The 144179-nt window shown below is 41.6% G+C and overlaps 4 protein-coding genes across 11 annotated transcripts in view; 2 read left to right on the forward strand and 2 right to left on the reverse strand.

Moving 5' to 3' along the window:
• Window positions 1-3650: 3650 nt before the first annotated feature.
• cln3 (CLN3 lysosomal/endosomal transmembrane protein, battenin) lies at window positions 3651-30737 on the reverse strand. 4 transcript variants are annotated; one of them, XM_061700072.1, is made up of 15 exons: window positions 30686-30737; window positions 30450-30486; window positions 26984-27080; window positions 25068-25142; window positions 23703-23782; window positions 22737-22822; window positions 22032-22104; window positions 20269-20412; window positions 16882-17018; window positions 12438-12490; window positions 11413-11481; window positions 11259-11314; window positions 9329-9422; window positions 6302-6442; window positions 3651-5106 (listed from the first exon to the last, which is right to left on the reverse strand). In XM_061700072.1, the coding sequence occupies exons 3-15, from the start codon at window positions 27041-27043 to the stop codon at window positions 4990-4992; spliced, it is 1185 nt and encodes a 394-aa protein (XP_061556056.1). In that variant the 5' UTR covers window positions 27044-27080; window positions 30450-30486; window positions 30686-30737; the 3' UTR covers window positions 3651-4989. The 4 variants fall into 4 exon arrangements, 3 of the variants coding, with proteins under 3 accessions (XP_061556056.1, XP_061556055.1, XP_061556057.1); XM_061700071.1 differs by lacking the exon at window positions 30686-30737 and adding an exon at window positions 30555-30678; XM_061700073.1 differs by lacking the exon at window positions 30686-30737 and adding an exon at window positions 30555-30678 and having other exon boundaries at window positions 5038-5106; window positions 6384-6442.
• Window positions 30738-35288: 4551 nt separating this feature from the next.
• On the reverse strand, window positions 35289-78259 carry dus1l (dihydrouridine synthase 1-like (S. cerevisiae)). Of its 3 annotated transcripts, none has more exons than XM_061700069.1 (14): window positions 77988-78259; window positions 71809-72090; window positions 70475-70583; window positions 70326-70376; window positions 66589-66701; window positions 65314-65396; window positions 61329-61432; window positions 61119-61266; window positions 53955-54051; window positions 53788-53873; window positions 53299-53468; window positions 51277-51314; window positions 42300-42375; window positions 35289-38162 (listed from the first exon to the last, which is right to left on the reverse strand). In XM_061700069.1, the coding sequence occupies exons 2-14, from the start codon at window positions 72043-72045 to the stop codon at window positions 38101-38103; spliced, it is 1374 nt and encodes a 457-aa protein (XP_061556053.1). In that variant the 5' UTR covers window positions 72046-72090; window positions 77988-78259; the 3' UTR covers window positions 35289-38100. The 3 variants fall into 3 exon arrangements, 2 of the variants coding, with proteins under 2 accessions (XP_061556053.1, XP_061556054.1); XM_061700070.1 differs by having other exon boundaries at window positions 38117-38185; XR_009770048.1 differs by lacking the exon at window positions 35289-38162 and adding an exon at window positions 45154-45288.
• Window positions 78260-79980: 1721 nt separating this feature from the next.
• engase (endo-beta-N-acetylglucosaminidase) lies at window positions 79981-112101 on the forward strand. Of its 2 annotated transcripts, none has more exons than XM_061701637.1 (14): window positions 79981-80164; window positions 81093-81172; window positions 81297-81498; window positions 81929-82077; window positions 82223-82377; window positions 85856-86004; window positions 89731-89902; window positions 93421-93524; window positions 93658-93769; window positions 95779-95966; window positions 96057-96196; window positions 101633-101729; window positions 105544-105655; window positions 111958-112101. In XM_061701637.1, the coding sequence occupies exons 2-14, from the start codon at window positions 81094-81096 to the stop codon at window positions 111967-111969; spliced, it is 1671 nt and encodes a 556-aa protein (XP_061557621.1). In that variant the 5' UTR covers window positions 79981-80164; window position 81093; the 3' UTR covers window positions 111970-112101. The 2 variants fall into 2 exon arrangements, with proteins under 2 accessions (XP_061557621.1, XP_061557620.1); XM_061701636.1 differs by lacking the exon at window positions 111958-112101 and adding an exon at window positions 110035-111948.
• A 2600-nt stretch (window positions 112102-114701) lies between these two features.
• The window catches only part of LOC133414366 (serine/threonine-protein phosphatase 4 catalytic subunit B), a 32033-nt gene continuing 2555 nt past the window's right edge, over window positions 114702-144179 (forward strand). Inside the window, exons 1-8 of one of the 2 annotated variants that reach the window (XM_061699654.1) lie at window positions 114702-114813; window positions 116193-116467; window positions 121308-121359; window positions 121447-121497; window positions 127517-127618; window positions 136313-136486; window positions 141636-141762; window positions 141972-142161. In XM_061699654.1, coding sequence (XP_061555638.1) covers window positions 116358-116467; window positions 121308-121359; window positions 121447-121497; window positions 127517-127618; window positions 136313-136486; window positions 141636-141762; window positions 141972-142161 — 806 coding nt within the window. In that variant the 5' untranslated portion in view covers window positions 114702-114813; window positions 116193-116357. The remainder of the gene's footprint in view (window positions 114814-116192; window positions 116468-121307; window positions 121360-121446; window positions 121498-127516; window positions 127619-136312; window positions 136487-141635; window positions 141763-141971; window positions 142162-144179) is intronic. The other variant, XM_061699655.1, reaches the window with a different exon arrangement.

Genomic DNA, 144179 nt, shown 5'->3' on the forward strand with positions numbered 1-144179 from the left:
AGATTTTTTTGTGGCGTTTACTCACATTGTGTACTTCAGTAGTACTTTAGTAGTAGTACTTTTTGAAAAGGACTGGTACGAGTACTGAGACGCACTGATTCATGTACCTAAGTAAAATGTATGGTAGCTGTGGACCAATGGTTAAGATCATTCGCCTGCCACTGTGGGGGACCTAGGTTCAAGACCCCGACCGGACCATCCGCCAACATCCCCCGGACTCACGGCTGTAGTGTCCTTGAGCAAGACACTGATACCCCGAAATGCTCTCCGGGTGCTTCGGCTGCCCCCTGCTCCAGTGTGTTCCACTAACATGTGTATGTGTTCACTGTGATGGGTAAAATGCAGTGAACAAATTTCGCGTGCATGCATGCATGTTCATGACAATAAAAGATTAAGTAAAAGTAAGAAGTCAGCTGACTGAGTTGTCACGTGATTTCATATGACTAGAAGCAGTACGAGGAACCTATCAAAAAAAGTTAACCACAAATGGGCCAATGCGCAGCAGCGTCTGTTTTGCTTTTATGTGCCGTTTTTGCCAGCAAACGTAAATCAGAATCATCTTTATTTTCCAAGTATGTCCAAACAACACACAAGGAATTTGTCTCCGGTAGTTGGAGCCGCTCTAGTACGACAACAGACAGTCAATTGACAGAGAACACTTTGAGACATAAAGACATTGACAAAAAAAACAGTCACTGAGCAATAAAGGGTTAAGAGTTATCTGGTATTGCCGGTAAAAAAAAAAAAATATGGACAATTGTGCAAAAGATGCAGAGTCCTCTAGCACTTAGAGCAGTTCGAATGACTCATATTGCAATAGTCCGGTGCAATGACCATTGTGCAAAGGGTGCCGAGACTTCATGGCTATGTGAACACATTTTTCTATCGTATTTTACATTTTCAGACATCTTGAACCGATAACCCAAACACAGTAGACACCATATTGATAAGGATGGTGGAAACTGATGACAGTCAGATTTAAACTAGACGACTGGCAAGATTTAAGTCCTTATAAAGTATTCAATAACTTCTGTTTGTACATGGCAATAGTACGTCCGTGTCCGCTTCACTTGGGGGATGACGTCAGAAGCTTCGCTGCCCGTGTACCACGTGACCGTTTCAGGAAGTGGTTCAGAATTTGGCACGATGTGTGCAGTATTGACCCCGTCAAGCAGCTCCGTGAAAATGTGGGTTTATGCCATTCTCCAAAGTTGACAAACACACTACACAAGCTGCCATACTGGTACATCTCAATAAATTATAATAGTGTCAAAAGCTTCATTTAGTTAAGTAGTTCAGTTCAAAAAGTGAAACTCATAAGACATGCAGCACACACACTGAAATAATTCATGTTTTTTTTAATACATGTATAATTTTGATGATTATAGCTTACAGCAAATGACAACTCCAAATTCACCATCTCTAGAAACTGGAATATAACGTAACAAACTATTATGATACAATGGAATTTATTTTTAATGGAGAATTTAGGCAGGATTTTGCCCTCTGAAAAGTATTTAATGAATCCATATGCATGAGTCGCGGCACAGTGGAGAGGAGAATATAGTGAAAAATAGTGAAAAATTCCGAATGCCACTCCCGTCAATTCACCTTGTGAATCTACGCTCCCTCGCCAACAAAATGGATGAGCTTCATCTTCTCACAAAGACCAGTCATGACTTTAGAGGTTCTGTCGCCCTGTGCTTCATGGAGACATGGCTTTGTGAACGCGTCCCAGATGGTGCCGTAATGCTTCCAGGCTTCCAACTACACTGGGCAGACCGCGTCATGGAGTTATCGGGGAAAACAAAAGGCGGTGGGATATGCTTCTATATCAACGAAATATGGTGTACTGACGTCACGGAGCTCAGCACACACTGCTGGAGTCGCTGTTTTTGAATTGTAAGACATTCTACTCGCCGCGTGAGTTCACATCTTTCATACTCGCGGGTGTTTACATTCCTCCTCAAGCTAACACAGATGCTGCACTGCTAACACTCGCTGAACAAGTAACCGAAATTGGAAAAAAGCACCCAGATTCACCCCTCATTATTCTTGAGGACTTCAACAAAGCTAAACTCAACCACAAACTCCCTAAATACAAGCAGCACATCAACTGTTCTGCCAGGGAAAATAACATTCTAGACCACTGCTATACCACGTTAAATAATGCATACCGTGCTATCCCCCGCGCTGCTCTGAACTCGTCTGATCACTGCTTAATACCAACATACAGGCAACTTACATGTGCGAAGCCTTTGGTGAAAACAGTGAAGAAGTGGACCAATGAAGGAAAGATAGATAGATGTCTTTGAAGCTTCAACTGGCAGCCTGGATGAATATACAGTCACTGTTGCATCCTATATCACTTTCTGTAAAGAGATGTGTGCATCAACAAAGTCATTTCGCACGTTCAATAACAACAAGCCATGGTTCACTGCCAAACTTAAGCAACTTTGCCAGGATAAAGAGGACACCAATTCAAGTGCGGATAGAGCCCTGTATAATCGCGCGAGAAACCAGCTGATGAAAGAAATTAACATCGCAAAGAGAAATTATGCAGTAAAGCTCGAAAAAAATTCAACGCAAGCGATTCTAAATCAGTCTGGCGTGGATTACAATCGCTAACCAATTACAAGCGACCATCCCCCCCAAACTGAGAACAATAAAGGACTAGCTGACACCTTGAACACCTTCTACTGCAGATTTGAAAAGGACACTTTCACACCACACACCCATCCAGACTCTCCCTCCTGTGTTGACCATCCACAAACAGGATGGTAAACTCTTATTGCTCAGTAACACAACATCTCAAAAGTATTCACTGTCAATTGACTGACTGTTGTCATACTAGAACCTCTACAACTTCTTTTCTTTTCGGCTTGACCCTTTAGGGGTCGCCACAGCGCGTCATCCTTTTCCATAAAAGCCTATCTCCTGCATCCTCCTCTCGAACACAGACTACCCTCATATCTTCCCTAGAGCGGCACCAACTACCGGAGACAAATTCCTTGTGTTTTTTTGACATACTTGGCAAATAAAGATGATTCTGATTCTGAACAAGTAACAACTAAGGAGAGGTTAAGGTGCCTTGCTGAAGAAGACCACAGCCGTGAGTGCTTGCGGCATGGTTTGGCTGGCTGGTCAATTAAGCTCCAATTCCTGTTTTTGGGATGTGGGAGGAAATTTGAGTACCCGGAGAAAACCCACATCCTTTCCAGCTCTGTCTTGTTGACCACATGAAGCACTTTCTGGGGGTTTTCCTCCATGTTGTTTTGTCGGTCAGTGAACACCAGTCCCTACAGTGGTCGGCTGTATTCTTAACCACCTGGCAACAACTGATCTGTGGTATGATTCCAAATATAAATGCAATTTATAATAATGTGATGGAAATCTTACAATCTGGAGACTACGAACTTCACCAAATTGTGAGTTTACTCCCTGGAGAAGCTTTTGCCAGGCATCCACTGCAGGCACTTTCAGTTGCTTTTTGTTTGTGTGTTAAACCACAATTAAAAGTTTGAATTTTAATCATGTTTCTAAGTCATCTTCAACCTTTGTAAAGACTTTGTGGTAATGATCATACATTTGTATGCAAACGGTTGTATTAACAGTGATTGATAAGCCACTCAATAACAGTGGAGGCAGTGTGCAGGCAGTACTACTACTCTTCATTTATAGAGCACTTTAAAAAACAAAAATGCATGGTATTCACAGCAGAACATTTTTGAAATCCCAACGTAACACGTCTAAATAAACAAAAAAAACAAACATGCCTCAAGGAAAGGAAAAAGTTGAATAGGAGTCATTCTCATATAATTTGATCAATAACAGTAAAAAAAGCACATTTAGGATTTTTCGTTTATGCCGCCTTGGTCTTATATTGGTAAATGTCTCCCATGATGAAGCAGCCATGCTCAAAGTCCTAGTTTCAAAAGTTATTGATGAGATAAAATTTTAGGCATTCGCTGTTAAAGGCAATCCTTGATAGAGCAAACGGTGTTGGCCCATTGAAATACACTTATTTTTATAACAGTAAAGATCTAAACAGCTTCATAAAAATCGTGTAAGTGGCACAATTTACGTGTTGCCCTTCAAACTCTCCAGAGATCGTGCATAAATGATCTTGAGTAATCATTAAACCCATTACACTTGTCTTGATACGATCGTAAAGACATGCAATAGTTCCCCCACTTTCACCTATTCATCTATACTGTATTAATTCATAGCTCAGAAATAACACCACATATTTTGCTGTCTGCTGTTATGTGAATGCAAAATGGCTGCCTCATCCTGGCACTTCAGCCCACAGATCCTTCTGGTGTATTAGAATATAACCTATATATAACATAATAAGGCTCACCAGTGGTAGCTTGAGTGACTAAGAAGGACCGTTTGTAAAAGAACCTTGGGAAAAGAAGGAACTCTGAAAACACCAAGATGCATTTGTGTTAGTTTTCATGTAAAAGGAATATAAAGCAATGGGAGAAAAATCCCTAAAAAAAATTGAATTCACATCTTCAGAAAACAAATCATGAAACTTCATTTTGGACACAAAACGGTACAGATATTTTGGCATTAAAAGTTTTAAAAATATTACTTGAGAATATTTTTTTCTTCGAAACAATTATGACCTTTTGATGAATAATAACTGCCAACAATTCAAATACACCTATCAGTACAATTAATTGATTTTTCAAAAGTTAATTCAGTGGGCCATGTCTTTACCATTATTGATGAAATTATATGAAAATGACCCATATATGCATCCATGACAGTCGTTACTATATCTTGTTTGAGGTTGCATTTGCTCAGGTTCACACTTTAGTTTTACCTGTCCCCTTTGCTTTCTACTGAGATGGGGCACTTACTTTTTTTGTTATACAATTATCCACCTTTTGGAGCCATGCAATACAACTTGTAGCATACTAGTGGATAACTGCTTACAAGCTCTTAGTTAATGTTTGTGAATGAGTTGTGTAGGCTGAATCAGAGGGAACAGAAGTATCTGTGGACAGGGAAAGCAGTGACTCCAGCCAAAGCTATACCCACACTGTCTCCAACGCTGGCAGCAGCCATAGCGAACTCCCTCTGTCGGTCTTCGGTCTAAGAAAAAAAATATATATATACGGATGAACATGGCCAATCTGATTCATTCCCGAAGGAAGAAAATGATCAATATGGACAGAATCAATTGTTTATTGTGTACACTATTCAATAAGAGCTGATTGTAGAGATTTTACCAGAGAAAATGGACTGGATGATTTAGAATTTGACATTCAGCATGAAGTGCTTTCAATCATCAGTACGCAAACGTATAACATCCATCCATCCATTTTCCATTCCGCTTATCCTCACTAAGGTAGTGGGGGTGCTGGAGCCTATCCCCAGCTGACTTTGGGCGAGAGGCGAGGTACACCCCGAACTGGTCGCCAGCCAATCGCACGGCCACATATAAACAAACAACCATTCACACTCACATTCACACTTACGGGGAATTTAGAGTCTTCAATTAACCTACCATACGTGTTTTTGGGATGTGGGAGGAAACTGGAGTACCCGGAGAAAACCCACGCAGGCACGAGGAGAACATGCAAACTTCACACAGGCGAGGCCGGATTTGAACCCAGGTCCTCAGAACTGTAAGACAAATGTGCTAACCAGTCATCCACCGTACCGCAAAAGTGAAACATTTCCATTTTAATTCATTTACACAAGTAAATGTGAGGTAGGACAAACACTTGGTCTACTCAAGAAATTGCACATACAGTAAACCCCCCACAATAAATGAAATCTTCAAAGTAGCGATCAATTACTGATAATATAAATTTATGTTTCATACTGCATATGCAATTCAATGGCAATATGTGCTACTTGAGAGCTGCAGGCATTTTATTTGTCCACTTGAGGTCACCATCCACAAACACTACACAAGCACATGCCAAACCAAGGTCAGTGTGCTCTGCTTGAAGGACACGAACAACAACCCGTGCGGACGTGTTGTGAACAGGCTTGTGTTTTAAAAGGTAGGTTTCTTTTTCTTCTAAGAGCCCAGTGGACCTTATGTGAGTCATTGCTGCCACATTAAAATCATATAGCCAATAAAGCTAACTATCAGAGATGTGCAGATGAGTAACTGCACGATACTGACCTATTAAAAAAAAAATTATGATACCCTAGATCTGAAATACGTGAACCGTGATTATGGCGAGGGATTGCTGTATTCAGTATGGAGAGTCCACTTGGAAAACTGGAGTTGCGCTTTGATGCTTAATAGATCAGAAGTAATTAAATGTCAGACCTCTTTGCTAATGAAGTAGAAGGTGTTAACATATGCAGTTCCACCCAGCAGACCCTCATAGATGATGATTGCAAACACCAACCAGGCACTAGGCAGGAATTTGTAACACACTTCCAGCAAGAGCAGCACTGCATTCAACACCTGCGGAGTAAAGAAATGATGTAACACTTTCAGGGTTTTCACAGAGGTGGATTTAAGTCACACAATCTCAACCCAACATGCACTGCGCCATTCAATGCTGAATTTTTGCCGTGATAAGGACGTTAATCAGGACTCTTCGAGTGTGTTTGTTACCTGTAGATCATTGAATGTGTGTCTTAATTAACCGTTGGCTTTCACTTTGTTTGCATGAAACCCTGACTGTGAGTTGTGTGTGATATAGTAACCTCCCATTGAGTTCCATTGTATGCTTGTATCAAATATTTCTTATTTGAAGCAACAAACATCAAACACACACACAAGCCACACAAGAAGTTCATCTCATTTTTTGTTTAGCAAGGCCCACAGAGTGTGCATCAAAGGGAAATGAAAAAAAAAAAAAAGGGTCCTGGTGTGAGATAGTCAATGGAAATATGTAATCAATAAATGACACAGAATCATGTAAAAATGGGAACAATGGAAAGGAAAAAAAACAATTCGGTGAAACTCAAAACCATCTTGCTGGTTTAGGAATAAAATACAGTAAAACAAAAGTCGCACGACTTGACCCCCCCCCCCCCTCCCCCCTCCCTACTTGACCACTAGATTATATTTTGCAGAGAAAGAAGAGCAAGGGTTGCCAAATTTGTTTGAAATCATCCAACTTGTCTTTAATTGCATACAGCCTTTTCAATAACCATAAAAAGCAAAAAAGGGAAGACAAAGGAAGCCGGCAATGACGAAAAAGTTCTCTCTCAAACTTCCACTTCACTAATATAGCTCCAAAGCAAATTTTTACGTATTGAATCAAAGTAAGCCTCTTTGGTCCGTAAAATACGCCCTACTAATACAGTTGTAGTATCTACGTGTAAATGAAGCCTAAATAGAGCGATGTTAAATCCGTAGCTTTTCCTTGTATTATGAGCAGCCTGCATAATTAAGTGTCCATAATTTGTATCCAAATGTCTATCAAACATGGTATCTGGCGTTAATCTGCCCTGTCATGATCGGAATTGTTCTTGAGCGTAGTGACGGGCTTCATTGTCACGGGGGACTGTCGTCTCCCTGCTTCACCCGTAGTGCTCTATGTGCTCGGTCCAGCAGCGGTGTTTTCTCCAGGTTCAATATGTCTCGTAGCAGTTGTGCTACATAATCACTTACACGCTATGCATTTTCTTTACCTTCTGGCAGGCCAATTTATATTCTGCCTCTTCGACCGACCTTCCAAGTCTAGGAATAAATATTCCTAGACTTGGAATATTTATTCCAAGTCTAGTCTATTTTCAGTTAGTTGTTCCACTTGTCCAGAAAGCAGAATGACTTTTTCTCTCACTCCACCATGGAGCTCGACGTATTTGTCGAGTCTGCCATATCCTGAGTTGTTTGTTGTGTTGTTCTATCTCCCGTCTCAGAGCAGATATGGCTACGTCGTTTTCGGCCCTTAATGTAGCCATTTCGCCTCGCAGAGTATAGCAAATACCCGTTTTAATTTGGGTCAGCTTGACGACCAAGAACACAATCGCGGTCGGAACCCTTCGTTAGCATTGCTAGCGCCCGGGCTAGCATCGCCATTCACCCCCGTGACTGCATCGTGGACTACCGCTTCAGGTGCCACTAGCTTTGCGTTTGGCTTTTTCGGTGACATTTTTTCTTCACAAAAACAATGTGCTTGCCAGTCGCTGGAAGACCAACTATTGGTGTGTAAAGAGAGTAACACTCATCGTAATTTTAACTACTTAGCTGGGGGAGTCACAAAACACAAGGAAAGTAAAAAGTCTTTAGACGCGCCATTAACCCTTGCAGAATTGTGTAAGGCCTTAAAAGATACGGCATCAGGTAGAATTTTATGTAATTTATATCTGTTCTCATATTCCTTTGTCCTTAGTTTAATCAAATGAATGTAAAGAGTATTTTTCTTTTTACATTCATTTTGCAAAGCCTTTGTTAGCCACAGACATTTATTCTTTTTTAGGTAATGACGGATTGAACAATCACAATTACAGTATATTGTGATATGAATGTCTCAAAAATCTATCTCTCTGTGCGCTGTATTCTAATCTTCTGCCGAAAGTCAGAATTTAATAAATCCATTACTTTTTAAGTTAATTCGTCAATAATTTCCTTTTTCTTGTGATAAAACTCAGACAGAGTGAAGACCGGTAAATGATCTGTTATGTTGCAAATCATTAGTCCACTAAAAGTAGTGTTCGATGTTATTTGGGATATTGTCGATGAGGGTGGCACTGTGCTGTGGTTAAACCTTTCTCGGGGTACGCCCATTTTTGTCCAGGCCTGTTTCGTGAGTTTTTTTTTTGTTTTGTTTTTTAAATAATTCTGTTGAACTACAATTCAAAAGTAATTGCTCATTTTCATTGTTTACATTTTTGTTTATTATTACTTATTTTTGTGTTTGCTGTGTGGTTTTCTTTCATTAACAGAGAGGTACCAACAATTTTGTCCACGTGTGTGTATAACATCCTTCCATCCATTTTCTATCCCGCTTATTCCCCACCAGGGTCGCGGGTGTGCTGGTGCCTATCTCAGCTAACTCTGGGCGAGAGGTGGGGTACACGCTGAACTGGTCGCCAGCCAATCACAGGGCACATATAGACAAACAATCATTCACACTCAAATGCACACCTACGGGCAATTTAAGAGTCTTCAATCAACCTACCTTTGTGGAATGTGGGAGGAAACCAGAGTACCCGGAGAAAACACACACAGGCACGGGGAGAACTTGCAAACTCCACACAGGTGAGGCCGAATTTGAACCCAGTTCCTCAGAACTGTGAGGCAGATGTGCTAACCAGTTATTCATCGTGCCGGCCTATGTATAACATGTTCAGATGTATTCTTCTAACTATTCTATTATACTTAGGTACAGCTTACCTGTAGTAAAGCAAGGCCCCAGAGTTTCCTGATCTTCATACAACAAAGCGAGGATCGAGAGACAAACACGCCAACCTGATAAAATGTCTGATACCTAACAGAAAAGGAACCACGTTGAATGTTTTAGCAAAGAATACCACAATGTAAACTCAAAATGAAATACTTTTCTACTCTTTTTTGTGTTAAGGAAAATAAAATATTTAACAGTATCAACTCAAGATTTACAACCCCATTTCCAATGAAGTTTGGACGTTGTCTTAAACATAAATAAAAACAGAATATAATGATTTGCAAATCATATTCAACCTATATTTAATTGAATACACTACAAAGACAAGATATTTAATGTTCAAACTGATAAACATTATTGTTTTGAGGAAATAATCATTAACTTAGAATTTTATGGCTGCAACACGTTCCCAAAAAGCTGCGACAGTGCCGTGATTGTTTCCCTGAATTGCTCAGTCATTCACAAGCAAAGATGGGGCAAGTGCATGAGAAAGTAGTCGAACAGTTTAAGGACAACGTTCCTCAACGTACAATTGCAAGTAATTTAGGGATTTTATCAGCTGCGGTCCATATCATCATCAAAAGGTTCAGCGAATCTGGAGAACTCACTGCACGTAAGCGGTGTGGCCGAAAACCAACACTGAATGCCCGTGACCTTCGATCCCTCAAATTTGCAAATCATTGTATGCTGTTTCTATTTATGTTTAACACGACGTCCCAACCTCATTGGAATTGGGGTTGTATTTTCTTTAGTTGTCTCAATTTACAGGTTTTAATTTATGAAGCAAATAAGAGAGGATTTTGCATGCATTTAGGAAACCTCATGTCTTTTACATCATTCATTCATTCATTTTCCCGATCGCTTATCCTCACGCGGGTCGCGGGCATGTTGGCGCCTATCTCAGCTGACTCTGGGCGAGAGGCGGGGTACCCCCTGAACTGGTCGCCAGCCAGTCGCAAGGGAACATATAAACAAACAACCATACACACTCACATTCACACCTACGGACAATTTAGTGTCTTTAATCAACCTACCATGCATTTTTTGGGGAAACCGGAGTACCCGGCGAAAACCCACTTAGGCATGGGAGAAAATGCAAAGTCCACACAGGCGAGGCTGAACTGTGAGGCAGATGTACTAACCAGTCGACCAACGTGCCACCTCTTTTACTTCTATTAATGTAAAATGGGAGCAAGTACAACCTTCATGTGTTTCTTTGTTTGAGTGTAATAGTTATTTTCTGTCTTATAAAATATTTTAATGTGTGCACAGTGGAACATTTGATAGTTTGTCTGCCTGGTTCTGCTGGGTTCCATTTTCAGCTCTGGCCTTTGTGTGTTGTACTCCACTCTTTTTTCTGTGTTCTCTGTCTCTGTCCCACATTTAAAAAAAAAATACATGGTGGGTTTATTGAAGACTTATCAATTGCCCATACACTGAAATAAATTTACAGTTATACCCTCGCATATCATAGCAGTTACGTTCCAGGTGATTAGTGTATCATTGCTGCCACATTGAACTCATTTTAGCCTATGAAGCTGACTATCAGAGATCTGCAGATGAGTAACTGGAGTACATTGATCTTTCAAAAAAATCTGTGATGCACTGAAATAAATGTGATATAGTGAGGGATTACTGTACTTACTTTGAACATGTATATCAGTTGGTAAACTGATGTCATTTTCGAGTAGGAAAAATTTATCACGTTCAAATTAAGTAAATTCCAAGTTGTTTTTCAGTGCAGGTGTGAATGTGAATGGATGTGTGTCTCGACAGTATGTTTGCTGAAATTGAATGGCAACCAGCCTAGGCTCTATTCCACGTCCGTCTCAGCTTCAGCTGGGACAAGCACCACCTGATTTGTGATCCTGAACAGGTTATGCAGTACGATATGGATGCATAGCTATTCTAATTACTAACCAGCGATACTGCTCTGCATGGGTGAGGAAAAACCTTCGGAAATACAGGAGCTCCATCTGGGGAAAAAGTTTAATTTCAAAATATTTCACATCAATTACCCTTTCTACGACTCCAAATAAATCGAGTCAATAGTATGCTACAACAGAGAACTTACCAAGCCCTGGTTAATGAAGTATTCAGCATAATAGACTAGTCCCAAGACACAGACAAATGGTATCAGGCTCTGTAGGATTTGCGATGAAAAAGAGTGAAGTAGTGTAATCTTGACAATTACAGTGGATATAAAAAGTGTACACACCCCCATTGAAACATCAAGCTTTTTTGCTGTAAAAAAACAAGATAGATATCGACGGTAAAGATTTTCCAAACTTTACATCTTTGTGCCCTATAACTTGTACAACTAATTTAAATAAGAAAATGGAATATTTTATCAGGAAAATAAAAAACATATAATAACAGGGTTGTATAAATATGCATACCTTCAAACAAATACAGTGTAACGGATATCGACACTTAGGCGAAAGACCAGAGAAGACTGGCCTGTCCTGCGTTTTCTGATCCACTCAGCGAACCCCAACATTCCTAAAATCTAATTCACGGCTTGATGAAGCCAACAGAACCACATCATCTGCAAAAAGCAGAGATGCAATACTGAGGCCACTAAAACGGAGCCCCTCTGCGCCTAGAAATTCTGTCCATAAAAGTTATGAACAGAATCGGTGACAAAGGGCAGCCTTGGCGGAGTCCAACCTTCACCGGGAACGAGTCCGACTTACTGCCGGATATGCGGACCAAACTCTTGACACCGGTCGTACAGGGACCAAACAGCCCGTATCAGGCGGTTCGGTACCCCATACTCCCATTCTTTTTAAGATTTGGATTTGTGCTTTGGGTCATTGTTGCACTGAAAGATTTTTTTTATTTAAAGATTTATTTATTTTACCAGGTTGAGATTAAAAACCTTTTTTTTTTTTCCAAGAGAGACCTGGAGTTACTCTTCATCTTCATCTTCATCTTTCAAGCAGAGGCCTAAAGAATGTCTGGTAATATGGACTGGTATTTGAAAAATAATTGTAATCTTTTTTTTAATGATTTTATCACAAAAACCTTTCATTTGAACAAGGGTGTGTAGACTTTTTATATCCACAGTAGTGTCCATTTAATTGATACTGTACTTACTTTGAAGACATGCAATTTCTCTGTGAGAGTGAGCAGTCCAGACCTCCCGTCCTCTGTTATATTGGAAGAGAAAGATAACAACATGGGGTTCACAGCCCTGCTATAAATAAGCATCACCCTGAACACAACAGTGTTGTGTTCAGGGTTATGAACAGTATATCTTCATCGTTACACATACTCGGGGCCACAACCAAAACAAAATTTTTAACCCCGCTCCAGAGGCATTGGTAGATCATTTTAAAGTTGAACCTAAGCCATTTTTGTGTTTTGTTTCTAAATACATTAAATATATTTGAAGGTAAGGATTGAAAACGTGCAAAGACCGAGAACAATTTAGTACAACGTTTTTAGATATAGCTTAAAACCTTTTTAGGCGGGGCTAAATCTAGCCCTGTGACGACAGTGGGCTGGGGCTTTATAATTTCTCGCATGAAGCCCACCACCACTATATATCCGAAAATGGCTATTCACTGGATTTGCGAGTTACTTAGAAATAATAGCTTGGCATATTTCTTTCTAGCACAACTACGTGCAGTTAGCCATGAAGCTATGCCTACAACCCAAAAAAAGCATCTTCCCTGAAGTGTTTTCTGTTACTTGGGCTAGTGTCCCTGTTATGTCACCCACGCACGGCTCAAACAGCAAGCCGACTGCGAGTTGGAGCACTCCACTGCAAAGTGGCCTATTACTAACGACTGGATTAGTGCAGTACGCATTAGTCGGAATGGCGGGGGCTCCGTCCAATACTCCACAGCCTTGCTCCATGCGCATAGACCCACACAACAGAGACTCTGAAGGGAAAGTTAACCGTTTAGCACTTTTTATACACAAGGAATGCGACTCAAAGTGCTTCACAGAGATAAAAAGACAATTCAAATAGGATGAATACAAAACCCCACACCTCCCATCCCCACAGATAAAACCAGACACACCCATATAAACACACACAAACACAGCATCTATTGACTAACAGTACAGCGATAGTACAGAGACATCGCAAGGCACTGAGGATCGAGGCTAGGAAAGACAACATGTGGGGGCCATCCACATCGAGAGGTGCCACAGCTCGCAACCACAGAGGATGCCACCACAAAAACCACCACGAGACCGGGTGGGACTCCTCACATTGTGCCGGCCCCAGGAGGCTGCAGGATGACATCCTCGTGGGCAGACCGAACACACCTCCCAGCATGGAGGCTCCCATGAGTAGATACAGGAGTAGAACTTAAAACACTGAAAAACAATAGAATAGGATGAAAAAAAACTAAAGGACAATAAGAGATACTATAACGGTCAGTCAGAAATATAATAAAATATGACATGAATAAATAAATAAATGAGTAAAATAAGTAATGAATAAATGGGTAATCAGAATCATCTTTATTTTGCCAAGTATGTCCAAAAAACATACAAGAAATTTGTTTCCAGTAGTTGGAGCCGCTGTAGTACGACGACAGACAGTCAATTGACAGAGAACACTTTGGAGACATAGACATTGAGAAAAACAGTCACTGAGAAATAAAGGGTTGCTAGTTATCTGGTAATGCCGGCACAATCTTTATTTATTAATTTTTTTGACAATTGTGCAAAAAGATGCAGTCCTCTAGCACTTAGAGCAGTTTGAATGCCTAATATAGCAATAGTCCGGTCCAATGACCATTGTGCAAAGGGCGCCGAGACTTCAAGGAGTGTATGCAGTTTAAAGTGAGGAGTAGTGCGAAAATGTGGGACAATGTTGATCAGAATCAGAATCAGAATCAGAATCATCTTTATTTGCCAAGTATGTCCAAAACACACAAGGAATTTGTCTCCGGTAGTTGGAGCCGCTCTAGTACAACAAACAGTCAATTTACAGAACACTTTGGGGACATAAAGACATTGACAAAAAACAATTGTGCAAAAAGATGCAGAGTCCTCTAGCACTTAGAACAGTTCGAACGACTAATATTGCAATAGTCCGGTGCAATGACCATTGTGCAAAGGGCGCTGAGACTTCAAGGAGTGTATGCGGTTTAAAGTGACGAGTAGTGCGATCATCTGGGACAATGTCGGTTGTGCAAATGTTACAGATACTCCTCAATCAGTGTGCAAATGGGGCAGATGCTACTCTGGCATGAGTGGCCAGTATTGGTCAACAACAGATATGTAAATAGTGCAGCGTGGCGAGACTACTACAGAGAGTGCACGAGTAATGTATAATTGGCCCGACAGAAATGTGACAACGAACTCAAGTCCCAAAAAAAAATTGGCAGCATGTTACAATAGAATTGTAGGTTAGCTGTTTAAGAAGTTGATGGCAGTTGATGCTGTCTGCTATTACTCCTCGTAATAAGAGAATTGTGAAAATGGAACCTGCTTTGGCATTGTGGATTGGTGATTGCAGGGAAAAAACAGAGTTTGGACACTAATATTATCTGGACAAAGGCCAAATCTTGCCCGATGACGACAACGAAGAGGCTGAAGAAGGTGCCTCAAGCCAGTACTAGCGCTGCCAGGAGTGATTTGCCTCCTCGAGGGAGCAAAGGCTGGTTTGAAAAATTTAAAAAAAGATATGGCCTCAGAAGCGTGCCTCTGTTGGCAATGTTGATGAATGTTAATTACTGTATAATAAATGTGAACTACTGTATAAGGTTTTATAATTAAAGATTTAAGTAAATACGTGTACTGTTGTAATCTTTGTCTCAAATATGTAAAGTATAAATACTGTTTCCATATTTAAAACATTCTGGTACCCACATACACATCCACGAAGGTTCCAGGGGAGGGGGAGGGTGCAAATCCTACTTCGCGGTTTTTCACCTTTCGCGGGGTTCTGGTCCCCATTAACTGTGAAAAACGAGGGAACACTGTACTTTCTTTTTTCGTTATGTAGAAGTACTGTATTGACATGGTTCATCCACAAATTACAGTGCAAACAGCAAAGTGTAAATGTGAAACTTTGTCCAGTCTCTTGGAATCAATCTTTCACATACACTAAAGTGTAATGTAGCGTATATAGGTCAAATAAAAATGGAATTAATTTCGGAGAAAAGAATAAGCCGGAAGCGACGCTTGCGCTACTTCCGGTTTACCGTAATTTTAAGTTTAATTGTTAAAATCAAACTAATGTCTCGAAAGGGGCACCGTCACTTTTTATAAGTTAAACTTTGGGAGAAATGACGAGAAACCTTTTTATCAGTTTCGCAATCTGAAGGTTGCTACACTGACTTCTAGATGACAGAGGTTTACTTAAACTCAGAACACACACGCAAAATACAACCAAGAGTGGAATTTTATGGTATATTTAATGACATCTAAAGGGAACACATAAAAAGCTGCCACTCACTCACTGCGACAAATCGCTCATGAATATGCGAATTGCTTGTCTAGCTCCTCACACACATACTCTCTGGCCCAACTGCAAACCTACCAAGACATGGTTGTCCACCTAAACTGACAGTGCGGGAAGCAGCCAAGAGGCCCATTGTCACTCTGAATGGTGGTGGGAACATCATGTTATGGGGATGCTTTTCTTCAGGAGGGACAGGGAAGCTGGTCAAAGTTGATGGGAAGATTTAGGGAGTTAAATACAGGGCAATCCTGAAAGAAAACCTTTTGGAGGCTACAAAAGACTGGGAAGGAGATTCATCTTCCAGCAAGACAATGACCCTAAACATAAAGCCAGAGTTACAATGCAGTGCTTTAGATCAAAGGATCTTCATGTGTTAGAATGACCCTGTCAAAGTTCATACCTAAATCCCTCTGAGGATATGTGGCAAGACTTGAAAATAGCTCTTCATAGCCGCGCTCCATCCAATCTTGCTGATCTTGAGCTTTTTTGCACAGAAAAATGGGCACAAATCTCAGTGTTTAGATGTGCAAAGCTGATACCCAAAAGTCTTACACCTGTAATTGCAGGGAAAGGTGGCTCTACAAAGTATTAATTAGCAATAAGTATGCCCACACTTGCTCTGCGGCTCTCACTGGGGGCAACTCCAGAGAGGAAAAGAGTCCAAACCCTCTCAAGAGCACTGGTTTGGAAGCCCATTACTTTGTTTTGAGGCGAGCCAGAGAGCTCAGGCTCCATCCCTGACAGAGAGATGACGTTCCACGTGCCTTGAGCACCAGACCCCCTTGGCCCCTCCCAAAGGTGGACCTACGTTTACTCTTCTTGCTGTGCCTGGCCAGGCCCCATGGTTGCAAGTCTGGCACCAGGTGCTTGCCATCAAGCCTCACCTCCTGGCCTGGCTCCAGAAGGGAACCCCAGTGACCTCGCATGTGGGCCGGAGGGAAAATGTATGGGTTTTTTTTTTCTTCATGGGAGTTATGAGCCCAATTTAATCCAATATTGAGTAACAATTACCACTGAGACCCCAATTATAACTGATCGATTTTCAGAACAGCGTGTGTTCACATTTAAACACTTAATTTTTAAAAAATGTATTTGTATAAACTGAGTTTTTACCTTGGCTATGCGTTTCCTGCTCTTCTTGGGATCCCTCCATTAGCCGCTCTCTCTCCTCAGAAGTCTCAATGCCGTTATTGCTTTCTCCATGTTTCCACTGAGGAAATGAAGGTGGTGGAACCAGCAGGAAAAAATAGCTAGTGAAGAAATAAAGGAGTAGAAATGACACATTTTTATTACCAATTCATAATTACTTTCGACTAACTTGTGCTCCTGTATGCCTAAAATTCGGTGAACAACTAACCTTTTCTCTAGCCGCACAAAAACCCAGTTTCAATCATCATCATGCATGTTGTTCCACAAGACCTCTGCATATCTCAAAAGACTTAAATTTTTTATTTATTTATTTTTAATTTGTGATACTACCACAAAAGTGTACCAGTTATGGCAATGAGTTGTGAAACCAAAAAAACTGGACAAGCAGCTTATTGTATAATATGTCTATGCGACCTACAGTTGATAAAAACAGAAGAACAAAGGTATGTACATTCTAAAGTAAGCACAAACAGTCATCTCCCTCAGCACGTGTCAGTCACTCCCTCATCATCAAAGTTAAGGTTTGTTTTAACCCATGGCATCTTTTTTCTTGTTCCTTGCGGGACAGTTAAGAATGTTAAAAAGCGAAACGCATGAAATCTTTGAGTATTCCTCAAGCAGCTGAGCAGGTGGTGTTATGAAATTCATCTCTCTTTTTGTTGATGCACGGCCTCCCCTGAGAAAAGTTTCCATGAAAAAGTAAGTTGAATTTAAGCAAAATATATATATTTTTTAACATCTTAAATCTGTGGAGGTCTTTTATTCATGGTCAAAATACAGAATTTTTTTCCCCACTAAATGTATTATTAGTGCTTACGAGACATACCACAATTTTTACTTGGCGTCTTGAACCTGTCATTGCAACCAAAGGATTTTGTACAAAGTATTAAATAAGTACCAGTTAGTGTGTTCAATACCTTTTCCCGGTGTCATTTCACATTATTACACATTTTAATGTCTGATCTGATTTGTTCTACTTTCTTTGTATGTGTGGATTATTTGGGTTGGTCCAAACAACTGGTGAAAATTTCATGTCAATAGCACCTTTGGAAATATATTTAGTGAGAAAAACGGTGGTGTTAAATACTTATTTCAGCCGCTGTATGTACCCTGGCGCCCCAAATTTGGAAGTTATAACTCTCACCCAGCTTTTATATGATCAGACATAATGTAATTTGATCAATAACGGTAAAGACATGGCCCACTGAATTTCCAATTGAAAACCAATGAATTTTACTGATATGATGTTTGTTGTTCAAGATGGCACCTAACCGTGTGGTCGCCCCGGTTACGTGCTCTGTAGTACTGTCCATGTTTTTGTGTTTTTCATTCGTCTTTGGAGATATTACGCGACTCACTTACACAAGGGAAGAGATTTCTAACCCGAAACATTAGGGAGTCTACCCCGGACTTTCTTCAATTTTCACAAACCCACTCAGTTTTTTCTCTGAGCTACCCACCGGCGGGGCGGCCGCGGCCTAGGCCGCATGGAGGTGAAGGCACACCACAGAGGGAAGCGAGCTGGAGTGCAGGTCAAGCTCCATAAGAGAGGATTCCGAATGCCGTTCCCGTCGATTCCCCTCGCAAATCTACGCTCCCTACCCAACAAAATGGACAAGCTTCATCTCCTCACAAAGACCAGTAGAGACTGGACGTTCCACCGCCCTGTGCTTCATGGAGACATGGCTTTGTGAAGAGATCCCCGATGGCGGCGTGATGCTTCTGGGCTTCCAACTACACTGGGCAGACCGCGTCACGGACCTATGCGAGGATGCTGTTCGTGGACTTCAGCGCTACGTTCAACACATCATCATCGCCGAACTCCTCTCCTCCAAGCTTCTCCAGCTCAGCGTCTCGCCTGCCATCTGCCAGTGGATTTACAGCTTCCTGACGGGCAGGACACAGCAGGTGAGGCTGGGGGACACCACCTCATCTACACGCACCACCAGCACTGGGGCACCCCAAGGATTTGTCCTCTCTCCGCTGCTCTTCTCTCTCTACACAAACGACAGCACCTCAAGCTGTCTTTATCATTAATGCCAATGGAGAGAGCCACATTATGCTTTGGCAATACACCAGAGGTATCTGTGAGCTGAAGAGCCAGGATAAAGCAGCCATTTTGCATCAGAGCTATGAATGAATATGTATGAATTTGTGAAATTTGGAAGTATTGCATGTCCTTACCGTTATTATGAATGCTTTACCACAATAGTGTAATCGGTTTAATGAGTAGTTAGGATCATTTATGCACCTGTATCCACAGAGTTTGAAGGGGATTTGCATTTAGCGTTATTGATCGAATTACAGTGGGTACGGAAAGTATTAAGACCCCCTTAAATTTGTCACTCTATGCTATATTGCAGCCATTTGCTAAAATAATTTAAGTTCAATTTTTTTTCTCATTAATGTAAACACAGCACCCCATATGGACAGAAAAAAACGGAATTGTTGAAATCTTTGTAGATTTATTAAAAAAGAAAAACTGAAATATCACACAGCCATCAGTATTCAGACCCTTTGTTGTGACACTCATTTAACTCGGGTGCTGTCCATTTCTTCTGATCATCCTTGAGATGGTTCTACACCTTCATTGGAGTCCAGCTGTGTTTGATTAAACTGATTGGACTTGATTAGGAAAGCCACACACCTGTCTATATAACACCTTACAACTCACAGTGCAAATGAGAATCATGAGGTCAAAGGAACTGCCTGAAGAGCTCAGAGACAGAATTGTGGCAAGGCACAGATCTGGCCACGGTTACAAAAAAAACTCTCCTGCACTTAAGGTACCTAAGAGCACAGTGGCCTCCATAATCCTTAAATGGAAGACGTTTGGGACGACCAGAACCCTTCCTAGAGCTGGCCGTCCGGCCAAACTGAGCAATCGGGGGAGAAGAGCCCTGTTGAGAGAGGTAAAGAAGAACCCAAAGATCACTGTGGCTGAGCTCCAGAGATGCAGTCGGGAGATGGGAGAATGTTCTAGAAAGTCAACCATCACTGCAGCCCTCAACCAGTCGGGGCTTTATGGCAGAGTGGCCCGATGGAAGAACCATCTCAAAGGATCAGAAGAAATTTTGTTTCATAAATCTGAAAACATTTCAACAATTCCGTTTTTTTCTGTCAATATTGGGTGTTCTGTGTACATTATTAAGGAAAAAAATGAACTTAAATGATTTTAGCAAATGGGTGCAATATAACAAAGAGTGAAAAATTTAAGAGGGTCTGAATACTTTGCATGTCTGCAATTCTTTGTGCCAAACACATAGCAAAAAGAAAGCATGATGTAGAAGATGAGCCAAGACAATTTTCCTATGTAAATGTGTCATTTGTATGTATTTTTTTCTCACTTACCTAATCAGCATCGTGACTGGAATGATCAGCATGATTAAAAGTGTAACCTGGGGTGAAAGGCCAACTTGAGTCAGGCTTGAATAAAGGAGGGCTCCCACAACACCAGCCCCACCAGTCCCTGAACCCCAGGCCCCAAGTACATTCCTAGCACAGGTGGGAAACAAATGTTAATGTTAACGTTTTCTGTTTGAAAAAAAACCCAAAACATCACACTAAGTTTGTAAATTATGAAGTAATGATCACAGGCAATAGCATTAAGAATGACACGCAGTTAGGTCCACATGTATTTGGACAATGACAGAGGCTATGATTTTACTTTTATCTAATACCACAATTGATTTAGACTAAAACTATCGTGTTCGAGAAATGCAGACTTTCAGCTTTAATTTAAGCGCTTTCACAAAAATACTGTCATTTAACATTTGGGGTATACAGCCATTTCATGCAGAATTCCTCTGTTTCCTCTGAATAATCACAATTTTTAATCCTTTGGATTAAAATCATTTTCAGTCCCCGACTGCCTGACCGCTGGAAATCACCAAGCACCGTTTTGCCAGGCCTTCAACCTGGTCGGCCTCTCTGGTACTGTTTTTGATTGGTTCAGCTCCGATCTCAGAGATCGACGTTTTTTTTGTAGGTATGGATACATATTCTTTCAGAACACAAAATTGAGAGTAAATTTTAGGTCCAATTATTTTTAATTTGTACATGCTTCTGCTTGAGGATGTCAATTCAGCTAGTGTTGATTATATGCCACAAGACTTACAGTGGCTGAAATAAGTATTTAACGTCACAATCTTTCTCACTAAATATACTTCCAAAGGTACTATTGACCTGAAAATGTCACCAGATGTTAGGAACAACCCAAGTAACCCATACATACATAGAAAGTTGAACAAATAAAATCAGAAATTAAGTTGTTTTGTGTGTAAAAATGTGAAATGACACAGGGAAAACGTATTGAACACATGAAGAAAGGGAGGTGCAAAAAAGCATGGCAAGCCAAGACAACACCTAATATCTATCAATAATCAAACAGTAATCCAGCAAATGAGTATCAGCTGATTCAGTCCTAATTGATGGCCTACAAAATGTTGTCAGTGCCAAGGTGTGAGTCAAGACATATCTCATGATGGGTAAGAGCAGAGAGCTTTAAGACCATTGCAAACTAATTACTGCAAAACATAACGATTGCATTGGTTACAGGCGCATATCTAAGCTTCTGAACGTTCCAGTGAGCACGGTTAGGGGCATAATGCGTAAGTGGAAAGCCAATCATACCACCATAAATTTGCCTCGATCAGGTGCTCCTTGCAAGATTTTATTTTTTTTTGCACTCCTTTTTCAAAAATATTCAGAAGAGTTGTCCAAGAGCCAAGGACTACCTGTGGAGTGTACTGGAAAAGCAACCACACAGGGCGGAACCAGGCTGCTGGGGGAAGAACAGTTACATTGGAAAAGGGGCATTTTGTAATCTGGCTTTCCTGTTCTACGTTACTAGTGGTGTGCACCTTGTTGTAAACTTATATTCACAATAGTGAATAGTGAACTCAACCCTGGAAAAAGAACAATTCACATAGATCATTAAAAGCTCAAAATTAATATGACATTCATTCCAATGATGAGTGTATGAATTTGTGCAAACTTTGGACCAGAAATGTGCAGACAGATTGTATTGTGGAATCCTTCCCCATTAAATGTTATCGTCTTAACCCCATTTAAAGACAAGTCGGAAAAACAGAAAAATTGGAAGGTAATATTACCTGCTATAGAAGACTGTGAGGGAAAGGAAGGTTAACTCTCCAAATCCTGAGCTGGTACTGGCAAAAACAACACCTAGAAGTATACAGTGTTCAAAGAAAATTAGTTTTGCACAGATCAGTCTTTCAGATCTTTGGGGGGCATGAAATCTTAACAGCTACAATATACCTTTAACAAATTAAAAACAAAGTTAAGGTTCCTAACGAGAGTTCCTATCCCAGGGGCGTCGCTAGGTTTTGACATTTGGGGTAGTTTAGCCCCCCCCCCACACACACAATAATAATAAATCATCATCATCGACGAAAGGGTATTGTATTGCCGGTGTGTTTGCTCATGTAGTGAATGCTTAATTTTCTAAAACTATCATTGACCGGGGTATGGGCATTTTTGGGATACATCGGTTTTAGGGGGGCTAAGAAAATAAAACTTTGCCATAAACACATACGACCAAATAATTTTGAGGGCTTGACAAGTTTTCAGGGGGGCATCAGGTGTAAAATAGACCTAGCGACGCCCCTGTCCTATCCTATCCATCCCTGGTATTCAGTGTATAGCAAAACACTATTTTGTATTTCAAACATACCCACATGTTGAAAATTTTGACAATAAACCGATGTGTATCCATCTCAAGAAGTCTCAAGTCAGATACCGCTCTAATTCTATATGAAGTTATGATAAAAAAAATATATATTTTTTTAGCCCATTACCGATAATGCTCATCCACACAGTTGAAGAGAAGGAAACAACAAGGAAACTTGTTGCAGCCATGATGACACAGAATAAGATTCGAAATCTGGAAAGAAAACCAACATTTACAAACAAAGTTATAAAAATTACATAATAATGCAACACGTTCTTGCTTCTATTTTCTGTCAATTGAAAATTAGAATATATACAGCAGCTACTGTATACAGTATGTATATAAACAACCGCCAGTGCACTTTTTCAGAGCTTACTTATTCTGCTGGGATTTTCATTCCATTTTCAATTCATATTTTGTTCTTTTGAGGACTTTGCTCGGTGTGGGTCAGTTAGTTAAATTGATGACTTATTTTGCTTTGACACAATTCAAAAGTTAAAAAAAAAAAAAAAAAAAAAGCACTGCTATGGCTGTGCAATATTTCAGTTTTTCTTTTTTAATAAATCTGCAAAAATTTCAACAATTCAGGTTTTTTCTGTCAATATGGGGTGCTGTGTGTACATTAATGAAGGAAGAAAAAAAATAATAATTTTAGCAAATGGCTGCAATAAAACAAAGAGTGAAAAATTTAAGGGGGTCTGAATACTTTCCGTACCCACTGTATACTATATATACACTGTACATATAACATCAGACCAGACCCCAGTTGCAGGCTGTACAAATACGCCCCAGAGACAGTGCAGCACATCACAGCAGGTTGAAAGATGCTGGCATGCAAGACATAAATGGAGTGGCATAATCAGGTAGCAGGAACAGTGTACCAGGACATCTGTACCAAATATGGACTATGGAATATGGTCCCAGAATAAAAATGGCAGAAACCACTTTGGTGGTTGAGAACAGCCAGGCAAAGATCCTGTGGGACTTCCAGATCCAGACTGACAAACTGGTGATGGATTACCAGCCTGACATAGTGGTGGTGGATAAACATCAAAAGACAATTTATTACAGATGGAGCATTCTTTCCCATTACCCATGAGGCACTTTGTGGATAACAAGTGGAGCAGACAGCTTAATGATGAGGGTTGGGAGTATGTCAGCTAATAGTACAGCCTGGGAGGGAAAAAAAGAAAACAATCAGAGAATCCCCATAAACATGATTAGCTTATGGCTCAAGAATTCTAGCTCATTGTGTTTTACAAAATGACCTAAGCACCGTAAATGTACACCATGGTGAATTGGATCTAGTTTACACAAACCGATAGACAGTCATGTAACATTTACTTGTGGTATTTTCAAAATATCGTTACAAAACTTGGTACACAGTGTTAAGGGAACTACATTAAAAAGAAAACTGAGCATGATCGGTTAAAAAACATGGCCGCCATCACCCTAAACATTATTTAGGGTCAAGGCTTACAGCAAATTTGCCAAGCTGTAATTCATCCAATCGTTATAAACCTTTGAGGATGTATTCAGAACACGTGGAACACATGTCCTCTGAAATATTTTGTGGTCAAACCTTCAGGAACGTCCAATGCCTAAACTGTTTGTGCCAAAAGCACAGATTTTGATAGGCTACACCCCTCTCTCCATGTGTGAGATTAACTTGATACACTGTATCATTCGCTTGAAGTCCAGCTCGATGCTCCTCCGTGCTGTGGGTGTATGTGTAACAAGCAAATGTATTTAAAATTCATTCATCCATCCATCCATCCATTTTCTGAGCCGCTTCTCCTCACTAGGGTCGCGGGCGTGCTGGAGCCTATGCCAGCTATCTTCGGGCAGGAGGCGGGGTACACCCTGAACTGGTTGCCAGCCAATCGCAGGGCACATACAAACAAACAAACATTCGCACTCACATTGACACCTACGGGCAATTTAGAGTCTTCAATTAACCTACCACGCATGTTTTTGGGATGCGGGAGGAAACCGGAGTGCCTGGAGAAAACCCACGCAGGCACGGGGAGAACATGCAAACTCCACACAGGCGGGGCCGGGGATTGAACCCCGGTCCTCAGAACTGTGAGGCAGACGCTCTAAACAGTCGTCCATCATGCCGCCGTATTTAAAATTTCGATGGAATTTTTTTTTTTAGTTACTGTTCTAATGTCATTATTATTATTGTCTTTATTCCTAATCTTAAATACTTCTGATTGACTGAACGACTGTGTCCTAGATTGATTTGTTAAACATATCACCTGGTATGTTATCCACTCCAAACATTACAACTCTGTCTCCAGTACTACAGCACTCATTCATTGAAATTGCCTGCCAAATTAAAATGACAATAGTCGTAGACCTGCTTCACATGCCAGAATTAGTTTTTTTAATAATACATATAATTGGATATTTCATCATTGATGAGCTTATTTATAGTTTAATTATTCCCACTTACCGCGGTTGAGACAGAACTGCAGTCATAGCAACTGCTGTTGCCAAATTCTGTATCCAGTGTAATTAAGGAGGGTTTCTGTATAATAAAAAAGAAAGAAACAAGTTTAAAGTGAAGAACATTCTTTCCAACTTTGTTTTAAAATAGTCTAGATTGTCTTATCAACCAGGAGTAGGAACACTGTTGCAACGGTGCCAGAAGTGTGCTCTTTGACCTCACCTACCATTAGCTCCTTGGATAAGCTATAGTTACACAGTAAGTTATTTTTGAAAAAGCAATGGGCCTCATTTTCCACCAGTTCTTACAATCACATTTGCTGTTGAGACATATTGTGGGAAATTGACTTTTAATAGCTGGTTCTCTGGAGGGCCTGCCTACCTTACCCATCAAGCGTGAAATTAAACCACTAATTCAGTTGTTATCTACCTGTGTCTGTGAGCGAGCCGTTCTGTATTTACAAAACCCAATTCCAATAAAGATGGGATGTTGTGTAAAGCAAATACAACCCCAATTCCAATGAAGTTGGGACGTTGTGTTAAACAAATAAAAACAGAATACAATGATTTGCAAATCATGTTCAACCTATATTTAACTGAACACACTACTTAGACAAGATATTTAATGTTCAAACTGAAACTTGATTGTTTTTAGCAAATAATTATTATGGCGGCAACATGTTCCAAAAAAGCTTGGACAGGTGGCAAAAAAGACTGAGAAAGTTGAAGAATGCTCATCAAACACCTGTTTAGAACATCCCACAGGTGAACAGGCTAATTGGGAATAGGTGGGTGCCATGATTGGATAGAAAAGGAGCTTCCCTGAATTGCTCAGTTATTCACAAGTAAAGATGGGGCGAGGTTCACCTCTCTGTGAACAAGTCTGTGAGAAAATAGTCGAACAGTTTAAGGACAATGTTCCTCAACGTACAGTTGCAAGGAATTTAGGGACTTCATCATCTACAGTCCATATCATCATCAAAAGGTTCAGAGAATCTGGAGAAATCACTGCATGTAAGCGGCAAGGCCGAAAACCAACATAGAATGCCCGTGGCCTTCGATCCCTCAGGCGGCACTGCATCAAAAACCGACATCAATGTGTAAAGAATTTGTTAAACTGTACATATATATATATATATATATATATATATATATATATATATATATATATATATATACACACACACACACATATACACGCACACACACACACGATGTTGTGTGCTATAATATACAGTGAATATATTAGGGTTGCTCTATATATTGTTTGATCATCGTCACCGCAATGTGCGCATGCACAATAGTCACATCGCAAAGGTTCCTATATCCCACAAACATAATTTTGTTGTGAGCGTTGTCTGTGCTGTTGCAATGCCATTAAATTTAAAATTTGAATTGCAGCCAGACCAGTTGACCAGTTGCAGTTAACCCTAACCCTCCTGGAACTCATGAAAACTAGCTACAGGTCCCCGTACAGTGCACGACACGACTGGATTGTTCAGTTGCGTTTGGCTGCATTTCGTGGTGTGTGGCCGGCTTTAGCAGCCGGAAGTGACTCAGGGCTCACTCTCAGTGCAACAAGGGATTGCAAGCAAGGGCGCCGACCATAGTTCAAATATGTACTGTATTCAACTATGAGGATTTTTACTTGAGCGTCTTGCCACATTCCAAAAACATGCCTTGTGTGACAATGTGAGTGTCACTCAACCCCACTTCTTGCCCAAAGTTGCTGTGGATGGATGGACGGACGGACAGGAAGTTCAACTGTACAATTTAGTAAGTTGAACCATTAGCATTCAACAACTGGGTGTAGCAACCCTAACTAAATAATTGATTGAGAGGTGTGTCTCACAACCTTTGTTCAAACAATAGCTCGGACACTTTGTAGACACTTCAAATATGATTAAAATAAAGCCAACGTACAAATATGGTGGTGTTTTCGGACTGTTGTTTTTTAAGGATGTCTTGAGCAGCACTGAGCATCACCACATATGCAAAGTTGTTGCACAATCCAAGGAGCCTGAAAAGGTAAACAAAGAGAATAGGAGTTAAGTAACATTCTACACATTAATAACACATTTTATTTCCCTCATCGATCAATCTATCTATCCATAGATCGATCGATCTATCTACAGCAACAGCTGATAGATCAATAAATGACAACTAAGATGCAGAAATAAAAAACTAATATGAATTCATCAATTATTGATCAATTTGAGATGACGAAGCCTCACTTTTGGTAAAGAGAATTTGTTTAAAAAAAAAAAAAAACATGAAATAATTATTATGGCTATGTAAGGTTTTACCTATTAGGACATCACATCTGCCTCACAGTTCTGAGGACCCACGTTCAAATCCGGCCTCGCCTGTGTGGAGTTTGCATGTTCTCCCCGTGCCTGTGTGGGTTTTCTCTGGGTCCTCCGGTCTCCTCCCACATCCCAAAAACATGCGTGGTAGGTTGATTGATGACTCGAAATTGCCCGCAGGTGTGAATGGTTGTTTGTTTATATGTGCCTTGCGATTGGCTGGCGACCAGTTCAGGGTGTATGTAGACCGCCTCTCACCCGGAGTCAGGTGGGATAGGCTCCAGCACTGCCCGCAACCCAAGTGAGGATAAGTGGTTTGAAAAATGGATGGATGGATAATATATGCATGGTGGTGAGAAGAAAATTGACCAGTACGCACGCGGCATGAATTCAACGGTGATTTTGCGTATACGCTAGGGCTGGACGATACGGGAAAAGAAATGTCAGTAAGATGTTTTTTTTTTTTTTTTTTAACGAGACGATATACAGACCCTTTCCAAAACGTTAAGATCATGGAAAAGTTTATTTCCATAATTCCATTCAAAACGTTAAACTTTCATAGATGATAGATTCAGAGCACAGAATTTAAACAATTTCAAGTATTTATTTGTTTATTTTTATATAATTTGGCCTTCCAGCTCATAAAACCCACAAAATCAGGAATTACAATTTTTTTAATACTGTTAAGAAATCAGCCCAAATTTTGCAGGTCATAAATGTTTTAAATTTAGCGTCAGACCCTAATCATCTACACCTGATAACACCTGGACAGGTTTCCCCAGGTGTTATTAAATTGTTTCAGTTTGGTTCAATTGTCTCAGTTCGGTTCAATATGGGGAAGACTGCAGACTTGACAACTGGCCAGAAGATCTTTGATACCCTCCATAGGATGGGTAAGCCACAAAGGCTCATAGCTAAGGAGGCTGGCTGTTCACAGAGTACTGTGTCCAAGCATATCAATGGAAAGTCTAGTGGAAGGACAAAATGTGGCAGGAGAAGATGCACCAGCAAAAGGGATGACCGTGGGCTTCAGCTGATTATCAAACAGAGAAGATTCAAGAATCGAGCAGAGATCCAAAAAGAGTGGAATGAGGCGGGAGTCACAGCTTCAAAAACCACCACATTTAGATGCATCCGAGAGATGGGCTACAACTGTCGGGTTCCTCGGGTCAAGCCGCTTCTGAGCCTGAGCTAACATAGGAAGCATCTCAACTGGGCCAAGGAGAAGAAGGACTGGACTGTTGGCTAGTGGCTCTTTTCTGATGAAAATGTGCCTTTCATTCGGGAATCAAGGTCCAAGGGTTTAGAGGAAGATGGGTGAAGAACAGAACCCAAGCTGCTTGAGGTCCAGTGTGAAATATCCACGGTCAGTCATGATTTGGGGTACATTGTCCAGTGCAGGTGTTGGTAAACTCTGCTTTCTTAAATCCAAGGTCACTGCAACAGTCTACCAGAATGTTTTAGAGGACTTCATGATTCCTTCTGCTGATGATCTGTATGGAGATGCGACCTGGCTCCTGCCTATACCGCCAGAAGCACCAAGGCAGTAGATAAATGACAGATAATAAAAGAAATGCCACATCAGATATGGATGGGACCACTTTTGTTGGAGACCTGGGGTGGTGTAGTGTCCCCCAGTACTGGGCCGGTGTTGCGATACCTCATAGATTGTTTCAAATGCATTTGTTTTTTTAAATCAGTGGTAGTGACAGTGAAATATGCAGAGTTGAGGGGACTTTTATTTTGAAATGCCACATAAGATTTGGGTGGGACCTCTTTTGTTGGAGATCTGGGGTGGTCTAGTGTCCCCCAGAACTGGACTGGTGTTGCGATACCTCAAAGAGTTTTTTTTTTTTAATAATATTGTTTTAAATCAGTGGTAGTGACAGTGAAATATGCATATTTCAAGGGACTTTTGAAATGCCACATCAGATTTGGATGGGACCACTTTTGTTCGAGACCTGGGGTGGTGTAGTGTCCCCCAGAGCTGGACTGGTGTTGCGATACATCATAGATTTTTTTTTTTTTTTTACAAATGTTTTACATCAGTGGTAGTGACAGTGAAATATGCATATTTCAGGGCACTTTTATTTTGAAATATGCAGAGTTGAGGGGACTTCTATTTTGAAATGCCACATCAGATTTGGATGGGACCTCTTTTGTTGAAGACCTGGGGTGATGTAGTGTCCCCCAGAACAGGACTGGTATTGGGATATCTCATAGATATATATATATTTTTTTTTCAATCAGGGGTAATGACAGCAAAATATGCAGATTTCAGATAGTTTTATTTTGAAATACAATATCAGCTCTTTATCAAACCTCTTTTGGTGGAGTCCTTGGTGGTCTAATGTCACACAGATCTGGACTGGTCTTGCAATACCAATGGGATTATTTTGGGGAGGCTGTGTATCAGTAGGTAGAGCAGGTCGTCCAGTGACTGAAGGGTAACTGGCTTGAATCCCTGCTACGACTGTCCGCATGTCGAAGTGTCCTTGGGCAAGTCACTGAACCCTAATTTGCTCCCGGTGGCCCTGGCAGCGCCTTGCATTTCAGCAGTCGCTCATTGCTGTATGAGTGTGTGAATGTGAGGCTTTGTAAAGCGCTTTGGGCACTGTGATGGTGTCTGTAAAGCGCTACAGAGGTGCAGTCCACTTACCATTTATTTTTTATCATTTTTTGAAAAAATATATACTTGCAGTCATGTATGTAAATATCAAATAAACTATTTTTTAAATGCATCTCAAGATTCGAATTAACCTTGCTGGTTGCGTTATAACCGAAGCATTGACGTCCCTATTATTATTTTGAAGGTGGCTATCGCCGCGAGATGGCGACTTATTACCGTAATGCCGAGTATGAACCACATTAGGGGCGGCTAGCTTGACTTCTTTACGAGTGAAGGCTACCTTGACCGCAGTCAAACATCCACAGTCGTCCGCAACTTATGGAAAGGAGGACAAATACTCCGTATGGCATCTATGCAGTCAGCTGACTGACATAACAAACATATTTCACGCACACAAGCCCTCAGTTTCAAGATAAACCAAACCGAAGTCCGAGAAAGAAGAAAGGCAACTCACCAAAACCCGCTCCAATTGCGCCATAGTTGAAAACGATCTGTAAAGAAACGATGAGAAAGCGCATTATAAAACAGTGGATGCAAAACCCATTCCTTTTTAACTGACCATTCGTGTGGAAGTGTTGAATCGGATTTGTGTTGAGACGCCTCTCCATTTATAAACGGCGGTATGATAAATGAGAAACATCAGTAATGTCACGATGAATTGTAAACACTAAGGTCACGGGACCCACTTACCATAGACTTATGTGTAGACACCTGATTCAGCGGTATCTGCCATTGCTCCGATGCGTCAGTGCGACCGCCATGTTGGATGTGGCTCATCTGGAGGATAGTCTGATTAAGGATAGAAATGGTAATGTGTTGACTGTCGTCAGTAGTTTGAACATTAAATATTTTGTGTTTTTAGTGTATTCAATTAAATATAGGTTGAACATTATTTGCAAATCATTGTATTGTTTTTATTTATGTTTAACACAACGCCCCAACTTCATTGGAATTGGGGTTGTATTTCTCATCTTTACCCTTTAATCCAATACGGCTTCCGACCTGAACTTGGACATGATTGCACCATCTATGTAATAAAACCCCAAACTAAGATAACACATCATACCAGAATCACTCTCTCTTTATTGTCCCTGCTAACATTTGTATCTGTTGAAGTCACTGAGGAATTCTTTAGGTGCAATAAACAGATGTTTTTGGTTATTAGCTCTTAATAATAGTGTTCCCACAGCTGTCACGGCATACATCCTTACCACCATATTGTTTTAAATTCCTGGGAATTATTGAATTACAATTAACGTCGTAAATTGCAGCCAACTAAACATAAGCAATTTCCTCCTAAACTGTTGTCAATCCACAGTCCACTTGAGGAGAGAGCTTCTTTCCTTCTTCACCTGCTTAGATGAGAAAATCTCCAACAAATTACATAAATATGATGAAACTGAATATTGAAGATTGAAAATTCCACTCCTGGGACTAAGTATGCGAAAAATCCCTGTAGACCAATTATGCATAAAATACACAACAACAGTGATTCAAAACACAATCAATCATTCACACCTGTCATATCCCAAGTTGGAACAGCAGCAGACCTGACAAGTCCTGGAAACAACAGTGATACTGATACAGCCTGTACATTGGGGTTCACCCCGGGTGGACGAGAGGGTAGCCTCCCTCTGCCTTCGGGTGGAGGGACAGGTCCTGACTGTTGTTTGTGCCTATGCACCGAACAGCAGTTCAGAGTACCCACCCTTTTTGGAGTCGTTGGATGGGGTGCTGGAGATCGCTCCCGCTGGGGACTCCATCGTTCTGCTGGGGGACTTCAATGCTCACGTGGGCAATGAGAGTGAGACCTAGAAGGGCGTGATTGGGAGGAACGGCGCCCCCGATCAGAACCAGAGTGGTGTTCTGTTATTGGACTTCTGCGCTCACCACGGATTGTCCATAACGAACACCATGTTCAAGCATAAGTGTGTCCACACGTGCACTTGGCACCAGGACACCCAAGGTCGCAGTTCGATGATCAACTTTGTGGTCGTGTCATCGGACTTGCAGCCGCATGACTTGGACACTTAGGTGAAGAGAGGGGCGGAGCTGTCAACCGGTCACCACCTGGTGGTGAGTTTGCTCCGATGGTGGGGAAGATGCCGGTCCGACCTGGCATGCCCAAACGTCTTGTGAGGGTCTGCTTGGAACATCTGGCAGAATCCCATGTCAGAAGGAGTTTCAACTCCCACTTCTGGCAGAACTTCACCCATGTCCCAATGGACAATGTTCCGCGTCTCTATTGCCAAGGTGACCGACCGGAGCTGTGGCCGTAAGGTAGTCGGTGCCTGTCGTGGCAGCAATCCCCGAACCCATTGGTGGATGCCAGCGGTGAGGGATGCCGTCAAGCTGAAGAAGGAGTCCTATCGGGCCTTTTCGGCCTCCTAAGGCAGCTGATGGGTACCGACTGGCCAAGCGGAATGCAGCTTTGGTGGTGACTGAGGCAAAAACTCAGACATGGGAGAAGTTCGGTGAGGCCATGGAGAACGATTTCCGGACAGATTTGAGGTAATTCTGGTCCACCATTCGGCGTCTCAGGAGAGGGAAGCAGTGCACCATCAGCACTGTGTATAGTGAGGATGGCGCACTGCTGACCTTGACTTGGGACGTTGTAAGCCAGCGGGAAGAATACTTCGAAGACCTCCTCAATTCCACCGACACGCCTTCCCATAAGGAAGCAGAGTCTGGGGTCTCTGAGGCGGAATCTCCTATCTCTAGGGTTGAGGTCACTGAGGTGGTTAAAAAGCTCCTTGGTGGCCAGGCCCTGGGGGTCAATGAGATTCGCCTGGAGTTCCTAAAGGTTCTGGATGTTGTGGGGCTGTCTTGGTTGACACGCCTCTGCAACATCGCGTGGACATTGGGGACAGTGGCTCTGGATTGGCAGACTGGGGTGGTGGTCCCCCTTTTTAAGACGGGGGACCTGAGGATGTGTTCCAACTACAGGGGGATCACACTCCTCAGCTTCCCTGGTAAGGTCAATTCAAGGGTGCTGGAGAAGAGGGTCTGTTGGGAAGTCGAATCTCAGATTCAGGAGGAGCAGTGTGGTTTTCGTCCTGGCAGTGGCACAGTGGACCAGCTCTACAACCTCGGCACGGTCCTCGAGGGTGCATGGGAAGAAGGCAAGCTACCAAACATCAAAGTGTTTGTAATAAAAATGATAGTTGAGAGACTAAATTATTATTTAGAGAAGGGCGCTATCTCCACATCAAAGTGGGTTCAGGAAAGGAAGGGGAACAATGGACTCTGTGATTTGTCTCGAAAAAGAAATAAGAAAAGCACAAGCCAACAAAGAATCAGTATGAGCAGTATTTTTTTATATTGAAAAAGCATATGATATGGTGTGGAAGGAGGGGTTATTGATGAAACTGTATAAAACAGGGATTAATGGAAGAACATTTAATTGGATCCAAGATTGTTTATTGGACAGGCAGATTCAACTAAAGCTGGGCACCATTTCTACTGCCTTAAGGTGGAAAATGGCACACCTCAGGGGAGTCTTATCAGTCCGTTGTTGTTTTCTATTATGATTACTGATGTTTTTGCAGAAATAGACCCAGATATAGGCACGGTGGGCGACTGCTTAGAGCGTCTGTCTCACAGTTCTGAGGTCTGGGGTTCAATCTCCGGCCCCGCCTGTGTGGAGTTTGCATGTTCTCCCTATGACTTCATGGGTTTTCTCTGGGCACTCCGGTTTCCTCCCACATCCCAAAAACATGCATGGTAGGTTAATTGAAGACTCTAAATTGCCCGTAGGTGTGCATGTGAGTGCGAATGTTTGTTTGTTTATATGTGCCCTGCGATTGGCTGGCAACCAGTTCAGGGTGTACCCCGCCTCCTGCCCGATGATAGCTGGGAGAGGCTCCAGCACTCCCGCGACCCTTGTGAGGATAAGCGGCTCAGAAAATGGATGTATGGATGGATGGATAGACCCAGATATAGGAAAGTCATTGCGGATGATGGAGCACTATGGAAGAGAGGCAATAATATCCAGTTTATTCAAGATAAGATCCAGAAAGCAATTGGGATGGTTGAGAAATGGTCATATAGATGGAGATTTGAGTTTTATGTTGGAAAGACAAAGGTAGTGTTGTTTACAAGGAAACAGATAAAAGATGTGCCGATAAAGATGTATGGGAAAACAGAAGTTAAATTCTTTGTTTTTTTAGGTGTTGTATTTGACTCAAAGATGACATGACATGCTTTAAAGACATCTCCAGCTAATGCAGTACAGGTTGAGATGGGAGAAATGCTTTTGCAATTAAGATATATACAGCTTATAATGAATTACTGGGCAAAATTGCAGAGTCACAAAAAGAAACCGCATCCAACTGTGAAGGTTCTTCAGCCATGTTGGGAGAGTGGCAAAGCAAAGATAGATAGTTATGGGTGGACAGCAAATAAGTTGGCAAGTAATGCAGTACAGGTTGAGATGGGAGAAATGCTTTTGCAATTAAGATATATACAGCTTATGATTAACTGCTGGGCAAAATTGCAGAGTCACAAAAATAAACCGCATCCAACTGTGAAGCTTCTTCAGCCATGTTGGGCGAGTGGCAAAGCCAAGATAGATAGTTATGGGTGGACAGCAAATAAGTTGGCAAGGCAAATGGGACCAACAACAAAAATATACAGTCCAGCAATTTATCATACAGCAACACCTTTTTGGATATATCCTCCAGTGGTAGTAGATCTACATATACAAGAAAGAGTATACAGTAATAAAGGAAAAGGTGATTGGGAGAAAGTAGTCGAAGAGAGACTTAAGGCCTCTTTATACTCCCGCAGTCGCGCGGCCGACAACCCCCGCATTGCATCACGTGACCGACGAATTGCCCCGTCCAGCACCTCTGCGTAGTTTGCAGTGCACCTGACAAAACTAGTTGCTGCGCGTCGAACCCCGCGGAGATCATCTCTCGTGATTGTTCCGTTTTAGTCACATGCTGTGATGACGTACCAGCGTGCCCATTGGTTCTACATTCCATCTAGGTCGCCGCCTTCTTGATAGATTTTGCATCATAATTAAACGTATCATCTGGTCATCTAGGTCCATTTGTTCTGTCGTGGTCGCCATTGTTGTTGCTTCGTTCCTTGTTACTGAAAGTAAAAACGGCTACCGGAAATGGCAAAAAGAAAATGCAGAAGAAACTCCACCCTGTGGTTTCCTATCCAATACCAGCCGTAGCGACACCCCCGACTTGGAGGAAAACTGCAGTACACTTTCAAAACAGCGCGTGTGGGTTGCGCTCGAGTATAAAGGCAAACTACGCGTGGGACAGCCGCAGTGACAGCGCGGTCGCCGTCTGCGCAAGTATAAAGAACCTATAAAACAACACATGCATGGTACACCAATGTTTTTACTTTATGGTTCAAAAGATAATGGAAGAACAGCATTTGCATGTGTCACTCCATATTTATATATATACATTCAGGAATGGACATCAGATCACGTAGCAGAATATACAGTGGGATTGCTTGCAATCACGATGGCACTACAGTTGATTGAACAAAACAGGTTAAAGCGGGTTATAGTCTGTTCAGATTCAGCAACAGCATTATTGTCTTTAAAGAACATGATATCACAAAGTAGGTCAGATGTGTGATTGGATATTTATGAGATATTGCATAGATTAAGTAAATTAGAGACGAGCGTCAGGTTTATGTGGGTTCCAGAACATATAGGGAATAAAGGGGAATGAAAAAGATGATTATTTTGCAAAACAAGCACTTAAACAAGAAGAATGGTTGGGAATATCATTTGGGATGGGTGAGGCTTATGTTAAAAACAATCAAAACAGAATGGCAAAAACTGGAACTGGAGATCACACAGGACGGCATTTCTATAGAATACAGCAGACGGTGGGAGGCATAAAGGCAGTGGGTAGAAACAGAAGGGAAGAAACAATTATAACAAGATTAAGATTAGGACATACAGGGCTAAATAGGACAATGCATTTAATTGGGAAACATGGTACAGGTTTGTGTGAATGTGGAGTAGAGGAGGCGAGTGTTGAACATAGTTATTGTCAAAAGGTATGAGGGAGGCTAAGAGATGAGTTGAAAAGTGGGGCGACACAATTTAATCTTAGAAATGTACTGAACACAAGATCAAAGCCTTGTTTCAGTTTTTAAATGAAACAGGATTGATAAAGAAAATCTATTTTAAAGTTTATTTGGTTTTTAATTCATCTATTTTGCTCCCTAGTACTGTACATATGTATAGGCATACTGTGAGCCACACTCCAGCACAGTAGGTGGCAGTAATGCATCTTGAACGTTTGACACCAACGACAAAAAATGAAGACTTCTTGCCATCAACTTAACCCTCATACAAAGAATGACACACAACACAAGGTCCGCTATTGTTTGAAATTGCTCCCTACATCGTGTGGTCGCCATTTTGGGTGTTGGATTTGTATACACACGAGGACACACTTTGTACTGTTTCAACCCAACTGAACACCGTTTTTTTACGCTGAAATCGAGGAACATTTTCATCTTTGTCAGAACTACAGAAAATCTCAACTGAGCAGAGTAGCCTGGAGAAACTTCTCGAAGAATTTCTCTATTTGGCAGCTGTCATATTACCCTCTTTGCGGACTAGTTGCCCAGTTCCTGCAGCAGAAAAACAGCCCCACAACATGATGCTGCCACCACTATGCTTCATAGGAGGAATGTTGTTAGCCAGGTAATGAGCAGTGCCTCTTCTTCTCCAGGTATGACACTTGCAATTCAGGCCAAAAAGTTCTATTTTGGTTTTATCAGACCAGATAATTTTGTTTCTGTAGGTCTGTGAATCCTTAAGGTGCCTTTTGGCAAACTCCAAGCGGGCTGCCATGTGCCTTTTAGTGAGAAGGGGCTTCGGTCTGGCCAATCTACCATAAAGGCCTGATTGGTGGAGTACGTTACCAATGGTTGACCTTCTGGATGGTTCTCCTATCTCCACAAGGGAACAATGGCGCTCCGCCTTAGTGAGCATAGGGTTCTTGTTCACCTCTCTGACCAAGACTCTTCTTCCCCGGTTACTCAGCTTGGTCGGACGGCCAGATCTCTGAAGGGTCCTGGTGGTTCCAAACCTCTTCCATTTCTGAATAATCGAGACCACAGTGCTTTTTGGGACCTTCAATGCTGCTGAAATTCTTTTGTATCCTTCCCCAGATTTGTGCCTTGACACAATCCGGTCTTGGAGGTCTGCAGACAATTCCTGAGACTTGATTGCTTTTTTTTCTGCTCTGATATGTACTGCCAACTATGAGACCTTATATAGACAGGTGTGTGCAATTCTAAATGATGTTCAATCAACTGAATTTACCACAGGTGGACTCCAAGTTGTAAAACCATCACAAGGATGATCAGTGGAAATCAGATGCACCTGAGCTTAAGTTTGAGTGTCATAGCAAAGGGTGTGAATACTTACTGTATGTACCTATTATGTTTGAATGTTTACATTTTTCACAAATTTACACAAATGTCTGAAAATGTTTTTACTTTGTCATTATGTGTTATTTTATGTAGATTATTTTAAAGAAAACTATACTCAAATCAGCTGTAAAATAAGTCCGTAACATAGCAAAATATGGAAAACGTGAAGGGGTGTCAATGCGTTCTGGTGGCACTGTAATTAAGGCCATATGAAGAGGCTACCCTGGCTGGCGCTCCAGCTTTAATCGTGTAGTTGTGGTGTGGTGGTATTTTTAGATTGAATGCCGATGTCTTGGGGACACACTAGCAATTATCAAACGTTCTCCCGGCAACATCATAACAATGGAACCTTTTGACGGGCTGACATCGGTGCGATATGTTTGCTGTCTGGAATATGACTTAACTTTTCATCACTGGTTAACTGGGCATTGTGACAAAAAACACACTTTGAACATCACAAGTTAAATAATTTGGCTTTTAAGTGCTATTTTGAATATTTTTTTAATAATGGTACTGTGTTTGTTATCTGAGAAAATACAGGTAGTTTAAGAGGCAAAACGTATAACAATTCTGCATATCCACAAGGTTTATGAAGGAAGACGGGGTAGTGGTAGGGTCCATGGTGGAAGCTATGCCTTGTACTCCTTGTACTGTGGAAGGCAGCAGTTTTTATCTCAATTTCTTTATCTCACATCCTCTTGAGCTTTACTTGCATCTGCCTTGGTCTTGAACTTGAGTCCATGGCCTGTCAACCAGGGTGAAAACATACTGTACTGGTTTATCATCCAAGACAGTGATTCTCCAACTTTTACACCAAGTACCGCCTCCGAAAGTACTGAGCTCTCCACCATAATGAACAATATTAAAATACAGTAGCATAGTAGGCTCAAGTCTTCATCAGAAAACAAGGCAGAGGTTTTATTCCTAAAAAGCATACAGTTATGGCCAAAAAGATTGGCACCCCTGTGCTTCTCTCAGATAATGCTTCTCCCGGAAACCAAGTTAAATTTTGTTTGTTTGTATTGAAACAAAAAAGTCGAAAAAATGCCAAATCTGATCACTTCCACTTGGGTTGGGGGAGGGTGGGGAAAAAAAATAAAAATAAAACAAATAAAAAAAAATCGACTTACTCTGATAAGTTGACTTCAAAAATAGTTCGACACAGATATCTCCACCTCGAAGTACTGCCTGCGCCATGCAAGCCACCTTCCATACAGACATATCCAGACCGCCGTTCTACTGTATTCAAACTCCCTTCACAGAGTATTACCAAAGAAAGTTGGTACTGCAGGCACGAACATTAATTGAGTACGGCAGTTAGTCGTATATATTCAGCTGGAATGGGGATATAACATCTTGCCTTGACTCTCCTGGTTGTTACGATCTGTGACCAGGATTTGAACTATGGTTTTCTGTCTCCCAACACGGTTGTGTTACCACTGAGCCATCTTAATATGGTCAAAGATTTGACTGAAAATTATTTACAAAAATATATCCGCGATTTACATGTTTTTTAATGTGTGTGCATTCATCATAACTTATCGTTTGTAAATATTCGATTCTGCTTGTGAATTGTTGAAGGTGCATTTGTGGATCAGTGGGCACACGCATTTACTTTTGAGACAAACGTAACACAGTTTTCAAGATATTCACTCACACACACACACACGTTGAAAATATTCATACGTGGGAAGGCCCTCCATCCAGTATGTGGCAGTGTCTCCGTTGATGACTTGACTGCATCTTTCAAGATGGCGCCTAACCGTGTGGTCGCCTCGGTTAAGTGCTATCTAGTAGTGTCTATGTTTTTGTTTTTCGTTCATCTTTGGAGACAGAGTTAGGGCTAACCCTAACCATCGTACAAAAAGACAATGACTTTTATGCAGGACAATGCTCCATCACACACATGTAGTCCTCTGTGTGGCTGGCCAGTAAAGGCTTGAAATATGAAAAACTGATGACATGGCCCCCTTTCCTCACCTGACCTAAACCCAAGTGAGAACTTGCGGGGAGTTCTTCCATCCATCCATTTTCTTGCGCTTATCTGAAGTCGGGTCACGGGGCAGTAGCTTCAGCAGAGAAGCCCAGAGTTCCCTCTCCCCAGCCACTTCATCCAGCTCTTCCGGGAGAATCCTGAGGCAATCCCAGGCCAGCCGGGAGACATAGTCTCTCCAGCGTGTCCTGGGTCGTTCCCGGGGTCTCCTCCTGGTGGGAAGTGCCCGGAACACCTCAACAGGGAGGCATCCTAATGAGATGCCCGAGCCACCTCATCTGGCTCCTCTCAATGCGGAGGAGCAGCGGCTCTACTCTGAGCCCCTCCCGGATGACCGAGCTTCTCACCCTAGCTCTAAGGGAGAGTCCAGACACCCTGCGGAGGAAACTAATTTCGGCCGCTCTGGCACTGTCCCCGATGTCCACACTATATTGCAAAGGCGTGCCAATGAGGACAGCCCCACAACATCCAGAGCCTTTAGGAACTCCGGGCGAATCTCATCGACCCCCGGGGCCTTGCCAGCAAGGAGCTTTTTAACCACCTCGGTGACCTCAACCCCAGAGATAGGAGAGGCCACCTCAGAGATCCCAGACTCTGCTTCCTCATGGGAAGGCGTGTCGGTGGAATTGAGGAGGTCTTTGAAGTATTCTCCCCACCTCCTCACAACGTCGAGTCGAGGTCAGCAGCGCCCCATCCCCACTATACACAGTGTTGATGGTGCACTGCTTCTCCCTCCTGAGACGCCGGATAGTAGACCAGAATTTCCTCGAAGCCGTCAGGAACTCTTTCTCCATGGCCTCCCCAAACTCCCCCAACGCTCGAGTTATTGCCTCAGCGACCACCAAAGCTGCATTCCGCTTGGCCAACTTGTACCCATCAGCTGCCTCAGGAGTCTCACAGGCTAAAAAGGCCCGATAGGACTCCTTCTTCAGCTTGACGGCATCCCTCACCGCTGGTCCACTCGGACTCACTGTCCCCCGCCTCCCTATGAACGTGGGTGAAATTCTGCCGGAGGTGGGAGTTGAAACTCCTTCTGACAGGGGATTCTGCCAGAGGTTCCCAGCAGACCCTCACAATACGTTTGGGCCTGCCAGGACGGAAAGGCATCTTCCCCCAGCATCTGAGCCATCTCACCACCAGGTGGTGATCAGTTGACAGCTCCGCTCCTCTCGCAAGTTCGATTACACGACCACAAAGTCGATCATCGAACTGCGGTTGCAACAAAGGTTTGTTCTAATGGTGGATATAGAACCTCGATCCGGTGCCAAACAAATTCAAGCCAACCACCTGCAGACACAGGGTACATCAGTGTCAGCTCACACTATCTGTCGCCATTTGAATGAAAAGAGACGCATTGGTAGGACACCCAGGAGGACCACACTGCTGACACAGACACACAAAAAAGCCAGCCTGGAGTTTGCCCATACACGGAGAAGCCAAAATCCTTCTGGGAGAACGTCCTGTGGACAGATGAGACCAAAGTAGAGCTTTTTGGTACTTTTCATACTGTTTACTGAAAATGAAATGAAGCCTTCATAGAAAAGACCACGGTCCCTACGGCCAAACATGGTGGCGGTTCACTGATGTTTTGGGGTTGATTTTGTTTCTGGTACTGGTTGCCTTGACTGTGTACATAACATCATGAAATCTTAACACTGCCAAAGAATGGGGCACAATGTAGGCCCAGTGTCAGGAAGTTGGGTATCCGTCAGAGGTCATGAGTCTTACAGGAGGACAATGACCCTAAGCACACTTCAAAAACCACCCAGAAATGGCTTAAGACAAAGCGCTGGAGAGTTCTGAAATGGCCAGCAATGAGCCCATGAAGAGAACTCGAAACAGCAGTTCGGAAGTAGCACGCTTCAAATCTGAGAGACCTGGAGCAGTTGGCAAAAGAAGAGAGGGACAAAATTCCAGCATAGCGGTATAAGAAAATTGTTGATGGTTACAGGAACTGATGGATTTCAGTTATTTTTTTCAAAGGGTGTGCTACCAGTTATAAAGGGTGCCAATAATTTTGTCCAGTCCAATTTTGGAGTTCTGTGTGAAATTATCATTCAGCTTTTTTTCTCTCCTTTTTTTGTTTTGTACAAACACAAACAAAATAAATAAACGCGAATACCAAATCATTTGTAATTGCTAAAATATTCTGTGAGAAGTGGTGCATTATCTGACAGAAGCACAGGGGTGCTAATGTTTTTGGCCATGAATGTATTTAATATCTGTTAGCCACAGTAACATTATGTACATTTTGAACATTAACACTTCACTTAAATATAGGAAAATGAAAAACTGTACTTAATGATTCGATATAATGCACATAGTTATATGACAATTTTACCTAAATAAATGTTTGAAATCAAACGTTTCTAAATGATTATAGCCAAATGCATGGTACTTAAAAGTGTACTTAACAACTGTACTGGATGTAAAAATAAATAAATAAAAACAACCTGAAGCCATTACAACATTGTGCAGTTTGAACATTTAATTCAGTGATTCTTTCACATACCACCAGTAGTACTCGTAGTGGACTTTGAGAATCACTGAACCTAAAATATTTTTTTTACTAATACTGACCTCTTCTTTGTGAAGTATAAACATTTATTCCAATTACTTTAATGGCTAATAATGATTAACACAAATTATAATAAATAGTCATTGAGATTTAGTCAGTATACTTCGATGATATTCTGGAAAATCAAATTAATCGATCAGTCCAATTGAAACCGGACTTTAAAAATACAAGAAAACACCTTTGCCCAAGTGAAAACCAAATCAAATGTCTGACGAGAGCAAATACACCCACATAATGAGGTGAAAAATTGAGCTATTGCAATACATGTAACAAAGAAATGTGCTGATGTTTATGCATTTGTATATACTGACTTAAACAGTTGGCCACCTCCTTGTAGGACTTCTTCTTACAGCAGCCCCGACAAAGGTTGAAGACGCACTTATTTCCCTGTAAGAATGAAATAAAACACCTGAATTCTTGGCAATCAATTAAAGAAAACTGCCATTTTGTCTGTCGGAAATTCAAAGCTGGCTGTCCAAAATGTTTTTATGCTGAACGATTCGTTTTGAGGTTATTATAATTACACCATTTTGCCCCATTTCCAGTAAATATAAATAATACCAGGCGGCACGGTGGCCGACTGGTTAGAGCGTCAGCCGGGGTTCAATCCCCGGCACCGCCTGTGTGGAGTTTGCATGTTCTCCCCGTGCCTGCGTGGGTTTTCTCCGGGCACTCCGGTTTCCTCCCACATCCCAAAAACATGTATTAATTGGAGACTCTATATTGCCCGTAGGTGTGAATGTGAGTGCGCATGGTTGTTTGTATGTGCCCTGCAATTGGCTGGCAACCAGTTCAGGGTGTACCCCGCCTCCTGCCCGATGACAGCTGGGATAGGCTCCAGCACGCTCGCGACCCTAGTGAGGAGAAGCGGCTCAGAAAATGAATGGATAAATAATACCTCCTTTAGTCTGGGTGCCTTATCAACAATAGATTTGAGTTAGTGTCTCTAATCCATAGCTCTTGGCTGGCATCACCAATGTTTTATAAAATTTGCCCTTAATCGTACACTTGACACTTTCCTCCACCCATTCCGCCCTGCTTGGACCCGTTTCTCCACCTGCTGACCACACTCACCATTGTTCTGGACTGTTGACCCAACGTATGTAAAATCCTCGACCCTTACTATCTCTTCTCCCTGTTGCCTCACTCTCCACCCTCTAAACTTTAGAGATTGAATTGCCGTCATGCATGACCTCAGATACGCAAGAAATTAGAATCATATAACCGTAAATGCAACTGATCTTTGTCCTGAATGCTCAGTACAATAAGCTTTATACAAAAATTAGTTGTCAGTGATAAAAGAACAGAGGGTAGGTTGTGTGTTGTGTTTAGTTAATATGACAAGACTGACGCCCCCCCCCCCCCCCCCCCAAGCAGTAATCCTCCATTTGCAAATTCATCCAAATTTATCCAAGTGTCAAAAAGATATGGGTGAGACAGAATTACTGTAACTGTTATTTCAGTTTGTTGTACAACAGCCGATGGTAATTGGCAGAGGTGCACATAACAGTTTTGGTCTGGTTCTCCAATGAGTACCAGACGTTGTTTGGTGCTAATTTGTATTTTTTTTTTCTCCCCCCCACCGACCTCACTGGATGAACTGACTGTAATTTCGTGTGTATAATGCGCACCCATGTATAATACCCACCCCCAAAGTTGACCTAAAAATTCTGGAAAACCCTTCTATGTACAGCGGGGCAAAAAAACATTTCGTCAACCACCAATTGTGCAGGTTCTCCCACTTAAAAATATGAGCGAGGCATGTAATTTTCATCATTGGTATACCTCATCTATGAAAGACAAAATGAGAGGAAATAAAAAACTCAAAAATCACGTCTGATTTGTTAAAGAGTTTATGAGCAAATTATGGTGGGAAATAAGTATTTGGTCACCTACAAACAAGCAAGATTTCTGGCTCTCACAGGTGAAGCAGCAGTTAGCTGTTATGCTGCATACAAATGTAATACATTGCCAACAGAAGTGACGTCAGCCCCAAGTGTGAATGTTCTTAAATCCAGGTTAAAAACTCTCTCATAATTTCAGATCATTCCCACTTTTAAATTTAATCCCTGCAGAGACTATTCTGTCACATAACACACCTGACACCTTCCCCGACCCGTTCCAACCTGCTTGGACATGTTTTTTTCACTTCCTTACCACACTCACCATCGCTCCGAATTGTTGACCCCAAGTATTTAAAGTCCTCCACCCTCGCTATCTCTTCTCCCCGCAGCATCACTCTTCCCACTGCACCTCTCTCATTAATGCTCTTCCATTCTGTTTTACTTCGGCTAATCTTCATTCCTCTCTTTTCCAGTGCATGCCTCCACCTTTCTAAATGTTCTTCTCCATCAACACCCTCACGGCAAATAATGCATATGTGGTACTCTTTCTAGGCATGAAACCATACTGTTGCTCGCAAATACTCACTTCTGTCCTGAGTCCAGCCTCCACTACTATTTCCCAAAACTTCACTGTCACTCATCAAATTAATTCCTCTATAGTTCCCACAGCTCTGCACATCTCTCTTGTTCTTAAAAAAACGGCACCTTCTCCATTCCCCAGGCATCTTCTCACCCACTAGTATTCTGTTGAACAACCTGGTAAAAAAAACTCCACAGCCAGCACTCCTAGATACTTCCATACCTCCACAAGTGTGTCATCAGGAACAACTGCCTTTCCAGTTTTCATCCTCGAGTCCCTTTCTAACTTCCCCCTTACTAATCATTGCTTCTTCCACACTTGCCTCTTCTACTCTTCCTTCTCTTTCATTTTCCTCATGAATCAAAGTATTCTTTCCATCTATCCAGCACATGACTGGCACCAGTCAACACATTTCCATTTCTATCCTTAATCACCCTAACCTGCTGCACATCCTTCTCATCTCTAGCCCTCTGTCTGGCCAACCTGTATAGATCTTTTTCTCCTTTAGTGTCAAACCTAGCATGCATGTCATCATATGCCTCTTGTTTGGCCTTTGCCACCTCTACCTTCGCCCTATGTCACATCTCCATGTATTCCTTTGTCCTCTCCTCAGTCCTCTGTGTCCCACTTCTTCTTAGGTAACATCTTGTATGATTTCCTGTACTTTGAGGTTCCACTACCAAGTCTCCTCTCCTTTCCTCCCGGAAGATACACCAAGTACTCTCCTGCCTGTCCGATTACCTTGGCTGTCGTGGTCCAGTCTTCTGGAAGCTCCTCCTGTCCACCGTCTCACCTCTTCTCGAAAAGTCGTACAACACTCTTCCTTTCTCAGCTTCCACCACATGGTTCTCTGCTCTGCCTTTGTCTTTGAATTACCTTGTGTATGAAATGCACGATATAAATATATTTACTTTGCTTAGTCCGAGACAATTCACAGCTGGTAAACAGCCAGTACATACAGTGCTGTGAAAATGTGTTTCCCCCCTCCCTGATTTCTTGTTTGTTTGTTTGTTTCTTTATACTTGCGCAGGCAGCGACCGCGCCGACGTCACTGCGGCTATCCCGCGCATAGTTTGCCTTTATACTTGAGCAGTTTTGCAAATGTACTGCAGTTCTCCAGGTTGGGGGTGTCGCTACGGCTAGTATTGACTAGGACACCACAGGGTGGAGTTTCCTCTGCATTTTTTGGCCATTTCCGGTAGCAGTTTTTTACTTTCCGGAACAAAGCAACAACAATGGCGACCGTGGAACATTGTCTGCTAGAACAAATGGACCTTGATGACCAGATGATACGTTTAATTATGCTGCAAAATTGATCAAGAAGGCGGCAGCGTAGATGGTATGTAGAACTAAGGGGAACACTGAGTACGTCATCACAGCATGTGACTAAAACGGACCAATCACAAGAGCTGATCTCCGTGGCATTCTACGCTCAGCAACAACTGATGCATAGGGGCTGCATAGGGGCCGTGCGGCCCAATGCGTCGGTCACGTGATGCAATGCGGGCGCTGTCGGCTCCGCAAGCGCGGGAGTATAAAGAGGCCTTAAGTTTCCCATCATCGAACAAATTTAAATATTAGTCTAAGACAACCAGTCGAGACGATACAAACGTGCAAAAAAAAAAAAAGAAATCAGGAAGGAGGCAAACACCTCTCACACCACTGCAGATACCTGTACCAATAGACATTCATTTAGACACATTATTTTATACCATGGATTCTGTATAGGATACTGTATTGTATACATTTTATATTTTCAGGTTATTTATTTCTAAAACGCCTCCTTGGTGAGGTGTTCCGGGCACGTCCCACTGGAGGAGGCCCCAGGGACGACCCAGGACACGCTGGAGAGACTACGTCTCTTGGCTAGACTGGGAGCGCCTCGGGATCCCCCCGGAAGAGCTGTGCCAGCCCACACTGCAATAAGCAATTATGAGGAGGAGGAAGATGAGGGTGCAGGACGGGGTGGCACCAGAGGGGTCTTGCACCTGACATCATTCAAGCTAGCACAACTGCTGGCCAACAGCAAGCTGGCAGAGGATACAATACACACCCTTCTAACCCTAACCCTTTGGCGCAGTTCTCTAGGGCAGTGATTCCCAATCCTCATGTGAAGACATTTTGACGGAGGGTCATATCTGCTCTGAAGAAAGACCGCTTTGTCTGCGTCCCCTGCACACTCAGCCATCACCACCACCCCGCAAGTAGCGACGCTTGCAGGGAAGTTTCTCGTGGGCCACAGGCTCATAGTTGAGCTCAAATAATCCATTCAGTACTTTCACTCAAAAGATTGAAGAGGTTTGTTCGTGGAAGACAACACTACTCGAGCCCTGCGGCTACAGCTGTGCTAAATGAAAAAAATCAAAATAAAAAAAGAATGCTTGGTACGCAGAAGCGCCCTGACACACTTCTACCAGGTGCGCTTGTAATATTTTCAGTGCTCATGCACACCACTTTCACTTTTACGGTATCGTGCTTGTCTACCTTCAAAGTAGTCTCCTCATTCACCTACGGATAATGCAGCACCAGGAACAACTTGAGGTTCACTATCTTGTTCAAACATACTTCTATAAGGTTGCATGGTGAAGGGAGGGGGTGGGGGTTTGAACAGGCAACTGCACTTCCCTAAATGCTCATACTCATAATGCATCAGCAAAGCGTGAGTACTGATAAATTTTCATTTTCAGACTTGTATGTAAAGCAGCTTACAAAACAAAACTTCTCTTTTCATAAGTCTTTTTCCTTTTTCAGCAGCGGATTGTCTCTTCGTTCTTTTCTCTTTTCCTTCACCAGTTTCGCTCGCAGCGGTAACTCAGAGAGCCACTTGAGATTCGCGCAGCTTCGTCAACGCCAACCCCTCTGTCATGGAGGTGTCGCTGAAGAGAAAAAACGGCGGATTCTTCCACTTCGACTGAGGATTTACTTGATTTGACAGAGACACAAACGAGTGTCCTCCTCTCAATCGACAAGAAATTGGCAAGTACACTCGACTTGCTTCGCCAAGAGATCACCGAACTCAGAAACAGCTTGGAGTTCTCACAGCAACGGTCAAGGAGCTACGATTAGATAATACTGCGCTCCGATCAAACATGATGTCAATGTTAGCGGAACTACAAACTCTTAGACTCTAGGTCCACCGTGGTCCCCCGCTTTGGCTACTGGTGGGGGGCGGTGGGGCCCCCCTGTCGCTCCTCGGGTCTGCTTCCTCCTCTTCTCTCCAATCCTTGCGTCCCCCTGCAGTCGCCTCCTCCTCTTCTCGTGGGCGGGTGGTCCCCTGCGGGTTGTGGGGCCTGCTGTGGGGTTTTCGTCCCTGCCTGGTTTGGGGGGTGGCGGGTTGGTCCACCTCCCACACTCGGAGGCGGGTAGTGGGTGCTGCCTGGAATGTGGGAGGAGTCCCGGGGGGGTCAGTGCTGCGGGGCTGGATGGGGCAGCTCTCTTTGTCTGTGGTTGTCCTGCCCGATGGGTCCGACCTGCAGGAGCCATGCCTCTTAACTCATTCCCTGCCAATGCCATCCAAAGACGTCATTCAGAATCCATCTATTCCCTGCCAATGCCGTCTAAAGATGTCAATGGCGTTTTTTAACGGGAATGGGTGGGGGAGCGTCTTGTGGAGTTTATGTGTGATTGTCAAGCCTCTGGATAACTGCAATGAGGAATGGCACCCTGTAGAGGGCAACAATGCTTCCCTCAGAAGAAGAAGGAGGGCGGGGTGCAAGAGAGAATGAGAAGACAATGTATCGTGCAAACGTAATGGTGGAAAAGAGAGAAGTAGTACTCGAAATGTATTGCGCCAAGCCAAGAAAAATATTCCTGCGACCGACAGGAATGACGCCTTAGATCATGCGGGGGAATAAAGGATGACGCTCCGAGGCCATCGCTTTTTTGCAAAGCTATCGCCCAAAATGCTGGCCCATACATATGGCGAGATGCTCTCGGCCACTTGCCAGCTGATCGTATAGCAAACAAACACGCTCCTTCAATCCTTGTTACATAAAAACATAACTTAGTCCCACTAGTTCACATGACAATGTAACATCTGTTGCCAGTACTGATTTGGAATTTTCCATTTACAGCTTGTCCATTTTGCACGAATTCAACACCCGGAGGCCGAACGTCTTGCGACGAAGAAAATTAATGTGGTTTGTTTTTACCCTTACAAAATATGTCATCAATAAAAAGTATTCTCTCGTAATCTTATCTATTTTTTTTAAACTTACAGGTTATGCATCCAAGCAGACGTTCGACTCCCATTTCAGTACGCAGTGCAGACAAAAAAGGTAATTTAAATATTTTTATTCTCCACGTCAGCTTTTTCAACAATGTATTTTTAAAGTAATAGTTATATTTCTAAACTGCACAAGTTGTGCTTCGGGCAGAAGTAGGGACTGGTTTCAAGGAGAATGACAATCACCCAAGATCACATTCACTGCCACCAAAGAATAAAATCCAGATGTGGATTATAAACATTGGCACATTGCTAGATTTTATGCGCAAGGTAATAAAAACCTGGACTGAGTATTGAGCAAACGGTAGAGGAGGAGAATTTGGGAGGAAAGAAGTGCAAGTGTGGGAGCCCCATTTCTTCATGCATTTTTGTCTAATGTAAATTCTGTACATAAGTATACTTGTAAAAATACTTTCTGTCGAAAGTACTTTATGTTCAGATGTTTAAGATTTTCACTAAAGAAACTGCTTTCTCAGTTTTTTTCTTCCAGATTTGACCGAAAGTAGTTGATATTTTACCGCTGATTACTAAAGAACGGTATAAGCTAGGGACAAACTTCGTTTTTCAGATGAAAGAAGAGAGTCTGATCTTTCTTTTGGTGGTTTTGGTGTTTACATCGTCATAGTACACAATATTCTCTGGGGCGTGAAAGATTAGTGAAATTGCTCGAAAATGCCAAGCAGTCTCGGGGTTCCCTGCTCAGGAAACGGCTGGCAGTGACTGAGTTAATCACTAACCTAGCACACACTCACACCACTCATTGTTAATATTTTTCTCACTAGTCACATCTGGGCACACATACATATCCAGGGGTTCCTGGGGGACAGGTATGGGGTCGGGAGGGTGCGGGTGTCGGACCAGGTTTCCCGGTCCAGGGGCGCTGCCCCCCCGCCCTGCCTGCCCTTCAGGATTTTAATGTATCACACACACTCATCCCCATTTATTTTAATGTACCACATACACCCATCTCTGGGGGACGGTGGGGCTTGGGTGGGGGGCATTTGACTGTTAGGCAGCAGTGCCTGGCAGTCCTGCCAGGCACTGCTGCTCACTGGCCTCTCCAGATTTTAATCCACCACACCACTCGGGGGGGCACTGATACACGGGGTAGGGCCAATGAATAGTAATGGGGGGGGGGGGGGGAGGTTCTTACTAGCTTCATGGTGGTGCTCCTGTAACGGGGGGGAGGTGGGTTCTTACTAGCTTCATGGTGGTGCTCCTGAGGCCGGGCCCCCCGGGCTGGGTGAGTGCTTGGCGGTGGGGCTCCCCTCTCATGCCCCGCGGCTAATCCCTGGGTTCCCCCCTGATTGTTCCCTTGTCGGGTGCCCCTACCCGCCCTCCTTTCCAACAAACAAGGGACACCGTCCCACCCTCAGCCTGGGCGGGGACTGGCTGAATCGTGGGCCCTTCAGGTTGGGGGTTGGGGGTCTTACTCTCCTGGGGGTGGAGGTGGGTGGTGGCGGCGGGGCCCGTGGGGCGGTGGGGGGTTTGGCTGCGGGGGTGCCATTGGGTCCCTGTGGCCTCCTCCGGGTGGCGCCTTGGTGGTGCCGCTGGACCGCCCTGGGTCCCTCGTTTGGGACGTGTCCCATCCGCCGGGCTGCTCTCAGGTAGACTCCTTGGCCCAATCCCGCCTCTCAAATGATTGGGTGGGGTCCTTAGCCTCCCCAGTCCAGGCACAGCAATGACAGGACACTTCTGTCAGTCATTGTGCATGCGAAACGGTGTCAATTCACTTGCATGTGTCCGCAGGCACACACCCCTGGGACTTTTTCGCTGGGTGTTGCGCCACTCACTTATTGCGACAAATAACTCATGAATATGCGACTTGCTTGGGTATCCCCTCACTCACACTCATCCTATAGACGTTTATAATTTTCATACCCACTCCCACCACACTTCAGTTGTACAGCCGGGTGCACAACCCTCGTCCTGCATGCTTCTTCTCCTGTCCTATCCTTCCCTCACAGGGTGTAGCACTACTGCCCCATACAAAACTCATATCTAATGTGTCATTGTTCTCGACATATAAGGATTTACTTTTCTCATCTTTTTTACAGTTAGTGCTTTGTCTTCTTTTCTCACTCCCCTCTAGAAACTCTCTTCTGTTCGACTGATCGACTCTGATTCTCAATAAATATCCATTATAATACTAAGAAACCACAGCGGCAGTTTAAAAACTGCACTGTGACACAGTAAAACTGTTCCGGCATAAACAAATTCAATAAATAAAAAAATTTTAAAAAACACTCTGCAATGTTTTTTTTATACATACTGCTGGCCTGGAGAGTCAGTTTAATGTTTAGTCATCAAAATCAGAATTTGAAGCAAAACCAGTACTTTTGTGTTGATACGGTTGTTCCTGATAATTTAACAATTTAGAGTGCCAAAAGGTGTATTAACAAAATTTATGTTCAAGGCTGTGGTGCGCTTCGATTCATTTATGTGCATACTTCTTTGACATTTTAACAAGTGCAGTAAAGCTTTTATATCTATATCTAGATATCTATATCGATCTATATATCTTTTATATTTTATATCTATATCTGCTATGTATGTTGTTCTGTGACATTTTGAAAACTGCCTATGGTTCTAAAACCAAGAGAACTATGATACATTGTGCTGACTGACTGACATCTTACCTTTGGGTTGCCACACTGTTCACATTTGATGTACTTGGCTGTTGGGAAGAAACAGTTACAGTTTATGCATTTGTAAAGAATGTTTTTCATATCAATTTTTTTTTTTTTAAAGCTCACATTGATTACACTGGCTTTCAATTTTTTGTTTGTTGTCTATGCTTTTTCAACTGACTTAGGTCAATTTTGCATTGCTGAATCTGAAAATGACATGGTTTAAAGGTAGACATTGAATAAAAGTAAGTCTCTGTAAATTGAAAGTTATGTCATAATTGTTCAAAAATCAGGGCATGAACCTCCGCTTATTTGAACCTAAAAAGTGAAAATACGTACACGTAAAAACAAAATCATGTGGCCACAGTTCACAAAGTTGACCTGATTAAGCAAAACCAATGTGATATTTGGATTCCGCACATCAAAACTGTCCTAAATTAGCTGAAAAAAAACTTAAATTAATCAGACAATTGAAAGGGCCACAAATAATTTATTCAATGAATCAGGTCCATTTAATCGAGATTGGACAGGCCACATGCGGTGATACTGTAATATTCAAAATGATACTGTAATATTCCAAATGTCTATTTCTATTTAATTTTTTTCAATATTTCACATTTAACAATTTTTTTAAAATTTAACTTAAATTAAAGGTTGACTTGCAGTGACGCATGAGACAAATTAGATAAATGAGGAGGAAAATCAAAAGGACATTTTTTGGAAATCCTATTGAACCCACAACCCAATCAGGGTTGGACGACCACCACGGTACCATCCTAGCCATATTGCCACATATCAAACAGCTCAGCATCTCTCATTACATTGTTAACTAAAGCACAGAAAGCTGGAATGTCTAAAATTTGCTGATACCAAATATACTCAAAGTTTGAATTAAAGTTAAGAAACCCAAAGTAAAATGTCCTAACTGTATGTTACATTTGTTTGTCACCGATCAGCAAGTTTAAAAAAAAACCGATAAGATGGAGCAATGTGACGATGTACATGACTTGTTCATTTATTGTATATACTTCTGTACTGTATCCATTTTCTGTACAGCTTATCCTCACAAGGGTTGCGGGCGTGCTGGAGCCCGTCCTTGCTCAAATTATTCTCAAGCATTTTAGACAAAAGTTAAACACCAATGACCTCTAGGGGCATTCAAGGATTGGTCACTGACATAAGTTTAGGTCAAATCAACATTACATGAGAGAAATAATGGGTGCTTACGTACTGTAATTAAATTACTTTATTGCAAATAAATTACTTTAAGAAATACTGTTAATGACATGCTTACTCTAACTTTCTCATTGTCCCAGCTATATGGACGGGTGTTGTCCAGAGTTCGAGTCCGTTTGACTTTTTATTTGTTCCCCCCCACGCTGCGTTGCTTGAACGTGGCATGTTCCTCGTGTACATTCTTCAGGTGCTCGATCAAATTTGTTTTGTTGAAGCATTTAGATGACGTTCCCCACGACGTAATTCAGTTGTGCACAGACTGCAAATAATTTACGTGTTGTTTGTCTGAGACACCGCAAAATAGTCCCACACCGACGACGTGTTTTTTCACTGACAAGATTGAAAAAACTTCATTGGGCATCAGACAGTTACAGTACTGGGCAACAAGACGTGACAAGGCTAAAAATAAACTAGCTTTTGAATTCATACGTGACGAAGACGGGGAGTTAAATGTCTTGTGCGGTGCCGATCGATGACGTCATTGATCGGATCGGCGACTTATGACATGAAAGCCGATCAGCATAAAATGCTAATTATCGGCCGATACCGATAACACCGATCAGATCGGCGTAAAGTCTAATCTAAGATATTATTAATATTATTATTGTTAAATACATATCACAACCACAGTGTCCATGTTCCAAATATGTGCAGAGAATCACGGCATTGATTGTCGTCATTGCACTGAAGGTTTAACATATCCCAGGTGGAAGGTAACACGTCACTCGATTCACAAAGAAAATCATAACACACATAACACAATATAAAGTCTGAGTCTCCCCAGAATAAACTTACGTTTCTGATCAGGACAGAAGTTCTTGTTGGGATTGCGGGATCTTTTCTTCTGTTTATTTTTGGAGAGTATTTGAGGTGACACAGTCGTATTCTCTAGTACTCTCTTTTGGCGCCCTGTCGTCTTTACTTGTGAATCCTGGATGTTACCTTTCCCAGACAGATCTTTTGGCCTGTAATAGGCAAATGAAAAGAAGCTCCAGATTAGTTTAGCACCTTTCGACTTGTCCCAACAGGGGTCGCCACAACAAATTTTTCATGGGATTTGTTTGGCACAAGTTTTATACTGGATGCCCTTCCTGACACAACACACCCATTTTTTATCTTGGCTTCAGACTGGCCGTTGCTGGATATTGGGGCACTTTGTGTGAATCTAATCTGAACTGTATGCATTACCACTACACTACCCGTGCCTGCAGATTAGTCAAATATATGTAGCTAACATAGAGGCCTGAAGGGGAAGACATTTATTAGGAAAAGGTAGCCACTCACGGTGGTCTGACATATGGCTGGCAGATCCAGTGAGGGAAGGGCAGGCTGCTCTCCTTAGCCGTATCATTTCCTCTGGCAATTTCCTCCTGAATGGCAGATAGAGCAACTCATAATGTGGAGGTAGAATGATTATTTGACTTCCGAGGTGAAATTAAAACTGATGTTACCTGGCATCGCAGCCTCAGCTGGTTACTAACATTAGCCAAACCCTCAAGAGTTTTCACCTTAGCCAAGTCGTCCCTCAGGTCCTGGTGGATCTGAAGCCTAACACATTACATCGTATGGCTTTAAATTATGTGGATTAATATGTTCACATCGTGAAGATACATCAAATTGCCCACAATACATTTTTCACTCACCTCCAGTGCACTTGTATAAACACAAAGTAAATTTGTTAACACTGGTAAATATTTCAAAATGTGGATTTTCTTGCCACAGTCCCACAATAACTAAAACCTGGTAATTTAAGGCTCAGTGTGAGTGTGTCCTAAGGGGCTGTTTACACAACAGGTTTATCAGCTGAACATGGAGAGAAAACAGTTTGGGACATTTGTTTTTACAACAGCAACATTTTATGAGTCTGAAAACACAAGCATCGTGAAAGGGGCGCCATTGTTTCTGTTCTTTTCCTTTTGGTTTGTCCCGTTAGGGGTCGCCACAGTGAGTCATCCTTTTCCATGTAAGCCTCTCCTGCATCCTCCTCTCTCTAACACCAACTGCGCTCATGTCTTCCCTCACGACATCCATCAACCTTCTCTTTGGTCTTCCTCTAGCTCTCTTGCCTGGCAGCTCCATCCTCATCATCCTTCTACCAATATACTCACTATTTCTCCTCTGGAGGTGTCCAAACCATCGAAGTCTGCTCTCTCTAACTTTGTCTCCAAAACATCTAACCTTGGCTGTCACTATGAGGAGCTCATTTCTAATTTTATCCAACCTGGTCACTCCTAGAGCGAACCTCAACATCTTCATTTCCTCCAGCTCTGCTTCCTGTTGTCTCTTCAGTGCCAATGTTTCTATTCCGTACATCATGGCTGGCCTCACTACTTTCTTATAAACTTTGCCCTTCATCCTAGCAAAGACCCTTATGTCACATAACACACCTGACACCTTCCTCCACCCGTTCCAACCTGCTTGGACCCGTTTCTTCACTTCCTTGTCACACTCACCATTGCTCTGGACTTGACCCCAAATATTTAAAGTCCTCCACCCTTGCTATCGTTTCTGCCTGTAGCCTCACTCTTCCCCCACCACCCCTCTCATTCATGTACATATATTCTGTCTTACTTCGGCTAATCTTCATTCCTCTCAGGAAGGGGCTCAGGGCTGATCCCTGATGCAGTCCCACCTCCACCTTAAATTCGTCTGTCACACCTACAGCACACCTCACTGCTGTTCTGCTGCCCTTGTACATGTCCTGTATTATTCTAACATACTTCTCTGCCACTCCAGACTTCCGCATGCAGTACCACAGTTCCTCTCTGGGTACTCTGTCATATGCTTTCTCTAGATCTACAAAGACACAATGTAGCTCCTTCTGACCTTCTCTGTACTTTTCCATCAACATCCTCAAGGCAAATAATGCATCTGTGGTACTCTTTCTAGGCATGAAACCATACTGTTGCTCGCAAATACTCACTTCTGTCCTGAGTCTAGCCTCCACTACTCTTTCCCATAACTTCATTGTGTGGCTCATCAACTTTATTCCTCTATAGTTCCCACAGCTCTGCACATCACCCTTGTTCTTAAAAATGGGCACCTCAGAAATGATGCCGGCTTTCGCGAAAGCTCGGACAACACTCAAAGCAGATACCTTACCCCAAGCATCCACAATCCATTCACATATGGTGGCATAACTCGCTTGGCGTTGCCTCCCAGTCTTAGTTGCACTTGGTTTTTCACAGCGGCTGTGAGATGGGCACGCATGGAGTCACAGATCAACAGGGACGATGACGTGTGGAAAAAAAACATCCAGTCTCTTTACGTACACCTCACTCAGCCACTTACTCATTTTCTCCTCGTCCATCCAGCCCTTTTGATTGGCCTTAACGATGACTTCGGCTGGAAACCATAGGTGGCAGTTTCTGTCCATTACCATGGCAACCAAGCACAACAGTAAAAGCAGACTTCTCGTGCCCTGTTGTGCGTATCGCTACCGTGGTGGTCTCCTTGTTCTCTACAGTGTGGTTCACCGGGATGTCGAAAGTGAGCGGCACCTCGGCCATGTTGGTGATGTGGTTGGGCTGGATGTGTTTGTCGGTAATCTTTTTATTGCAGTAGGAGCGGAAGATGGGAAGATGGCCTTCTTTATCTTGTAATCCCCTGGATTACGGACTTCCGTGAAAATTTGCGATTTTAATTTCTTCTGCAAGCGTTATTGCCCTCAGTCGAATGGTGATTGTAGAGACGCTTCTCCCGGCTGTTCTTTGCTCATTAATCCATTGCCCGAGTTGGTCTTCCAACTTGGGCTCCCTCGCCTTGTTTCCGCGGAAACTCATCTTCGTCTACTTGATTTGGCGAAGCTCGTTTTCCTGCTTCCTCTACTTGCGAACTATGAATTCGTTGATCTTGAATTCTCTCACGGCTGCTCGATTCCCATGTTCCTCCACATAACTGACAGCTTGCAGTTCAAACTGTACTTCGTAAGCGTGTCTCTTCGAAGGTGCCATTTTTGGGGGTTCTTAGCCAAACCGATGTTGTTTTGCACAATGCACATCCCGGCACTATATACCTACGGGGGGCGTGCCTTTAGCGTCCTCCTTCCCCCTTTACGTCCGCATGCTGCACTCAGTCACGTCCACCTTTCCTCTATATAAGCAGTGTGTCGGCAGGAAATGCTCCCAGTCAGTCAAGCGGAGCGCTCATTAAAGTCACACATAAGGCACGCCACATTATAAGGCGCCCTGTCCTTTTTGGAGAACATTTAAGACTTTTAAGTGCGTCTTATGGTCATGAAAATACGGTATTTAAAAAATTGTTTTTTTTAAAAAATCAGACAATGTGATTTTCTGGATTTTTTTTCACCCTCATTTTGTCTCTCATAGGTGAGGTATACCCATGATGAAAATTACAGGCCTCTCTCATTAAACACTACACAGCCAGCTTTATATGAAGAGTACCATCACGTTGCTGCAAATGTTTTTTCAGAATGTAGTAATTGATCTGAAGAAACTCATGATCGAATGTTACAAAAGTCAAACTATGACTAGACAAAGTATAGAAATACTTTAAAAAGTCTTCCCAGTATTTTCTTATTTCAATATAATGTATTATGTAACAGTAATTCAGAGAATCTGACTGTATAATGTTACACATTTATTGTTTTGGACTGAAAATGTTGGCCTATAAAGTGAAATGTGTCGAAAATAGTTGAAACTAATGAAAGCACCAACACTAGTTAGTTGATGACCATGGAAATGTTTAAATATTGTAATATCCTACTGCAGTAAAGTTAATAGGTTAAATGCTGCAGCAGTAAAGTAACTAACACTTCATTCATCTGTTATGTTTAAATAATGTAATGTAATATCCTACATACATCGCTGTGTTAGGTCAAGACTGAGCATGTGCAGACATATTTTGAGGGCTACCCTCTAGAAAATTTAATATGTATTTGCTATGCTTTATAAGAACACAGAGTACAAGGTTGGAAAGTATTGTTGTTTCTAAAGGATGACTTCCCATAAACATAAGGAGAGGAATCCCCTGTGGATTGTAACACTCAGTTTTCCATGCTCAACACGGCATGGAAAGAAGCCACCTACAATCTTATGGATGCTAATTGGAAATGTGACTAACACGCTCCTAATGGAAGAACTGTAGAGGTGCAGGTGTGTGCTCTGTTTGCATGTTGCTATATGGATAGACGATGACATCACTGTGACGGGTCAAGACTGAACATGTGTAGACATGCCTTTAGTGGAGTTGATATGACAATTTATGATTGTTTATAAGAACATATTGGTTTAGTGACATAAACAGACCAGCCTCCGATGTTGTGGGAACAAGGCATTTTCACATGGAAATATAATTAATGTTTCTGACATTAATTAATCCTTGAGATCTGTGTTACAGCAACAGGGTCCCTGGGGACCTGGTTGAGAATGTGTGGGGGTGAGGTGTGAGGCTGTGACTGGAAGTTTGGGGTGCCTACTTGGGGCCCCAGTTTTGGGGGAAAGAGGCCCCCTGCAGGTGGTAGGGGTCTATGGAATTTCTGGAGGGAGCCCTCTTGGGAACTTGTGCACTCCCAGAAGTCGTAAATTTATTGACAAGTGGATTATCAATCTATCAACAGGTGTTTGGACAGGTGACTGGATGTGAGGGACCATAGTGGGGGGCGTTGGGGACCAGTCTAAGGTCGTCAATGACTTCCTTGGGAATTCTGGTGGGGTTCCGGTTTCCGGTCTGTTTTCTGCCAACAACCGGTGTCGTCGCATCCGGTCACGTCATATCCGACAACAACAACAACAATTCCTTCAACAACTGATGATGACACACTCACTCACACACACACACACACACACACACACACACACACACACACTCATACATAAACACACACATGGACAAAATGAGAGAAAATGTGGGAAAGCTTGGTCTCAGTCGCAGGTTATGGGTCTTTCAACGGGGTAATGACCCAAAACACACAGCGGCGCAGCGCAAAACATTGGACTATTCTGAGTAGTGACTATGAGGCCTGATCTAAATCCTATTGAACATCAATGAAAGGAGCTGAAAAATGCCATCTGGAGAAAGCACACTTAACCTAACCAACTGGAGCAGTTTGCTCATTAAGCGTGGGTCAAATACCTGCTGAAAGGTGGGTAAGTCTCATTGAAAGTTAACAAAAATCGTTTGATTGCAGTGAAAATATCAAGGGTACCATCATTTTGACCAAGGCTTGTTTCATAAGTTTGTTTTTAAAAATAATTATGCTGAATCACAATTCAATAGCAACCCACAAGAGTGGAGGTACAAGCAGGCGGGTGGATTACATCTTGTGCACACGATGTAATCTGAAGGACATTACTGACTGTAAGGTTGTGGTCGGGGAGAGTGTGGCTAGAGAGCAAAGGATCGTGGTGTGTAAGATGACTCTGGTGGTGGGGAGGAAGATTAAGAAGACAAAGGCAGAGCAGAGAACCATGTGGTGGAAGCTGAGAAAGGAAGTGTCGTGCGGGTTTTCGGTAAGAGGTGAGACAGGCGCTCAGTGGACAGGAGGAGCTTCCAGAAGACTGGACCACTACAGCCAAGGTAATCGAACAGGCAGGAGAGTACTTGGTGTATCTTCTGGCAGGAAAGGAGAGAAGGAGACTTGGTGGTGGAACCTCAAATTACAGGAAATCATACAAGGAAAGAGGTTAGCTAAGAAGAAGTGGGGCACTGAGAGGACCGAGGAGAGGCCATGTATGCCAGGTTGGACACGAAAGAAGGACAAAAGGATCTATACAGCTTGGCCAGACAGAGGGGATAGAGATGGGAAGGATGTGCAGCAGGTTCGTGTCATTAAGGATAGAGAAGGAAATGTGTTGACTGGTGCCAGTAGTGCGCTGGATAGATGGAAAGAATACTTTGAGGAGTTGATGAATGAGGAAATTGAGAGAGAAGGAAGAGGAGAGGCTCTGGAGTTTTTGACCAGCTTGTTCAACAGAATTCTAACAGGTGAGAAGATGCCTGAGGAATGGAGGAAAAGTGTGCTGGTGCCCATTTTCAAGAACAAGTGTGATGTGCAGAGCTGTGGGAGCTATAGAGGAATAAAGTTGATGAGCCACACGAAGTTATTTGAAAGAGGAGTGGAGGCTCGACTCAGGACAGAAGTGAGTATTTGCGAGCAACAGACCTAGACAGTTTCATGCCTAGAAAGAGTACCACAGATGCATTATTTGCCTTGAGGATGATAGAAAGGTACAGAGGAGGTCACAAGGAGCTACATTGCGTCTTTGTGGATCTAGAGAAAGTGTATGACAGAGTACCCAGAGAGGAACTGTGGTACTGCATGCAGAAGTCTGGAGTGACAGAGAAGTATGTTAGAATAATACAGGGAATGTATGAGGGTAGCAGAACAGGTGTGACAGAGGAGCTTAAGGTGGAGGTGGGACTGCATCAGGGCCCTGAGCCCTTCCTGGTTTGCAGTGGTGATGAATAGGCTGACAGATGAGGTTAGGCTGGAATCCCCGTGACCATGAGGTTTGCAGATTAAATTGTGATCTGCAGTGGAAGCAGGGAGCAGTTGGAGGAACAGTTAGAAAGATGGATGCATCCACTTGAAAGGAGAGGAATGAAGATTAGCCAAAGTAGGACAAAACATATTGCATGAATGAGAGGGGTGGTGAGGGGAGAGTGAGGCTACAGGCATAAAAGATAGCAAGGGTGGAGGACTTAAAATACTTGAGGTCAACAGTCTAGAGCAATGGTGAGTGTGGTAAGGAAGTGAAGAAAGGGGTCAAAGCAGGTTGGAAAGGGTGGAGGAAGGTGTCAGGTGTGTTATGTGACAGAAGAGTCTCTGCTAGGATGAAGGGCAAAGTTTATAAAACAGGGGTGAGGCCAGCCATGATGTACGGATTAGAGACAGTGGCACTGAAGAGACGACAGGAGGCAGAGCTGGAGGTGGGAGAAATGAAGATGTTGAGGTCCGCTCTTGGAGTGACCAGGTTGGATAAAATTAGAAATGAGCTCATCAGAGGGACAGCCAAGGTTAGATGTTTTGGAGACAAAGTTAGAGAGAGCAGACTTCGATGGTTTGGACACGTCCAGAGGAGAAATAGTGAGTATATTGGTAGAAGGATGATGAGGATGGAGCTGCCTGGCAAGAGAGATAGAGGAAGCCCAAAGAGAAGGTTGATGGATGTCATGAGGGAAGACATGAGGGCAGTTGGTGTTAGAGAGGAGGATGCAGGAGATAGGCTTACATGGAAAAGGATGACACGCTGTGGCGACCCCTAACAGGACAAGCTGAAAGGAAAAGACAATTCAAAAGCAATATCTTATTTTCATCGGTTAATTTTCAGTCAATTTCTATTTATTATGATTTTTGTCAAATTCAAGTTACTTCTTTGACCACTTTCTTTCATTAACAGAGAGGAACCAACAATCTCTCAGTAAAGAAAAACACAATACTAGACTTGCCTCCCAAATAATTCTTCCTCTGTATAACTGTTGTAAAGATGTTAAAATATAAGACGTACAAAACAAGCAGATGAGGAAAAACATGAAAACAAAAATGAGGAATCCAGCAGATTAGCAAACAAACTCAACCGTGCCTGCACCATAAATCTTGTATTTTGTGATGTGGTTGCCACACAGTAAGAGTAAATAAAATAAAAACCACATACGTATGGTGCCACAGCTTGAAGAGATGGGCTCGTACATAGGACAGGTTGCATGGGGGATGCTGCCTCACCACTTCAAAGTACTCTTCAGCCATCTCCCAAACTGGGGGGCTACGTCCTTCAAACAGTGCTGGGTTATGGAGGTTACCCTCTAAATAGGAAAGATATGTCAATAAAAACAATTCATGCTTTTAAAGTACATTTGTTACACACCTGCACTCATCACCCCTTGCACTCCTGTCTCCTTAATGCAGCGCTCCACATCACTCAGATGCTGAATGTTCCCGTTAGCAAATACAGGAATATTTACAGCCTTCCTGTAAGACGTCATATTTTTCAGTTGAAATTTTTCATTTGATTGATATTGGTACCTTGAAGTTGGAATGTTCAAAATGTCATACATTTAGCGAGTTTTTGTGAAAGTTCTTGTGAAAAATATAGTGCCATGAAAAAGTATTGGCCCCTTTCTCAAATTCTTATATTTTTGCAGTTTCCCCACTTTGTTGAAGATAAGCAAACACATTCAAATCGCTGACAAATATAACCTAAGTGAACTTAAAAATGCTATTTTTAAATGGTGATTTCAAGGGGGAAAAAAAACTAGTTACCTGACCCTGTGAGAAAAAGTAATTAGCACCTTTGCTAAATCATTAATTCATTGTGTCTAATCACAATTTTTGGTTAATTTTCACTGATCACACCCAAGCCTGATGACCTCCAGACCTGTTCAAAGAAGAAAACACTTCAACAGAACCTGTCCCGACAAAATCAAGTGGGACAAAACATCTGAAAAAGCTGCAACAAAATGACACGATCCAAAGAAATTCCACAACAGTCGAGAAATACATTGACATCGATAAGTCTGGAAAGGGTTACAAAAAGCCATTTCTAAAGCTTTAGGATTCCAGTGAACCATAGTGAGAGCCATTATGCTCACATTGAGAAAACATGGAACAGTGGTGAACCTTCCCAGGAGTGGCAAGCCTTCAAAGATTACCCCAAGAGAACAGCAATGAATCATCCAGCAGGCCACATAGGAACTCAGGACAACTTCTAAAGAACTGCAGGTCTCCCTTACCTCAGTTTCGGTCAGTGCACATGACACAACAATAAGGGGCAAAAATGGCACCGTTCCAAGGTGAAAACCACTGCTGACCAAAAAGAACAAAGGCTCGTCTTAATTTTTGCACAAAAAAAAAAAAAAAAAACAACAACAAAAACCAGCTGTACGATTCTCAAGACTTTTGCGAGAATATTATGTAGGCTGATGAGATGAAAGTTCTTTTTGGAAGGTGTGTGTCTCATTACATCTGGATAAATGCAGCACAGCATTTCAGAAAAAACATCATCATACCAACAGTCAAACACAGTGGTGGTAGTGTGATGGTCATGGGCTGCTTTTCTCCTTCAGGACCTGGACATCTTGCAGTGATTGATGGAACCATGAATTATGCTCTATGCTCACAGAAAATCCTTCAGGAGAATGTTCAGTCATAAATTTGTGACCTCAAGCTGAAGCGCACTTGAGTTCTGCAGCAGGATAACAATCCAAAACACACCAGCAAGTCAACTTCTGAATGGCTTAAAAAACAAAATTTAGGTTTTGGAGTGGACAAGTCAAAGTCCAGTCTTGAATCCGATTGAAATATAGTGGCATGACCTTTAAAAAAAATATTTAATGCTCGAAAACCCTCCATTTTTGCAGACTTCAAACAATTCTGCAAGGACGAATGGGCCAAAATATCTCAACAGAGATGTGAAAAACTCATTGCCAGTTAAAGAAAACGCTTGATTTCAGTTGTTGCTGCTGAGGATGGCCAACCAGTTATTAGGTTTAGGGGGCCATTACTTTTTCACACAGGGCCAGGTAACTTTGAATAGTTTTTTTTTCATTAATCAATGAAATCATCTAAAAACAGCATTTTAAGTTCGCTTGGTTTATATTTGTCTGATATTTACATTCGTTTGATTATCTTCATCATTAAAGTGGGGAAAATGCAAAATATATAAGAATTTGAGAAGGGAGCCAATACTTTTTCACGGCACTGTATGCTCAAATTTCATTCCTCAAATCTTATCCGACTTCCACGAAATGATTCAACATATCCGCAAACGGCAGAAGACTTCAGGCTATCTCTTGTGACTTGGGCTCACCAAGCTGGGAAATAATAAAATTTTAACTTAATTAGCTTCCCCCCCCCCCCCTACTTTTTGGGATACTTTTTTCCAAAATGCAAGCACATGACACTGATGAGAAGTGATGCTGAAAAGGAACTTTGAGACTGTGAATCCCGGGATGCACATGTTATGGAAACAATGAGCCCCAGCCCTGGAACAATGAGTCCCTATCATCATTGGAAAACGCATAGTAATCCTTCACTATAGCACGGTTCTTGCTTCGCAGTCCCAATATATTGCAGATATTTATTATAGTTGTTACTCTATATTTTATACTGTTTGTGCAATATTTTTGTGTTGTCCATTGCTCTCTCTCTCTCAATATATTATACAGTTTGTATTTAGGCCTGCCACGAAAGCAAATTTTTTAGAACGATATATTTTCCCAAAAACTTTCATGATAAACAGTACTAATCATTGATTTTTTTTTTATGCCACTGAAATAATGATATTAGACCATAATAAAGAATTATACACATTTACTAATTCTGCCCTGTTAATCAAACATATGAGCACAACTGTGTACCTTGCTCTTATTTACTAAATAAAAGTACGGCTGCATTTCACAGTAAGAGCAAGTCAATAAAAAAGTTATACGTGTTCAAATAAAGTGCTTAACTTCAGAAAAATAAAAGTTTGAATTTCCCCTTTTCTGTTTGGCATCTTGACATGACAGTGAAGTCTCAAACAATGTTAATTTTTTTTAAATTTGACAAATCTTAACAAGTGAACCGTTTTAGAGGTTGTGTGTGTTCAAAACCATTTTGTTTCATAATGGCGTTTCACTTACAGTATACTGTATGCAATTTTAATAAGAGCTCTTAGTAGGAACTTCCCACAGGGAAGTAGAAACAAAAATGACTCTGGCCGTTCCATTTTTCCAAGCGCTGTTTGTTCTAAGTGTTCTCTCCTTCATCGGTCATTTTCTAATCTTTCTCCGTCTTTAACTCAACCTCCACGCCGAGTCTTTTTCTCTCGCCCCTGCTACGTTTCTCCTCGTCTCTGTCGCAGTCATTGATTAGGGCTTGAGATGCAGATTCGATTGGTTGAAGGGCTGAACTCGCATGTGATTGGTCAGTACGGTTCATCACTGTCGTAAAGCCAATAGAAGTAAAAATAAGGTCTTGAATCATAACCTCTCTTTTTCGGCTTTGGTATGGGTCCGTATGGGACTGCTTCTGGGACCACTGTCCGTCAGTTAGTGAACTCTGGTTTAAACAATGAAGCCACGATCTAGCGAGCCAGCGCAAGCTGCTTACCTCTTCAGTTCGCTAGCTAGTTAGCTCACGAGCTAGCGAATATTATTAATAGGTAACTTTCCCCGAAGTGTCCCAGTTGTGTGCCACTAGGGAGCCAACGTCGTTCCGCCAGCGGCTCATTGTGTCGTGAGCGCAGCTCTGGGTGTTACCCCCACAATGAAAATTTATCGAGTCCGAAAAAATGTCTTGTGCCCATTGTATTTACGGAACGCTAACTCGCCCACCTCTGCCTCTGATTGGCTAGCACCAAGACAGGACTCGTATATTTAGTAGTGTGTCGCTGAAGCACTTCAGCAACACACAGATACTGTACGGAGGAAAGCAATGTTGTGCGTCGGACACAGATTCACCAAGCTTTATGCATTGCTGGTCATTTTTGTCTCAGACGCGGGACGCAGATCAAATAAGATGCCTGCTCTGTACAAAAATTTTATTTTTCAGGTGCATTTACGAAACTGATATTGGGTTAACTTCTGCTCGTACTTCTGAATGTTGACTAATCAATTATTTTCCTTAACTCAATGGATTTATGACAGAAAACGTTTGGACTCTGGAATTAATTTTTTAGATTAAAAATTAAAAAAATGAATTCAACCGTGTCACAAAATGGATTGGGGTCTCTACTTCAAGGTAGCATTCTTTATAATGTATTATCCCGCAAAATAATAAGAAATTACAATTTTTGCTTTAGAAGGGAAGAAATATGTCTATTTTTAATATAGTACATGATCAAAGATTTAAATAAGATTATTGCAGCTCACCGGACTGCTCTGACATGCTCCCAGCTAGCAATTCCAGTCATTGCTCCTTTCTGGTCTTTGGTTCTGCCATGCACTGTGAGTAGCTGAAGATAAATGGGGGAAAAAACAAAGCAAAAAATACATTATGTTTTTAAAACACAATATTTCCTCCTCTAAACATAATTCAGGGCTCGAAGTTCACCGATTCCCAATTGCAAGTCAAAAAATAGTCATGGGCAAGCAAGCAAAACACAACATTCCCTGATCGGGCAAGCATTTGAAAATCAATATTGTATGTAGGGATGTCACAACATTCACAATATCTTGAAATTAAGTGCCTCGATATCGTCATGGCCTTGTGTTGGCATAAAACAATGAGCCATTGTGCTTAAAATGTAGCTTGTGCCGTCAATACGAATCCAAGCCGCTTAGTCAGACTACACTTCATTTCCTTGTTTGAGTGCAAACGCACCCGATTGGATGCATAACTCATGTGACCATGTGTGCACATCTAAAGAAACACACTGATTGACGTGACCGCAGCGTTGAGGAGTGTGCTAACATTGCAACTTGCTATGACGTACTACGTCACTACACAATCATCTGGGTGAGATAAAGGCGCCTTGTTGGTTATCCCAGCCTCTGTCCCAGCAAACGTGGACCCACGCAGACCCAGGATTGGTTGCCGTGGACATTCACTTCGCGAAGCCAGTGTCCTGGTTCACGGCGGCTGCTGCCAGGAAGCTTCAGTTGCGACTTAGAACCAGGTCCAACTAACTGATTCCATTGGAATTGTACACCTCCAACAATGCCAGTTCTCCTTCACAACGCTAACAATCAATGAAAAAAAAAACTATTGACGGGCTAGCTAAAATTAGCATTCATGGGTGGGATTTACCTTCAAATACCAATATTCACACACAATCTCCGTACTGACACATAAAGGCACCAATGCACGACACTTAAATAATTGATAACCGTATAGTCATGGATAAAATATTCGTAATTAGTAATACTAATATTTCCAATAGTATTAATTCCTAGGGGAAAATGCGTGCAACATATGGATCAATGGTCCAACAGCCCCCTGAACAGATTGGCTTTGACCTCAAGGGTTCCAATGTATTGGTAATACCCATTGACAGTGTCAATCAAAACTGAGTACTATTATTGTTACAAACTAGGAAGAAGTTTTTTATAGAAAAATCTCATTTTACTGTGCAAGAGGTCATGTTGTGGCCGCTTGGTGTATGAATGAAACGGGATTAAGTTTCATAGCATTATCAGAGTTCATACCTGGCATCCAGCTTTCTCCAACATCTGGGCATAGCAGACAGTCTTTTCGATGTCCTCAAACACACGGATCTTACACGTGATAGGGACAGACAGCTTTTCGTTTGCTAACATGACTGTTAAATGAAAAACATTGTTTTTAAGATTATTACTACAGTAATTTGTAGAAAAAAGTAAATCACAGTGAAGATCTGCCTTGGGACTAAAAAATGGGTTGCTTTAATTTAATTATGCACACTTGTGCAAGCAATCATTTCAGCCTTTTTTTTTTTTTTTTTTTTTAAACCTTCCCTCTTGAAAAGATTTTTTATTTTAAAATCGATAGAGTTGTCCAGATCAGGGTCCGACATTAACGGTGGCCTACTTCACTGTGTCGGGCGCTCACCTAACTATAGACACTGACGCACTTGAGTCAGTACAAATTTCTAAGTCACCAAACATTTTAAGCTGCCGAAAATTGCCCAAAACTGCATTTTCAGTGTCGGTCTGAAATTATTTTATCACCGAAACATCCCGTCCAAGACATGTTGTGATGACGAAAGGAGAAACCGTAAAAGCACGGCCTGACTGGATAAACGGGCGGGCACGCATTCGGGTTAGCCTCAAGACGATAGCCGAATTGAAGCTAACGCTGCTAGCCTCATACAGAAGCTCGTACTTTGCAGGCTGTACAATGTTATTCTGCCCTCCCTGATCGTACTTTAAGCTGTTTTACTGACACCCAAGTTTTAGTTTACTGTAAAACTAAGCGCAGAACAAAAATAATTACCCTCATTTTATATTTAAATACAAGAAATCGCCAGCTTAATGCTCACAGTCAGCGGAAAAACATATACACGGGCTAGCTAATATTTGGTCACAAATAACGAATATTCATACACAAACATCATAGTAACACACACAGACTGGTAATATAACAATACTCACGGGCATATATTCTTCCTAATCTGTGAATACGTTTATTAATATATCGCGACTATCTTCTACTCTTTATTTCTCTTTTTTTTTTTAGCTTCAACGAGTAGCGCCATGCATCCTTCGCACAACGCACAATCACAGTGGCTGATTTTTAAATAATGTATTCGCAAATTATGGTGGAAAATAAGTATTTGGTCACCTACAAACAATGAAGATTTCTGTCTCTCACAGACCTGTAGCAACTTCTTTAAGAGGCTCCTCTGTCCTCCACTCGTTACCTGTATTCATGGCACCTGTTTGAACTCATTATCGGTATAAAAGACACCTGTCCACAACCTCAAACAGTCACACTCCAAACTCCACTATGGCCAAGACCAGAGAGCTGTCAAAGGACACAAACAAAAATGTAGACCTGCACCAGGCTGGGAAGACTGTATCTGCAATAGGTAAGCAACTTGGTGTAAAGAAATCAACTGTGGGAGCAATTATGAGACAATGGAAGCCATACAAGACCACTGATAATCTCCCTCGATCTGGGGGTACATGCAAGATCTCACCCCGTGGGGTCAAAATTATCACAAGAAGGGTGAGCAAAAATCCCAGAACCACACGGGGGACCTAGTGAATGACCTGCAGAGGTGGGACAAAGTAACAAAGGCTACCATCAGTAACACACTACGTCACCAGGGACTCAAATCCTGCAGTGCCAGACGTGTGCCCCTGTTTAAGACAGTACATGTCCAGGCCCGTCTGAAGTTTGCTAGAGAGCATTTGGATTATCCAGAAGACGATTGGGAGAATGTCATATGGTCAGATGTCTCCAGATCTCAACCCCATAGAAAATCTTTGGAGGGAGTTGAAAGTCTTTGCTGCCCAGCAACAGCTCCAAAACATCACTGCTCTAGGAGATCTGCATGGAGGAATGGGCCAAAATACCAGCAACAGTGTGTGAAAACCTTGAAGACTTACAGAAAACATTTGACCTCTGTCATTGCCAACAAAGGGTATATCACAAAGTATTGAGATTAACCTTTGTTATTGACCAAATACTTATTTTCCACCATAATTAGCTAATAAATTCTTTTAAAATCAGACAATGTGATTTTCTGGATTTTCTTTTCTCATTTTGTCTCTCATAGGTTAGGTATACCTAGGATGAAAATGACAGGCCTCTCTCATCTTTTTAAGTGAGAGAACTTGTATAATTGGTGGCTGACTAAATCCTTTTTTGCCCCACCGTATAGTCATTGACTGTATAAAAAGTGACATGAAATCAGACTAAACGTTTTCTGTTTGAGGTCAATTAAGTTTACCAAATTTTTTTCTATCTGCGAAATGCCAGAATAATGAGAGGATTTTTCAGACAACAATAATAGACAAAGACAATGCCGTTATGGCTAAAAGCATTTACACATTTTCAGCCACAAATGTATTTATTTTTATTTGGGGTTTTTTCAACTTTCTTATTTTAACATATTTTACTTATAACCAATTTATTTTCTGGTTGTTCTTTTGAGTTATATGTAAAGGTTAGTGTTGGTAGCTGAATAAATACAAAGTTTTCAAATAAATGAATAATCGTGTTTCTTAATCATGATTTCAATATCAATCAAAATAATCCTGATTATTATTTTGTCTATAGTCGCCCAGCCCTAGTGTAGCGTCCCTTACCCCCTTCAAATTGTGCAGGCGCGCAACAGCTGCAAAGCAAACCCAAACAAACATGTCAGATCATACAGCCAATAGCACTCACCATAAACAAATGAAAAAATGTACAGCTAATCTATATGATCGTATGGGCAGTGATCGGCAGATCTCCCTCACAGAATCTGCAACACAAAACCCTCATCGGAGGACCCCAAATTATACATAGTGTGCTCAACATTAAGGCACAAGATAAAAGCATTGTTGGAATGTCAGTGCTGAGTAAATATTTTAATAATTTTGTAATTGATGAATTCTGTTAAGCAGCATTATTAATTTGTGCCATTGCAATGCCTTGATTTTACTGAGGTTAGTACAGTCTTCGCCATGAATGCAATTGTACTAATAATTTCTTAAAGGGGCTTAAATAATACAGTATAAAGACACTAAATACAAAATAATCACTAAAACTTAACATATTATATCATGAGTACATGGCGCCAGTACAGGTTCTGACAGGGCCACCACAACTTGGTGGCCACCCCTCAAAAAGGCTTGACGTCGGACCCTGCAGGTTATACGCCACAATAATGGTGGAAAAAAATTTGAAATTACATGGTCCAATTTTTTTTTTTGTATCCTCTGTATAATGAATGGGTAGTTTTCACTTGTGAATAACAACATTGGCAGCAAATTAATACCAAACCGACGGTTAATCTCGTCAATAAGTGTGCAGATCCCTGCCTGCCATGCCAGATTAAAAATATCCAAAAGTTGTACAGTATTGTATATGCATACAGGCGGGGAATAATAATTGAACGCCGGATTTGTTAAATTTTCTCAAAGAATTCATAATTTAAAAAATGTCATGCTTGTTTATTGACTATGGTAAAGGCCAGTCACAGGGTCACCAGCCAATCTATGTCAGCCAGAAATCTGATTTAGTTGTTGGGATAAAATACTTATTTCACTCAATAAAATTCAATGTTTTATAACTTTTTCATTTCTTATGTAATTTTGACTGATATTCTGTCTATTATCACTAATTAAAAATAATTACTTCCCCCACTGCTACAGTTACAATGCAGCTAAAAAAACAACAACAAAAAAACAACAATGGGGTCTACACAAAATATCTCTTTTTATAACAACCTGTGGTCATACAAAAAAGGCATTACCCATTTTTTTTAACAGCTCCCATTCATCTTGCAGGAAAACTCCATAGTGCCCTTCAACAAGAACCGTAAAAACTGTTAGTAGTTTTCATGTTGTGGTCTCTGATGATTTTGATTATCATACACTTAATTTCTGTAAAAAGGCCAGGTACCCCTTTTAGCGATCATCTGAGGACAACCCAGGTTGAGGTCAATGGCATCACAGTAGTTCTGGGCCAAAAGAGCTGCCTGAATGAACACATCAGGATCATTTGCACAAAACTGGGGGGGGGGGAAATAATTCAAGAAAAATCATTAATTTCACGAATACAATCTAAACAGTCCTGACAGAAATATAGTACATGAATATCATGAGTCAACATTTTAGCAGGCCTGGGCACAGCAAACATATTACTTTGAAGAAAAAGTTATTCAAAAAGGACTATTTTGTTTCCCCAATTTCTTCAGCAGACAGTAACATTAAATAGCACAAATAATACTTATGTAGGATCAGGGAAAGGAGGAAAAACATTTAATGTGTATTTAAGAGAATCAAGATAAGATTATCCTTGATTGATCCGTGGAGTGGAAATTCGACAGCAGCAAGCAGATAGATTACTGTACAAAAAATAAAAGAATAAATGGAATAAAACTGTGAAAAAAAAGAAAAAGAGGAACCACTGTAATTAGCAATGTGACAAGTGGCCGCCATCTTTGTGGGATTAAAAAAATAAAAAAACAATAGGGTCATCTCAAATCTCTTAATTGCAACGTTTTTACCTCTTTGCTCTTTGAAACATCCAAAGAATGCCAAGTTGTTTTCATGCTGCCAAACTAAGGAGCGTCTCATTTGTATTAAACGCGCATCTAGGTGCGAGGATTAAGGCTTGACCATCGAGGAGCTTCCATGGACTAGTTTGAATTGAGGCACCTCTGATGTATCCTATGCGGAGGTCTTATAGCTCATCGAAGGTGATGTATGAAAATGGGGGTGTACCAGCTAGATTATAAACACGGCAAGACTTCTAATTGCATAATTATTAACATGTTTTCACCATTCCTTGATTATTTTAGTTTGAATATACAGTAGTTAACAAGTGCAATTTGATTGGACCATTCGCTCCGTCACAGAGACTTTAAATAACTAAATAATAATGAAAATTAAACTAGAGGCATTAGATGTGGCGAGAGAGGGATGAGTTTTCATAAGATCATTTAATAATATTTTACTGTCTTGACATGCAGCGCTTTAACACACCTTTATATGACAAAAACAGGTTTTTTTTCCCGAACTGAAAACTTCACCTTTAAGTTACAAAATATAGGACAGTGGCTAATTACATAGTCTCCAGCCAATTTCAGAAAGAAGGGGTCTAGTTTGTCATCAATCGATGCCATACTTGGGTCTAATTTTTCAGTGGTCTGTTTAGAGCAAAATGTACATACTGTAAAAGGGGGGGGGGGGGGGGGGGGACATGCTTTGTTATAGTACAAAATATATTCCTACCTGAGTTATTAGTGGTCGGTCTTCCTCACAAACCTCATTATAGAGGTTTTCTCTCCTGTAATTAGCATCACGAACGAATACCTGCGCATGCAGCATGGGCGTGTAACAGAGGTGAGCGCCGTGGCGACGGCTAAGTAGACGCCATGCCAGTTCGCTCTGATCCACCATGGGTGCCACCACGAAGCAAGCTTCTTTCAGGGTTTTCTTCCAAAAATCCAACCCCTGAAGCTTTGCCATCTTCACTGACTGTATCAGACCAGGATGTCCAAAACGGGTAACACTCTGCAAAAAGGTTTGGATCCATTGAAATGTATTTATCTCATGATCTACATGAACAGACAACAGACAATACATTTTGAATTCCCATATCGCCTTTTTAGCCCACCCATAATTTTTTCTTCCATTCGACCCAAAGAATCCATTTTCTACCACTTATCCTGTTCAGGAACATTGGCTGGGGTGGGTAGTAAGGCTCTATATTTAATCCAGTACATTGACTTAAGTAACTTTTCGGAAGACTTGTGCTAGTCTGAGTAGCTTCAATGCAACATACTTCACTATTTTCATTTAGAAAGAAAGCTATCCTTATTCCGTTACTTTGAGCTACTTTCATTTGCAGCACGGTATGTTGACTAACTAAGTTATTCATTTGTCCACTTGAGACCATCCACACACGCTACATAAGCACATGCTTTTTCTGCTTTAATGGCAAAGTCAACCATGCTGGCTAAACCATTAGGCAATGTGGCTCACAGTAATGGTCTTGGCGTTGTAAGCAGCGCAAAGCATCTTGGTGCTTGCTGTTGCTTCCCAGAATTCACTGCAGTGCTCTTTTTAACTAGGATGTTGAAATTCAAGCTAAATATTGCTCTTTACTTACATTTGTTTCATATTGTTATGTGTGCATTAGCTATACTGTACATCGGGCGAGGTTGACATTTGTGAATTTATTTCCTGAAACTTTCACGATGGCTTGTGTGTTTAACAGCGGCATTCCGGTCATGCTTTTTGCTCAATAAAATGAAACTGGCAATCATTTTCAATAATATAATAAAATTTGGAGCAATTGGTAAGTAACTATTTTGCCTTTTGGAACAAACCCCTTTGACAGCCAAATGCGACCCCCTTCTTGCGAATGCCACATTGAGCAAACACAACTGTCCGGAACTGGTAACGCAGACAGCGACGGTGGCCCACTGTGAAACTACAACCCCAATTCCAATGAAGTTGGGATGTTGTGTTAAACATAAATAAAAACAGAATACAATGATTTGCAAATTATGTTCGACCTAGATTTAATTGGATACACTACAAAGACAAGATATTTAATGGTCAAACTGATGAACTATTGTTTTTAGCAAATAATCATTAACTTATAATTTTATGGCTGCAACAGGTTCCAAAAAAGGGTCATGTTTACCACTGTGTTACATCACCTTTTCTTTTAACAACATTCAATAAATGTTTGGGAACTGAGGATACTAATTGTTGAAGTTTTGTAGATGGAATTCTCTCCCATTCTTACTTGATGTACACCTTCAGCTGTTTAACAGTACGGGGTCTCCGTTGTCGTATTTTACGCTTCATAATGCGCCACACATTTTCAATGGGAGACAGGTCTGGACTGCAGGCAGGCCAGACTAGTACGCGCAGTCTTTCACTACAAAGCCACGGTAATGTAACACGTGCAGAATGTGGTTTGGCACTGTCTTGCTGAAATAAGCAGGGGCGTCCATGAAAAAGACATCACTTGGCTGGCAGCGTATGTTTTTCCAAAATCTGTATGTACCTTTCAGCATTAATGGTGCCTTCACAGATGTGTAAGTTCCCCATGCTATTGACACAAACACAACCCCATACCATCACAGATGCTGGCTTTTGAACTTTGCGTCCATAACAGTCCGGATGGTTCTTTTCCTCTTTGGCCCGGAGGATACGACATCCACAATTTCCAAAAAGAATTTGAATTTCCACTTTGCATCAGTCCATCTTAGATGAACTTGGGCCCAGAGAAGCCGGCGGCATTTCTGGGTGTTGTTGATAAATGGCTTTTGCTTTGTATAGTACAGTTTCAAGTTGCACTTACGTATCTAGCGCCGAACTGTACTTACTGACATTGGTTTTCTGAAGTGTTCCTGAGCCCATGTGGCGATATCCTTTACACATCGATGTCGGTTTTTGATGCAGTCCCGCCTGAGGGATCGAAGGTCATGGGCATTCAATGTTGGTTTTCGGCCTTGCCGCTTACATGCAGTGATTTCTCCAGAGTCGCTGAACCTTTTGATAATATTATGGACCGTAAATGATTAAATCCCTAAATTCCTTGCAATTGTACGTTGAGGAACATTGTCCTTAAACTGTTCGACTATTTTCTCACACACTTGTTCACAAAGAGGTGAACCTCGCCCCATCTTTGCTTGTGAATGACTGAGCAATTCAGGGAAGCTCCATTTATACCCAATTATGGCACCCACCTGTTCCCAATTAGCCTGTTCACCTGTGGGATTTTCCAAACAGGTGTTTGATGAGCATTCCTCAACTTTCTCAGTCTTTTTTGCCACCTGTCCCAGCTTTTTTGGAACGTGTTGCCGCCATAAAATTCTAAGTTAATGATTATTTGCTAAAAACAATAGTATATCAGTTTGAACACTAAATATCTTGTATTTGTAGTGTATTCAATTCAATACAGGTTGAACATGATTTGCAAATCATTGTATTCTGTTTTTATTTATGTTTAACACAACGTCACAACTTCATTGAAATTGGGGTTGTATTTGAGTGATTGCTCATGCAACGAAGCTAGCTGCTAAATGCTAACGTAAACAAGCCCTGAAGCACATTCCATCTCGTCCGTGATTGCCAAACTATTATCTTATCTTCCTCCCCCATTCATGGAATGAACACAAAAACACTTCAACTGCCACCACGATTGCTATGCTGCCCACGGCATTATTTTGGTTATCTTACAGGAACGACACGCTTTAGCGTGATACAATCATTACTATATGCATGCACTCTGTAACGTGCTTCATCTTCAGGTGATTTTACACGGATATGCGTGTCTTCGTCCCAACTTCGTTCACACAAGTATTGCAGACTACTGTTGTTTCCAGATGACAGACGTTATCATCCCTTTTTGGAACTATTTCTTGCTCACTAATTGCTAACTTGTCCTTCATGTTGTCTCCGTGGAACAAAGAGCTGCTGCAGGGGAAGGAAATTCTGCGGACTGGCAAAAAAATTAAATCAATGATGCCCGTTTTCCATATCAACCATTAATAAAATATCAATCAAATCAAGCTTCTCGATATATCGTCCAGCACTACATAGAGCCAAACAACTACTCACTCTTATGTTCATATGTATAGACAATATACTGTAGAGGCTTCAATAAAGCTAACATGATGTTTATGGAATGTGCGAGGAAGCTAGAATATCAGGAGCAAACCCACGCAAGAAGGAGAACATGCCAACTCCCACGGCCCAAGCACAAATATGAACCTGGATTCTTTAGACTGTACAGCATTCGCACCAACCAAACGCTGCACCATACCTGAATTGGAACCCGCAGGGGCGATTCTAGGATGAGAGGTTTAGGGATGCTGGGATTTCATTTTAGCTCTCACATTTTCGGGGTACTGGGATTAATTTGAAGGGTTCTTCAGCACCCCCAAAATGGGCTGGAAATGCCTGTTAATAATATTTTGAAATATATCCAGATGTCAGAAAATAAAGACTGGGTGACTCAAGGGGCTAAAAATACGTTTTTGTGTGGCTCTGCATAAAGCTGTACAAAGTACTAATACAGGTCGCCCTAATCTAAAACTTTTTCAGGGAAATAGTTTTTGCAATGTCAAACAAGAATATTCATATTGGCAAGCCACTAGGTACATTTCCAATGAGGTTCCCATTAAAATGTTGGCGACAAGTCACACATTGGAGACAACAATTATCCATCCATTTTCCATGCCGATTGTCCTCATTTGTGTCATGGATAACTTGAGCCATTGCCAGCTGACTTGGGGCTGTGAGGCAGTAGTACCCACCACTTGTCTGCTGTGCTGCCCAAGGTTATCATCAAAACTATAAATTAATCAATAGGTATGACATCAAAAATGAAACAAGAAACATGCAGTATATATTTGTTCATGTCCAGCATTATGCAAAAAAATAAAAACAATACTAAATTAATGCAGGCGTTCAATTTTGATGTGGCTCCATAAATCATTTACAGCATTTATTATTATTGATTATTATTGCTAACCACTCTCCTTTTTTGACAGTTGCAGACAGACCCCTTGCTTTGTTACATTTATGATATGCATGTGTATTGTCTACACACATTGTGCAGCTGGATAAACCTGAATGCTTCATGGATTTAACCAAAGCAGGTGCTGTGTATTGTGGCCTAAGGAGTGGTTGTGGCCTAAGGAGATCAACACCCTATATAAAAGGTGTCCGAAATTATTAGGCCACTTCTTTTCTTTAGACAAAATGGGGCATAAGAGATTTAACTGACTCTGAAAAGTCAAAAATGATCAAAAGTCTCTCAGAAGAATGCAGCACTCTTGAAATATAAAAGATATTGGGACCTGATCACATAACCAAACATTTTGATGCGAACAGTCAACAGGGCCGCAAGAAACGTGCTGAGAGAAAAAGACACAAACTAACTGCCAAGGATTTAAGAAGAATTATGCGTGAAGCTACCAGGAACCCATTATCTTCAAGTTCTGTCATAGTTCAGAACTGCAACCTTGCTGGAATACCACAAAGTACAAGATGTTCAGTGTTTGGAGACAGGGCCAAAAAAAGACCACCACTGAACAGGACACGTAAACTGAAGCATCTACACTGGGCCGAGAAATATCTGAAGACAGATTTCTCAAAGATTTTAAGGACTGATGAAATGAGAGTGACTCTTGATGGACCAGATGGACGGGCCCGTGGCTGGATCACTAACAGGCACAGAGTTACACTTTGACTCAGACAGCAGCAAAGGGGAGGTGGGATAGTGGTATGGGCTGGTACTATCAAATATGAGCTGGTAGGACCTTTTCGATTTAAAGATGGGCTCAAAAAGAACTCCCAAACATACTGTCAGTTTTTAGAAGACACTTTCTTCAGGCAGTGGTACAGGAAGAAGTTTGCATCTTTCAAAAAGACAATTGCATTTATGCAAGACAATGCTCCATCACATGCATCCTAGTACTCCTCTACGTGGCTGGCCAGTAAAGGCTTGACAAACAAAAAACTGACCTGAAACCAATTGAGAACTTGTGGGCAGTTCTTGAACAGGGGATCTACAGCAAAGGAAAACAGTACAGCTCTCGGAACAATGTCTGGTAGGCTGCGGTTTCTGCCGCACAAAAACTCGATTGACTACAAATCAAGAAAAAGACAGAATCCGTGGATGGATGACATCACCGTTGTTGGAAAGGGTGGCTACGTTGATCACTTTTTGTTTATATATATCAGTTTCCATTGGAAAGTTTTGAGTTGTTTGTTTATAATTCTCACTTAAACATTTAAAGTGAGATGGGAAAATGTGTTTTTCATTTAGTTTCGTCATAATTCTGCACACCAATTGCTGCCTAACAATTGTCCACATATTGATATTCTACTATTAAAGCCTAAACCTCACTTTTACTTTGTTAAAAGTGTTTGAGTGTGTGATGAATAAAAAATAATTCTCAAAAATGAGACACCTAATAACTCTGCACGCGGTCTATGTGCCCTAAAATTGGCTGGCGACCAGTGAAGGGTTCCCCTCCTCTCGCCATAAATCCCCTGGAATAGATTCTAGCTCAACCACGACCCTAATGATGACAAGTAGATGGATAACTTATCGTCGGGTTCAGCATTTCTTAAATAGCTTCTTTAAATTCAAAGTTAAAAAAAAAAGGTCTTGTGCACACATGGACTACATTTATCAGACGGACTAAAGCAACAACACAAAAACTAACTTTAGTTTAATAGTTTTCCTTCGCGGCAGTCCGCAATTTCTCTTAAAAGTATTACGGCTCGTAGTGCGACGCCATGTTAAGCAACGCAGTCTGTGCGCATGCACGACACAGCACGCGTTCCCGGACTTCTCCAGTAAACAACAACCTGACGAAACACAAATCACACGGTTCATTGTCGTTATGTTACATGCAAAGGTTGCGTGTCATACTCACGGTAAATATACAATAGCTAGCTCGTTGTCGTTTTCAGTGGCTCCTGTACACTATGTCCGTGACGTACTTCCGATTTCTCCAGTGATCGGCAGATTTCTGGTGAACTTCCTGCTCCATTCACAACAGCAGTGATGAGGGGCCGGGGAAGCCCACTCACGATTGTGAGGACTAACAGTTTTGATCATATTTTAATTTAATTCAATCCCACTTGAAACATAAAGTGGGCATAGTAAATAATTTAGCCATGGAGACAATAGATGCGTGACACTGGCCAAGACGTCATATTTAGTTGCCGTGTCCATGAAATGACTTTTTTTCCCACAATCTTTATTGAACACATTCAGTATACAAATAAAAACAGACCAACACAGAACATAAGACAAAAATATTACAAAACAAAAGCCAGGAGGATTTAGAAAAATATCAAACGAAGAACACAAATTAACAGTCTAACAGTTTTGTTTTTGGAGTAAAACTTTGTATGAATGTATTGTCTGGTTTCCTTCCAAAAATCAAAAGGTTTTGAATGACAACATTTTGATTTGTGGATATGGAATTATCCATCCATTTCCCATATCGGTTATCCTCACTTGGGTCGCGGGCATGACAACCATTCGCACTCACAGTCACACCTACAGGCACTTTAGTGTTTCAGTCAACCTAGCATGCATGTTTTTGGGATGTGGGAGGAAAGTACAGGGCGAACATAAAAACTCCACACAAGCGAGGCTGGATTTGAACTGTGAGGCAAATGTGCTAACCAATAGTTCCCCATGTCGCTGGAATATGGAATTTTGCAAGAATAATTAGCAAAATTTATAATAAGACTTGTGTGGACTCTTTGTTGAAGAAACCAAACAATAAATATTTCCACTGAAGAGTTTACTCATTATTATCAATAACAAAGCTATATCTTTCCAGAATCTTTTAGTATGGGGACATACAGTTCTCTCCAAACATATTGGAAGGGCAAGGTCATAAGCCACCAAAGTTTTGGAACAAAGTTTTATGGACGGATGAGACCAAGATTAACCTCTACCGAAGTGATGGAAATTCCAAAGTATGGAGAAAGAAAGGATCTGCTTACGATCCAAAACACACAAGCTCATCTGTGAAGCATGGTGGAAGTAATGTCATGGCTTGGGCTCACATGGCTGCTTCTGGAACGGGCTCACTCGTCTTTATTGATGATGTAACTCATGATGGTAGCAGCAAAATAAATTCTGAAGTCTACAAAACCATTGTGTCTGGCAATTTACACAAAAATGCATCAAAACAAATCGGGAGAAGCTTCATTATGCAACTAGACAATGACCCAGAACACATTGTTAACACAACAAAGGACTTCATTGGGTGGGGGGTGGAAGTGGAAGGTCTAAGACTGGCCAAGTCAATAACCGGACCTTAACCCAAAAGAGCATGCATTTTACCTCTTGAAGAGGAGACTGAAAGGAGAAACCCCCAGAAACATATATATATTAATTAATTAAATATTATTAATTAATATATTAATTAATTAGTTAATTGACAACTCTAAATTGCCCGTAGGTGTGACTGTGAGTGCGAATGGTTGTTTTTTTCTATGTGCCCTGTGATTGGCTGCCAACCAATTCAGGGTGTACCCCGCCTCCTGCCCGATGATAGCTGGGATAGGCTCCAGCACCCCCACGACCCGAGTAAGGAGAAGCGGCTCAGAAAATGGATGGATGGATATACACAAATGCATATATATATATATATATATATATATATATATACACTTCGGCGAATGACCAATGCGCATATGGCATATATATATATATATATATATATATATATATATATATATATATATATATATATATGCCATATGCGCATTGGTCATTCGCCGAAGTGAGTGACAACGCTGGCGAATGGCAAATCACATGGCAGTACGTTCCATGAAGTCCCGCCCCCGCCTGGACGCTGGCTGCTCATTGGTCATTCGCCGAAGATTCAGCAGTTCCGTTTCCACTCACATCCGACTCGCTCGCCTCACGGCATTAATTTCATAAACTGATTCAGTTCAATTCGTTCACTCAAAAAATTCGTTCTTGTGAACGAAACAACACTATTTTGAGCAGCGAGGAACGTCGGATTTAAGGGATTTGAGATGCACCTAGCGTGATAATCGACATACACAGCACAGAAGACAGAAGGTAACTATTTCTTTTTCCTACTTGTGTTCATGTTCATGTTTAATTGCAACCTGACACGTTTCATATTTCAAACCGCGATTTCAAGTTTGACAAATTATTGGGAATTTGGAAGTTAATATCACGATTGAAGAGGACTTTTGTTTCTGCGCTTTTCAGATTGAGCAGGTTTAAGAATATACTCAATCCCCATTGGGTTGAAAAAGAACGATAGGGATAGGAAAGAAGGGTGGTATCGGTGAAGATAAGATAATAATGCGTACAGTAGGACTGAAAAAAACAACAACCAAATTTCAATCGTAAACAGCTCCATTTTGGCATTTGCAGACCATACATGGAACACAGTATTTACAATTAATAAGCAAAGGCACCTGAGTTTTGACAACTTTGTTGTTTTACGGCAGTAGTTTTCCGGTATAACTGACATTTTATATGTCCTTTTATTTTGACAAATCCCTATGGACAAATAGAGATATTCTTAAGTAATAACCAGGTTGTGTGACAACCACCTCCCTCCCCACATCACAGTAAATTTGACGAGTCGACTTGGAGAACCCCCCCAGATTTCGGCCCATACGAGTTTATTGGGATATTTCTTTTTACTGAAACTTGTCATCCATTCGGAGAAGGGTTTCCCCGAATAGCAGAGGAAACGAAAGGGTCAAGGACATGTTGAGAAATAAGAAGGTTATCCTGTTTTACTTTAATTTTCAGGCGATACCATATAAAAATGTTCCCCCAAAAGGCCCTTTTTTTCCCCAAACAAAAAACTACATTTCTCTGCAATCCATTGCCCGATTTTCGAATTTCTTGGTGCATTGTACTCAAACTAATGTGGCCATTTCAACCACATTAACCATTTGACGGACTATCATTGTAGGGAAAGCTTGTCACGTTGCTAGTTATAGTCTTAACTTTTGTCTCTTAATAGGATGGAGTGTTGTTTGCATCAGCCTGTGGACTCGCACAATGTTAATGAAGTCATCAATTACTTGCCTTCACCATTACCAGGTTTGGTGACTTCATTGCCAATAGTTCAGTGAAGCATGGTCTCCAAAGAACACAAGATTGTCAGTAGCACAATCTTTGAATACTGCATGGTAAACTCCTACTGTGTGTCTTCTTTCCCATTCAGTGAAACATTATGATGCTGACACAACTGAGCCAATTAGCTGTAGTCTTCAGACTTTGGATGAGCTGTTTTCATGGAAACAAACTGAGGCATACCCCTTTAATGTGGCAGTAGTCCCCCTGGCAGCACGAGAACCTGCACTGTCAAGTTGCTTACATCGCACTTTGGTGTCTCACGACATGATGGGTGGATACCTAGATGACAGGTACGTGTAGATTTAAATTAGGGCACTTTCCCAACCTTTATTGAGCCAAGGCACCCATTTTACATGAGAAAAATGTCATGGCACATCACCAAACAAAAATGCCACAAAAAGTATGACTTAGGCCTGGTATACACACATATACATATATAGATATATATAGATGTATTTATGTGTGTGTATATATATATATATATATATATATATATATATATATATATATATATATATATATATATATATGTGTGTGTATTGTCTTCTCACATGCAACAATATGCTGTGCTGCATTAACCTACTTTATCGTCCCCAATTTCTTTGACAACAGCATTTTCCAGCATTCACACATTTTCTCTGGGATTTGTAACTTTTAGTTTTTTTAGATGTTCATACTTGCAATCACCTTATGTCACACTTGATGCTTTCTTTCGTAAAGGTTTGTTCAGGGTACAGCTGCAGAAGCTCCATATGCCTTCTACCACTGGCAGCACATTGATATTTTCAACTACTTCACACACAATTTGGTTAGCATTCCCCCTGCAGTCTGGACCAATGCTGCACATAAACATGGAGTTCTTGTTCTTGGTGAGCTGAAAAACACATTCATTATTATTTGGGAATTGTGGTTATTACAATTTACAATTCCAAACATAAATCTGTATTAAAATTTTCAGTATTGTTGACTTCATATTTGTCATCACTAAAATATTGTGATTGACATGCTTTTTAGGGACTTTCATCACAGAATGGAGTGATGGAGAAGCGACATGTGAGGCCTTCCTTCAAGAAGAAGAGCTGTATTGTGAAGTAGCTGATAAGCTCGTTGAAATGAGCCGTCATTATGGCTTTGATGGCTGGCTCATAAATATCGAGAACACTCTCAGTGTGAGTATTGCCTTCCTCAAATGTTTTGAGATTTTTCCACTAAAACATTTGCAGACAGAAGTCCATTGTCCTTGCAAATCCACAGATTCAATGTTAACCTTAATTACTTTTATGGCACAATAAATGTTTAAAGATAAAAAACAATGATAGTTGATGTTTATGTCCAACCGTTCGTGCTACTGCTAGCTTGCTAGGCTACATAACCTTTTCTTGCCTGCTTGTGAGCCGTATCGTATTAAAAGTACGTGAACATACTTCAAGCAAGCCTTGAACGAACGTCCTCTCCTGTCCTGAGCACCGGTGACCACCAACATATGTTTCCCCCCATTTTGTTTTTATAATACAGTCGATGCGATCCATGGTAACGAGTGTATCCGGTCGCATTTGAGTTGACAAGATAAAGCCCAATGATCGTAAAAAACGGGATGCAGTGGTATCGCAATACAGGATTTTATTGCCGTAGTCTGACAGTACAGTCGTGATAGAGCAAATTTGTTTTCTAGTCTGATCCGGGCATTATGTGTTGCCTGTCTCAGACGTGTTGTCTGTCCCACACCGCCGCCGTTTAAAAAAAATAAAATAAAAATAAAAAAATAATAATAATTCTTTGGCCGTCAGATATTTACAGTACTACGTCAAAAGACATGCGACAAGGCTAAAAATAAACTAGCTTTTGGATTCAAATATACTGTGCACGCGGCAATGACGTCATTGATCGGATCAGCGAATTATGACATTAAAGCCGATCAGTATCAAATGCTAAATATCGACCGATACCGATCAAATCGGTGTAAAGTCTAATTAGGGGATGCACTCCCTTTTATAAATTGATGTGGCTGTGTTCAGATGTAATCAATCACATTCAAACTCATGTTCAATGGGAGTCCCCACACACCTGGCACAAATGTTCAAGTGCCCAAAAACAACAACACCTGCATAGGGCCTGACAGAATTTGCTTTATTGACTGAAATGACAGCTGTTTGCTGTCCAGACTTATTGATAACATGTGTGCGTTCCTGCATGCGTGTGCAAGCGAGAGATTACAGAATGTACCCAAAAAGATGCATGTTTCAGCCAAAACAACAACAAAAACATCTGAAATTTACCATAAGGTCTTTCCTCAAGTAAGAAGTGGACTGAAATATCCAAGTTTGGCCAAATACAAGACTACACTGCATGACAAAACTGTTGGTTTGTTTCAGAGTCTATAATGTAAGCAACAAGTTGTGCGGTGTTTTTTTTTCTCTCTCTCCTCTCTTCCTTCCCCCAATATGAGTCCCTTTGATTGGCCTGCGAAGGCTTGGTATGCAGTCTTGTGTCTGCCTTGTGCTGTTTGAATGGTGAGCTGGAGGCAAACGACACTAGTGATTACGTTTGGATTGTTGCAAACTGCGACCGATGTGGAAGTGAAAGTCTAAAAATAGATGGTGCATGTTAGGGCTGCACGATATTTTGTTTGAGCATCATCATCGCCTTATATGTGTGCGTAATAGTCACATTGCAGGGTGTACTGCGATGTGGGTGTACTGTAATATACAGTGAATCAACTGTAATATTAAAAGTGACCAGCAGACAGACCTGTTTGGAAATGCTAATAAGATTAGCACCCATGTTCCAGTAAGTTATAACGCAACAAGTCCCGTTTTTGTTTTACAGGCCCTTTCCAAACAATTAGAATATCACAGAAAAGTTAACTTATTTCCATAATTCCATTCAAAAAGTTAAACTTTCATAGATTATAGATTCAAGGCCCACAATTTAAACAATTTCAAGTATTTGTTTATTTTTCCATAATTTGAGTTTCCAGCTCATAAAACCCACAAAATCAGGAATTCAAAAAATTTGAATACTCTGAAGAAATCAGCCTAAATTTTTCAGGCCATAAATGTTTTAAACTGAGTGTCACACACTAATCACCTCCTAAACTCAAAGCACCTGCACAGGTTTTCCCAGATGTCATTAAATTGCTTCGGTTTGGTACAATTGTGTCAGTTAGGTTCAATATGGGGTAGAGTGCAGACTTGATAACTGGCCAGAAGACATCATGGGTAAGCCACAAATGTTCATAGCTAAGGAGACTGGCTGTTCACAGAGTGCTGTGTCCAAGCATATCAATGGGAGGAGAAAATGTAGCAGGAGAAGATGCACCAGCAAAAGAGATAACCGTGGGCTTCAGCAGATTATGAAACAGAAGATTCATGAATCTAGCAGAGATCCAGAAAGAGTGGAATGAGGCAGGTGTCACAGCTTAAAAACCACCACATTCAGAAGCATCCCGGAGATGGGCTACAACTGTCTGGTTCCTCGGGTCAAGCCGCTTCTGAGCCTGAGCCAAAATAGGAAGTGTCTCAACTGGGCCAAGGAGAAGGACTGGACTGTTGGCCAGTAGTCCAAGGTCCTCTTTTCCGAAGAAAGTATAGTCTGCCTTTCATTCAGGAATCAAGGTCCAAGGGTTTGGAGGAACACTGGTGAAGAACAGAACCCAAGCTGCTTGAGGTCCAGTGTGAAATATCCATAGTTAGTCATATTTTTGGGGTGCAATGTCCAGTGCAGGTGTTGGTAAACTCTGCTTTCTTAAATCCAAGATCACCGCAACAGTCTACCAGAATGTTAATGTTGCTTGTTACGCTCACATAATAGTGAAGGGTATCGAAAATGTTGAAATATGGCCACGACTGACTGTATCTCCAAAAAGTATAGTCCCGCAGGTTAAAAAAATATCCAGGAGTCGCTACTTCTGGTTTCTTTAGAAGAAAAAACAAGCTTATCAGCAAGAAAAATGTAAGCAAAGGTGAGAGCAGGAAAAGCCTCTGCTCTGTGTGAGAGCAGGAAGCAAAGCATACGCACACATACACAACACTATGTGACAATATGAAGAAGACAGGGTTGAAAATTTACTTCAGTCTTAGCTGGATTTTTACTATTTTCGTCTTGTCAAAGTTTTGACTTTTATTAATGCCAAGTGGGCGGCACGGTGGCCCACTGGTTAGAGCGTCTGGGGTTCAATCCTGTGTGGAGTTTGCATGTTCTCTCCGTGCCTGCATGGGTTTTCTCCGGGCACTCCGGTTTCCTCCCACATACCAAAGACATGCGTGGTAGGTTAATTGACGACTCTAAATTTCTCGTAGGTGTGAATGTGAGTGCGAATGGTTGTTTGTTTGTAAATATCTATCATAATACAGATCACATATAAACAAACAACCATTTGCACTCACAGTCACACCTACGGGCAATTTAGAGTCTCCAATTAATGCATGTTTTTGGGATGTGGGAGGAAACCGGAGTGCCCGGAGAAAACCCACGCAGGCATAGGAAGAACATGCAAACTCCACACAGGCGGGGCCGGGGATTGGACCCGGGTCCTCAGAACTGTGAGGCTGACGCTCTAACCAGTCGGCCACCGTGCCGCCCTCTGGTGCTCATGTGCATGGTGCTAATGCCAAGTGGAATTTTGCACTTTGTGTCATCTGCTTGCAGGAAGTTGCAGTGAAGAAAACTCCTTTGTTTCTACGCTATCTCACAAATCAGATGCATAAACAAGTCCCCGGCAGCATGGTCCTGTGGTATGACAGTGTAATTGAGAATGGAGAGCTAAAATGGCAGAATGAATTAAACCAATCTAACAGGTAAGGATTTACTTTTCAATCAAAACTGTCAAATTAAAATAAAGTGGGTAACCTTTTCAGGCAACACGGTAGTCGAGTGGTTAGCATGTCTGCTGCACAGTTTGGAGGTTTAGGTTTCAAATCTCGACTCCAGCCTTACTGTGTGGAGTTTGCATGTTCTCCCTGTGCTTTCGTTTGTTTTCTCTGGGTTCCTCCCACACAACTAGTCCAGGGTGTACCCAACCTTCTGGCAAAAGTCTGCTTGGATAGTCTCCAGCTCAACCGCAACCCTTATGAGGAAAAGCAATATCAAAATGGATGGATGGGCAAATTTTTAAGTTTGACTAGCCATGTAAAAGAAGAAGAAAAATCAAGATTTTTTTTTCCTCTAAAACTGTTGGGCTCCAAATGTATTTATTTGTATTGATTTTTAATTATTGTATGCTCTACTAAAACAATGCGGACTGGTTGTTAGTAGTGGTGTAACGATTCATTCATTAAATCGATTTATATTTCTATGATCCAACTGGATTGATCTTTGCTTTGCAAGTCAGTTTCCGGCTTTAAATATGTCCATTTAAATCGTTTTAAAAAGTAACCAACCGATTCTATTGTTATTAGGAAATAATGCACAAACTTACGTAGGGCAGACGTTAGACGGTTATGTGCATGTTTCCAAGAAACATGCTTTTAATTCCTTTTGCTTTATTTTTCAGTTAGCGTAAAGCAGTAAGCACAACGCTACTTTCTTCTTCATCTCATTTCTTCCTCATATCCTATTCTACTCTGCACATCGAGTCACTGTTTTCCATAGTGGCCCTAGTGGTTGGACGAGACACCAGAGTCTGTGTATATTTTTTTTCTTTCTAACCTGTCCCGTTCGGCTTTAGGTCAAGCAGAATGGAGAATCTGTATCCCTTTTATGCCAAAACAGTTTCTGACACTGCCACTGTGGTTCTCTGTATTATGATAGATATTTATTGAAAATTTCAGTCGGACAGAACGAGGTTTTAAAGCGGAGTGACAGAAAGAAAAGGAAATGACTGTGAAAAGATCACTAAATAATACAGGAAGAGAAGACAACAAAAGACAGGACACTAGCTTCAAGAGAAATAAAAAAGATAAACCATTATGTGCATTATATAATGTAACATTAGATTTGAGAATTTTACAGGGCAGTAGTGCTACACCCTGTGAGGGAAGAACAGGACAATATAGGATAGGACAGGACAGGGACAAAGACAAGCGAGCAGGACAAGGGGTAGTGGACCCGGCTGTACAACTGGAGTGTAATGGGAGTGGCTATGTAAATTTGAAGCATCTATAGAAATGGAATGCAAGTGAGGGGACCATCCAGGAAGTTGGACGTTAACAAGAATTGTTTATATGTGGGAGTGGCCCCACACTAAGCAAATACGTCCCAGGGGTGTGTGTCTGCAGACACATGCAAATGAATTGACACCGTCTCGCATTCACATCAGAAACGTTAGAAGTGTCCTGGAATTGCTGCGGCAGCACAGTGGGGGCTAAGGACCCCACCACACCTATCTGAGAGGTGCGGTTGGGCCCAGGGGCCCCCCCTTAGAACGCCCCGATGGATTGGACACCACCCACATCGGTGCACCCGGGGTGGTCCATCTGGCCCACCAAAGCGCCCCAAAACCGACCACCCGGAGGAGAAACGGGGGCCCAACGACAACCCCCCACCAAGCCAGCCACCACTTTTATTGACGTTTAAGGCAGTCTGTCTGGTGGATGACAGATGAGAAGGCGGTGAGCAAGAAATTATTAATAAGGATGCGTGTGTGTGATTTGGGCCGACGACTGGTTTGAGCGTCTGCCTCACAGTTCTGAGGACCGGGGTTCAATCCCTGGCCTCGCCTGTGTGGAGTTTTTGATTTGCCCGGAGTTCCTTAAGGCTCTGGATGTTGTGGGGCCTCTGCAACATCGCGTTTACATCGTCGGGGGTACGCTCGTAACTTTCCTTCCAATTGAACTTGTGGCGGGCCCAGCTCTTGCTCTCAGCTGCGTGTGTGACCGGTACAGAATGCCGGTAGTTGCTTACTGAGGCTGCGCCAACAGATCACGGCTCGGAAAATGGATTGAACCCGCATGGCCGGCTTCCTCGATTGAAAGCGCCGCCGTCTTGGTCAGGCGGTCGCTCGCGCCCACGCGGTGGCACGAGAGGACAAAGGAAAGGGAAGCGGCAGAGGCTTGGCCAAAGGCCACCCCGTAGCTGGAGATCTGTTAGCAAGACACAAGAGAGCAAGACCCAAGAGAGCGAGAGGAGGCGGGAGTCAAAGGTTAAATACCCAGGAGGTGTGTCTAAGAGATGGGAGCGACTCCAGAAGACCACGCCCATCGACTCGAATCCTGGTCTACAATCTAGCCATAAAAATGGTGTAAAAATCATTACTCACAACTTTGTACTCTTACTCATAGATCAAGCATATAAAATGATTGTTTAAACTTTAGTCTTGGTAAATCAACTGCTTATGGTTCAATGCAACAATTCAATTCGAAAAGACGGGTTTATTTGGTTAAAAAAGACAATTTGCTCTCGGCGAAAACGTGCACAAGACTTCCGTCCTGCGTCGAACGAGTGTTCCTTTAAATAAAAGGCTATTAGCATTCGCTGGACCTGGAAAGCTGACACAATGACAGACAAGGCATACATTTGGAATATGTCTGCAGAGTTCGTGAAATATCAAAACAGACATTTATCTTCAGTTAAAGAAACTTCAAACGTAAGTCCACACATTGCAGTAACTCTCAGACGCCAGTGGGTGTCGCCTGTGTCCCAGCAATTGTTCCCAGTGGGCCGCCTTGCGTGCATGTTTTAATATTAAACAAATAGTTCGTTGCTGTATTTGAGTTCCTGAAAAAGGCGGTGATTAAACATAACTCAAGGTCCGGGAGTAATAGTTCAATCTGTGGCCATAATCATATCAAACTAATAAATCTATCGGTGTCGATCTGTCCCAGCTTGGTCTTATTGGAGAGAGGATCTTCCAACCTTTTGATCGCTATCTTCAGTTCTGCACATCAAAGGGGTCTTTGATGACTGGAATCCAGATTTGACAGGAAGCTGCTCATTAGTTTAAGGTCCAGCTGACATACACCAGGTGTCCCCCGGTGGCGCGGGGCGGCTTGGGAGAATGCAGTTTTATCAGTTGTGGGGTGGGGGGGTTTGCTATGACAACTGGGCCAGAGTCAATAGAGAGGTGATTGGCCTACTGCCCAACCCCAGCACCTAGCGTTCCTTGGCGGTCTCCCATACAAGTACTTAACCGGGTCTGACGCTGCTTAGCTTCCGAGATTGGACGAGATCTGGCAGCATGTGGGGATTGGGCCGGTCACTGTCAAGTATGCAGGTATTTATTTCACAGTCACACTGGATGAATTTTTGGCTCAAAAGTTACTGAATTGATTTTTGTCCACCGACTCGTTTCGGATCGTATCGTTCTAAATGAACCAATATCGTCCTTGAATCAAATCAGGATCCACAAATCTTGATATAAAGCGAATCAATGCTAAAACGAATCGTTACACCCCTAGTTGTTAGAGAAATGCTCGTCTGCATCCTGAGCACTGTCAAGGTTCCCATAACCAGATCACCAACTCAGGTGATCAGGGAAGCAACATTCTCGAGATGCGTTCTGATGCTTTACTTTCCTTTTCACATTAAGTTTTAGTGCATCACAGACATATTGGTTGTACAGTGCCATCAGTGTCTTTCCATGACAGGGTTTTTTTCGACGCATGTGATGGTTTCTTCACCAACTACAACTGGACAGCACAAAACCTAGAGTGGATGACTGATAACAATCTTACCAATGGACGCCAGGCTGACATCTATGTGGGAGTGGATGTTTTTGCACGTGGCAAGGTGGTAGGAGGGATGTTTAAAACCCATAAGGTACACATATTTTGTCTGTGTTTTAAAATATATATTTTTTTGTGCAATATGTGTTGATTAAAAGAACATGGTGTTATGTACTGAGTGAAAATAATTATTACAAATATTATATATTATAAAAATCTAATCAAATCAAAATCAAAAATGTCGTTACCATGAAGGCAACGGCGAGTTACTCGTGTGTTTTGGCTCCAGCACGCTGCTTATAATCATTAGGGTCGCCGGCGTGCTGGAGCCTATCCCAGCTATCTTTGGGTGAGCTATCTCGCACTCACATTCATACCTACACACAATTTTGAGTCTTCAATTAACTGAAAATGCATGTTTTTGGGATGTGGGAGGAAACCAGAATACCCGGAGAAAACCCACGCAGGCACGGGGAGAACATGCAAACGCCACACAGGCGGGGCCGGGATTTGAACCCCGGTCCTCAGAACTGTGAGGCAGATGTGCTAACCAGTCGCTCACCGCGCCGCTAGTTTTGAAATTAATGAATAAAATTGTTTATGTCACAAAAACCTGGCGGTGGAACGTGGACTACTAGTTAGCACGTCTGCCTCACAGTTCTGAGGACCCGGGTTCAAATCCGGCCTCGCCTGTGTGGAGTTTGCATGTTCTCCCACTGTCTGCGTGGGTTTTCTCCGGGTACTCTGGTTTCCTCCCACATCCCAAAAACATGCACGGTAGGTTCATTGAAGACTCAAAATTGTGTGTAGGTATGAATGTGAGTGCGAGTAATTGTTTCTTTATATGTTCCCTGCGATTGGCTGGCAACCAGTTCAGGGTGTACCCCGCCTCATGCCTTTTCTATCTGCTGTAACTACACGAGAGTCAAAATATTACATAATAGTCCACTTACAGTACATACTGTAACAGTATTGGGCCTCATTTACTAACTGCGTGGATGCACAGATTTGTGCTTAAATTGTGCGCACGCACATTTGATGCACAAACCTGTGCTGTATCCATTTGTTCGTACTTGAATTTGTTTGTACTCTGCGAACAAATTTAGAACATTCACAGACTGTGCGTAAGCACAAATAATGCAGGATCAGCCTTAAAAATTACCCTAAATGAGCAATGTATTGAAACTGGATTCACTTATAAAAACAATTATAATAACTTTGGCAGTAATAACTCAAGCCAAGAATTTGCTAATGGGTTGACTGTCCGAAACGAGATGGACACTTCTCATTACTTTTACCATTGTTCCGTTCAAGCGCTTGTACAGTAGGATATGTGGATTTACAGTATGTGTGTGTCCCTCACCCGCTATCTGCGTGCGGCAGACGTTGTCACTCAATGAGGAAGTGGGATCAGACCACTCGCATTTCCGAAGACTTCGGTATTCTTTCTAAGCCCTCCGATAATCGTATTTATGTTTTTCTGTGATTCTGCATGTGCAGATGGGATGTAAATTGATTAATTCACAGAACACACACCGCTACCGGCATGGTTAAATTACTCCTGTCGTCTTATGGCTCATTTTCAGTCACTTCTAATGCTATTTTCATGAATCTTAACAACTACAAATGCCTCTTTGCCGTGCTATATTTATTCCTTACTCTGTATTTTAACAATGTATGCAGTGGTTGCTCATTTTCCGCTCTTAAATTTTGTGCTGGTTGTTTTGTGCCACATTCTCTAATTTAACTTGGGAATTAATTAAAAATAACATGACTACTATATGTTGTTGGCTTCAGTGTTTAGCAAGCTTTCCGATGATACCAACCTTTTTAATATAGGATAAAGCTTAAGAAAATTATTTGGCTCAACCATTCTCTTGTGACTTCAACCACCATGCATTGGCTGCATGCGTCAGACGGATGTCCTTTTTATAGGGGAATAAGGGTGTGGTTTTTGCAGATTGCAGCTTGAGCCGGAAAATACGGTAGAATGAATTCTGATTAATTAATATACAGTGCCGTGAAAAGGTAATAGCCCCCTTCTTAAATTCTTATATTTTTACATAGTTTCCCCACTTTAATGCTGAAGATTATCAAAGAAATATCAGACAAATATAACCCACGTGAACTTAAAATGCTGTTTTTAAATGTTAATTTGATTTATTAAGGGAAAAAAAAGGTGTGAAAAGGTAATTATCCCCCTAGTTAAATCATGAATTAATTGTGGCTAATCACAACATTTGGTTACTTTTCACTGATCACACCCAAGCCTGATTACCTCCAGACCTGTTCACTCAAGAAATCACTTAAACAGAACCTGTCTGAAAAAAGCTGCAACAAAATGACACGATCCAAACAAATTCAAGAACAGTCAAGAAATAAAGTAGTTGACATCTATCGGTCTGGAAAGTGTTACAATGCCATTCCTAAAGCTTTAGGATTCCATTGAACCATAGGGAGGGCCATTAGCCTCACATGGAGAAAACATGGAACAGTGGTGAAACTTCCCAGGAATGGCTGGCCGACTAAGATTACTCCAATAACCGCAACGACTCATCCATGAGGCCACAAAGGCCTCCCTTGCCTCAGTTAAGGTCAGTATTCAGGACACAACAATAAGGAAGAGATTGGGTGGAAAAATGGCATCCATGGCAGAAATCCAAGGAAAAAACTACTGCTGACCCAAAAGAACACAAAGGCTTACTTCTCTTACGTCTTACTTTTGCCAAAAAAAACCAAAAAAAAAACATCTGAATGATTCCCAATACATTTTGGAGAATATTATATGGACTGACGATACAAAAGTTGAGATTTTCGGAAGGTGTGTGTCTTGTTACATCTGGGCTAAATGTAGCACTGCATTTCATCCTACCAACAGTCAAACATGGTGGTGGTAGTGTGATTGTCTTGGGCTGCTTCACTCCTTTAGGTCCTGGACAACTTGCTGTGATAAATGGAACCAGGAATTCTGATCTATAACAAGAAATCTTGAAGGAGAATGTTTAACCATCAGTTTGTGACCTCAAGCTGAAGTGCACTTGGGTACTGCAGCAGGATAACGATCTAAAACACACCAGCAAGTCAACTTCTGAATGGCTTAAAATAACAAAATAAGATTTTGGAATGGTCTAGTCAAAATCCGGACTGGAATCCGATCGAAAAGCAGTGGCACGACCTTAAAAAGGCAGTTCAAGCTCAATATTTTTTGCTGAATTCAAACAATTCTTGTTGCTCCTGAGGATGGCCCAAGCAGTTATTAGGTTGAGGGGCCATTACTTTTTCACACAGGGCCTGGTAACTTTTTTTCCCCCCACTTAATGAATAAAATCACCATTTGATGATCTTAAACATTAAAGTGGGGAATTTATGCAAAAATATAAGAATTTGAGAAGAGGCCCAATACATATTTCACGGCATTGTACGCACAGTGGTGCGAATTGGCTGGTACGCACGTGTCGTGAATCTAACGGTGATTTTGCATGCAGCATATGCTCAACTGAGAGTGAGAACATTTCTACTCATTCATTAGTAAATGAGGCCCATTCTTGTCTCCATAGAAAATGTTACATCATCAGGAGATCATTCACTACAATTACCTTTTTGGTTGAACAGGCACTGGAAATCATCCGAAAGTACAACTTTTCCGCTGCAATCTTTGCTCCTGGTTGGGTGTACGAGACCCAAAAAAAGACCGAGTTTCGTCATAATCAGGATAAGTGAGATGACCGCAAAGTTTGCACTACATACTGTACAGTTATTATCAGCATAAAAAGAAGTATTTAAATCTGTGAATGTGAATTCATTATTGGAAATTACTGACTGGCATAATTTTCGAAAACAAACTTCTAGATTCTGGGCTCTTCTGAAAGGCAACCTGTACATTCATCGTCCAGCTGTGACACTCCCCTTCGTTTCTTCCTTTTGTCAGGGCTTTGGCAATGCTGTCTATTGGAAAGGAAAGGTACAGTACAAAAAGAGGTGGGATTAGACCATTGCAAACTTGGGTTTAGGGCTGCACGGTATATTGTTTGACCATCGTAATGTGTGTGCAGGCGCAATAGTCACATCGCAAAGGTCCTGACGATGTAGGCCAGGTGTGTCAAACTAATTTTTGTCATGGGCCACATTGTAGGCACGGTTTCCCTCAGAGGGCCGTTATGACTGTGAAACCGTATAAATGTTTAATCGCCTCATCCTAGTATTACACATACCATACATGCAAATCAAATTCGCCATTTTGTACTCAAAATAGGCCTAATATGGAAGCGCATTGGCCTGAGGTTCTGCCGGTGCGCTCGGGATGTGCATTGGATAAGTCACAGGAATTGACGAGATCCAGAAAAAACACTTCCGCCGCTTCTGCTAAGAAGTAATGGTACTTTTATTAATTACTATTACATTTACTTTTATTGATCAATTATTGCTTATTTATCAACTATTTTGTGCACGAGACTACGACTTCGACTTCCGCATTGAGTGCTGTTTGTGCCAATCCAATTTAAGCACGAGTGACGTTTAAGTCTAGTTCACCAGTAAAACGACACAAGAAAGTCACATTACCTCACACGTCTTCTATTGGGCATCAGTATTAAAACTAGGTATGCCAGCCTGGCTGATTGTCGTGCCTAGTGGCGGCTATGTTGGGAAGGTTGTCGTTACCATGAAGGCAACGGCGAGCTACTCGTATTTACATTTAGACGAACGAAAACAACAGCTTTCATGTAGTCGTATTTGTCTAGCACTGTCTGCCCAAACGTGGAATATTTCATCTCACTTATAACTTGAGAAAACACCGTGCAGTAAATTGCAGATGTTTTGATGTAGTTTTGACTGTGCATACACACAGACTCACACAACCCTAACCCACATCTACAATGATCTAATTAGTTTACGGATGTTAATGTTAAATGTATGACGCGACGGAGCGATGTCACAACACAGAATGAACTAAATTCAAATTCAGAAATGGAAAAATATTGTTATTGTAATATTATTTTCCTGGAGGATGCATTTGGGATTAGCCTTTGAAGTTGGTAATAGTGAAAAATGACGTGAAACTTCTTTTCCAAAATGAAAGTGCTTAAAGAGGAGGATGTTATTCATGTGGCACAGCTTGAAGCAGGCATCAGATGCAGGTGGAGATGGGCCTGGCTCAAGTTGGAGGCCAAAACAAAAAAGCAAAGAAATTAGGCAAATAAAATTTGAATCTTATATTTGTACATCAACATGTACTTGAGTGGTGTAAATAAATGGTTCTCTGCTTCAAGAAAATTGTGTATTATGCCTTATTGTATTCTTCAGAGTTTTCCAGATTGCTTAATTTATGTGAAAATAAAGAATTCTCTGCGGGGGCCTTTGGGCTCCCCCTAGACCCTCCGGCAATGTTTTTTTTGTTTTTGTTTTTGTTATTTTGGTCACCTTTTTTCATGCCTTTGGTGTTTGCATGTCTGGAAACATTCAGAAGCTTAGATATGCACCTGTAACCAATGCCATAGTTATGTTTTTCAACAATTAGTTTGCGATGGTCTTGAGACAGCTCTTTCCTCTTCCCCATCATGAGATGTGTCTTGACTCACCCCTTGGCAATGAGACCTTTTAGTAGGCCATCAATTAGGACTGAACTAGCTGATATTCATTTGCACTGACAAGGGGCTGGATTGCTGTTCGATGATTGATAGATTTTCGGTGTTGTCTTGGTTTTCCATGCCTTTTTGCACCTCCCTTTCTTCATGTGTTCAGTGCTTTTTCCCTGTGTCATTTCACATTATTACACACAACTTAATGTCTGATCTTATTTGTTCTACTTTCTTTGTACGTATGGATTACTTGGGTTGTTCTGGTTAATATTTCATGTCAATAGCATCTTTGGAAATATATTTAGTCAGAAAAATGGTGACGTGTTATATACTTATTTCAGCCGCTCTAAGTATCATTTGTGTGACTGCTGTATTTTTGTCCTTGTGTACATAGTGTGAAACAAAGAGGAATTGGTTCAACCTGTCTGCCCAGGAAATCCAGCCATGGTACTACCATGAGCAACTGGATGGTCATGGCTGGGTAAGGAGCCGTGCTTGTCCAGAGGATGCCTGGAATGGGGGATGTTCATTGCTCCTCGATGGTCTCATCCCGGCCACACATACTTCTGCAGTCTGTGCTAAGTGTGTCCCGATTTCACTCTGCCTTACATAATCTGGAGGCATATCGTTGTCCCTTGACCTTTACTTTTCTTGTGTTTATTTAACTTACAGGCTCTTCTCTCTCCATGTGCCTCTATCGAATACCCTGGTCAGCATTGTCTACAAGTCATCCTCTGAAGTCACAGTTTCGCTGGAGCTCAAGATAACTGATGCTGCACTTAGGACAGACGAGCATAACCAGGATGTCAAATGTAGGTTTCTGATTCTCTTAGTTTCAAAAACATTTTGATCCGGGACGCCTAGCACCACCCCTAACCAAAATTACCCATCTTTTATATTGATTTCCATCCATTTTCTGAGCCGCTTCTCCTCACTAGGGTCACGGGCGTGCTGGAGCCTATCCCAGCTGTCATCGGGCAGGAGGCGGGGTACACCCTGAACTGGTTGCCAGCCAATCGCAGGGCACATGCAAACAAACAACCATTCGCACTCACATTCACACCTACGGGTAATTTAGAGTTGTCAATTAACCTACCATACATGTTTTTGGGATGTGGGAGGAAACCGGAGGGCCCGGAGAAAACCCACGCAGGCACGGGGAGTACATGCAAACTCCACACAGGCGGGGCCGGGGATTGAACCCCGGTCCTCAGAACTGTGAGGCAGACGCTCTAACCAGTCGGTCACCGTGCCACTATTGATTTCTTATGTACTTATTATTTGTTTCAATCACATCTTCATACTCTGCAAAGAGGTCTGAGAGGGCGTGTGTGACAGCATGACAGCTCTCCTCATGCCACAGGTCGCACATCGTTATGTTCATTAATTTACAACCATATTATAAATATTGTCAATTTACATAATCCAATTTTTAGAATACTTTTGTTTTAATATTTTTTTCTTGTGTTCCCTTGAATTGGATTGAAAGAATGAGAGATATATTATTGGAGCCTGGATAGTAATTACAGTACCTAAATACATTAAACAATAATATAAACGCAACACTCAAAAAGCTAAGACTCTCTCAAATATTGTTCGCAAATCTGTCAAAATCTATGTTCGTGAGCATTTCTTTCCTGAAGTAACCTATCCACCAAAGTGTGACATATGAAGATGCTGCTTAGACAGCATGAATATTGCACAGGTGTGATTGATGTTGTCCACAATAAAAGACCACTCTAAAATGTGCTGTGTTACTGTATTGTCTAGACTCTACACTAGACTCTGCTTCCCCATGGGAAGGCGTGTTGGTGGAATTGAGGAGGTCTTTGAAGTATTCTCCCCACCGACTCACAACGTCCCAGTCGAGGTCAGCAGTGCCCCATCCTCAATAGTGTTGATGGTGCACTGGTTCCCTCTCCCGAGACGCTGGATGGTGGACCAGAATTTCCTCCAAGCTGTCCTTCCATGTCTGAGTTTTTGCCTCAGCGACCACCAAAGCTGTATTCTGCTTGGCCAGCCGGTAGCCATCAGCTGCCTCAGGAGTCCCACAGGCCAAAATGCCCCGATAGGACTCTTTCTTCAGCTTGACGGCATCGCTCATCGCTGGTGTCCACCAACGGGTTCGGGGATTTCCGCCACGACAGGCACCGACTACCTTATGGCCACAGCTCCGGTCGGCCGCCTCGGCAATGGAGGTGCAGAACATGGTCAACTCGGACTCAATGTCCCCCGCCTCCCCCGAGACATGGGTGAAGTTCTGCCGGAGGTGGGAGTTGAAACTCCTTCTGACAGGGGATTCTGCCAGAGGTTCCCAGCAGACCCTAACAATACGTTTGTGCCTGCCAGGTTTGACCGGCATCTTCCCCTACCATTGGAGCCAACTCACCACCAGGTGGTGATCAGTTGACAGCTCCGCCCCTCTCTTCACCAGATTGTCCAAGACATGCGGCTGCAAGTCCGATGACACGACCACAATGTCGATCATCACCTTGCGACCTAGAGTGTCCTGGTGCCAAGTGCACCCTTATGCTTGAACATGGTGTTCGTTATGGACAATCCGTGATGAGCACAGAAGTCCAATAACACAACACCGCTCGCGTTCTGATCTGGGGGGGCGTTCCTCCCAATCATGCCCTTCCAGGTCTCACTGTCATTGCCCACGTGAGTATTGAAGTCCCCCAACGATGGAGTCCCCAGCGGGAGCGCTCCCCAGCACCTCTATTGACTCCAAAAAGGGTGGGTACTCTGAACTGCCCCCCCATTGAGAATCAGAATCGATCAGTCGAACAGAACAAGGTTTCCAGAGGGGAGTGAGAAAAGAAGACAACAAAAGACAAAGCACTGACTGTAAACAAGATGAGGAAAGTAAATCATTTTATATGTAGAACAACGACACATTAGATATGAGTGTTGTATTGGGCAGTAGTGCTACACCCTGTGAGGCAAGGATAGGACAAGATAAGACAGGACAAGGACAGGAGAGGAAGCATGCAGGACGAGGGTATTGAACCCGGCTGTACAACTGAAGTGGTGTGGGAGTGGCTATGTAAATTATAAATGCCTGTAGGACCAGAGTGTGAGTGAGGGGATACCCAAGCAATTCGCATATTCGTGAGTTATTTGTCGCAATAAGTGAGTGGCCCCACACCCAGCAAAGACGACAGGGGTGCGTGCTTGCGGACACATGCAAGTGAATTGACACCGTTTCGCATGCACAGTGACGGACAAAAGTGTCCTGTAATTGCTGTGCCTGCGCCGCGGACGCTGAAGACCCCACCAATCAATCGAAAGGCGGGGTCGGGCCCAGGAGTCCACCTGAGAGCAGCCCGGGAGACACACCGAGGGACCTAGGGCGGTCCACCAGCCCCACCGAGGCACCCCGACAACCGGCCTACCCAATGCCAGCTCCCCACCTCCCCTCACTGCCCCACGTGCCCCGCCACCCTCTTCCCCCCCACCCGCAGAAGAGCAAGACACCCCCCCAACCCGCAAGGCCCACAATGCAGCCAGTCTCCGCCCAGCCCGAGACAGTCTGCCTTGTTTGATGGAAAGGAGGGGCGCCCGACAAGGGAACGATAAGAGGGGGGGTGACTCAGGGAGCAGTCACGGGGCATGAGAGGGTAGCCCCAACCCTAAGCGGCCATCCAGCCCGGGGGGCCCGGCATCAGGAGCACCCCCCATGAGGCTAGTGAAAACCCAGCTCCCCCGTTACTATGACTGCCATGTCACCCGACTGGATCACATCACCGTTTTACTCCACAAGAAGAGCAGACAAGACTGCCCACTCTTACTCTTGCTATTTGCAATATTCATCAAACCACTGACATCAAAGGTATCTGCTCTCGGATGACAGAACACAAAATCAATCTGTACACAGGTAATGATCTTTTTATTTACAAAATCCAAGTCATCACGTTAAACCGTCAATCTCGTTTAAACATTTTCACAATTATCGGACAATCAATTGGTCAAAATCGACAGTAGTTCCAATAACAGCACATTTTTGGAATCCTGCAGGTCAAATCCAGATTACCCTGTTCCCATAGGGCAGTTATTGTCAACCAGTGTGCTGTGAGCACTCTTCAGGTGTGCCGTGGCAAATGATCAAATTTGACTTAATTGCTCAAAAAATTACTTATTTCCAAGAAATAATGTATCTTTATTCATCTATTTACGCCAGTGAGGCATAGTGACAGACAGAACAAATAAATGCCCTTCTATTAGATGGCAGGAAGTACACTTTTTGTGACATGTTGACTTGTTGGTTGGTGTGCCGTGAGATTGTTCAATTGTAAAATATGTGCCTTGGCTCCATAAAGGTTGGAAATCACTGCCATAGGGAACATATAAGTATCTTGCAAACTAAAACCAGCAGACGTTCCAACAGATTCTTCCCTCTTGCCATTAAATTGCTGGAGGCTAAGTGACTCTCTGTAATGTGTTTTTATGTCTCAAAGTATTTACTGTCAAAATGGCTGTCTATTGTCATACTAGAGCGGCTCCAACTACCGGAGACAAATTCCTTGTGTGTTTTTACATACATGGCAATAAACAGGATTGTGATTCTGCTTCTGATTCTGATCTAGGTATTAATATTTGGTCAAAATGTACAGAGCTAATCCATCTGAATCACACACCCCTTCTGGAAAACATTCCTGTTGATTTAAAGCGCTGGAATAACCTACCTATCTCACTTGTGGTAAGAATAGCTGCAATTAAAATGAAACACTACCTCAAATAAACTGTTTATTCTCACCGATTACCATACATTTAAACCGACGTTAGCGGTTCCAAACACTCGACTCTGCCCTAATAAGTTTCTCTTTCAAGAATTAGAAAAATAGAATCATTTTATCCACCTTTCAGAAAACTAAACTGGAGGGGGGACTACATGCACCAAACCTTAGACATTATTATTTAGCTAGTTCAATTACAATACCTCATCAAATGGATCGACCATAATGAGGAAGATACATTTTGGCTAGAATTGAAACAGATAGATTGAAATAGCATTGAACTCCCATTTATCACAACAAGCCTCAAATGCCACAACTGTTTTAAGAACCCGATAGTTGCATCCACCTTAACTACCTGGGTGAAAAGTCTAGAAGCAACAGAATCACAATTGGCACCCAGTATTTTCTTCCCAATCTGGTATAATCCTGATTTTGAGATTAACTAAACACCTCTTCTTTTTAGCACATGGAAACAAGGTGGAATTGACCACCTACAATCATTTCACAATAATGTTTTCATGACGTCAAAAATAGTTTCAAGAATTTTAACTATGTGGTAGAAAATTCAAATTCAATGCAATAAATTAAAACAGCACCTAAAAAACCAAGAATTCCAACACTTCGGAGCACTGTACTGCCACCTGAGTTTGAATGGTTGGAGTGAGGTCCTCTGTCTTCATCGTGGCTGCACAGCAACGCCACGACACTTCTGACATTAATTGTGCTTGCGTGACAGTGTCAATTCACTTGCATGTGTCCTGAGTTTCTTGGTGTGGGGCCACGACCTAATTGCTATTTCACAATGCTAATGACATGCAAACTTTCTGGGCTGTCCTCTCACTTGCTTTTAGTTCAGTATATGTGTTTAGGTATTACATAGCCATTCCCATTATGGATGGGGAATCTGGCAAAAAAAATAAATCACAATTTATTTTATTTTTTTATTATTATAATTGTTTTCTTCTCTTTGTTTTAAATGTTTATAAGCTTTTTTTCCTTTGTTTTTAAATGGTTTTAATCATGTAAAGCACATTGTGTATGAATTTATGTATGTGTATGAAATGCACTATATAAATAAATGTGCTTTGCTTTGCTTTATTTCATTTTGTATTTATTTGTCTCATTTTTTCTCTTTTTGAGCCCTAAAGAGGGTAGGGACAGGTCACCAAACTCACATTCACACTAATAAAACTTGTATGATACAAGATTTTTAAAAAATGCATGTTGGACAGTATCTGTATTGATTTATTTATTTATTTTTTAGCACTCTTGCCATAAAAACATGCAGGCATGTATAAAAATAGAAACTATTTTTTTAATAGGGCTGTCTTTGTGAGATATTTTTTTGGGATGATCTGGATCATTTAAATGTGAGAGGTCTACAAAAAATCAGATTAGAAATCAGGAAAAGGGCAACTACTTTTTCATGGCACTGTACGTTTATTTGTTCTAACACAATGTTAATTTTTTTTTTTTTTTTTTTTTTTTCTCCCCCTTCCCTGTCTGCAGTAATAAGTGTGTCTCCAGTTCTACTCCATGAAGAACATGAATTAATTCGGCAGTTTCCCCATCTACATGAAAATATGAATACGGGTTGGAATATCAGGTAAAGCATTTTAAGATTTTGGTCATCCTAATATACTAAAAAAGGAAAGGTTTACTCTGATAACATGGCATGTCTGTGTGTACATACAGTGGGTATGGAAAGTTTTCACACACCCTAAAATCTTTCACTCTTTTTTATATTGCAACCATTTGTTAAAATCATTGAAGTAAATTTTTTCCACATTAATGTGCACACATCACCCCATATTGACAGGAAAAAAACGGAATTGTTGAAATGTTTGCAGGTTTATTAAAAAAGAAAAACTGAAATACCACACAGCCTTAAGTATTCAGACCCTTTGCTCAGTATTTAGTAGAAGCACCCTTTTGAGCTAATACAGCCATGAGTCTTTTTGGGAATGATGCTACAAGTTTTTCACACCTGGATTTGGGGATCCTCTGCCATTCCTCCTTGCAGATCCTCTCCACTTCTGTCAGGTTGAATGGTGAACATTGGTGGGCAGCCATTTTCAGGTCTTTCCAGAGATGCTTAATTGGGTTTAAGTCGGGGCTCTGTCTGGGCCATTCAAATAAGTCACGGAGTTGTTCTGAAGACACTCCTTCGGTATTTTAGCTGTGTGCTTAGGGTCATTGTCTCTTTTGAAGGTGAACCTTCGGCCCAGTCTGAGGTTCTGAGCAATCTGGAGAAGGTTTTTGTCTAGGATATCCCTGTACTTGGCCACATTCATCTTTTCTTCGATTGCAACCAGTCTCCCTGTCTTTGTAGCTGATAAACACACCCACAGCATGATGCTGCCACCACCATGATTGACTGTGGGGACTGTATTGGACAGGTGATGAGCAGTGCCTGGTTTTCGCCACACATCCCCCTTAGAATTAAGGCCAACAATTTCTATCTTGGTCTCATCAGACGAGAGAATCGTATTTCTCACCATCTTGGATTCCTTCAGGTGTTCTTTTAGCAAACTCCATGCAGGCTTTCATGTGTCTTGCACTGAGAAGAGGCTTTCGTCGAGCTACTCTGCCATCAAGCCCCGACTGGTCGAGGGCTGGAGTGATGGTTGACTTTCGAGAACTTTCGCCCATCTCCCGACTGCATCTCTGGAGCTCAGCCACAGTGATCTTTGGGTTCTTCTTTACCTCTCTCACCAAGGCTCTTCTCCCCCGATTGCTCACTTTGGCCGGACGGCCAGCTCTAGGAAGGGTTCTGGTCATCCCAAACGTCTTCCATTTCAGGATTATGGAGGCCACTGTGCTCTTAGGAACCTTAAGTGCAGCAGAAATGTCTTTGGAACCTTGGCCAGATCTGTGCCTTGCCACAATTTTCTCTCTCTCTCTCTCTCTCGCTCTATAGATATATATACATACACACACATTTTCAACACCGCTTATCCTGGTTATGATCGTGGGCCGCTGGAGCCTATCCCAACTGGCGAAAGGTTAGACCCTGAACTGGTCGCCAGTCACTCGTAGGGCACATATGACACGTGTACCACTACACCATCAGTGACATATATATAAACTTTGGACACAGGGTACCGGGGTTCGAATCACGGTCAGGGTGAAATGGTAACATTCAGGTGAGTCCTAAGGCAAAACCCTTCACACTCACGCTGAGCGATACGCACAATGATAGAGTCGTACCGACTCGGACGTCACGTGGGTCAACAAGCTCCGCGTAAGGTGTTGGGAAACCAGGACAAAGTGCGAAATTGGCTACTAGAACAAGAGCAAGACATTCATGGAGCAGAGTGGAAAACAAGATACTGTTGTAGTGCTACTATTGTAGTAAGCCCAGTCAAAGGGGGTACATCTCGAGAATGTGGGAGGATTGGAATCTTCGGAACACCACATTAAGTAAGAAACAACTACTGGCTCAATGTTCGCATATCAGCAAGAGGAACTTGCTGTCACAGTTGGAGATAGATGAAGTACAATGTACTTCACCTTCAGTACAAAGATGCTACGGCAAGGGGGAGCCAGGGCACAGGGTCATTATGGGGTTGATTTCACCATCACTCGCAAAACACTGAGATTGGGTTCTCCTATCAGGCAACAATTCCGGTCAAAATGAGTAGGCATATGGATCAATAAATGAGCCATATAGATCAGTACATGAGCACCAGAGGGCGGCACGGTGGCCGACTGGTTAGAGCGTCAGCCTCACAGTTCTGAGGACCCGGGTTCAATCCCCGCCCCACCTGTGTGGAGTTTGCATGTTCTCCCCGTGCCGGTTTCCTCCTACATCCCAAAAACATGCATTAATTGGAGACTCTAAATTGCCCGTAGGTGTGACTGTGAGTGCAAATGGTTGTTTGTTTGTATGTGCCCTGCGATTGGCTGGCAACCAGTTCAGGGTGTACCCCGCCTCCTGCCCAATGACAGCTGGGATAGGCTCCAGCACGCCTGCGACCCTAGAGAGGAGAAGCGGCTCAGAAAATGAATGGATGAATGGATGATTCGCTGAAGCACTTCAGAAGAAGAAGAATAACCATCTTTTATTGTCATGAACATGCATGCATGCACACAAAATTTGTTCTCTGCATTTAACCCATTACAGTGACGACATACACATGTTAGTGGAACACACTGGAGCAGGGGGCAGCAACACACATGCATACACACACATACACACATTGAGGGGGGGAAAAAAAGTTTGGAAAAGATGTCCTGTCCCACTTAAAAAGACTGTAATTTTCATCATAGGAACACTTCAACTGTGAAAGACAGAATGTGGGGGAAACAAACCCAGAAAATCACATTATATGATTTTTCAACTATTTATTGGTATATACTTGTGGAAAATAAATATTCAGACAATCAAAGTTTAACTCAATACTTTGTAATGAACCTTTGTTTGCAATTACCGAGGTCAAACATTTCCTGTAGCTCTTGAACAGGTATGAACATGCTGTAGCAGGTATTTTGGCCCACTTTTCCATGCCTCACTTCTCTTGATCTGTCATGTTTTGGGGCTGTCGCCAACACGGACATTCAATTCCCTCCACAGATTTTCTCTTGGGTTGAGGTCTGGAGACTGGCTAGGCCACTCTAGGACCTTGAAATGCTTCTTATGGGGCCACTCCTTAGTTGACCGGGTCCTGTGTTTGGGGTCATTGTCATGCTGAAAGACACGTTCCATCTTCAATGCTCTCACGGAGGGAAGGAGGTTTTTGCCCAAAATCTCAGGATACATGGGCCCCATTCATCCTCTCCTTAATACAATCACAAATCTAAAAGCGCTTGTGATTGATGATGTTAAAAAAAATAAAAAAATAAATAAAGGTATGTTGACGTAATTCTTTGAAAGCAATATTCATCATTTTATTTTTGTTAAAAAGTACAATTTACAATATGTTATTGAGCTGTAGCGTCTCTTTAATTAAAACAACGAATGGTTAATGTTGACATAATCATGTCAAAATAGCTCTACAAGGGGGCGATCACGAGGCGGAAGTTCCGCCTATATGCCTATTCAGCCAATCCAAATGTGAAGAGCAGCCGCCACATAATGAATGAAGACTGAAGGAGGTGCGCTATCATCACATCCCAAAAAATCAACACCTCGAATTGTGAAGGACACTGCTGACACAGTTCAATTGAATGCTGTGGCAGCAGGTATCCCACCACTGGCGGTTTGTATTCACAAGAGGTCTGCAGCTGATGATGATTTTGCCAAACATGGCCTCTTCCTTCTGTTGATTAATTATCCTGTTTCATTCTTATTCTATGAATGCAATATTAATCAGAGTACTGTGTTTTCACTTGTCCTGGCACATACAGTTTATTTTGGCTTTGGTTTAGTTCCCCTTTAAGTCAAAATTTCAATTGCCTCTCTGTTCCTATGTTTCTAGGTATTCAAAGTTGGACCTCCAAGGCTGTATTCTTAGAGACGTTTGTCTTAACATCCAGCTGATCGGAGAGCCTTGTGACACAACTTTCAGCTGCAGGATGGGAGAAATAATGGTGAGAACATCAAAGTTATCTTTTTGAGGCAAAGAATAAATTGGACTAACATTTGCTTGACTTCAAGGGGACAGATTGTGGGAGATGGACTTTTTAATTGCTTATACAAATAGTTGTGCCTGCCGGCCATTAAGTGTGAAATTACGTGACTAAAGCCTGGATCAGACTATAAGACAAATTTGGTCTTTCGCGATTGCACTATGTCAGACTACTACCATAAAATCTTTCCCTATCTCGATCAGACAGTGGCAATACTACATGACATGTATTCCGATACCACCGTTTCACGTCTTTTACGATCACTGTCCTTTGTCTTGTCGCTATCCATTCGAGGATTGCTTGAGGTATGTCGACGTAATTTTAATACAGTACGGCTCGTGAGCAGGCAACAAAACCTAGCCTAGCAAGCTAGTGCTAGCACTAATGTTTGTACATAAACATGCCGGCTTTCTCATGCTCTAAAGCTTTGTTAAACATTGGTCTGTGCGTGTGAATAAGTGCTGACAACAGCAACCAAGTATGTTGACACACGGGAAGCGAAGTGCCGGTCAAAATACACAGTCCTATTGGACGATGACAAGGTGTGCCAAGGGCACATAGAAAAAAAAAACAACCATTCGCACTCACATTCACACCTACGGGCAATTTAGAGTCCTCAATCAACCTACCACGCATGTTTTTGAGATGTGGGAGGAAACCGGAGCGCCTGGAGAAAAGCCACGCAGGCACGGGGAGAACATGCAAACTCCACACAGGCGGGGCCGGGATTTGAACCCCGGTCCCCAGAACTGTGAGGCAGATGTGCTAACCAGTCGGGGGGAGTTGCCCGGGTGGCGGGACATCACCCGCAATGTGTGTGACCCAGAGTGGTGCACCGGCCCCACCGAGGCGCCCCAACATCGGCCGCCTAGAAGAGGCCGCAGGGGCCCGACCCCACAGGGAGAGAGGACCATCATACCCAGCCCTGCAGTACCGCCCCCGGGAACCCCTACACTATCCCAGCCAGCGCCCACTACCCATTCACATTCATACCTACGGGCAATTTAGGGTTTTCAATCAACCTACCACGCAAGTTTTTGGGATGTGGGAGGAAACCGGAGTACCGAGAGAAAACCCATGCAGGCACGGGGAGAACATGCAAACTCCAAATGCAAACTCCATGAGCCTTTATGTTCTTCTTGGTCTGCACTGGTTTTCGCCACTCTCTCTGGTGCCATTGGTGCCATTTTTGTCCAGCCTCTTCTATAATGAGTCATGATCGCTGACCTTAACTGAGGCAAGGGAGGCCTGCAGTTCTTTAGATGTTGTCCTGGGCTTCTTTGTGGATGAGTCGTCACTGTGCTTTTTTTTTTTATTATTAATTTAAAAACAATTGATTTATTATTATTATTTTTGGGGGATAATGGCTCTCACTGTGGTTCGCTGGAGTTGTAGAGCTTTGAGAAATGGCTTTGTAGCACTTTTCAGATTGATGGATTTTATTTCTCATCTGTTCTAGAATTTCTATGGATTGTGGCATTTTGTTGCACCTTTTTGAGATTTTTTGGGCCAACTTCATTTTGTCAGACAGATTCTATTCAAGCGATTTCTTCATATAACCGGTCTGGAGGGAATCAGGCTTGGGTGTGGCCTTCCAAAATAAATGTGATTAGCCATTGATAAGAACTGATGTCAGCTGTCCCCCGGACTCCCCTTCAGCTTGGGGTCCTAGGTATTTGCCTGCCTTGCCTTCTCTGTTGCAACACCTCTGACAGCGAGGATGGTTATCAGAATCAGAATCATCATTATTTGCAAAGTATGTCCAAAAAACAAACAAGGAATTTGTTTCCAGTAGTTTGAGCCGCTCTAGTACGACAAGAGACAGTCAATTGACAGAGAACACTTTGAGACATAAAGACAAAAATTCAGTCAGACAAAAACAGTCACTGAGCAATAAAGGGTTGCTAGTTATCTGGTAATGACGGTACAGATTTTGTTTTGTTTTTTGACAATTGTGCAAAAAGATGCAGAGTCTTCTAGCACTCAGAGCAGTTCGAATGACTCATATAGCAATAGTCCGGTGTAATGAGCGTTGCGCAAAGGGTGCCGAGACTTAAAGCGAGTAGTGCGATAATCTGGGACAATGTTGATTGTGCAAATGTTGCAGATACTCCTCAATCAGTGTGCAAATGGAGCATATGCTACTCTGGCATGAGTATTGGTCAACATGCATCATGTCCATGCATAAGGGTGTTGACACGTGCACTTGGCACCAGGCCACCCTGGGTAGCAGTTCGATGATCGACTTTGTGGTCCTGTCATCGGACTTGCGGCCGCGTGTCTTGGACACTCGGGTGAAGAGAGGGACGGAGCTGTCAACTGATCACCACCTGGTGGTGAGTTGGCGCCGATGGTGAGGGGAAGATGACTTTAATCCGGGACTTTAACCTGGCCTTTAAGGACTCGAACCTTACCAATGGAATGTGGGGAGACCAAAGAAAAAGAATGACCTGTGTATACATCACCTGTCACGACCTATATGAGGAGAAAACATGGGGGTAAATCTATGGTGTGTGTGTTGAGAAGTGGATAACTGAATGTGTTCTGAGGTCAAATTGTAAGATGGGTCATCACTTCATTTACAAAGTGTGTGCCATTATCGGAGGAAAATTTTTCAGGAATTCCCCATCTGGGAATAATTTCATTCAGTAGTGCTTTGATGCACGTTTTGCCGGAAATACTTCAATCCATTTTGAAAACATTTTTACCATAACTAGACTAGTTTTTTTTTTGCCTTCACAGGGGGTGTCAATTCTGCAACAAAATCCCCTATTTAGACACAAGATCTATCCCATGTGGCAATTAAACTTAACAAAACAAACAAAAACAGACAATGAGAGCGATGTGGCTTCCCTTTGGGGCCCACCCAAACACCATCCACAAAAAAGGCAGCACAATGACGGCACAAAGTGCGTTCAGTGGGAGTGGGAGTAGACGGTGAGTGAAGGTCATTGAGAAGAACAGGGGCAGCATGCGAAGGAGGAGAGGATAGACAGACGGAGGCCTTGGCTGCAGCATCCGCACGTGCTTTCCCCGAGAGACAGGGTCAGACACGGTGGTGTGTGCTGCGCACTTACAGACAGAAGAAACAATTCACCTAGAAAGTCACACAAGAACAAAGAACTATTGAAGTAACCTATGGGATAATACATTAAAAGAGTATATCGACTATATTTTGTCATGTTGCCAAAATAGTGTTCAGGATTATCATTTCCTTTTGGCAGTTTCTTACAATTCGGTCACAGACATTGACTCCAGTTTCTGCCCATTTGTGCGTTTTCTATTTTCAAGACATATTGCTTTAAGTTTTCTATCTTGACGCATGGATGTCTTTCGAACTTAGTCTACCAGGACGCTTCACTTTTTCAACCTCCCCATTTTGTTTGTATTGTGGTCCGAATTGTAGCAAGTAACATCGTTTTCAACATTCTGTGATGTTTTCCCTTCTTGAAGAAGTTTTATAATTCTCTCTTTTCTTTCAACTCACCTCTATCGCGTTGGAGCCATGATTCATGTCAAGCCACTTGGGGCAACGGCTCTCCATGGTGTGAGCACTCTTATTTAACTTCACCACAACTTTATCCTTGACCTGTCCGGTGTGTTCCATAGGCTTCATGGTGTTTTTTTGTTCAGTGCTGATGTCTAACAAACGACGGAGTTTTTCACAGAACAGCATCATTTACACAAACATTAGATTACACACAGGTAGACTCTATTTGCAAAAGTACTTACTTATGTGACTTGTGAAGGCAATTAGAGAAAGTCTAAGTAATGAAGGGGATTTGGCCTTGGTTTACAGGGTGTCCTCAGTCTACGACAGAGTTTCGTTCCTCCAACAGCAACGTAACCTGATTTTTCTACGAAAGCTGTCAGTCATTATTACAGTAACTATTTGTATGAGACAAATGAAATGAAACAGTTTCTTACCTTTCCTCCTGTTGTTGGCTTGCACGTTTAGAAGTTGTTGTACCACTGCGCAAGATGCATAGTTTATAATTATGACGCAAACATCATTGGTCAAAGCAAGTATTTCTGAATAATAATACAGTATATGAGTGTTGGTTTTACCACAAGACGTCAAAGTTTGAGGATCCCCTGTAGTAATATTCTACCAGCATTACTTCAACAGGTTATCAATAAGTCATTAATAGAGGAGGTATACCACACAATGGGGAAAAAAACACTGTCAGTTTTTAGATGACTGCAATAAAACGCAAGTTCATCAATTGAGTGGAATTTTAAGTGTACCGATATATTGGCATGAATAAATGTTGTTCCCTTCACTGACAATGTTCAATTGATCATTTTGATGAGTTGTTCCCTTTCTTCTCTTCTCGAAGTTCCTAGATATAGCCAGTCTACACGAGGCCCCTGTGATGGTTCAGGATTTTTGTATTTATGACATCGTGTGGCTGCGTGGTGCTGGTGCTTCTCCGCACTCCACTTCCTGCTGCTTGTATCTCAACGCAACGCTACAATGGGGGTACCCGACCGAGCTTGTACGTCATTTCAAGGTGTACTGGCGCCAGCTGAAAGGTCCAAATCCCACAGTGTCTGCAGGTGAACTGGTTGTGGTCGGCCGGGCATATTCAAAACTTTATCGGATAACAGAACTCTCAGTGCTTGAGCCCCCAGGCCAGCTGGAACTTCTGGTGGAGCCAGTAACTTGGAAGGGGTTCCAACTTCCAATGAGCTATTGGGGAAGAAGAAGTGTCAGCTATTCTGAGATTGATTGAAAAATAAACTTTCAGCTCTTGTGCTTCATGTAATTTCATATAACCATAAGACAAATCATACTCTGCATACTTGAGTACTGTGGAATTATGTATTGATTTTTGATTTTCTGTTTGTTAAACTGGACTATGAATTGTACCGTCCTGCTCACCATTATTGGCACCGCTTCATTTTTTGCGTGACCTGTATGATATCGTCAGAATAAAATGGAAATGTACCAAATTTATATCATCAGGATCTTTTACTTGGAGGTCCAAAGTAATAATTTAACAAAGAATTGTGGGTTGTTTTTTTCTTCTTCAATTTAACTATTGTAATTTCAAAGAAAAAACTGAAATCAGCATGTGCAGCAATATTTGCACCCCTCCTTAATATTTGGTTGCACAGCCTTTGGAAGCAATGTCAGCCTCCAAGCATTTCTTGTATCCATCGAGAAGCTTTTTGCACTTCTTAGGGGGTATTTTCTCCCACTCTTCCTTTGCAATTTCTTCAAGCTCTAGAACATTTGCAGGGTTCTTTTCCCCAATGGCACATTTCAGCTACCCCCAAAGATTTTCAATTGGATTGACATCAGGACTCATTGCTGACCATTTTAAACCAGTCCATTTTTTTCCTTTTCAAACATTCCTGTGCGCTTTTGGATGTGTGCTTTAGGTCTTTGTCTTGTTGGAGGACACGTTCTTTGCCTCAAACCAGGTTTCGCGCTAAAATCTCTTGATAATTTTCAGATTTCATGATACCTGTACAGTCAAGGCCTCCAGAACCAGATGCAAAAAAAGCAGCCCCACAGCATTATGGATCCTCCACCAGGCTTGACTGTTGGCAGGGTATTCTTTTCCTTTGTTTCATTGCAGCGTCTGTAAACATACTGTTTGTGTGCATTGCAAAAAAACGACATTTTTCTTTCATCTGTCCATAAAATGTTATCATTTGCTCTTTTGTATCCAACGCAAGTTCTCTATAGAAAAATGTTGTTTCACTTGATTCATTTTCTTCAGGAGATATTCCACATTTAGTACTTAAACTTCATGGGTGCCAATACTGGTGAGCAGAACTGTACGTTGCACTTTCAAGCAACAGTATTTTCTACGTAGTCCATTGTGTAACTAATTGTCTCGTAATAAATACTATAGGCCAATTCTCTTACTTAGGTTGTAGACTATTAAAAGAATGTATCATTAAGAAGCCAATACAATTTAACATAATTCCAAGACTGCAAATAAAAGTGATGTGTTGCACAAAGACTGTGAAGTTGATGGAAATACATTATAAACTACAATGTTATTTAGTAGAATGCAGACATCGGCCAAGGGGGAAAAAAATCTCGATCAACATAACATATTTCCAGTCTAAAAGTTGTCTATGTGGAGCATGGACAAAAGATGACAGCAAGTGACTATGTGATGTTTATATTGGGGTCGTGACTGCAGTTCTGACAATGGGAGAAAACAATAACTCGACATTGTATTTTCGTGCTGATAGAGGTAAATACTACGGGAGCATCGATTTTTACCACTCTTCCTTTTCAGGGTAATGGGTGAACTGCATTCAATCCCTGCTGACTTTGAGTGAGGCTGGATACACTCTGGACTCGTCGTCACTCAATTGCGGGAACATATTGGTCAGTTTGTATATCATTTGATCAATAAAAAAGGGAAATTCTGATTTTGCAATTTTTGGTGTCACCTTGGTTTTCTAATGGGTAAATGTCTCCCATGCCGAAACAGCCACGCTTAAACTCCTATTTTCAAAACGTTTTTAATGATTGAAAATTGTAGGCATTCATAGTCAATCCTTATTGACAGCGTAAATGGTGTTGGCCCATTGAAATACGCGTCTTATTATAATGGTAAAGATATAAAAATCGTGTGAGTTGCTCAATGTACGGTTTGCCCTACAAACTCTGCAGCTACAAGTGCATGAATGATCCTATCTGCTCATTAAACCCATGACACTCTTTGGCTTTATACAATCGGAATAACGGAAAAGACATGCAATCGCGCCGACATTTTCTCAGAAATAACATAATTTATTTTGCTGTCTGCTATTGTGTGTATGTAAAATGGCTGCCTCATCCTGGCACTTGAGCTCGGAGATTCTTCTGGTGATTGCAACATAATGAGGCTCTCTCCAGTGGCATTAACGGTAAGGACAACTTGAGTGATGAAGAAGGACCGTTTGTAAAAGAACCAACAAAGGAACTCTGAAGACGCTAACATGCATTTGTTTGTTTTCATGGAAAAGGCATACTAAGAGAGAGGAGAAAAATCCTATAGATCCAAAAATTTAACTAGCATCTTCACAAAATATTTTGCAAATCATGAAACTTATTTTCAGACACCTGATGGTAAAGACATTCTGGCATTAAATGTTTGAAAATTATTGGTTTAGAATATATTTTCTGAGAAACAATTATGACCTTGTGATGGATAACAACTGCCAAAATTTGAAATACTCATCAGTACAATGGATTTTTTTTAAAGGAAATTCAATGGGCCATGTCTTTACCGTTATTGATCAAATTATATGAAAATGATCCTTTTGCTCATGTTCATGTGTTTTTATTGTACCTATTTTTTATTGTATTTTTTTACTCCTGTTTTGGACCCTGTAGGTTTTAGTCATGTTTTTATGTGCATCTTGTACTTTTTTGGTTTTTGGTTTACAAATAAATGTTATATATACACACTATTTTTATTAATTTTTTACTTCTATTATTTTGCTGACTCCTGTTCAAAACAAAACAGTAACGCCTCTGTTTTTGTAAGTGCTCTGTAAATAAAGTTGGCTTAGCTCAAAAAGTATGCACTTCAATCACATCTTGTTTCATTTGATTAAATTCCACATTGGCGTGTAAAGGTAACCTCAGTCACTGTCCAAATACTTCTGGACCACACTATATGTGAACCACAACTACCAATCTTCATTGTAAATAGATTGCAAAAATGACATTTCATGAAATACATTTATTTGTCGTTTTGATTATGTATCGGGCAATGCATTACAGCAGTAATTCTCAGTGTGGTGCGCGGGCTCCCTCTAGTGGTACGCTACGAAATCACTGCCCAAATCCTGTTCCGTTGAATTTAACTTCAACATATTTGCATTTAATCTTGAAGAAATTTGTTTTAAAACTTTTATACAGATAAAATTTTCGTTTAACGTTTGTTTATTACGTGTTAATCAATCGAATCATTACTGAAGTACAGCGTTTTCATGAAATTCTTAAGTTTTTGCTTCTAACATTTTGACTTTATTCCTGTAAAATTATTATTTTTTCTTAAGTATTGACTTTATGCTCAACTAACAAATGTTTTTCATGTAACATAACGTTAATGTTGTTTAATGTGGATTCGCCCCCCCCCCACATAATTTCCTCATAATTTTTTTAAATGTCTGATTTTTTTCCCCCGGCCTAATATTTCAAATTTATTCTTGTAAACCTTAGGGTGTTATTTCCCCCCATAATCGCACAACTTCGCCACAAAAGTTGCTTTTGTTTTTCTCGTAAAATTATGCCTTTGTGTAGTTTGAATGAATGAAGTGTAGTTTGAATGAATGATTGAATGTGAATGAAAATGTCCCAAAAACATGCATGGTAAATTGATTGAGGACTCTAAATTGCCCTTAGGTGTGAAAAGAAACTGGAGTGAAGAAACTGGAGTCCCCGGAGAAAACCCACGCAGGCACGAGGAGAACATGCAAACTCCACAACCTGTTAATCTTGTCAAAATTATATCTTCACAAATGTAAATATAGCAAGCAAGTGCCTTCGTTTTCCCATTTTTAGTCAATGATGACTCTGACATGCAACTCCTGATAAGGACTCGAGTAACAAAATGGCTTTGAAAACGAAATGTATTTGTAACTACTACTTTACTCGCATAAAATGTTCTGTATACAGTTTGTATACTTGTTCGATTAAGTCATTTAAAAAAACAACAACAAAAACAGCAACTTGTTTCTATTCGAGATCACAACGCGGAATGTGACGTCATTGTGATTTACCCCTGCAATGCCGCCCCGGGCCGCGAGTCGGCTCAACGCGCTGCCGCCCCCTCAGCACATACACAATGAAAGGGAGAATCGAGGGCGGCAATCGCATTGCCAAGTGCGGTATGAAAAGGAGTTCAGCTAAAAAAATAATAATAAATGTGTTGACCAGTGTTATACAGCGTCCTGCTTCCCACTCCGAGTCGAAAGGTGGCGGTAATGCACCCAAATGTTTGCTAACCACCAAAGTAAAAAAATAAAATAAAATAGAAGGGAGTAACCCGGAAGTGACGACACAAACAGAGGAACAGAGAGGCCGGTAAATGAAGAAAAAACACTCCAAAGTTCTAAAACGTACTGGATCTTGTTTTTCACCTTTCAACGTTTCTTAAGTGAGTCGTTCCATATTATTAATAGAAGATTCTGATTGTTTATCTGTCGGCGCCGTTTGTAACATTTCGAGATGTAACGATGGCGGTAGTGGCACGCTAAATCGTGTTCGGTAGCTAGCCTTCGCAATTTCCTGCATTATTACACAACGCGTTGTGGTCCAACCTTATATCGATTATCAAAAGCTCACAAACTACATTAAGGGTACACAAGAATGTGATGATGGACGTCGTGGTAGTGAAATAACCCTGCTACTGCCAACTACTTAGCGTAGGCCTCACGCGTTAGGCCCTTCAAGTGTTCTAAACAAGTAGCAGCTATGTGAGGATTTTTTCAAATTACACGAGACCTTCCATATTCAAGTCATCTAAGTAAGGTCTCTTTTTTTTCTGTGACAAATATTGAGAAAATTAGGGCTTTTTATAACCTATGAAAGTGCACCAATTTCTGGTCAACGTCTTCATGCAAAGTCAATGGGGGTCGAGAATTTAGGTGTGACATCTTTTTGTTGTTGTTGAATCCGAGTTTTCACACTTTCATATCTTAATTTTCAAACTGATGTTATAATTGGAAAGCTTGACCAACACTGAAACTGTCAAGAAACAACAATGACATTAATTTCTGTGTAATGTTCTAATGTATCGTACCTGAAATGTAGTAAAATATACCAAATTAGGCTATGACTATTAGTGCTGTACATATTTTTTTTTATAATTGGTGCCATGCATAGTAAAAACTAATGGTCAACAATGAACACACCTGATACATTGTTGATAATAGTAAGGAATAAATATAGCACAGTTAAGTAAGGCATATGTAGTTAAAATTCATGTAAAAAATTCTGTCAACCAATTTACATCAAATTTGGTAGAAACATAGAGAAAACTATATAATAAAAGACCACCATATGGATTAGAAAAAAACACCCTTACCTGTAGCTTTTGAGGGGAGTTTGTGGACTCTAAATGTGGGAAATGTTGTCTGAGGCTTAATGTGTGATTGGTCTATTGAGAAATTTTGATGTCGTGATTAAAACTAGGAGATTTGTTCTATGTCCTCATTAGTGGCGTGGTGGTAAGGTGAAAAAAACAAATGCGGTAAAACATGGAAAGCAACGGTTCCACCGCCTCTTAAAATGCGCAATCACGAGTGTGACTCGTTGAGTGACCACTTTAGAGACTTAGTCAGCCGCGGTTACATGCATACCTACAATATGTTTTTAATTTAGTGTAGAAGAACAAAAAATAGAATTCATTGTTCAACATTTGCTTGGGAAGTGTGCTGTGATGCAAAATGGTACTTAGCGACATGTATGTTTTTACCTTTTTTAACACATATGTCATTAATACTTTAATTCTTCTCATCCCACCAATCCAAAAAGTGTGTCTTCTTGTGAGCGTCTGACTGGAAAGAGTCAAATATAGACTGCCCCAAGGGGAAGGGAGTGCCTTCTCGACGACCAGCAAATCAAAGAGCGTGGTACTAGTTAACCCAACCGAGTGTGTGAAGAGCAGTGTGTGGCCATCGTGAGTGAGCAGCTTTCCCTATGTGTGTGACAATGGGCGACATCAGCGACTTGGACCGACAGATTGAACAGCTCAGACGCTGTGAACTTATTAAGGAAAACGAAGTGAAAGCGCTTTGTGCCAAAGCCAGGTAACATATATACACACACGCAGCCACAAAATAACAAGTTTATGCTGGCGCTATACATTTTTGCGAAATGGAACAACAGCTGCTTTAATAATCAGTTTTCACATTGTTTTACATTTCATAGTGTAATTGTTTGCATATTTGTCTAATCATAAAGTTGAATAGTTTCTATTAATTAAATAATAGCAAAATGTCATCATTGGGTTGAATGTGCGGTTTGGTGACATTATGTGCACCACATAAAACATGGACCAGAGGAAGCGTAAAGAGTTGTTTCAGGAAATTAGAAAGAAAATTGTAGACAAGGACCTTAATGGTAAAGGCTATAAGACCAGCTCTCTAATCACAAGAACATCAAGCTGCTGCTTATCTTGATGTTCTTGTGACTACAGTTGTCTCCAACCTCCAATGAAATTAAAGGTGAAGTCCAAGGATAAGGTGCATCAGTGTCAGAGCGCACCATCCGTTGTCATTTGAGCCAAAGTAGAATTCACAGGGGAGACAGCCAAGGTGGAGACCACCTTTACAAAGAAATACTAGGAAAGCGAGACTGGAATTTGCCAAACTGCATGTTGACAAGCCACAAAGCTTGTGTGGGTTTGTCCTAAGGACAGATGAGACTAAACTGGATCATTTGGCAAGGCACATAATCTCTTATGTTCACAGACACAGAAATGAAACATACCCAGAAATGAACAGTCCCTACTGTGAAAAATGGAGGAGGCCGTTATGGGGAAAAAAATATACATGCTCTTCCACAAGACGGAAACCACTCATCATCAAAAATAATCGGGAAGGCCAGATTGGATTTTGCAAAGAAGTACAGAGATGAGCCACAAACGTTTTTTGTGGACTAAGGAGTCCAAGATTAACCTCTACCAAAGTGATTGAAAGGGCAAAGTATGGAGAAAGAAAGGATCTGCTTGTGATCCAAAACACACAAGCTCATCTCTGAAACACGGTGGCGGTAATGTCATGGCTGCTTCTGGAATGGGCTCTCTAGTCTTTATTGATGATGGAATCAGAATCATCTTTATTTGCCAAGTATGTCCAAAAAACACACAAGGAATTTGTCTCCGGTAGTTGGAGCCGCTCTAGTACGACAACAGACACTCAATTGACAGAGAACAATTTTGAGACATAAAGACATTGACAAAAAACAGTCACTGAGCAATAAAGGGTTGCTAGTTATCTGGTAATGCGCGTGTGTGTGTGTGTGTAATTTCTTTTTTGACAATTGTGCAAAAAGATGCAGAGTCCTCTAGCACTTAGAGGAGTTCGAGAGGCTTAATTTGCAACAGTCCGGTGCAATGACCATTGTGCAAAGGGCGCCGAAACTTCAAGCGAGTAGTGCGATAATCTGGGACAATTTTTATCGTGCAACATTGCAGATACTCCTCAATCAGTGTGCAAATGGAGCAGATGCTACTCTGGCATAAGTGGCCAGTATTGGTCAACAACAGATATGCAAATAGTGCAGCGTGGCGAGACTACTACAGTGACTGCACGAGTAATGTATAATTGGCCCCACAGAAATGTGACAACAAACGCAAGTCAAAAAATTGCCAGCATGTTGTAATGGAATTGTAGGTTAGGTGTTGATGGCAAGATGGAAGAAGCTGTTGGAATGTCTGCTAGTTTTAGTTTGCATTGATCGGTAGCGCCTACCTGAGGGAAGGAGCTGAAAGAGCTGGTGACTGGGAGGTGGAGGGTCCGAGAGGTTTTTTCACGCTTTTGTCTTAGTTCTGGCAGCGTGCAAGTCCTCAAGGGTGGGTAGGGGGGTACCGACAATCCTTTCAGTAGTTTTGATTGACCGTTGCAGTCGGAGTTTGTCCTTTTTTGTAGCAGTACCAAACCAGACTGTGATGGAAGAACACAGGACTGATTCGATGACCGCTGTGTAGAACTGCCTCAGCAGCTCCCATGGCAGGCCGTGCTTCCTCAGAAGCCGCAGGAAGTACATCCTCTGCTGGGCCTTTTTGAGGACGGAGTTGATGTTGGTCGCCCACTTCAGGTCCTGAGAGACTGTAATTCCCAGGAACTTGAAGGTCTCGACGGTTGACACAAGGCAGCTGGACAATGTGAGGGGCAGCTGTGGCGAAGGATGCCTCTTGAAGTCCACGATCATCTACAGTCTTGAGCGTGTTCAGCTCCAGGTTGTGTCGGCCGCAGCACAGCTCCAGCCGCTCCACTTCCTATCGATATGCAGACTCGTCATCGTCCTTGATGAGGCCGATGACAGAGGTGTCATCTGCAAACTTCAGGAGTGTGACAGCCGGGTGCGTTGAGGTGCAGTCGTTCGTGTAAAGAGAGAGCGGATTTGCGAAAGTTGGTGAAAGAAAGTCCGGAGTAGCCTCCTTGATGGTCAGCAAGTCTCCCCTTGTGTAAGTGAGTCGTGCAATGTCTCCAAAGACGAACGAAAAACACAAAAACAATACTAGAGAGCATAACCGAGGCGACCACACTGGTAGGCGCCGTCTTGGATCATCTTGTAACTCATGATGATAGCATCAGAATGAATTCTGAATTCAACAAAACCATTTTGTCTGGCAATTTACATAGAAATGCACCCAAACTAATCGGGAGAAGCTTCATCATGCAACAAGATAATGACCCAAAACACACTGCCAACACAACAAAGGACTTCATAAGGCGGAAAAAGTGGAAGGTCTTAGACTGGCCAAGTCAATCACCGGAGCTTAACCCAATAGAGCATGCATCTTACCTCCTGAAGAGGAGACTGAAGGGAGAAAGCCCCAGAAACAAACTAGAAATGAAATAGGCTGCAGTAAAGGCCTGGAAAAGCATTTAAAATGAAGAATATAACAGTCTGAAGTCAATGGGTCGCATACTTAATGCAGTTATTGGAAGTAAGAGTTATACCACCAAATATTAAATAGTCACTTTAAGTTAATTTCATAATATCTCCTCCTATACCTTTGCTCACTTGAAAAGTGGGTGGCTTCAAACAAAAGGTGTTCTGTCCTCAGTTGTTGAACACCTTTTGTTAAAGCTAGAATTCTGAACTTTTGTCTCATTTTCATTGTTTGATCTGAATCCCAAATGTCTTCAGTATACAACCAAAAGAGAGGAATTGACCTTGCCGTTCCAATACATTTGGAGGGGACTTTATCTTGAATGTGTGCAGGGCACAATGACATCTCAAGACTATCAAGGTATTCTAGAGAGAAAGCTTGGTCTCAGTTGCAGGTCATGGATCTTGCAACAGGAATAATGAGCCAAACCACACAGATAAAAACACCCAAGAATGGCGAAGAGCAAAACATTGGACTATTCTGAAGTGGCCTTGTATGAGCCCTGATGTAAATCCTCTTGAACATCTGTGGAAGGAGCGGAAACATGTCGTCTGGAGAAAGTACCCTTCAAACCTGAGACAACTGGAGCAGTTTGCTCAGGAAGAGTGGGCCAAAATACCTACTTGAGAGTAGCAGAAGTCTCACAGAAATTAAAGAAAAATCATCTGATTGCAGTGACTGCCTCAAAATGTTATGCGACAAAATGTTATGTTAAAGGTACCATAATTTTTGCCCAGGCCTGTTTTTCATGTTTTTTAAAATAATTCTGTTGAACCATTACATTTGTATTACTTTTGTCAGATTCATGTTGTTTCTGTGACCACTGGGTTTTCTTTCATTAAAAGAGGGGTACCAACAATTTTGTCCATGTGCGTATGGTATGTTTTTTTATTAAAACAAGTGTATAAACTATATTAATCGGTCAGTGATACAGGTAAAGTTAATAGAATATTATGGATTACTACATACTAATATTTAAATACGGTGTTGTAACAAGAATGTGTTGCAAATTGGAACATGGAATATAGTATTTTCTTTTCTATAGCTAGTCAATATTCCTAAATATTGTTGATGTAGTAATGAAATAAAGAGGGGTAGGAATAGATACATTTATACTTCCTCCTACTCCTTTTCAAACATGTAAATGATCAGGTATGTGTAAGCAGGCACCTTATCTATGTTAGTATTCTATTTTTTAGTTTTTGTTTTAGGGATTTTTGTAGTTGCTGATATTTAAAGTTTTTTGTTTAACTATTATACTTTTTGAAGTATTGTACTTTTTATTTTATACATCTTTGAAATAAAGGGAAAGTAATCTGTAATCCCCAAAGGTTGCGTCAAGGCAACTGGATGTTATTTATTTATTATTTTTTGTTGTTGTTGTTGGTCCAAAAGACTTCTTCAGTTCTAAAATTTTAGGTATGGAGTAAATAAGGTCATGTGTACAGTAAAATGTCTTATTTAAAACCAATTACTAGGAATTGAGGTATTTTTGATTTTGAAGTATTTTATTTTAAATACATTTTTTTAATGCAGTCACAAAGTAGCCATCTGTGTTCAAAAAGTCTGCTGTCTTACTAAATAGTATACATTTACAGAGAGAGGGCACAAAGAAAATAAGTCGAGAAGTTAACATAAATAAAACCAGTACAAGAGCAAAGTCATTGAGCAACAGAAGAAACATTTGGTCGCGGATCCAGTGAGGTATGCATTAAATTGACGTTTTTTGATAAATTGCAGAGACAAAAACTGCGACTAAGATAAATTCAATAATTTTAATGTGATGTGGGGAAAGAAATACTGGTTAATTTCCTTACATATATTATATTTAAGTAGAAATAATTTAAGTGTTGAAATTAACTCTTCTAATATGAGTTCATTATTTTTTTTATCCCCCCCTGAACAGCAAGCCAAAATAGCTTATTGCATAAGTTTGAATGTTTATACTTATCTGTTGAAACTGTCTACCCATCACCCAGTTTTCAACTTTCAGTTGAACCCATGTTAATGCTTTTTTGTATTGTCAGAGAGATTCTGGTTGAAGAAAGCAATGTCCAGAGAGTTGACTCTCCTGTAACGGTAAGTGTATTTTTATATTTCTCTTGTTGGCCATTAGTTGAAACGCACTATACTTTTAATATGTGACAATGATTGTCCAATTTACAGGTCTGTGGCGATATACATGGTCAGTTCTATGACTTGAAGGAGCTTTTTAGAGTAAGTTATTATATTATATTATACATTAATAATGGGACAACGACACAATTCTCAGCGGTTTGGCCCTAAGCACCACCACAATGGATTTGAAATGAAACGAATGATGTGCTTTCAACTGCAGACTTTCAGCTTTAATTTGGGGGTATTTACATCCAAAGCCAGTGACCGGTGTAGGAATTACAACCATTTGTATATGTGCCTCCCACATTTAAGGGGACAAAAGTAACGGGACAATTGGCCAGGTGTGTGTTATACCCTCATTATCCCATTTACAAGGAGTGGATAAAAGGTCTACAATTTGCCAATTTGTGGCACCAGGCTCCAGAGTGGGCCCCCGGTGACCCGCGTCCGAGCAAGGGAAAACCAAGTCCATCGTTTGTCATCATCATAAGGGGTCTTTGCAACGCAGCATGGAAAAGGAAAAGCTAACAGCCAAACGGACGTTAACACAAACAATGCTGGACAACACCGGCCCATATAGTGGGAAAGTTAGAATTGGCATGTCATTAACAGTATTTGTTAATGTAGTTTAATTCAATAATGTAATTTACTTACAGTAAGTTTGCACCCATTATCTCTGTCTCAAGTAATGTTGGTTTGACCTGACTCAGTTTTAAACATAAGTCGGTTCCCAATCCTTGAATGCCCCCTAGAGGTCATTATTTTACCTTTTGTCTAAAAGTCTAGATACTCTGTATACAGTACACAACAGAAAATGAATAAGTCATTTAAATAGACATTGGTCCATCTTGTGATCGAATCAGTGTTCTGTTTTTTTTAACTTGCTGATCGGCCCCAAATATCCTGATCGTATAAGGTGTAGTAAAATTAGCTACGTATATATAAGGATATTAAGGGGGGGAAAACAATTCAACGGGTGGCCCTGGGTGGAAAAACTAATGGCCCTCTAAACCTAATAACTTGGGCCATCCTCAGCAGTAACAACTGAAATCTATCATCTATCTTTCTCTTTTTTTCTATCACTGCTAATGGATTTTTCACATCTCTGAGGAGATATTTTGGCCGACTCTTCCTTGCAGAATTGTTTGACTAGAGCAAAAATGGAGGGTTTTCGAACATGAACGGCCTGTTTAAGGTCATGCCACTGCATTTCAATCGGATTCAAGTCTGGACTTTGACTAGGCCACTCCAAAACCTTTATTTATTTATTTTTAAAGCCATTTCGAAGTTGACTTGCTGATGTGTTTTGGATGGTTATCCTGCTGCAGAACCCATGTCCGCTTCAGCTTGAGGTCACAAACTGATGGCTGAACATTCTCCTTCAGGTTTTTCTGTTAAAGAGCAGAATTCATGGTTCCATCAATCACAGCAAGTTGTCCAGGTTCTGAAGGAGAAAAGCAGACCAAGACCATCACACTACCACCACCATGTTTGACTTTTGGTATGATGTTCTTTTTCTGAAATTATGTGCTACATATACGCCAGATGTAACGGGACACACGTTCCGAAAAGCTCAACCTTCGTCTCGTCAGTCCATATAATAATCTCTTTGGAATAATAGTTTTTTGGAAAAGTAAGTTTTCGCCTTGGATCTCTGCCACCGATGCCATTTTTGCCCACTCTCTTCTTTATTGAAGAGAACTTAACTAAGGCAAGGGAGTGCTGCAGTTCTTTAGAAGTTGTCCTGAGTTCTTTTGTGGCCTCCTGGATGAGTCATTGCTGTTCTCTGAGGGTAATCTTTGTTGGCCAGCCACTCCTGGGAAGGTTCACCATTCCATGTTTTCCCTATGTGAGGATAACGGCTCTCCCTATGGTTCGCTGGAATCCTAAAGCTTTGGAAATGGCTTTTGTAACCCTTTCCAGACTGATAGAGGTCAATGAATGACTTTATTTCTCGACTGTTCCGGAATTTCTTTGGATCGTGTTCTTTTGTCCGACTTGATTTTATCGGGTCAGAGTCTGTTTAAAGGATTTCTTGATTGAACAAGTCTGGAGGAAATCATGCTTGGGCATGATCAGTGAAAATTAACCAAAAATTATAATTAGTCACTGTTAAATCATGATTTTCCAAGTGGGGGTGACTTTTTCACACAGGGCCAGGTAACTTTGAAAAGTTTTTTTTTTTTCCTCCCCTTAATAAATGAAATCACCATTTTAAAAACATTGTAAGTTCACTTGGGTTATATTTGTATAATATTTACATTTGTTTGATGATCTTAAACATTAAAGTGAGGAAACTGCTAAAAAATGATAATTTGAGAAGAGGGCCAATACTTTTTCACGGCAAGATGAATATGAGACAAAAGTTCAGAATTGCAGCTTTTATTTCATGGTATTTACATCTAGATGTAACAACTCGGGACAGCGCACTTTTTGTTTGAACCCACCCACTTTTCAAGTAAGCAAAAGAATTGGAACATATGACTGATAGGTGTTTCTTGTTGCGCAGGCGTTTGTTTTTTGTTTAACATTAGCGAGTGCTTGTTTTTGGCTTTGAGTTCTACCTGTGAAAACTGCATTTTCTGTTAAGCATACATGAAGACCAGAGAGCTGTCTATGGGAGAAAAGCAAACCATTTTGAAGCTGAGAGAAGAGGGCAAATCGATCACCGCTATTGCACAAACATTGGGCATAGCCAATACAACAATTTGGACTGTACTGAAAAAGAAACTTCTTTACCACAAGTAGCCGAAAGGCGAAGCTCTCGATTTACCGGTCAATCTACGTTCCTACCCTCACCTATGGTCACGAGCTGTGGGTCGTGACCGAAAGAACGAGATCCCGGATACATGCGGCCGAAATGAGTTTCCTCCGCAGGGTGTCCGGGCTCTCCCTTAGAGAGAGGGTGAGAAGCTCGGTCATCCGGGAGGATCTCAGAGTAGAGCCGTTGCTCCTTCACATCGAGAGGAGCCAGATGAGGTGGCTGGGGCATCTGATTCGGATGTCTCCCGGACGCCTCCCTGGTGAGGTGTTCCGGGCACGTCCCACCGGGAGGAGACCCCAGGGATGACCCAGGACACGCTGGAGAGACTACATCCTTCGGCTGGCCTGGGAACGCCTCGGGATCCCCCCGGAAGAGATGGATGAAGTGGCTGGGGAAAGGGAAGTCTGTGCGTCCCTGCTAAAGCTACAGCCCCTGCGACCCGACCTCGGATAAGCGGTAGAAGATGGGTGGATGAAAAAGAAACTACTCGTGTACTGAGCAACAGAAAACGGACAGGTCGGCCAGGAGTATCACAATTAGTTGATGACAGAAACATTGAGAAAGCTGTGAAGAAACACCCAAAGACAACAGTCAGTGACATCACTGCCAACCTCCACAGGGCGGGGGTGAAGGTATCACAATCCACTGTTTGAAAAAGACTGAGAGAGAAGAAATATACAGGCCATACCACAAGATTCAAACCACTTATCAGCAAAAAGAATCGGAAGGCCAGATTTTATTTTGCAAAGAAGTACAGAGAAGTTTTATGGACTGATGAGACCAAGATTAACCTCTGCCAAAGTATGAAGAAAGAGAGGATTTGCTCATGATCCAAAACACACATGCTCATCATGTGATGTATGGTGGAGTGTCATGGCTTGGGCTTGCATGGCTGCTTCTGGAACGGGCTCACTGGTCATTATTGATGATGTAACTCATGATGGTAGCAGCTGCATGAATTCTGAAGTCTACAAAACCATTTTGTCTGGCAATTTACAGCAACATTCATCCAAACTATTTGGGAGAAGCTTAATCATGCAACAAGACGATTACCCAAAACACACTGCCAACACAACAAAGGACTTCATTGGGGGGGGAAATGGAAGTTCTTAGACTAGCCAAGTCAATCACCGGAGCTTAATCCAATAGAGCATGCATTTTACCTCCTTAAGAGGAGACTAAAGGGAGAAACGCCCCAAAACAAACAAGAACGGAAAGAGGCTGCAGTAAAGGCCTGGATAAGCATTTCAAATGAAGAATGCCACAGTCTGGTGAAGTCAATGGGTCGTAGGGTTGATGCAGTTACTGCAAATAAGCGTTATGCCACCAAATATAAAATGTTATTCACTTTAATTTCTGTTCCATTACTTTTGCTCACTTGAAAAGTGTGTGCCTTCAAGCAAAAGGTGCTCTGTCCTGAGTTGTTGAACACAGCTAGATGTAAATACCATGAAATAAAAGCTGGAATTCGGAACCTTTGTCTCATATTCCTCAACTTATCTGAAACCCAAATGTCTTCAGTATACAACAAAAACAAAGGAATTGACCTTGCCATTCCAATACTTTTGAAGTGGACTGTATACATGGATACTATACACACAGATTTTTTTCTACTTTACAGTATTCTTCATGAGCCACGAGGAATTACTGTGCTTCCTAGTTCCAAATCTTTTGCCAAAGGCAAACGGCATGACAAAAAAACTTGCTGTACCAAAAATAGCATTTTCCAGACACCGGAGACTTGTTTTGTATTCCTCAGTGTTAACTGCCACAGTGTGTGTGCGTCCGTGTCTCTCTCTCGCGCCCTTTCTATCTCTCTATCTCTCCTGCACTGCAGATTGGCTTGTTTTCATTTCACTTATTACAGAGTCATGTGCAAAGGTTTTAATAACTATGAAGCTGGCATATATATCAATCTATCTATCTAAGCCCTGTTAATAGCATAGACATGAAGATATCTACAAAGTTAAAAAGCCCTGATTCTTTTAAAAAGGATTGCATCGGAAAAAAAACTAAATAAATATGGTTGTGGTAGTGCTAAAAAATAAGTTTTCCCAGCAAAAGAGGGTTAGGAGTCCTCACTATAAGAGCTGGCTGCTGGCCCTTCTGAGTCAAACAAATTATTAAATATAAGTGAAGCCTTTTAATTTTTATTTTTTTTTAAAATTTGTTTTCTTTAAATTTGAATTTGTGTGTTCTTCCCAGGCCTGTGTGTGTTTCCTCCGGGTATTTCCTGTTTCCTCTAGGCTTTACACAATCAGGATTTTTGGGGCCGATCACCGATTAGCGAGTTTAAAAAAAAAAACGATATCCGATCACAAGATGGAGCAATGTGTCTATTTAAATGACTTGTTCATTTACTGTATATACTTGTGTACTGTATACTGAGTATCTTCAAAAGTATTCTATATTCAGGTAATGTATTCTAATCAGTCAGGTGAAACCAATATTACAACATGACACAAATATGTGCTAACTTACTGCAATTAAATGACTTCATTGTAATGAACTTACTTCACACACACCAAAACCTTAGAGCATGATTCAACATCACACCGGCATGTTTACGTACAACCGTTAGTGTTAGCGCTAGCATCAAAGACGGAATCCGGTAGTATTGGAATAATTTTATTGCAGTAGACATACTTGGCAAATAAAGATGATTCTGATTCTGAACTCAGGAATTCAAAAAATTAGCCCAAATTTTGCAGGCCATAAATGTTTTAAACTGAGTGTCACACAATGATCATCAACTGAACTCAAAGCACCCGCTCAGTTTTCCCCAGGTGTCATTAAATTGCTTTAGTTTGGTTCAATTGTCTGTTGGGTTCAATATGGGGAAGACTGCAGACTTGACAACTGGCCAGAAGACCATCATTGATACCCTCCATAGGATGGGGAAGCTACAAAAGTTCATAGCTAAGGAGGCTGGCTGTTCACAGAGTGCTTTGTCCAAGCATATCAATGGAATGTCTAGTGGAAGGACAAAATGTGGCAGGAGAATATGCACCAGCAAAAGAGGTAACCATGGGCTTCAGTGGATTATCAAACAGAGAAGATTCAGAATCTAGCACAGATCCAGAAAGAGTGGAATGAGGCGGGATTCGCAGCTTTAAAAACCACCACATTCAGACTCATACGAGAGATGGGCTACAAGTGTCGGGTTCCTTGGGTCGAGCCACTTCTGAGCCAATGTAGGAAACGTCTCAATTGGGCCAAGGAGAAGGTTTCCTTCACCCCAGAATATATCGGAATAATGTAATTTAAAAAAAAAAAAAAAAAAGTTATCGGCTCATCACCTTATACTTAATTATTGTACATCCCTAATATTTCTTTGTATTGTTTTTACAACAGGTTGGTGGTGATGTCCCAGAGACCAATTATCTCTTCATGGGAGACTTTGTAGACAGGGGCTTCTACAGTGTGGAAACATTCCTCCTTCTGCTCGCTCTTAAGGTACACATACCTGTTCCTAGGCTTGTCACGATAATTACTATAACATATATAAAATGGACTCGATCATTTTTCCGGAGTCAATAAATTGTTATTGTTGTAGTGAGTTGGCAGTGCGTAGCAAACAACAGAGACACTGAAGGGGAAGTGTTTGCCAGCCCGCAAGATAACAAGCTAGGTAGCTAAAATAATAATCCATTACACTTAACACTCAGACACTTTACAATTTCACACATCATTTATTCATACAATTTCACGCATTAATCATTCATTTCTCAGTCACATCCTGGTGGTGGTAAGCTACCTACGGCCCCTCCGACCACCAAACACCCAACCACATTAATTCGCAGGCAGTGTGGGTGTTGTGATGTTGGGTGTTGTGGGTAATGTGTTAAGTGTCTTGCCCAGGGACACCTTGACGACATTGTGATAGCAAGCCACCCACAAGAAAAACAGCTCACTCCACCGTGGCGATGTTGTTTAAAACGTCAGCACCTCGCTCCGTGTTGTTGTGTGTGTTAGTCCCCACATAATACACACATTGGAAAGTTAACTGCTTATCAAGCATAACCTCAGCGGCACACATTATTCAGCCAATAGTAGACTATAGAGAACATTTGATTGACAGGTGACACTTTTGACAATTTTTTGGGGAAAGAAATGTGCATTATACACGAGAAATGACAGTACTTTAGTTTTTACATCAGCCCAGATGTTGGGTACACATAACTAGGGGTGGGGGATATATCGAATGCACTCGATACAGTGGGGCAAAAACGTATTTAGTCAACCACCAAAAGTTTTCCCACTTAAAAAGCTGAGAGTCCTGTAATTTTCATCGTAGGTATACCTCACCGATGAGAAGAAAATCCAGAAAATCAGTCAGATTTTTCAAGGATATATTAGCAAATTATGGTGGAAAATAAGTATTTTGTCAATAACAAAAGTTCATCAATTTGCTAATAAATTCTTTAAAAATCAATGTGATTTTATGGATTTTGTATCAACTTAAAACTGTTATGTTCAAAATCCAAACGTAGTGTCTGCTTGATTCATTATGTTGGTGTCACAGAGATGCCAACTGTGACGATTTACCGTATTTTGTCCCGGCCAGTTGCCGTGTGTTCCAATGTTATGCTGAAGTTGAAAATAGTCAGTAAACCGGAGAGGACAAGACACGCAATCGTGTAAATACCTTGAAGTCCTCCAGTGAGCAAGGTAGCGAGCAAGTGGCTATCATGAGCTACTGCGGCAAGTGATTGGCTATCATCAGATTTGGAATTTACCAACCAATCGCCATAACGTTTGTTGATGTCATTGGGTTTTCCTCAGTATATAAAAATAAATAAAAATAGCTTCAAGCTCGTCTGACGGGCAGCTGTAAGGCTGTGGCCGTGTTGCTACAGTGGCTAACAGCGTCACAAATCATCGCCTCCATGGGGACGAATAAGCCACACTTCTACCCTAGGACTCCGAGTATTAACAGGAGAAAACAGCTAAACCGGCACTGAGGTATTGTTAAATGTCACCAAGCAAACTCCGGAATAAGTGATTGTTGCTACAGTACAATTTCTACACGTCTCGCTGGAGCCACTTTCGTACAGCTGAGCGTGACCAACTATGAAAAGTAAATTAATGTGTGTATGTCTGGAGATCAAATATAAGACACAGTCTGAAAACTGGGAATGAATTAATAAGTTATCAGACACGTCAGCCAAGACGAGTGGTTGTCGTATACTATATTAAATATTTTGTATCAGCGATTATTTGTTTTATTTTTTGCTTGTTTGCACAATAGAGTACTGTCTTTTTAAAACTACATTTGTCATTGTAGTGTTTTTTTTTTTTTTTTTTTATTGTTATAAAAGTATTTGTACAACTATATGTCTATGTTCTTACACGTTCCAATAGAAATGAATACATACATAGTACACTTTTTCATCACTAGACATACATGTATTCACATTAATGAGCACTTATATGATCACTTTCATGTGTAAACGTGTACATCTGTATTTCAACAAACATACAGTAAATGGCCACACACAGACCGTGCTCAAAAATATTAGCACCCCATGGATATGACTGTATTGTCTATGATATATACCGTGCTGTAAGAAGAAGGCCAATTCCTTATCAAATTCTCATATTTTTGCTTAGTTTCCTCACTTTGTTTACAATCAAACAAATCTACCGGACAAATATAACCCAAGTGAACTTAAAATGCTGTTTTTAAATGATTTCATTTATTAAGGAACACAAATATTCAGATACCGGCCTTGTGTGGAAAAAGTAAATACTCCTCTTGTTAAATCATGGAATAATTGTGGCTAATCACAATTTGTGGTTACTTTTTACTGATCACACCCAAGCCTGATTACCTCCAGATATGTTCAATCAAGGAATCAATTAGACAGAATCTGTCCCGACTAAATCAAGTCGTACGAAAGATCTAAAAAAGCTGCAAAAAAATGACAAGATCCAAAGAAATTCAAGAACAGTCTAGTAATAGTTATAAAAGTGATTGACATCTATCAGTCTGGAAAGGGTTACAGAAACAATTTCTAAAGCTTTCGGATTCCAGCAAACCATAGGGAGAGCTATTAACTCAAATGGAGAAATTATGGAACAGTGGTGAACCTTCCCAGGAGTGGCCGGCCTACAAAGTTTATCCCAAGAAAACAGCAAATGACTCATCCAGGAGGCCACATATTAATTTAGGACAACTTGTAAAGAACTGCAGGTCTCCCTTGCCTCAGTTCAGGTAAGTGCTCATGAATCATGACACAACAATAAGGAAGAGCGACTGCAAAAATGACATCTGCGGCAAAGGGTTCCAATGCCACTGCTGACCAAAAAGAAGTTAAAGGCTCGTCTTACTTTTACAAAAGCAAACATCTGAATGATTCCCAAGACTTTTGGGAGAATATTATATGGAGTGACGAGATGAAACTCAAGCTTTTTGGAAGGTGTGTGTGTCTCATTACATCTGGCGCAGATCTAGCACAGCATTTCAGAAGAACATCATACTAACAGTTAAACATGGTGGTGGTAGTGTGATGGTCTTGGGCCGCTTGCTCCTGCAGGACCTGAACAACTTGCTGTAATTGGAACCATGAATTTTGCTCTAGAACAGAAAATTCTTAAGGAGAATGTTCAGCCATCAGTTTGTGACCTCAGGATGAAGCACTTGGGTTCTGCAGCAGGATAACCATCCAAAACACACAAAGTCTCAACTTCTGAATGGCTTTAAGTGGCCTTGTCAAAATCCAGATTTGAATCCGATTGAAATGCATTTCAGTTGTTGCTCCTGCAGATGGCACAACGAGTTTTCAGGTTTATGGGGCCATTACTTTTTCACACCGGGCAAGGTAACTTGGAATATTTTTTTTCCTTAATAAATGAAATCGCCATTCAAAAACATTTTAAATTCACTTGGGTTATATTTGTCTGATAATTACATTTGTTTGGTGATCTTAAACATTAAAGTGGTGAAACTTTGCAAAAATATAATAATTTGACAAAGAGTCCAGTACTTTTTCACGGCACTGTCTAAAAAAAATAAATAAAATAAAATAAAATTTAAAAAAAAATAAAATCCTCTTACTATTCTGGCATTTAGCAAATAATTTTGATAATCTCAATAGACCTAAAAGGGGAAGATTCTTGTCTGATTTCATGTCAGACAGTCACGGGAAAAAAAAGCATAGTCCCTTTTTATGGCTAAATACACAGGTGCCAATATTTTTTTGCACGACAGTACACACACCCACATACCTTAAACCCACATTATCACAACCACCATGTACATGAATAAAAAACAGTTCCCTCCAAAAGTATTGGAACGGCAAGGTAAATTCCTTTTTTTGTTGTATACTGAAGTCATTTGGGTTTTAGATCAAAAGATGAATATGAGACAACGGTTCAGAATTCTAGCTTTTATTTCATGGTATTTATATCGAGATGTTTTAAGCAACTCAGGACAAAGCACCTTTTGTTTGAATCCACACACATTTCAAGTCAGCAAAAGTATTGGAACAGACATTAAATTAACTTAAAGTGAATAACATAATATTTGATGGCACAACCCTTACTTAGACAACCCTTAGGCCATAACTGCATCAACATGCGACACATTGACTTCACCAGACTGTTGGAGTCTTCATTTAAAATGCTTTTCCAGGCCTTTACTGCAGCTGCTTTCAGTTCTTGTTTGTTTCTGGAGGTTTCTCCCTTCAGTCTCCTCTTCAGGAGGTACAATGCATGCTCTATTGGGTTAAAGTCCGGTGATTGACTTGGCCAGTCTAAGACCTTCCACTTTACCCCTCTGATGAAGTCCTTTGTTGTGTTGGCAGTGTGTTTTGGGTCATTGTCTTGTTGCATGATGAAGCTTCTCCCGATTAGTTTGGATTCATTTCTCTGTAAATTGCCTGAAAAAATGGTTTTGTCGACTTCAGAATTCATTCTGCTGCTACCATCATGAGTTACATCATGAATAAAGACAAGTGAGCTTGTTCCAGAAGCAGCCATGTAAACCCAAGCCATGCCATTACCTCCACCATGCCTCACAGATGAGCTTGTCTGTTTTGGGTCATAAGCAGATATTTTCTTTCTCCCTCCATACTTTGGCCTTCCCATCACTTTGGTAGAGGTTAATCTTGGTGACATCAGTCCTTAAAACCTTTGTGGCTCATCTCTACTTAGTTGCAAAATCCAATGTGGCCTTTCGATTCTCTTTACTGATAAATGGTTTGTGGGATGGCCAACCCTCCCCTGTGGAGGTTGGCAGAGATGTCACTGACTGTTGTCTTTGGGTGTTTCTTCACAGCTCTCACAATCTTTCTATCAACTGTCCCAAATCCCTGACCCAAAATCACATCTTATTTTACCTACCGAAGCTAAAAAAACCAAACAAACAAAAAAAAAAAACCCAGACTCACCCCTCATTATTCTTGGGGACTTTAACAAGGCTTACCTCAACCACAAACTCCCTAAATACAAGCAGCATATCGACTTCCTACCAGGGGAAATAACATTTTAAACCGCTGCTATACTACGCTAAATAACGCATACCGTGCTATACCTCGTGCAGCTCCGGGCTCGTCTGATCACTGCTTAATTCACTTAATACCAACATACAGGCAAAAACCTAAATGTGTGAAGCCTACAGTGAAAAAGTGGGCCAACGAAGCAAAGCTAGAACGTCAAAGCTGTTCAGACTGCACAGACTGGAGTGTCTTTGAAAATTCAACTGGCAGCCTGGATGAATATACGTACACTGACATCCTATATCAGTTTATGTGATGAGATGCGTATACCAACAAAGTCGCACGTTCAATAACAACAAGCTGTGGTTCACTGCCGAACTTAAGCAACTTCGCCAGGCTAAAGAGGACGCATATAGAACCCTGTATAATTGCGCTGGAAACCCGCTGACTAAAGAAATTAACATCGCATAGAGAAATTAGGCAGTAAAGTTAAACAGCTTACCGCTAATGACTAAATCAGTCCGGCATGCATTACAATCGCTAACCAATTATGAGCGAGCATCCACCCAAGCTGAGAACAATAAAGGCCTAGCCAACGACTTGAAGACCTTCATACTGCAGATTTGAAAAGGACACTTCACGCACCACCGACCACCATCACACACCTGACTCCCCCTCCTTCGTTGACGATCCACGAACAGGAGGTGAGGCGCATCTTCAAACAACAAAAGATCAACAAAACGGCAAGCCCAAACCTTTGTGTCCCCATCCTGCCTCGAAGTCTGCGTGGACCAGCTTGCTACAGTCTTCACAGAGATCTTCAATAGATCTCTGGAACTGTGTGAAGTACCACCTTGTTTCAAACGCTCCACCATCCCCTCGTGCTGGACCACCTCGAGCGTCACAGGTCCCCTGCTGGACCCCCTGCAGTTTGCCTACAGAGCAAACAAATGCGGATGACGCAGTCAACATGGGACTGCACTTCTAGAACACCTCGACGGCACAGAGACCTATGCAAGGATCCTGTTCTTGGACTTCAGCTCTGCGTTCAACACGATCATCTCCAAACTCCTCTCTTCCAAGCTTCTCCAGCCCAGTGTCTCGCCTGCCATCTGCCAGTGTGTTTACAGCTTCGTGACGGGCAGGGCACAGCGGGAGACGCTGGGGGACACAACCGCATCTACACGCACCGGGGCGCCCCAAAGATTTGTCGTCTCTTCTCTCTCTACACAAGCAACTGTACCTCAACGCACCCGGCTGTCAAACTTCTGAAGTTTGCAGACGACACCACAGTCATCGGCCTCATCAAAGACTGTGACAAGTCTGCGTATCAACAGGAAGTGGAGTTGTGGTGTGGTAGACACAATATGGAGCTGAACACGCTCAAGACTGTAGAGCTGATCGTGGACTTTAGGAGGCATCCTTTTCCATAGCTGCCCATCACGCTGTCCAACTTCCCTTTGTCAACCGTCGAGACCTTCAAGTTCCTGGGAATTACAGTCTCTCAGGACCTGAAGTGTGAGATCAACATCAAGTCCATCCTCAAAAAGGCCCCGCAGAGGATGTACTTCCTGCGGCTTCTGAGGAGGCACGGCCTGCCACAAGGGCTGTTGAGGCAGTTCTACACAGCAGTCATCGAATCAGTCCTGTGTTCTTCCATCACAAACTCCGACTGCAAGGGACAATCAAAACTGCTGAAAAACATTGTCGATACCCCCGTACACACCCTTGAGGACTTGCACGCTGCCAGAACTAAGTCAAGAGCATGCAAAATCCTCTTGGACCCTCCACATCCTGGTCACCACCTCTTCCAGCTCCTTCCCCCAGGTAGGCATTATCGAACAATGCAAACTAAAACAAGCAAAAAACAGATTGTTCCCTCTTTCCATTAACTTCAACAGTTAACTTACAATTCCATTGTAACATGCTGCCAATTTTGTCTTGAGATTGTTGTCACATCTCTGTCGGGTCACTTACACATTAGTCGTGCACTCACTGTAGTTGTATTGCCACTCTCCACAATTTGCAATACTGGCCACTCGTGCTTGAGAAGCATCTGCACCATTTGCACAATTGACATCGTCCCAGATTGTCGCACTACTAGTTTACTACTATTTTACACTGCATACATTTCTTGAAGTCTCTGCGCCCTTTGCACTTTACTGTAACCTTTTATTGCTCACTGACTGTTTTTTGTTTTTATGTCTCAACAGTATTCTCTGTCAACTGACCGTCTGTTGTCGTACTAGAGCGGCTCCATTTACCGGAGACAAATTGCTTGGGTGTTTTTGACATTTTGGCAAATAAAGATGATTCCGAATTCTGAAGGGTAGTGAGTTCCAAGGAAGTCGGCAAGATATGGCGTGCAGATCAATATTTTGTTTTGGAAACGGTATTTGACAGGGAGCCAGTGGAGTTGTTGCATGACTGGGGTGATGTGGTGAGTGAAGGGGTTCCTTGTGGGGCGGCTGGGGCTCAGTAGGTAGAGCGGGTCGTTCAGTGACTAAAGGGTCACTGGTTCGATTCCTGGCTACGACTGTCCGCATGTCGACGTTTGGACACTGAACCCAAATTTGCTCCCAGTGGGCCTGGCAGCGCCTTGCATGGCAGCAGCCACCCATCGGTGGATGTGCTTTTATATCCTCTTAGCGCGAATGGCTCGCATCTTCTGCAGATGTATCTCTGTAACTTCTCCGGCATAATGAATCTCATGTCCAGAGCTTCAAATCAAACTACTCTGGTTTGTGTTATTTTGTGTGTATGTGTTTTATTTGTTAGCCCGTGTGGCTGGCCGTTGTGTTTTCCATCATAAGCTTGATTTAGGCAATGTGGTTGTTTCAAATACATGTCATTCTTAGTCTTATGGTTTGTTTTTGAGTAAAATGGCTTCAAACTGAGTAAAGTTTTTATTTATTTATTTTATTTTATTTATAAAGAATATTTAATTATATCAGCCAAAGTGCAGCTTGTTGTCAAGTCAGGGGAGTCATGCAGCAATGTTTTTTTTATTTTTTATTTTTTATAAAGTTTTGGCTCGCAAGTCAAAGCAAAAATCTGGCCGCTCGACGGCTCGTAGACATCACTGTATTTATGCAGTTTATATATAAACTCCAATTCCTATGAAGTTGGGGCATTGTGTAAAATTAAAAAAACAGAATACAATGATTTGCAGATGCTTCAACCTATATTCAATTGAATGCACAACAACAAAAAATATATTTGACGTTGAAATGTTTTTTTTTGCAAATATTCACTTATTTGATGCCTGCAACACATTCCAAAAAGGCTGGTACAAAACCTTTTCCTTTTAATACTCAATAAGCATTTGGGAACTGAGGACACTAATAGCTTTGTTGGTGGAATTCTTTCCTATCCTTGCTTGATGCACAACTTCACTTGCTCCACAGTCCGGGGTCTCAGTTGTCATATGTTGTGCTTCATAAAGTGCCACACATTTTCAATGGGGAGACAGCTCTGGACTGCTGGCAGGCCAGTCTAGTACTTTACTACAAAGCTACACTATTGTCGCTGATTATAATTTGACCACAATTGTCCAGTTCCTTCTTATATAGCCATGTTGCTCTTAATGCTTGGCATGGTTTTGGTGAAATGCCAGTGGAAGTGGCTACCTTCATGCTGCCTGTGCCTGCTCTGCTTAATGCTTGTTTTTTTTTTTTTTTTAACACATCTGTGTGGTTTTCATTTTCAGGTGCGTTACCCAGACAGGATAACTCTGATTCGGGGAAATCATGAGTCCCGGCAAATCACCCAGGTCTACGGATTTTATGATGAGTGCCTCAGAAAATACGGCTCTGTCACAGTATGGAGATACTGCACTGAGATTTTTGACTACTTGTCCCTTTCTGCTATCATTGATGGCAAGGTGAGAATTTGGTTATTTGCTCCTGTGTTTTTTTTGTGTGTGTGTGGGGGGTCGGGGGGGGGGGGTAGTGGTGAATAAAACACTACAATAATCCCTCCTCTATTGCGGGGGTTTGGTTCCAGACCCCCCTGCGATAAGTGAAAATACACGATATCAAAATACCCTCTTTAAATACACCTCAGGCATGTTTTTATAGCATTTACGGAACTTAAATGTTTTTTTTTAGCTTTAAACACACTTAAAACAATACAAATCAAATTTATTTATATAGCGCATTTCATACACAAGGAACCGTATTTTCACGACCATAAGGCGCACTTAAACGTTTTCTCCAAAATGGACGGGGGCGCCTTATAATGCGGCGCGCCTTATGTGTGCGCCGAGTTCCAAAATCTGCAAATGTTGTTGTGACTTTGATGAGCGCTCCACTTGACTGACTGGGAGCATTTCCTGCCGCAGTCACAGAACTTTAAAATCTATTCTAAAGCTGACTGGAAGCCAGTGTAAAGATTTCAGAATTGGAGTAATATGCTCTCTTTCTTTTGGTCAGAACCCGAGCTGCAGCATTCTGAATGAGCTGCAGCTGTTTAATGCTCTTTTTGGGGAGTCCAGTCAGTAGACCATTACAATTGTCAAGTCTACTTGAGATAAAAAGCATGGATGAGCTTCTCCTGGTCTGCTTGACACACGCCTTCACTCTGGATATGTTCTTCAGATAGTACAAGGCAGTTTTGGTAATTGATTTGATATGACAGATTCCGACCCGACTTTCAACAATCAGAACACCAAGGTTTTGGACTTGGTCTTTTGTTTTTAAAGAGAGTGACTCCAGGTATTTACTAAAAGCAATATTATTTTCTTTATTGCCAAAAACAATTATCTCAGTTTTGTTGTCAATTGGACTATAGTCATGGAGACACTGCTAGATATAACTGTGTCATCTGCGTAGCTATGATAGTCAAAATTTAAGTTCTGAAGAATTTTACCAATTTTCAGCCCGCTTATAACTTGAGAAAACACTGTGCAGTAAATTGCAGATGTTTTTTTGTAGTGTAGTTTTGACTGTGCATACACACACACGGCAACAGAATTTGCACATTCACTTTTTTCTTTTTGATGTTCATGCTGTAGTTAAAAAAAATTCAGAAGTTACTCACTATTTACTCAGTACTTGAGTAATTATTTCACTATGTACTTTTTACTCAAGTATTTTTTTGGAGGACTACTTTTTACTTTTACTGGAGTCACATTATTGTCAAGTAACAGTCCTCTTACTTGAGTTCGTTTGCCTAATCCTACCCACCTCTTGAGCGTACTTCCTCTATTGCTACTCTTACGTTTAAGATACATTTTTGCTCATCAGATCAGCCAGTGTCGTATTTGTTGCACGGATCTAATTGTATTTTCGCGTTGAGGTGCTGTGGGTCGTGGCCCTGGTTGTGGTCCCAAAGTTGTAATAACGGCGACGAGCTGATCCGCTAGTACGTCTTGTATTAATTAGGGAACGCGCCTACAATTATCTAATTAGTTTACGGATGTTAATGCTAAATGTATTAAGCCACGGAGTAATGTTAGGGATTTTGTCACAAATCTGAATGAACTAACTGCAAATTCAGAAATGGCCAATCAAAACTGAAAAATATTGTACTTGATATTTTCCTGGAGGATGCATTTGGGATTAGCCTTTGACTTTGGTAATAGTGAAAAATGAAGTGTAACAGACAATGATTTTAGTCAAATCTTTTCCAGAATGAGATTGCTTAAAGAGAGAGATGCGATTCATGTGGCACAGCTTGAAGCAGGCATCAGATGCAGGTGGAGATGGGCCTGACTCAAATTGGTGGCCAGAACAAAAAAGCAAAGAAATGAGGCAAATTTTATTTTATTCTTAAATTTGTACATCACCATGTACCTGAGCGGTGTAAAATGTTTTTCTGCGTGAAGAAAATGTATTTTGCCTTCTTGTACTCTTCAGTTTTCCAGATTGCTTAATTTATATCAAAACAATTATCTGCGGTGGCCCGGGGGTTCCCCCCAGACCCCTCCCTACATTTTATTGTTTTTTTTTTTTTTTTTGGGGTCAACTTTTTCATGCCTTTGGTGTTTGCATGTCTGACAAAGTGTTAGAAAAATTCGACTTCAATAGGAACTATAGATGCATATGGTCTCTTTACTATGAGCCAACACAAGATTGAAAGGGAATAGCAGTCTGACAGATCAGATTAAGCAAGACCGATCAACTGGGCGTTGCCCATCACCAACGCTTTTCGTTATCTTCATCCAACCACTAGATGAAGCAGAGCTGTCAAATGTTACGAAACGTCCGTATTTTGTTACGGAAATCACTAAACGTTGACTTGTTGCGGTCGAAAAAGAGATTGTTCCGGATATTGGAGGGGGAAAATCCAGCGTCCGACTTTACCGGCCAGTACGGCACTGTGTCCTGCCACCGTGAAGAAAATTTCATAAATGAATTTGATGAAATAAACTATATTGTTTTAAAAAGAGAGGAAAAAAGCTGCTTGGGCCCACGCTATTCTATTACGTCCGTATAAGTGTATTATTAATAATAAATATTTGTAATATAAGAGCCTTTATTAGGCCCACAATGGGGAAATTTCCATCATTTCAGTAGCAACAGTGGATATAGGAAATAAAAAATGTATAATATAAAGCGCATGCAAGAGAAGACATCTATACGAATACAATCTCAAAATCTAAACTATTGTCCATCCATAAACTCCAATGCAATCTATCAGCAATGTTGTTTGTTGGCAAAATAGTGCTGAGTTTTAATAGACTCTTGAGATCTGATTAATCTGATGTAATCGACTTGCTTTTTTAATTTATTTTTTTTACCAAGGTTGAAAAGAGAATTGGAAAGACGGCATAGGCCCAGATATATTTGACGATGGCATGTCGAAATCTCGTACTTTGATTCAACCTGCAACTGTGTCTGCCATTACAAGGTTGATGCAATAAAAACAATATATAAATATTCAAGCCATAATTTACTAACCATTTCGATTTTAGTAATGATTGTTGTGCAATTGAACAGTATGCAGATTTATCTATTACGTAATATACTGCAATAACTGTCCCGCGGTAATGTTCTTGACAACATTTTTAAAATCTGGAAATTCAGACAAATTTGGACAAATTCTTGAAGTGAATTTCCATAGGTTGGCAGCTCTGTTCAAGCAAACAGGCAGAATCATATTATCAAGGGGTTGGACATGTGAGTATCAGAACTCAAATTGAGCCTAATTGTGGACGACAAGAAAGCATAGATAGGGCGACCAGACATTAACTTTCCAATACTGATGGAGCTACTGGAGGAATACGAACATTATTCAGGGTACAGACTTAACGTGACAAAGATACAGACTTTAGCTCTATACTACATGCCGACAATGGAGATCAAAGAAATACAAACTTAATTTTGGATTGTGAGAAGATCAAATATTTAGGAGTGTAAATCACACACAAAAACACTGATTAATCAGAACATCAAGAGGGACTTGTGAGGGTGGTCAACACAGGTCTTGGACTTCAGATCATGGATTGAAATACTAAAAATGAATATACTGCCAAGGTTACTGTACTTTTGTCAATCTTCACCTTCAATGCTGTGAATTGCTCTTGGCGCAATTCTCAAATTCTTATATTTTTGCATAGTTTCCACACTTTAATACCATGAAACAAATGTAAATATCAAACAAATATAACCAAAGTGAGCTTAAATGCTGTTTTTAAATGATTTATTAATTAAGGGGGGGAAAAAAACGATTCAAAGTTACCTGGTCCTGTGTGAAAAAGTAATGGTGCCCTAAACCTAATAACTGGTTGGGCCATCCTCAGGAACTGAAATCAAGCATTTTGTATAACTGGCAATGAGTCTTTCACATCTCTGTGGAGATATTTTGACAAACTGTTGCTTGCAGAATTGTTTGAATTCAGCAAAAATTGAGGGTTTTCAAGCATGAATGGCCTTTTTAAGGTCATGCCACTGCATTTCAATGTGATTCAAGTCTGGACTTTGACTAGGCCACTCCAAAACCTTCCTTTTGTTTTTTAAGCCATTCAGAAGTAGACTTGCTGGTGTGTTTTGGATGGTTATCCTGCTGCAGAACCCATGTGCGCTTCAGCTTGAGGTCACAAACTGTTGGCTAAACATTCTTCTTGAGGTTTTTCTGTTAAAGAGCAGAATTCATGGTTCCATCAATCACAGCAAGAGGTCCAGGTCCAGAAGGAGCTAAGCAGCCCAAGACCATCACATTACCACCATCATGTTTGACTGATGGTATAATGATCTTTTTCTGAAATGTTGTGCTACATTTACGCCAGATGCAACGAGGGACACACCTTCCAAAAAGCTCAACTTTCATCCCGTCAGTCCATATAATTATATATATATATATATATATATATATATATATATATATATATATATATATATATATATATATATATATATATATAAATAATACCTATGTTCTTTTGGTTCGCTGGAATCCTAAAGCTTTAGAAATGGCTTTTGTAACCCTTTCCAGACAGATGTAAATTACTTTATTTTCCAACTGTTCTGGAATTACTTTGGTCATTTTGTTGGAACCTTTTTAGATCTTTCGTCCAACTTGATTTTGTTGGGACAGATTGTTTTATTTATTTATTTTTTTATTTTATTCAACAGCTCTTGATGTAATCATGCTTGGGTGTGAGCAGTGAATATTAACCAAAAAATTCTCATTAGCCACAATAATGATTTCCCCCCCCCCAACCCCAATAAATGAAACCACCATTTCAAAACAACATTTTAAGTTCACTTGGGTTATATTTGTCTATTTACATTCGTTTGATGACCTTAAACGTTAAAGTGGGGAAACAATGCAAAAATATAAGAATTTGAGAAGGGTGCCAATACTTTTTCAAGGCACTGTATGTATGCATTTATTTTATGACTAAGGTGTGGTTGTGTTTTGTGGTCACTGATCTGGAAATTACTATACATATGCATGAACCCCCCCCCATTATTTTAACCAAATGTTACTCTCAAGTTAAATAAATGTAAGCGTCTCTCAATGGTTACTTTTGTGTTTGTGAGTTAACTTGTGTATCAGTTTGAATTGAATAATTTTTGTCCACTCAGATATTTTGTGTGCATGGTGGCTTATCGCCTTCCATCCAGACACTGGATCAGATCCGGACCATTGACAGAAAACAGGAAGTGCCTCATGATGGGCCCATGTGTGACCTGCTTTGGTCGGACCCAGAAGGTATACAAGAAATTCTCATCCAAACCTGACTTGAATCCAGCTCTATTTTGATTTATTTTTCCAGTAAATATTTTCAAAGTAATTCAATTTAATTATACTATCTAAATATAGCCTTAAAACACTTCTCTCTCCCAAAAGACAAATAATATTGGTAATAATAAACTATCCTGAGTTTTGACATCTTTTTGACTTTGTGTCCCTGGTTTCAGACACTACAGGATGGGGTGTGAGTCCCAGAGGTGCCGGTTACCTGTTCGGTAGTGATGTGGTGGCTCAGTTCAATGCTGCCAATGACATTCACATGATTTGCCGAGCACATCAGCTGGTCATGGAAGGCTATAAGTGGCACTTTAACGAAACAGTGCTCACTGTGTGGTCAGCACCCAACTACTGCTACAGGTACGAAGCATAAGACTAATCAATACTGCTGTATCAGGTCCATTAAATTTCACTATTTGCCTTGAAAATAAAACCTGCTTGAAGTGGGAGCTTACTGCAGCTGTTTGCACAACACTGTTTGAAATACTGTAGCCACAAAAGAAGCCTAAAAAGCAGTGATTAAAAGCTCATGCAAATGTGCAGCTTATGAGGGACGAGACAAGGTGATATCACCAATGAGCAAAATAACTTCGATCTCTTTTCAGTAATCTAAGTTAAGTGAGTGTGGACAAATGAACAAAATGCACAATTTAGGCAAAGTTTCACAAAGTTGTAATAACGCTGCAATCAGAATTGAGTTATGTGGATCTCCGCTGTCAGTAAGTGTATGTGGTAGAGCAGGGCTAACCAACGACCATGAGTCAGCAGTGGGTCTGTTCTAAAAAAGCTCGCCTGTGATGGGACATGATGTTCTAGGAATTTCTTCAATTAACCTACCGTGCATGTTTTGGGATGTGGGAGGAAACAGCAGCCCGCCATCCCTACTATACACAATGTTGGTGGTACACTGCTTCCCCCTCCTGAGTGGCCGAATGGTGGACCAGAATTTCCCTGAAGCCATCCGGAAGTCTTCATGGCCTCACCGAACTCCTCCCACACCCGTGTTTTTGCTTCAACGACCACCAAAGCTGCATTCCGCTTGGCCAGCCGGTACCCATCAGCTACCTCAGGAGTCCCACAGGCTGAGACATTCTCAGCAGACCCTCACAATACGTTTGGGCCTGCCAGGTCGGACCGGCATCTTCCCCCACCATTGGTGGCAACTCACCACCAGGTGGTGATCGGTTGACAGCTCTGCCGCTCTCTTCACCCGAGTCTCCCAGACATGCAGCCACAGGTCCGATGACACGTCCACAGAGTCGATCATCGAACCGCGACCTAGGGTGTCCTGGTTCCAAGTGCACGTGTGGACAGCCTTATGCTTGAACATGGTGTTTGTTATGGACAATCCGTGGTAAGCACAGAAGTCCAATAACAGAACACCGCTCTGGTTCTGATTGGGGAGGCCATGCCTCCCAATCATGGCCTTCCAGGTCTCACTGCCATTGCCCATGTGAGCATTGAAGTCCCCCAGGAAAGCGGGAGCGGTCTCCAGCACCCCCTCCAAGGACTCCAAAAAGGGTGGGTATTCTGAACTGCTGTTTGGTGCACGGGCACAAACAACAGTCAGAAACCGTCCCACCACCCGAAGGCGGAGGGAGGCTACCCTCTCGTCCACCGGGTTGAACCCCAATGTACAGGCGCCGAGCCGGGGGGCAATAAGTATACCCACACCTGCTTGGCGCCTCTCACCGTGGGCAACTCCAGAGTGGAAGAGAGTCCAACCCCTCCCAAGAGGACTGGTACCACAGCCCAAGCCATGTGTGGATGCGAGCCCGACTATATCTAGTCAGAACGTCTCAACCTCGCACACCAGCTTGGGCTCCTTCCCTGCCAGAGAGGCGATGTTCCACGTCCCTAGAGCCAGCTTCTGTAGCCGGATTAGATCGCCAAGGTCCCTGCCTTCGGCCACCGCCAAGCTCACACTGCACCCGAGCCCTATGGCCCCTCCCACAAGTGGTGAGCCCATCGGAAGGAGGACCCACGTTACCCATTCGGGCTGTGTCCGGCCGGGCTTTTGAATCCAAAAGGTAGTTTATTTTTAGCCTTGTCGCGTGTCTTTAGACGTACTATTGTAAATATCTAAATGTATGAAACGCGACCGGATACACTCGTTACCACGGCGGCGACATTGCGATGCGTGTATTATAAGAATAAGTTGGGGAAAGCCGTGTGGTGGTGGGCACCGGTGCTCGGGAGATTACGTTCATTTAAGGTTTGCTTGATACGGCTCGCAAACGGGTAACAAAACATTATGAAGCCTAGCAAGCTGGTACTAGCACTAACTGTTGTACGTAAACATGCCAGCGTTATGTCGAATTATTGTGTGAAGTAATTACAATAATGTAATGTAATTACAGTAAGTTAGCACCCATTAT

Source organism: Phycodurus eques, chromosome 16 (genome assembly GCF_024500275.1).
Source record: "Phycodurus eques isolate BA_2022a chromosome 16, UOR_Pequ_1.1, whole genome shotgun sequence".
Taxonomy (NCBI): Eukaryota; Metazoa; Chordata; class Actinopteri; order Syngnathiformes; family Syngnathidae; genus Phycodurus; species Phycodurus eques.

What these genes read in the sequence shown, in the direction of transcription:
- cln3 (XM_061700071.1), bottom strand. Translation starts at nt 30,603, where the DNA reads ATGGAGAGGCGTCTCAACACAAATCCGATTCAACACTTCCACACGAAT. An exon ending in CCAGTCACGATGCTGATTAG is followed by an intron (nt 17,019 to 20,268) that starts GTAAGTGAGAAA and finishes TTTCTTCACTAG; the next exon opens with CTATTTTTTCCTGCTGGTTC. An exon ending in AGAAATTGCATGTCTTCAAA is followed by an intron (nt 11,482 to 12,437) that starts GTAAGTACAGTA and finishes CAAATCCTACAG; the next exon opens with AGCCTGATACCATTTGTCTG.
- dus1l (XM_061700069.1), bottom strand. Translation starts at nt 72,045, where the DNA reads ATGGCAAAGCTTCAGGGGTTGGATTTTTGGAAGAAAACCCTGAAAGAA. An exon ending in ACCGACCACTAATAACTCAG is followed by an intron (nt 70,584 to 71,808) that starts GTAGGAATATAT and finishes CCCCCCCCCCAG; the next exon opens with TTTTGTGCAAATGATCCTGA. An exon ending in TGGAGAAAGCTGGATGCCAG is followed by an intron (nt 65,397 to 66,588) that starts GTATGAACTCTG and finishes ATTTATCTTCAG; the next exon opens with CTACTCACAGTGCATGGCAG.
- engase (XM_061701636.1), top strand. Translation starts at nt 81,094, where the DNA reads ATGGAGTGTTGTTTGCATCAGCCTGTGGACTCGCACAATGTTAATGAA. An exon ending in GAATTAAACCAATCTAACAG is followed by an intron (nt 86,005 to 89,730) that starts GTAAGGATTTAC and finishes TTTCCATGACAG; the next exon opens with GGTTTTTTTCGACGCATGTG. An exon ending in AATACGGGTTGGAATATCAG is followed by an intron (nt 101,730 to 105,543) that starts GTAAAGCATTTT and finishes CTATGTTTCTAG; the next exon opens with GTATTCAAAGTTGGACCTCC.